Source organism: Ranitomeya variabilis, chromosome 2 (genome assembly GCF_051348905.1).
Source record: "Ranitomeya variabilis isolate aRanVar5 chromosome 2, aRanVar5.hap1, whole genome shotgun sequence".
Classification (NCBI taxonomy): domain Eukaryota; kingdom Metazoa; phylum Chordata; class Amphibia; order Anura; family Dendrobatidae; genus Ranitomeya; species Ranitomeya variabilis.
In genome coordinates this window covers 385,757,844-385,868,062 of record NC_135233.1, presented here as the reverse complement: position 1 = coordinate 385,868,062, position 110,219 = coordinate 385,757,844, and the positions used below count along the sequence as shown (strand labels likewise).

Sequence of the window (110,219 nt, the reverse complement as noted above, 5' to 3'; positions counted from 1 at the left end):
GGAAGCTTAGACATGCTAATTAGCTGAAAAAGCCAGACAGACGTCCCGGAAGTCTCCACGGAGTCTCAAGCAGCATGGCATCCATAATTAACGTGGATATGCTTCTGATCCTGGGCCAAGAGAGGCCAGAAATCTGGGACCAACGGGATGCCAATTACTCAAACCGGGCCAAAAAAGAGGCTGCTCGGAGGAGCATCTGTGGGATCCTATTCCCTGATTATGAGCAGCGGCCACGTGAGGGCCTGAGGCAAATAAGTAAGTACAGTCATGTTTCTCAATTAATTAATATTGTAAACTGCAGTAATTACAAGATTTTCAGACTATTATTATTTTTATTATTTATTTATATAGCATCATTACTTCCATGGTGCTGTACATGAGAAGGGGTTACATACAGAGTTATAGATGTCACTTACAGTAAACTAATTTACCATGACAGACTGGTACAGAGGGGAGAGAACCCTGTCCTTGCGGACTTACATTCTATGGGGTTCCCCTTATATCGTATTATGCTATTTGTGTTTTTAATTTTATTACTGAAGATATTTAGTAAGAAATGCAGCTTACTATGGCACATTAAAATATGTTAAATCACTGACATCTTGTTGTACCACTGTGCACAAAGGCCTTATAAATTATTTTCTTCTCTGTCATTGCAGTGGAAGATGTTATGAGACGATGGCGCAGCATAAGGGACCAATACAGGAGGGAAAGGCAGCAGCGGGCCAGGAGTGGATCAGCAGCTCCTTCCAAAAAAAGGAAATACATTTATTATGATCGTCTTTCCTTTTTGGATCCCAGTATGGATCTGAGACCGTAGGTACAAACCTCACAACACATTACACATATGTATTTAATGGTTATATATTAAATTTTTATTGTAATGTTCTCATACTTTCCTAACAGAACACAGTCCAACCTCACTGAGAGGGAGACCGGGTCAGACTCAGAGGTTCTCATTGATCCGGTTGAGGAAGGAGAAGAGGTGGCTTGTCCATTTTCAGATCATTCCAGGTCCATCCCTCCTGGAACAGCTTCTGCTGCACCCCAAGCTCCGGCAACAACTGGGCCAGATGCTGCACCACCTGTTGTGAATTAGACTTTTTGGCTCCCTCTTGTGGTTACTAGTGATATGACTCTGGGATTGTCTTTCCTCAGTTTGGCACCCACCTGGGTCATTAGTCCAGGCAGGGCCGGCTTTAGACAATGTGGGGCCCTAGGCAAAAGTTTAAAATGAGGCCCCCAATGCTCACATACTGCACCATGACTCTCAAACATTTTGGTTGTATTGACATGAGCTGAGTTCAGGCCGTTCAATGCGTGTGATCTACAATATTGAAGTCGTTTGGCTCGTTTCTCGGCCTCTTTACACCGGCTAATGAAAAACGATGGGGACAGAACACTAGTAGATGAATCTGTCCCCATACAGTTTCATGTCATAAGCAGCAGGGCTGGCGAGTTGGAGTCAGTGTCCATTTTGGTGGAGTTGGTATCAAATGGACAGACTCTGTCTCCTTATATACATTATATAATACATTGGGTGCAGGATGTGCTGTAATTTTTTCATAATGTGGGAAAGTTATGAAATGTCCTATGTATGAGCATTTTGCTCATTTGTTGCACGAATATATATATATATATATATATATATATATATATATATATATATACACAGCACAAAAATTAAAGAAAAAAACGGGCTTTAATGCCTGCGTGGCGTGGCAGCGTTTCTGATATAGTATGCTATATATAGCATACTATATCCGAAACGTCGCCACGCCATTCAGGCATTAAAGCACGTTTTTTTTCTTTAATTTTTGTGCTGTTTTCCTTTTTTTATCTTTATTACTGGAGGCCAACTGAACTTTGGTTGGGAAAGCGCTGCACGACAACTGCGGTAATATGTGATGCTGTTCCAATTTTGACATATATATATATATAAACTCTCGTCTGTTTTTCAGCCAGTGTTTAAAAATGTGCATGACACACAAACACACACCACACTCACACGCTATCACTGTGTGTCTATACCCAGCCATATACATATACTAACATATATTCAAGTTAGAGTAATGCAAAAAATGTGTGTATATATATATATATATATACACACACACATACATACATACATACATACACACACACACACCTACAAGGCACATGCTTATACACACACACATGGCACGCACTTATACACACGTACACATACATGGCACACCTATACGCACACGCCATTCACTTATACACACACACATACATGGCATGTACTTATACACAAACACGCATGGCACATACATACATGTACATGGCACGCACTTATACACATACATGGCATGCATTTATTCACACACATACATACAAACATGGCACACATTTATACATACATACATACATGACATGCACGTACATACACACACACGGCACGCACTTACAGTATATACACACACATGGCACGCACTTACAGTATATACACACACATGGCACGCACTTACAGTATACACACACATGGCACGCACTTACAGTATATACACACATGGCACGCACTTACAGTATATACACACACATGGCACGCACTTACAGTATATACACACACATGGCACGCACTTACAGTATATACACACACATGGCACGCACTTACAGTATATACACACACATGGCACGCACTTACAGTATATACACACATGGCACGCACTTACAGTATATACACACACATGGCACGCACTTACAGTATATACACACGGCACACACTTACAGTATATACACACACGGCACGCACTTATATACACACACGGCACACACTTATATACACACACGGCACGCACTTATATACACACACGGCACACACTTATATACACACACGGCACGCACTTATATACACACATACACCTACACACACACACACAGATGCTGTACAACAAATGCTCATTTGATACATGTGATTCACATAAACACACACAGACAGCACACACTACACTGCACACACCTCAGATACATGTTTTATGCTGGAGGGAATGAAATGTTCCACACTATCAGCTGCAGCCCTCCTGCTCCCAGCAGCACTATCCCAGCAGACACCTCCCTGCCCTCTCCTCTGCTGGGACTGCAGACAAGAGCTGGAGGAGCTGACAGCAGGACAGGAGCCTGGAGCAGCACACACAGTGGGACGGTGCACTTCTACTTATCTGCCAGCTCAGGTTGGTAGCTGCCATCTCTAGCTCCCCCTCAGAGGCTCTGTGCAGGAGGAGATGACAGAAGGGCAGGAGCAGCTCACACGGTGCTGCACTGCTTACCTCACAGCTCGGGTTGGTAGCTGCCATCTCTAGCTCCCCCTCAGAGGCTCCGTGCAGGAGGACAGGAGCACTGGCCAATGAGCGCTTCTATCACTCTGATGGGGGAGGTTCAGTAGCCGCTGCTCCTGTGCTTCATTGCACGCTCCTTTTTCACTGCAGAAACATCCAGACAGTCCCTGAGTACATGGCTTGTGGTGACATCACGGTCACATGGCAGGTCACCTGATCGTGATGTCACTACAGGTCCTCAAGCAGTCTCTACATCGGAAGCTTCACTGATAATGCTATTATCAGTGAAGCGTCTGCTGTAGATGCTGGGGGCCCCCAAGGGAGTGGGGGCCCCAGGCAGCTGCCTAGTCTGCCTGGCCCTAACGCCGGCCCTGAGTCCAGGGGTGTTGCTATATAAACTTCCTGGATCCTTAGTCCAGTGCCTGGCAACGTTGTAATCAGATCCTTTCTGTTTGCTCCTGTCTGCTGGTCCTGGTTCGTGCAAAATTAAGCTAAGTCCTGCTTCTTTGTTTTTTGGTTATTTGCTTTGCTCTTATTTTTGTCCAGCTTGTACTAAATGTGATTCCTGACTTTGCTGGAAGCTCTAGGGGGCTGGTGTTCTCCCCCCGGGCCGTTAGACGGTTCGGGGGTTCTTGAATATCCAGCGTGGATATTTTGATAGGGTTTTTGCTGACCATATAAGTCATCTTACTATATTCTGCTATTAGTTAGTGGGCCTCTCTTTGCTAAATACCTAGCTCATTCTTACGTTTGTCTTTTCCTCTTACCTCACCGTTATTATTTGTTGGGGGCTTGTATCCAACTTTTGGGGTCTTTTCTCTGGAGGCAAGAAAGGTCTTTCTTTTCCCTTCTAGGGTTAGTTAGTTCTCCGGCTGGCGCGAGACGTCTAGAACCAACGTAGGCACGTTCCCCGGCTGCTGCTATTTGTGGTGCTAGGATTAGATATATGGTCAGCTCAGTTACCACTGCCCTATGAGCTGTTTTTTTGTGTTTGCAGACTTAGTAATTATTTCTGAGACCCTCTGCCATTGGGGTCATAACAACCACCACCCACAACACCACCAGTTCCATTAAGCCAGGATGATCCTGGAAACAGCAGCAGCCCTACTATTCCACTGGAGACCTCCCCACAGCCTGCCGTGACTTCACGCCGTGGCCGCAGAAGGAGAGAGCTTCAGGAAAGTAGGAGGAATGTGGACACTGGGGTCCTTAATTATCTGGCCAGGGCTGCTCAGGATGAGGGTGAGGAGGCCTATTCGCGGAGCCTGGCCCAGTACCTCCGTCCCCTAGCCCGTGAGGTGAGGCTACGTGTGAGGGTGTTTTCAAATCCTTATTGATGCATGCACCCCCCCAAATGACCGTATGAGTTGTTTGAATACATTGAGAGTTGGCAGCTGTCACCACGTAATGTCCTGCAACTTCCAACAACTCAACAGGTGCATGCTCAACAGGGATTTGAAGCACCTCCTACACGTGTGCCTACAGCTCTACCCGTTCCCACCCAAAGCCCACCAAGGCCAGCACATTACCATGTCATCCTACCATCAACCTTCCAAATATAGCCACTTATACAGACCCAGAGCTGGAGGCTGGTCCCAACCTGGGTTTGGACTACTTGGCCATATTGGGGGGGTATGAGTCACGACAATATTTTCATCCTCATGAGGCCCATAGTCAAAACCCTTATGGCCAATCCACAACTGGCCAATATGAGCAAGCTCAGTTTTTTGGGCAGGGCCAGAGATCATCCACACAGGGTGAAAGACAATTGGCTCAAGAAAGGCCACCAGAACATGAAACGGAGCTGCCGCCATCACCTCCACCAACTTATAGAAATCTTTAAGAAATTTGTTCTTTTGTTGCAAATTTTGGTTACTAACCAGATATTTGTTAGTCTGCTGTGATAGCACTTTTTTGTTTACATTTTTTTTGTTATGCCAAGTTTAATTGGCCACAAAAGCCATATGATGGTAATATGGTGTTAACCCCTTAGTGACAGAGCCAATTTGGTACTTAATGACCAGGCCAATTTTTACAATTCTGACCACTGTCACTTTATGAGGTTATAACTCTGGAACGCTTCAACGGATCCTGCTGATTCTGAGATTGTTTTTTCGTGACATATTGTACTTCATGTTAGTGGTAACATTTCTTCGATATTACGATTATTTATGAAAAAAATGGAAATATGGCAAAAAAATTTAAAATTTAGCAATTTTCAAACTTTGGATTTTTATGCCCTTAAATCAGAGAGATATGTCACAAAAAAATAGTTAATAAATAACATTTCCCACATGTCTACTTTACATCAGCACAATTTTGGAACCAAATTTTTTTTTTGTTAGGGAGTTATAAGGGTTAAAAGTTGACCAGCAATTTCTCATTTTTACAACACCATTTTTTTTTAGGGACCACATCACATTTGAAGTCATTTTGAGGGGTCAATATGGTAGAAAATAACCAAGTGTGACACCATTCTAAAAACTGCACCCCTCAAGGTGCTCAAAACCACATTCAAGAAGTTTATTAACCCTTTACGTGCTTCACAGGAACTGAAACAATGTGGAAGGCAAAAATGAACATTTAACTTTTTTTTGCAAACATTTTGCTTCAGAACCATTTTTTTTTATTTTCACAAGTGTAAAAACAGAAATGTAACCATAAATGTTGTTGTGCAATTTCTCCTGAATACGCCGATACCCCATATGTGGGGGTAAACCACTGTTTGGGCGCACCGCAGAGCTTGGAAGAGAAGGAGCGCCGTTTGACTTTTTCAATGCAGAATTGGCTGGAATTGAGATCGGATGCCATGTCACGTTTAGAGAGCCCCTGATGTGCCTAAACGGTGCAAACCCCCCACAAGCGACCCCATTTGGGAAACTAGACCCCTTAAGGAACTTATCTAGATGTGTGGTGAGCACTTTGAGCCCCCAAGTGCTTCACAGAAGTTTATAAAGTAGAGCCGTGAAAATAAAAAATCGCATTTGTTTACACAAAAATGATCTTTTCGCCCACAAATTCTTATTTTCACAAGGGTAACAGGAGAAATTAGACCACAAAAGTTGTTGTGCAATTTCTCCTGAGTATGTTGATACCCCATATGTGGGGGTAAAACACTGTTTGGGCGCACCGCAGAGCTTGGAAGAGAAGGAGTGCCGTTTTACTTTTTCAATCTAGAATTGGCTGGAATTGAGATTGGACGCCATGTCGCTTTTGGAGAGCCCCTGATGTGCCTAAACAGTAGAAGCCCCCCACAAGTGACCCCATTTTGGAAACTAGACCCCTTAAGGAACTTAACTAGATGTGTGGTGAGCACTTTAAACCCCCAGGTGCTTCTCAGAAGTTTATAACGTAGAGCCGTGAAAATAAAAAATCCTTTTTTTTTCCTCAAAAATGATTTTTTAGCCTGCAATTTTTTATCTTCTCAAGGGTAACAGGAGAAATTGGACCCCAAAATTTATTGTGCAATTTATGCTGAGTAGGCTGATACCCCATATGTTGGGGTAAACCACTGTTTGGGCGCATGGCAGAGCTCGGAAGGGAAGGAGCGCCGTTTTGGAATGCAGACTTTGATAGAATGGTCTGCGGGCATTATGTTGCGTTTGCAGAGCCCTTGATGTACCTAAACAGTAGAAACCCCCCACAAGTGACCCCATTTTGGAAACTAGACCCCCCAAGGAACTTATCTAGATGTGTGGTGAGAACTTTGAATGCCCAACTGCTTCACAGAAGTTTATAATGCAGAGTCGTGAAAATAAAAAATATTTTTTTTTTCCACAAAAAAGATTTTTTAGCCCCCAAGTTTTTTTTTCACAAGGGAACAAGAGAAATTAGACCCCAAGAGTTGTTGTCCAATTTGTCCTGAGTACACTGATACCCCATGTGTGGGGGGGACCACTGTTTGGGTGCACGGCAGAGCTCGGAAGCGAAGGAGCGCCGTTTTGGAATGCAGACTTTGATAGAATGGTCTGCGGGCGTTATGTTGCATTTGCAGAGCCCCTGATGTGCCTAAACAGTAGAAACCCCCCACAAGTGACCCCATTTTGGAAACTAGACCCCCCAGGGAACTTATCTAGATGTGTGGTTAGAACTTTGAATGCCCAAGTGCTTCACAGAAGTTTATAATGCAGAGTCGTGAAAATAAAAATAAAAAATTTTTTCCACAAAAAAGATTTTTGAGCCCCCAAATTTTTATTTTGACAAGGGTAACAAGAGAAATTGGACCCCAAACGTTGTTGTCCAATTTGTGCTGAGTACACTGATACCCCATGTGTGGTGGGGACCACTGTTTGAGCGCATGGCAGAGCTTGGAAGGGAAGGAACTCCATTTTGGAATGCAGACTTTGATAGAATGGTCTGCGGGCATTATGTTGCGTTTTCAGAGACCCTGATGTACCTAAACAGTAGAACCCCCCCACAAGTGACCCCATTTTGGAAACTAGAGCCCCCAAGGAACTTATCTAGATGTGTGGTGAGAAGTTTGAATGCCCAAGTGCTTCACAGACGTTTATAATGCAGAGTTGTGAAAATAAAAAAAATTATTTTTTTCCCCCAAAGTTTTTATATTCACAAGGGTAACAGGAGAAATTGGACCCCAAAAGTTGTTGTCCAATTTATCCCGAGTATGCTGATGCCCCATATGTGGGGGTAAACCACTGTTTGGGTGCACGGCAGAGCTCGGAAGGGAGGGAGCACCATTTGACTTTTTGAGCGCAAAATTGGCTGTGGCGTTTAGAGACCCCCTGATGTACCTAAACAGTGGAAACCCCCCAAATCTAACTCCAACCCTAACCCCAACACACCCCTAAGGCTTCTTTCACACTTCAGTTGTTTGGCGTCAGTCAGCTCCGACATAGTGACGGATCCGTCACAATTGTTGAGAAAACGGTTCTAACGGATCAGTTTTTTTGACGGATCCGTTACTTGGGGGTTGTCTAGGAAAAGTATCTACTTTTTGGAGCATGCGCAATTGAAAAAGCGGATTGGGGCGACGGATCTGCCGAAATGACGGTAACAACGGATCCGTCGCCCATAGGCGGCCATTCTATGGAATGACGAATGCGACGGATCCGTCGCGAACCGCCATTTCGGCGCAGACAAAAAACGTTACAATGGCCGTCAATGTCTAGATGACGTCCGCCAAATCTCGACGGATCCGTCACATGGCGGATGGAACGGACGACCATCCGCCACAATCCGTCGCTAATGCATGTCTATGGGAAAATAGCGGAACCGCCAAAAAAAATCGCGGATCCGCTATTTGATGAAAATGGCGGTTTCAGACTGACGCCAAAAGACTGAAGTGTGAAAGAGGCCTAACCCTAATGCCAACCCGATCCATAATCCTAATCACAACCCTAAGGATAATCGCAACCCTAACCTCAAAACAACCATAACCCTAATAAGAACCCTAAATCCAACACACCCCTAATCCTAATCTCAACCCTAACCTCAAACCTAACCCTAATCCCAATACACCCCTAATCCCAACCCTACCCTTAACCCTAATACCAAACCTAACCGTAATCCCAAACGTAACCCTAATGCCAACCCTAATCCAAACCCTAATCCCAACCCTAACCCTAACTTTAGCCGCAACCCTAGTCCTAACTTTAGCCCCAACCCTAACCCTAAATTTAGCCCCAGCCCTAACCCTAAATTTAGCCCCAACCCTAACCCTAAATTTAGCTCCAACCCTAACCCTAAATTTAGCCCCAACCCTAGCCCTAACCCTAACCCTAGCCCTAACCCTAATCCTAGCCCTAACCCTAACCCTAATTTTAGCCCCATCTCTTCTCTCCTGCCGGCCGGCAGATGGCAGCAGAGAGCGGGCGCACTGCACATGCGCCCGCCATTTTCTTTTCATAGGAAGAAGCCGGCGGCCAGGAGAAGACACAGGAGGACCCAGGGACACCGGTAAGTATGATAGGGTCCCCAAATCCCCCTATTTCTCTGTCCTCTGATGTGGACAGAGAATTACACATCACTTTTTTTTTTTTTTTTTGCGGTCGCCGGTAAACAGTTAATTACCGGCGATCGCAAAACAGGGGTCGGTAAAAACCGACCCCGATCATGTTCTTTGGGGTCTCGGCTACCCCCAGCAGCCGAGACCCCAAAGATCTCCCAGGTGCCGGCCGGCGGGCGCACGCGCATTTTTAAGATGGCGGCGCCCATGGGGAGCCACGAGGAGCACCGGGGGAGACAGGTGAGTATCGGGGGGGCATCGGGGGCGACCGGGGACCCCATTTCTCTGTCCTCTGATGTGCGATCACATCGGAGGACAGAGAAATTAAATGGGAAATCACGTTTTTGTGTTTTTTTTGCGATCGCCGGTAAACGGTTAATTACTGGCGATCGCAACTCGGGGGTCGGTAAAAAAACCCCGAATCATGTTCTCTGGGGTCTCGGCTACCCCCGGTAACCGAGACCCCAGAGAAAATCCGACTCTGGGGGGCGCTATTCACTTTTTCCACAGCGCCGTTAATTAACGGCGCTGTGGTTTAAGTACCCTTAGCGGCCGCCGTTAAAAGGCGTATCGGCGGTCGTTAAGGGGTTAAACAGAAAACCATTTGGCTTTTGCTATAATTAAAATATATAGTAAAAAGACAATTCAAGTTTGTTGGAAGAATCATTATTACATCATACATGATTACTATGTTCTTAACCATCTGTTAATTAAGTCAATTCAACACGCAGAGTTAAGTAAGTAAAGTAATTTTTTCATTTTAAATGAAAAAATATATATAAAGGAACAAATCACAACATGAAAACAGCATTTTCTTGCCAGGGAGTAGCACCCTGAGGAGAAACAAAATAATTGGTCAAAATATCCCGAACTTTTATTCCAGAAAGGGGGCACTGAGGAAGGCCATGTGGTGTAGGCCTACCCACATTGGCCAACATGCCTTCACCACTGTCAGCTGAGGAGCACTCATGTAGTTGTGTGAAGTTATGTAAAACTACACAAGCTTTAATCACTTCTTTTACATTTGCTTCACTCAACTGAATGGCAGACTGGAGGACCCGCCATTTGGCACACAATGCCAAAGGCACACTCCACCAGTCGCCGTGCCCGTGATAGTCGCAAATTAAACACCCGCCGCCGGTGGTCCAGGTTGAGACGGGGATAAGACCTCATGACATGCCTTGTCAACTGGAAGGCCTCATCTGCCACAATGTCATATGACTATAGAAAAAACAGCCGCACACTCAAGACTTGCAGGTTTTTACGTGAAAGTTGTATTTTTTATTTTTAGTACAGGCATCACCAAATGCTTATTAGTGTTCAGAGAAAATGACGGATACTTTAAGTTACGGTTAACGTTTCGACCAAGGCTGGTCTTTGTCAAAACCACACTTTTAATGGAGGGTAGAAAAGGTGCAGAGGCAGTCCGGAGTGGGCGGAGTCTGCAAGGGTCCTGTAGCACTGAGTCCGTCTCCTTGGTGATGCAGATGTCATATGACACTGCTTCAACATTGGAGCCTGGGAGTTGTCGTGGTCGTGGGAGGTCTGTTATGATCCTAGTGGCAAGGATCGCAGGTCGGACTAGCTAAGTAACTGAACAGACTACTAGCTCTGGGGAAGTGGTAACTAGATTGACCGCAACCTGATCCTATCAGCAAACAACTATAGGCAGCCGTGGAACGTTACCTAAAAAATCCTAGACGTCTCGTCACGGCCTGAGAAACTGACTATTCCTGGAGGGAAAGTAAGTCCTCACTTGCCTCAGTGGAAGACCCCAAAGATATAGAATAGCCCCCACAAATATTAACGGTGAGTTAAGGGGAAAGCACAAACGCAGAGATGAAATCAGATTTAGCAAATGAGGCCCGCTAATACTAGATAGCAGAAAATAGGAAGGAAACTGTGCGGTCAATAAAAAACCCTATTCAAAATATCCACGCAGAGATTGCTCGAGCCCCTGCACCAACTAACGGTGCGGGGGAAGCAACTCCGTACCCCAGAGCTTACTAGCAAAAAGAAATCACATGTTAGCAAGCTGGACTAGACTCATCATACACAGAAATCATATTGCAGGCAGATGAGCAAAAAATATTCAAACAGAACTTAGCTTATCCTGAAGAGGCAGAAAACGAGATAATCAGGAGTAATCAGAATAGCACTGAATACATTGACAGCCGGCAACAAGTGGAAGTGAAGCAGAGCTAAATAGGAGCCTCCCTGGTGAATAACGAGGCAGCTGACCCAGCAGACCCGCAGGATAATAAACCAAACCACCAGGGGGAGCCAAAAAACCAAAGTCACACAATACCATCTGTGACCACAAGAGGGAGCCTGAAAACGGAGTTCACAACAGAGGTCCAACTGGTTCTCACGCAGCCGCCGACCCATAATGGACAAATTGAAGACTCTAGAGTTTCCAGTTCGCCCATAGGCCCCAATATCTACAATTATAAACCTGTAGTGACTGTCAACTACAGCTAACAGTACTACAGAGAAAAACAGTTTATAATTGTAGAATTGGGACCCTGAGTTCGGCGGCTTACTCACCCGGATATGTTTCCCATCAAGGGCTCCAATACAGTGGGGGAAATCACAATTGTCCTGAAATCCACATGCTATCTTCACCCAATCCTCCATTTTTGTCTCAGGCATCACCAGTTCGTGTAGTCTTGCCCACAGTTCAATACACGTATACACGTAGCCCGCACTATGCCGGAAATAGTGGACCTCCCTATTAGAAATTCAAGATGGAGTCTAGCATGTGATAATCCAGTTGACAGGAAGCTGAAAGCACACAGCAAAACAATTATTACCAATGTAAGAATGCTTGTGAAAAAGCATAGTAAAGACAACTAATGTGTGGATCTAAAAAGGCAGGATACCAGTGTACCTTCAAAAAAATACACTGGCTACAGAAATTTTACATTAACTACATATTTTGTTTTTGATTTTTGTTTAACTTAGTCTACGTTCACATTAGCGTTCTGCGCCGCAGCGTCGGGCACCGCAGCGTCGCCGCATGCGTCATGCGCCCCTATATTTAACAAGGGGGCGCATGGACATGCGTTGTGCTGCGTTTTGCGACGCATGCGTTTTTTTGCCCGCAAGCGTTGGGCGCAGGCAACGCAGCAAGTTGCATTTTTTTTGCGTCCAACTTTCGGCAAAAAAGGACGCATGCGTCGCAAAACGCAGCGTTTTAGCGTGCGTTTTGTTGCGGTTTTGTTTGCGTTGTGCGTTGCGTCGCCGACGCTGCGGCGCACAATGCAAATGTGAACGTAGCCTTAGCTATTTAATTTTTAACAATTTTAATCAGCCGCAAGGGCACAGAAAAAAAAAAGTTCGATTGGATAAACATCATCAACATACAGTTTGTGAGGATGGTGAATACATACCGTAAAGTAAGGAGAAGATGCTTTTACAATTCCGCACCCTGGTGTTCTTATACGTAATGTCTGGTCGTACTGTCTCCAACAAAATGTCAAAGGTGGCTATGGTCATGCGACAGTACTGATAGAATTTGTCCGGATGTGTCCGCAGAGATGTATAGAGCCTGTGAAAATGCCCTTTAGTGAGGCGTTGCCGCAAAAGTGGATGAACCCACATTCTCCTCCTTCGCGGATCCACTATCACAAGATATGGCTGGCCAAAGCGACGTGACAACACCCAGTTATATAACACTCAGTTAGGGTGAAATGTAGTAGGTCACACATGTTGCCAAAGTACCACCAACACACCAACAGAAGCAAAAGCACCAAAACGGCCAGATGGGAGGGTGCCACCTGTTGTAGAGGCCTTAAATAGGGTTGCTGATGATAATTTAAATTAATTTCCGGCCTGAAAACCATTAAATGCCCATTTTGGAAGGTTGCGAGAAAAAAAACGCAGTATGGGTGACATACGGAGGATTACATGTGCAAAATACGCTGCCACACCCTGCCTACAGATTACATACGGAACACTGTTTAGAGGACATTTCTGCGTATTACGCCTGTGAAAAACGGACCGTATTTCCCTACGCTAAGTGTGACGCCGGCCTTAAAGTGATGGCTGAAACAGCGCCGGCGTCCCTGCACAGCACAACTGCTGGGGACCAGGCCCCGATGGCGAGTGGGTCCCCACTTTGTCCAGGGCCCCGGCGCGCCAGGTGCTGATGCCGGCCCTGACTGCTCATCTGTCAGCCAGTCACTCCACAGCCTATCGCTTGGCTTGTCGCTCCACAGCCCATTTTTCTTCAAGTGCCTCCTTATTGTGCATCTTGAAACAGAGAGTCCAGTATTTCAGATGATGTAATTTGTGGGTTTTTATTTGCATCCCGAACTGTTTTCCCAGCATTTGTCACAGGTCACAGGTGAGGATGTTGCCTTTAGTAGCCATTCAAACCCATTTGTGTCATCTTCTGTGCATGTTATTGTAGCGCCCCCACTGTCGCAGGGCCGAGGGGTACCCGGTACCGGGCCTCTGAGTCTCTGTTCTGGGGTTGTCACGGTGGCTAGACCCGGTCCGTGACCCTGCTGAGGGGCGTACAATGATAGGTAGAGGGAATGGTGTGCGAGATGGTAATGATGTTATGGTGCGGTGAAGTGCCGGTCGCAGTAAATAACGAGGACACCAGGTTGCAGTCTCTTTACCTCTTTACTGAAGGCTTCAGGGTCCTCAATCCGGAATACGGTTAACCAGGCTGCGCAAGTCCGGCTGGTCCGATGGCACCTCCAGAGTTCCCTTTGCAGGTGAAAATCTGTGCCTACCCGCTAGCGCTTGTGTGTTGTAGTCCTTCCCTGCTGAGCACCACGGGATAGTCCTCACAACTGTTGTGTCTGTTTCTCGTGTTCCCTCACAACTCGATTCTGATGTTCTTCCACGTCCCCCAGATCTTATGGTTAGGACTAGGGTTGAGCGAAACGGGTCGGCAATTTTCAGAAGTCGCCGACTTTTGGCAAAGTCGGGTTTCATGAAACCCGACCCGACCCCTGTGTGGGGTCGGCCATGAAGTCGGCGATCTTCTGAATCTGGAATTGGAATTCTGATACCGATTCCCGATATGTTTAAGATATCGGGAATTGGTATCGGAAATCAGATTTAAGTGTAAAATAAAGAATTAAAATAAAAAATATCGCTATACTTACCCTCTGACGGGCCCTGGTACTAACCGGGAACCTTCCTTCCTTAGAATCAGCCTTCCAGGACCTTGCGGTGACGTCGCGGCTTGTGATTGGTCGCGCGGCCGCCCATGTGACCGCTCGCGCGACCAATCACAAGCCGTGACGTCACCGAAGGTCCTGGAAGGGCTGATTCTTAGGAAGGAAGGCTGCCGGAACGAAGCCGAGGGTGAGTATATTCCTATTAGGTATATACTCACCCTCGGACACGCCCTGCTTCTTTCCGGCAGCCTTCCTTCCTAAGAATCAGCCCTTCCAGGACCTTCGGTGACGTCATGGTGACGTCGCAGCTTGTGATTGGTCACGCAAGCGGTCACATGGGCGGCCGCGCGACCAATCACAAGCCGCGACGTCACCGCGACGTCACCGCAAGGTCCTGGAAGGCTGATTCTAAGGAAGGAAGGTTCCCGGTTAGTACCAGGGCCGGTCAGAGGGTAAGTATAGCGATATTTTTTATTTTAATTCTTTATTTTACACTTAAATATGGATCCCAGGGCCTGAAGGAGAGTTTCCGCTCCTTCAGACCCTGGGAACCATTGGAAACCCAATGCACTGCATTGGGTTTCGAGTTTCGGCCGACCCCGACCCCGACTTTTTTATAGGATCGGCCGATTTCACTCGACCCGACTTTTGAAAAAGTCGGGTTTCGTGAAACCCGACCCGATCCTATAAAAGTAAAGGTCGCTCAACTCTAGTTAGGACGCACCCGTATGACGGGGAGGCTCGGAGCTCTTCCGGGACTCTAGCGTCGCCCCACTCCTGTTGTTGCCCCCCTTTGTCTCCCTAGGTCAATTGGGCGAGACAGCCCGCCTATAACTGACTGTCCTGCCGTAGGTTTGAAGTTTGGCTTGGAGCTCTATACTTCCTCGGCGTTCCGGCCACCGGTTATGCGCCTCAATAGGATGTTGCCTCGTCTTACAGCACGACTCCTACTGGTATTCTCCTTGTTGCGTTGATCTCGTTTCTCACTCAGCACAATAAACCTCGCTTCTTGTCCTTTCTTGGGGTACCGCCGCTATATCGTGCAGGCGCGGTCCCGTAACGTTCTTCTCTGTTTGCTAGGCCTCTGTCAGGACCCCTCTGAATCTTCCCCTACAACACCCTCTGCCACAAGGTGTTGCCTGGTTCCAACCCAGTCAGCTTTCTCATCTAACTTCCTGCCTAACCCCCAGTTTTACCAGATTGTGAGGAGTGGCCTAATGAATAGAACCCTTAGCTCCCCCTGGAGGCCAGACTGTGAAGTGTATTGGTGTCTGTGATACCTGGTCAGATGAACCCCTTCAGTGCCATCAGACGTACCATAGCCCCCCTTAGCGGCGGAGCATCAGTACTGCAACGACCAGGACTCTGGGGCGCTGCACTCCCCCCCGGTTAAATCCAGTACTCCTGGACTGGGAAGAAAACAACAATACATGTCAGCAAAAAGACATACAATTTTGAAAATGCAAGTACAAGTAAACTTTTTAACAGAGCTTCCCTTTATGGGAGGTGAGGACACTTGAACGTTACAAACATGGTTAAATACTTTAAATAACATACTATAAATAACTTTTCTTACCCAACCGGGTATTCTACTAAGTGCAAATTCTTTGAACAATAATTTAACTCTGCCTTTAAGGACGTACTGCTAAATCCACTAAAGACCTTCTTATAACACATTATAAGGCCAATCAACTTTTATGCATTCTCCTTCTTCAAATCTGCAGGACCGCCTGTCCTAACTGCTCCAGACCTACTGCCTCTCCTTTCTGTTACAGGACCGCCCCTTTCTGCCCGGGCCTACTGTCTTTCCACTACTATACACAGTATAGAATATATCATCCATCTTTCGGTTCAGGATTACTGAGCCATCTCTGTATGGCTCCTGGGAGGACTCACTAACTAACCCCGTACGGGTTCACTTTCTGTCCTCATTCTTTTATCAACATTATCAAACATCTCTTACAATTAACTAGCTTTCTACATATAACTTTTACATATCAGCATTATTACTTCTTCTTTCAAAGCATCATCATTCCTTAAGTGCTATCGATGAACATCCCCTTTAAGAGGGGACCAAGTCTCTATGAGGTAGTGCAACTTCTCAAGCTGCAAGTCCGTATGCAGCAAGGACTCCGGTACTGCTTCCAGGAACAGTTTCTTCGCAGAGTCCTTTCTTTTATAAAACCAGTAGAGAGCACCTTTAAGAAGGTGCAAACTATTTACAACATCAGTTTTTGAATCATTCACCGTCCATGATTCGGCAGTCTCTTGATAACTGAAGCAACAAGTAGAAAACAAACAAAAGGCAATAGGGATCCCGGGTCAACAAAGGGATCCCTTTAAGAGTTAACCCTGGACGGGTGTTAGCAGCAAAACAGCAGAGAACAATGAACTATTTACATTTGCAGAGTGTTAGGATATTTACTGGAACCACTCAGGAGGCAGCACCGGCGGAGGCAACCCCTGTGGATATTGCCCACCGCCTGGTACTGCATAAGGGGGAGTGTTGTCCCATCTGGGGGTCTGCGTACCCACTGTCTTCAGTTCTGGAGCAGCAGGCGCACCACCCACCTGAAGAGGTGCCTCCTTGGCCACGAGGGTGGTTGAGGTGACGATGCTGCATGTCGTGGTCTTGACCATAGTGCACGTTGGAGTGACCTCGGTGGTCCTGGTGATGACCATGGGCTGGCCACAAGGGGGCACCTTTGCCACAGGGGTCAGCTTCACTGGCACCTTAATCGGGGGCATCACAGGGTTCTGCCTCTTGTGGACATTCAGGGCAAACCACCCCTTTTCCCCAAAGTGCCTGGTGTAACTAACTTCGTCCCCCGGATAGAGATCCCGGTCTGGGTGGCCCTCTCGGAGATGAGACTCCACATCCCTTCGGTTGACAAACACTTCCGCATACAGGCCCGGCTCTTTAATGAAGCCCCAGCCTCCGCGGAGCTTGAAGGTGGTGATAGAGCCCTGACTGCGCGGGGCCTGGTGAGCGGCGGGGTCCTTGCGGGCCCGGTCCTTGACCGCCAGGTCTTTTTGATGGTGGGCCTCCAGCCCGGCCTGGTACGCCTTTTCCTTTTCCTCCCACTGCTGTTCCAGCTGGGTCTGGTATTCCTCCCAGCTCAGGGCCTGCACCATCTCCCCTTCCCGTGTCTTCACCCCGGAGAACCCCATGAGGTTGGATCCTGGGTTCACCCAGCGGCATACCGTGCGCTCTGCATGGGCTTCACACAGCAGGGTAGTTGGCAGAATCGGGGCTTTCAGGAGGTGCTCCATACCCGTTGCCTCCTCCCATGGCAAAAGGTGCTGGAGTCTATGGGTCCCAGGGAGAGGGGGTGCCGCAACGGGGCCTATTAACAAGCCCTCTGCCGGCGGGACGGGGTCGGCGGACTCACTAGCCAATGCAGGCTCCTCCTCCGCGGCGGGTTCCGCTGACGGTGTCGGCGAGGGCCTCAGCAACAACTCCGGTTGTGGTACAGGACCCGATGCCAGAGGACTTCCTTCCGGCGCTACCTGGTGCGGAGCCTGAGCCTTCATGTTCAGCTGAAGGAGCTGGCGGATCAAGTCTCCCATCTCAGCCTGCAAGAGATCAGCGCTGTCCGTGGAGAATTGGCTGCGGTGCTCGTCCGGGTAGTCGGGGGAGTCTGCTGCTTCAACCCCACATTCGGGTTCCGAGCTGCTGGCCATGGCATCCTCCACGTGGGTCGCTTCCTGATCCGTTTCCCGCTCTCTCCTTCGTGGGCGGTTTCGTTTTCTCTGTCTCCGCCCACCATTGAGAATCAGGAGGTGGATCTCGGCTGCTGACGGACACGTCCTCACGGTACAGAAATATTTAGACTGGGCGGCCATTGTCTTTCGCGCTCTTCAGCTGGTCCACGCCTACTCCACGCCCCTCTTCTTCTCCTGCGCTCTCCTCAGTGCTGTAATGGCGGCAGATTTTGGCGGCAAGTGGCAATACACAGTCTTTGCAATAAGTCACAGTCCAAGTACAATAAATCACAGTTCCAAGGCACACATTACCCGATTCTTCAGGCTTAAGTAGATCCTGTTCGTGACGCTAAGTTGTAGCGCCCCCACTGTCGCAGGGCCGAGGGGTACCCGGTACCGGGCCTCTGAGTCTCTGTTCTGGGGTTGTCACGGTGGCTAGACCCGGTCCGTGAACCTGCTGAGGGGCGTACAATGATAGGTAGAGGGAATGGTGTGCGAGATGGTGATGATGTTATGGCGCGGTGAAGTGCCGGTCGCAGTAAATAACGAGGACACCAGGTTGCAGTCTCTTTACCTCTTTACTGAAGGCTTCAGGGTCCTCAATCCGGAATACGGTTAACCAGGCTGCGCAAGTCGGGCCGGTCCGATGGCACCTCCAGAGTTCCCTTTGCAGGTGGAAATCTGTGCCTACCCGCTAGCGCTTGTGTGTTGTAGCCCTTCCCTGCTGAGCACCACGGGATAGTCCTCACAACTGTTGTGTCTGTTTCTCGTGTTCCCTCACAACTCGATTCTGATGTTCTTCCACGTCCCCCAGATCTTATGGTTAGGACGCACCCGTATGACAGGGAGGCTCGGAGCTCTTCCGGGACTCTAGCGTCGCTCCACTCCTGTTGTTACCCCCCTGTGTCTTCCTAGGTCAATTGGGTGAGACAGCCCGCCTATAACTGACTGTCCTGCCGTAGGTTTGAAGTTTGGCTTGGAGCTCTATACTTCCTCGGCGTTCCGGCCACCGGTTATGCGCCTCAATAGGATGTTGCCTCGTCTTACAGCACGACTCCTACTGGTATTCTCCTTGTTGCGTTGATCTAATTTCTCACTCAGCACAATAAACCTCGCTTCTTGTCCTTTCTTGGGGTACCGCCGCTATATCGTGCAGGCGCGGTCCCGTAACGTTCTTCTCTGTTTGCTAGGCCTCTGTCAGGACCCCTCTGAATCTTCCCCTACAACACCCTCTGCCACAAGGTGTTGCCTGGTTCCAACCCAGTCAGCTTTCTCATCTAACTTCCTGCCTAACCCCCAGTTTTACCAGATTGTGAGGAGTGGCCTAATGAATAGAACCCTTAGCTCCCCCTGGAGGCCAGACTGTGAAGTGTATTGGTGTCTGTGATACCTGGTCAGATGAACCCCTTCAGTGCCATCAGACGTACCATAGCCCCCCTTAGCGGCGGAGCATCAGTACTGCAACGACCAGGACTCTGGGGCGCTGCACTATCAGGCCAAAATCACCAGGGTATGTGAACTTTTGATCAGGGTCATTTGGATGTTTTGGGTTGTCATTATGATTTAAAAAGAGAAAACACAGTAGTCTGACAATAAATGGCTTCATCCAACCACTAACCATGAGTGGAGAGAAAGTTTTGATGTTATCTACTATATAATTGTCTTAGGCTAGGGTCACATTGCGTTAGGGCAATCCGTTAAGCGCATAGCGCTAGTGGATAGCGCTAACGCAATGCTTCTCTAGGGTCCGCGTTCGGCGTCCCCGCTAGCGCAGATCCCCGATCTGCACTAGCGAGGAACGGACCTCAGGCGCGCCGCGGATGCTGCAAGCAGCGTCCGAGGTCCGTCACTCAAATGACGGCACATCGCTAGCGCACGCCCAATGTGGGCGAGCGCTAGCGACGCGTTCACCATTACAGGCTATGGCGGCGTTAACGGACTACGTTAACACCGCGTTATGCTGCGGTGTAACGTAGTCCGTTAAACGCGGTCACATAACGCACTGTGACCCTAGCCTAAGGGTCACTTCTGTCCTTCTGTCTGTCTGTCTGTCGCGGTTATTCGTTCGCTGATTGGTCTCGCCAGCTGCCTGTCATGGCTGCCGCGACCAATCAGCGACGCGCACAGTCCGGAAGAAAATGGCCGCTCCTTACTCCCCGCACTCACTGCCCGGCGCCCGCATACACCCCTCCGCTCACCGCTCACACAGGGTTAATGCCGGTGGTAACGGACCGCGTTATGCCGCGGGTAACGCACTCCGTTACCGCCGCTATTAACCCTGTGTGACGAAGTGTTCACTATTGACGCAGCCTATGCAGCGTCAATAGTAAAAACATCTAATGTTAAAAATAATAAAAAAAAGTAAAAAATCATTATATACTCACCTTCCGCCGCCTTTCCCCCTCCTTGCCATGCTCTGGCCGGTCCATGTAAGCGGAACGATCCAGGCCCAAGGATGGTCTGCCAGAAGGACCTTCCATGACGTCACGGTCATGTGACCGCGACGTGATCACAGGCCCTGCGAGAAGGACCTTCCATGACGTCGCTGTCAGATGACCGTGACGTCATGGAAGGTCCTTCTCGCAGGGCCTGTGATCACGTCGCGGTCACATGACTGTGACGTCATGGAAGGTCCTTCTGGCATACCATCCTGGGACCGGAAGCTGCCGCCTGCGGTCGTCACGGTCATGTGACCGCGACGTCATCACAGGTCCTGCGCGAGAAGGACCTGCCATGACGTCACGGTCATGTGACCGCAACGTCATCACACCCTGGAACTGGAATCTGATGCCTGCACCACGCACAAGGCCAGGACTTCAACGGGCCTTCGGAGGGTGAGTATATGTTTATTTTTTATTTTAACTCTGTATACTACGTCGCTCTGTGCTGTATACTCCGTTGCTGGGCAATATACTACGTGGCTGGGCAATATGCTACGTATTTGGCTGGGCAATATACTACATGGCTGGGCAATATACTACGTGGCTGGGCAATATACTACATGGCTGGGCAATATACTACGTGACTGGGCAATATACTACGTGACTGGGCAATATACTATGTGGGCTGTGCTGTATACTACGTGGCTGGGCAATATACTACGTGGGCTGTGCTGTATACTACGTGGCTGGGCAATATACTACATGGCTAGGCAATATATTACGTGGCTGGGCAATATACTACGTGGCTGGGCAATATACGACGTGGCTGGGCAATATACTACGTGGGCTGTGCTGTATACTACCTGGCTGGGCAATATACTACATGGCTGGGCAATATACTACGTGGCTGGGCAATATACTACGTCGCTGGGCAATATACTACGTGACTGGACAATATACTACATCACTTGGCAATATACTACGTGGGCTGTGCAATATACTACGTGGCTGTGCAATATACTATGTGGCTGGGCAATATACTACGTGGCTGGGCAATATACTACGTGGCTGGGCAATATACTATGTGGGCTGTGCTGTATACTACGTGGCTGGGCAATATACTACATGGCTGTGCAATATACTACGTGGCTGTACAATATACTACGTGGCTGGGCAATATACTACGTGGACATGCATATTCTAGAATACCCGACGGGTTAGAATCGGGCCACAATCTAGTCATTCATATTCTCTGAAAAAAAGGCCAAGAAAGCAAAAATTCTTCCCGGGATATGTAAACTTTTAAGCACAAGTGTATATTTATTTTGTTTCTATCTTACCTACTGACAGTTTCACAATGTAGAAATCAATGAGCAGGAGCTCCCTCTAGTGGTGCTTTATATTAAAGGGGTATTCCCATCTACTAGATCATATCCCAATATGTAGTAGGTGTAATAATAATAATAATAGCAAATACTTTCAATTAGAAATGCAGTATAGTTCTCCTAATAACCTATTTTGTTTACCACATGTGCAGAGCATTGCAGTCACTTAGGCATCCCTGAATGTGGGTGTTTCAGCCTCTATCCCTGCTGTCTTCAGATTACATAGCAAAACCTGCTGACATATTCCCTTTAAAAGGAACCTGTCAGCAGAATTGTGCACAGTAACTGTGGCACCGCAGGAGTCCGGTTGCCACAATGACATTGCCTTCCTCCAAAGAGGGTGATGTCATGCCTGGAAGTAAGGAGGGATCCATTTAGCAGGCAATACAAACATGCAACACCTTCCTGACTCCAGAGCAGAATGGGGAGCTCTAAACCCGGTTTCAGAGGAACTTCCCTATAAGTTCTGGTCTGGAGGTGGGGTTGGGGAGTTTAGTGTGAGACAGCGAAGGGAGAGGAAGTATGTGAGGAGAGAGACTGGGAGTGAAGTTATGACTGAGCTCTTCGCAGGATTAAATGCAAAAGAAACCGGACACCAGAGTCTGTAGTTGCACGGGTACTAAAGTCCCAGCAACTAGAACTGGAGGGCAGGAGATTGCAGGTCTCCTGGCCCATCTGACACCTGGAGGCACCACAACAGGTTAGGAGCCTGGGGCGGCCAGTGAGAAGACAGTGCCAATGAAAGGTTCAAGCTGTCAACCATACGGGTTAGGAGTAACAGACACTGAGAGGAACTTGTGCAGAGTTTCAGGCAGCAAGGGTCAGAAAATACAGCGCAGAAGGAAGGCCTCTGAACCCACCCGGCTAGGTGGATCCCAAGATACTCCCAGGCTGCTCGGACCCCATAAACACCTGTAACCTGTGCTCCAGACTGTACCTACAACTCACCAGTAAAAGGTAAAGGAAACTGCAATCCCTGTGTCCTCCAATTATTTCCTGCACCCCACCATCTATCATCCCTTTCAACTGCACCGGTAGCCCTGGGGACTAAGCTCTACCTGTGGGGAACTATACCAACTTTGCTGCAACACCATCAGCCCCAGTGGTCCCCTTTAAGAAGCGACGGCCATCCTGGCCAAACACCACAGGTGGCGTCACGAACATTTCCCTATAGACATTTCCCACTACACTTCATCCCCTTTAATTGGACGCAAGGGACCACGGACCGGGTCACTGCCTCCGTGACCACCCCTTTAAGTACCACCAGACCTGGCCCGAGTACCCAACAGTCTTAGCGGGCGCTCCATAACCTACAGACAGTGTCAGGTCGGCGCCGTTATACTGATCACACTCAGGGCCGGCCAGAACGTATAGGCGAACTAGGTGGCCGCCTAGGGCGCCGACCCTAAGGGGGAGCCAGAGAAAAAAATAGAAAAAATTATAAAAAATCTTTTCAAAAGGCAAAAGGTTTTAGGGATGGAAAGAAAAGTGTACATACATTTTTTTACCATAAATTTAAAAGAAAAATTCAGTTGATGAGCGGTTCACTCAGCTGAAAGAAATGGAATTGAAATTTGGATTTTTGTACCACATCCGTTCACTTGAGGGAAAACCAAGCAAATTTGTTCTGGATAAGTGGAAAGCTCTGGAAAAGTCTCTTAGGCTAGGTTCACATTGCGTTAGTGGGTGATCGCTAACAGACAGCGTTGCACGGCGAAAATGTCGCAATTAACGCCGTGCAATGGGTCCGTTAGCGCACCCATTGACAGCAATGTAAATTTCGCCTGCAGCGCATCACTAGCGCGTGCCTTTTTCGGCTCGCGCTAGTGATGTGCCGTTCTCCTGTGACGCGCCTCGGACGCTGCTTGCAGCGTCCGCGGCGCACCCGAGGTCCGTTCCCCGCTCTCGCAGATCGGGGATCTGCGAGAGCGGGGACGTTAACGCGACCCCTAAACATTGCGTTAGCGCAATCCGCTAGCGCTAGCGCTAAACGGATTGCCCTAACGCAATGTGAACCTAGCCTTACACACAACGAAGTAAAAGACATCGATGCCATAGAGCCAGGGCCGGACTGGGACTAAAATTCAGCCCTGGCATTTGAAGTTACACAGGCCCACTTGTCACATGGTGACTGTATAATATCTTTGTACACTTGTAGGCAGGGCCGGTTTTAGGCAAAGTGGGGCCCTAGGCAAAGTTTAAAATGGGTCCCCAAATGCTAACATATTGCACATCACACAGAAGCATTTCTGTTGTATTTACGTGCGCTGAGTTCAGGCCGCTAAACGAGTTTGATCGACAATACTGAAGTTGTTCAACGCTTGTTTCCCGGCCTCTTTCCACCAGCTGAGGAATAATGATGAGACAGAACGATCACTAATAGATCACCATACAGTATCATGTTTTCAGCAGCACATCTACAGTTTACACTGGCAATGTGCTGCTGACAACAAGGCTTTTTGTTCCAGCAAAAACAATCCGAATATGCAGCATTTTACTTGTTTAGTAAAATACACCCCATAGTCCTCCATATATTATAATGTGCTCCATAGTCCTCCATATAGTATAATACACTCCCTATAGTCCTCCATATATTAAAATACACTGCTCAGTCCTCCACATAGTATAATACACTCCTCATAGCCTTCCATATAGCATAATACAATCCTCATAGTCCTCCATATAGCATAATACAATCCTCATAGTGCTCCATATAGTATAATGCACCGCCACAGTCATCCATGTAGTACAATTCACTTCCCATAGTATAATGCACCCCATAGTTCTTCATATAGTATAACGTATTCCCCATAGTCCTCGATACAGTATAATGCAGCCCACATATAGTATAATGCAGCCACCCCAGAGTATAATGCAGCCACCCCAGAGTATAATGCAGCCACCCCAGAGTATAATGCAGCCACCCCAGAGTATAATGCAGCCACCCCACAGAGTATAATGCAGCCACCCCAGAGTATGTAACCCCCATAGAATATAATACAGCCCACCTCCCCGTAATATATAATGTAGCCCCCCATAGAATATAATGCAGCCCCCCATAGTATATAACACAGCCTCCCCCATAGAATATAATATACCCCCACAATAGTATATAACACAGCCACATAGTACATAACATGGCCTCCCCCATAGAATATAATATACTCCCCATAGTATATAGCAAAGCCCGCATATTATATAGCACAAACCGCATAGTATACAGCACAGCCTGCATACTATAGCACAGCTCGCGTAGTAGATAACACAGCCCACACAGCAGTATTCAGCACAGACCACACAGTAGTATACAGCACAGACCACATAGTAGTATACAGCACAGCCCACGTAGAAGTATACAGCACAGTCCACACAGTAGTATACAGCACAGCCCACAGAGTAATATATACAGCACAGCCCACAAAGTAATATATACAGCACAGCCCACAAAGTAATATATACAGCACAGCCCACAGAGAACTATATACAGCACAGCCCACAGAGAACTATATACAGCACAGCCCACAGAGAACTATATAAAGCACAGCCCAGAGTACTATATACAGCACAGCCCAGAGTACTATATAAAGCACAGCCCAGAGAGTACTATATACAGCACAGCCCAGAGAGTACTATATACAGCACAGCCCAGAGAGTACTATATACAGCACAGCCCACAGAGTACTATATACAGCACAGCCCACAGAGTACTATACACAGCACAGCCCACAGAGTACTATATACAGCACAGCCCACAGAGTACTATATACAGCACAGCCCACAGAGTACTATATACAGCACAGCCCACAGAGTACTATATACAGCACAGCCCACAGAGAACTATATACAGCACACAGTAGTATACAGCACAGAGCACAGCCCACAGAGAACTATATACAGCCCACAGTAATATACAGCACAGAGCACAGCCCACAGAGTACTATATACAGCACAGAGCACAGCCCACAGAGAACTATATACAGCCCACAGAGAACTATATACAGCACAGAGCACAGCCCACAGAGAACTATATACAGCCCACAGTAGCATACAGCAGAGCACAGCCCACAGATAACTATATACAGCCCACAGTAGTATACAGCACAGAGCACAGCCCACAGAGGACTATATACAGCACAGAGCACAGCCCACAGAGAACTATATACAGCCCACAGTAGCATACAGCACAGAGCACAGCCCACAGATAACTATATACAGCCCACAGTAGTATACAGCACAGAGCACAGCCCACAGAGAACTATATACAGCACAGAGCACAGCCCACAGAGAACTATATACAGCCCACAGTAGCATACAGCACAGAGCACAGCCCACAGAGAACTATATACAGCACAGAGCACAGCCCACAGAGAACTATATACAGCCCACAGTAGCATACAGCACAGAGCACAGCCCACAGATAACTATATACAGCCCACAGTAGTATACAGCACAGAGCACAGCCCACAGAGAGCTATATACAGCCCACAGTAGTATACAGCACAGAGCACAGCCCACAGAGAACTATATACAGCCCACAGCAGTATACAGCACAGAGCACAGCCCACAGAGAACTATATACAGCCCACAGCAGTATACAGCACAGAGCACAGCCCACAGAGAACTATATACAGCCCACAGCAGTATACAGCACAGAGCACAGCCCACAGAGAACTATATACAGCCCACAGCAGTATACAGCACAGAGCACAGCCCACAGAGAACTATATATAGCACAGAGCACACAGTAGTATACAGCACAGAGCACAGCCCACAGAGAGCTATATACAGCCCACAGTAGTATACAGCACAGAGCACAGCCCACAGAGAGCTATATACAGCCCACAGCAGTATACAGCACAGAGCACAGCCCACAGAGAACTATATACAGCCCACAGTAGTATACAGCACAGAGCACAGCCCACAGAGAACTATATACAGCCCACAGCAGTATACAGCACAGAGCACAGCCCACAGAGAACTATATACAGCCCACAGCAGTATACAGCACAGAGCACAGCCCACAGAGAACTATATACAGCACAGAGCACAGCCCACAGAGAACTATATACAGCCCACAGTAGCATACAGCACAGAGCACAGCCCACAGATAACTATATACAGCCCACAGTAGTATACAGCACAGAGCACAGCCCACAGAGAACTATATACAGCCCACAGCAGTATACAGCACAGAGCACAGCCCACAGAGAACTATATACAGCCCACAGCAGTATACAGCACAGAGCACAGCCCACAGAGAACTATATACAGCACAGAGCACAGCCCACAGAGAACTATATACAGCCCACAGTAGCATACAGCACAGAGCACAGCCCACAGATAACTATATACAGCCCACAGTAGTATACAGCACAGAGCACAGCCCACAGAGAGCTATATACAGCCCACAGTAGTATACAGCACAGAGCACAGCCCACAGAGAACTATATACAGCCCACAGCAGTATACAGCACAGAGCACAGCCCACAGAGAACTATATACAGCCCACAGCAGTATACAGCACAGAGCACAGCCCACAGAGAACTATATACAGCCCACAGCAGTATACAGCACAGAGCACAGCCCACAGAGAACTATATACAGCCCACAGCAGTATACAGCACAGAGCACAGCCCACAGAGAACTATATATAGCACAGAGCACACAGTAGTATACAGCACAGAGCACAGCCCACAGAGAGCTATATACAGCCCACAGTAGTATACAGCACAGAGCACAGCCGACAGAGAGCTATATACAGCCCACAGCAGTATACAGCACAGAGCACAGCCCACAGAGAACTATATACAGCCCACAGTAGTATACAGCACAGAGCACAGCCCACAGAGAACTATATACAGCCCACAGCAGTATACAGCACAGAGCACAGCCCACAGAGAACTATATACAGCCCACAGCAGTATACAGCACAGAGCACAGCCCACAGAGAACTATATACAGCCCACAGCAGTATACAGCACAGAGCACAGCCCACAGAGAACTATATATAGCACAGAGCACACAGTAGTATACAGCACAGAGCACAGCCCACAGAGAGCTATATACAGCCCACAGCAGTATACAGCACAGAGCACAGCCCACAGAGAACTATATACAGCCCACAGTAGTATACAGCACAGAGCACAGCCCACAGAGAACTATATACAGCCCACAGCAGTATACAGCACAGCCCACAGAGAACTATATACAGCACAGAGCACACAGTAGTATACAGCACAGAGCACAGCCCACAGAGTACTATATATAGCACAGAGCACACAGTAGTATACAGCACAGAGCACAGCCCACAGAGAACTATATACAGCCCACAGCAGTATACAGCACATAGCACAGCCCACAGAGAACTATATATAGCACAGAGCACACAGTAGTATACAGCACAGAGCACAGCCCACAGAGAGCTATATACAGCCCACAGCAGTATACAGCACAGAGCACAGCCCACAGAGAACTATATACAGCCCACAGTAGTATACAGCACAGAGCACAGCCCACAGAGAACTATATACAGCCCACAGCAGTATACAGCACAGAGCACAGCCCACAGAGAACTATATACAGCCCACAGCAGTATACAGCACAGCCCACAGAGAACTATATACAGCACAGAGCACACAGTAGTATACAGCACAGAGCACAGCCCACAGAGTACTATATATAGCACAGAGCACACAGTAGTATACAGCACAGAGCACAGCCCACAGAGAACTATATACAGCCCACAGTAGTATACAGCACAGAGCACAGCCCACAGAGAACTATATACAGCCCACAGCAGTATACAGCACAGAGCACAGCCCACAGAGAGCTATATACAGCCCACAGCAGTATACAGCACAGAGCACAGCCCACAGAGAGCTATATACAGCCCACAGCAGTATACAGCACAGAGCACAGCCCACAGAGAGCTATATACAGCCCACAGTAGTATACAGCACAGAGCACAGCCCACAGAGAGCTATATACAGCCCACAGCAGTATACAGCACAGAGCACAGCCCACAGAGAACTATATACAGCCCACAGCAGTATACAGCACAGCCCACAGAGAACTATATACAGCCCACAGCAGTATACAGCACAGAGCACAGCCCACAGAGAACTATATACAGCCCACAGCAGTATACAGCACAGAGCACAGCCCACAGAGAACTATATACAGCCCACAGCAGTATACAGCACAGAGCACAGCCCACAGAGAACTATATACAGCCCACATCTCTTCTCTTCCTCCCCTCACCTCCTCCGAGAATGGCCCCACAGTCCAGAAAAAAAAAAAACTCTCCTCACCTCTCCTCGTGCCCAGCGTTGCTTCCTGGTTCCTGCTCCTGTCTCAGCAGCTGCAGTCTGCCCGGGACACAGCAGGTGCGCGATGATATGACGTCATCGCGCACCCGCAGTGTCAGAGGCAGAGCGGGGAATGATGGGAGAGGAGCGTCTGTAGACGCTCTCTCCTCCATCATTGCATTCAACTGTACCGGCGTCTATACGCCGGTATAGTTGAATGCGGGGGCGGCGGATTGAGCGGCCCACCACTGGCACCGGCCCTTCTGGCATTTGCCAGAAGTGCCCTATGGCCAGTCCGGCCCTGCATAGAGCTATGTGGTGAACTGCAGGCAATGTCAAGACGTGTTCCAGAAGATTCATCACCAAAAGATGTTCTTGAACTTTTGCTTAAATCTGACTTGAAAGAAAGTGTCCCCAACCTGGTGGTGGCTCTAAGAATTCTTTTGACTCTGCCTGTGTCCGTGGCCTCAGGAGAGAGAAGCTTCTCAAAACTAAAGCTAATTAAAACATATTTAAGGGCAAATATGAAGCAAGAGAGGTTGGTTGGGTTGGCAACAATTTCAATAGAATCTGAAGTTGCTAAACAAATTAATCTCGGTGACTTAGTGTCATCCTTTTTTAAAAAAAGGCAAGGAAACAAAAATTTTAATTACCTATGGTCGTTTTTGTTTTGTGTTATTGATTACTTTGTATATATTTGTCCTATACAACTTCTCAGAAGATTAAAGAGTTAGGAGAGAGTTAATTAATCATTGTTGTTGTGGTTTATTTTGCTCCTAAATTTATATCCCAAGTTTTCATCTACTGCCAAGAATAGTAGGGGCGCAACAAAATAGTTTCGCCTAGGGCGCCGTAATCTCTCGGGCCGGCCCTGATCACACTGGTACCTGGTGATGAAATCCATCTTGTGCTTGTTTAATCTTTATTTTGGCTATGTGCACACGTTGTGGATTGGTGTGCGGATTTTTCTGCACTGTTTTTGCAAAATCCGCAGGTAAACCGCACTGCAGATTTCCTGCGGATTTCCTGCGGTTTTTGTGCGGATTCCACCTGCGGTTTTACGCCTGCGGATTTCTATTATGGAGCCGGTGTAAACTGCTGCGGAATCCGCACAAAGAATTGACATGCTGCGGAATAAACAACACTACGTTTCCGCGCGGTATTTTCCGCAGCATGTGCACTGCGTATTTTGTTTTCCATAGGTTTACATGGTACTGTAAACTCAGGGAAAACTGCTGTGAATCTGCAACGTGTGCACATGGCCTTACAGTTCTGAGTTAATGATATGCTCGTGCCCCGGGCAGGGATGTGGGCGGGGCTGTGGGCGGAGCTTTATGTGGTGCTCTGATTAGGTATTCATAATGCAGACTGCTGACAGGTCACTGATCCCTCAGTGACCTGCCCCCTAGGTTACATAGTGAATATTATATATACACATACTAAAATTTTTAAAAAACCTTCCGTAGGCAGGCGCCGGCCGTGGCCCCTGCAATGCTGCATAATCGCATGTGTAATGTGTATAGAATAAGTTTGAGGTTCTCCTGATACACAGTAGCAGCTATTTGTGTATATAGAGGTGATCGGAGAGCTGCTACTGCGCAGGCGGTGAAACCTTGGAGGAGGAAATTCTCCCCAGCACATGCGATTATGCTGCAGAGCAGGGGCCACGGCCAGCACCTGCAGAAGGGGATTTTTTCTTCAATATGTATAATGTTCATTATGTAAACTAGGGGGCGGGTCAGTGAGGGATCAGTGACCTATCAGCAGGCTGCATTATGAATAGCTAATCAGAGCACCACATGAAGAGCCCCCACAGGCCGCCCCGGAGCACGAGCATATCATTAACTCAACACTGAAAATAAAGATTAAACAACAACCACAAGACGGATGTCAGACTCCCTCCCTTTGATGTGGGCTTCGGCGCTGAGCCCACATCTTTCTGGCACATGTCAGCTGTTTTGAACAGCTGACATGTGCCTCTAACAGCAGCGAGTGGAACTGCAATCGTTGTTGAAAAGTACAACTCATTCCGCAAAAAACAAGCCCTCACATGGCCATATTGACTGAAAAATAAAAAAGTTATGGCTCTGGGCAGAAGGGGAGCGAAAAACAAGAACGCAAAAGCGAAAATACAATATAGAAATCAATGAGCAGGAGCTCCCTCTTGTGGTGGAATAAATTAATATTTTACAATATGGAAATCAATGAGCAGGAGCTCCCTCTTCTGGTAGATTATATTAATGTTTTAAATTATAGAAATCAATGAGCAGGAGCTCCCTCTTGTGGTGGATTATATTAATGTTTTTCTGATATAGAAATCAATGAGCAGCAGCTCCCTCTTGTGGTGGAATAAATTAATATTTTACAATATGGAAATCAATGAGCAGGCGCTCCCTCTTCTGGTAGATTATATTAATGTTTTAAATTATAGAAATCAATGAGCAGGAGCTCCCTCTTGTGGTGGATTATATTAATGTTTTTACAATATAATAATTAGGCCATGTTCACACAGTGCGTTTTTTACCGCGGAACCGCGGCGGTTTTGCCGCTGCGGTTCCGCAGCTGTTTTCCATGCAGGGTACAGTACACTGTACCCTATGGAAAACAGGACACACTGTGCACATGGTCCGGAAATTTTAAAAAAAAGCCGTGCTGAATAGCTCCCGGAAAAAAGAAGGAGCATGTCAATTCTTCTTCCTGAACCGCAGCGGTTCTGCACCCATAGACCTCCATTGTGAGGTCAAAATCGCAGTAAAACACGCAGATCAAAAATATATCTGCGTGTTTTACTGCGGTTTGATGTGCAGAACCGCTGCTGCAGGAAGTGCGGGGAAGCCGGCGGAAGTGCGGGGCCGGAAGTGCGTGGGCGGAGAGACATGGAGGCGTACCGTCGCATGGGGATCGTGTCGGCCGTTTGATTGATTTGGTATGTGTGTGTGTGTGTGTGTGTGTGTGTGTGTGTGTGTGTGTGTGTGTGTGTGTGTGTCCCCATGCGACGATAGTGCCTCCATTGTGCTAAGTCGCCGTATGGGACTACTACTCCCATCCGGTATTAGGATGGGAGAGTTGTCCCTGTGTCCGGCGACTTAGCACAATAGTAAAGTTTACACCAAACACCTACACACAATACACATACATGACACACAGTACATACAACACATAACACAGAGTATATACTCACCAACAGCACACTGGTAGGCGAAGCCCTCGATCCTCCAGGAAAAAATCCAAAAATAATAAACCAAATCCATACTCCCTGTCCGCAGAATCCATAAAACGAGTGTCCCACGCCGATCGGCTGCTCTCCGGCGATACACTGCCAGGAGCGAAGCTCCTAGCAGTGTATCGCGTACTGTTCCGGAGTTCAATGGCTCCGGCGTCTCGGTTAACAGCAGTACAGCTGCGTTGAACTTTCCCACGCAGCACTGCCGTTAAGCGAGAGTGCCGGGGTCAATGACCGCCGGTAAACTCGCTCGCGCATGCGCAGTGACACACCGACAGGAACTATGGCTCCTGTCAGTGTGTTGCTGCAGCCGTGGAGAGCAGACATATCTCTGGATGTGTCTGTTCTCCATGAAAAATCTTCGTGGGATACGTGGATACTTAAATACGTGACACGTGTCACTTAAATACGTGATACGTGTCACTTAAATACGTGGCACGTGGCACTTAAATACGTGGCACGTGGCACTTAAATACGTGATACGTGGCACTGAAATACGTGGCACGTGGCACTTAAATACGTGATACGTGGCACTGAAATACGTGGCACGTGGCACTTAAATACGTGGCACGTGGCACTTAAATACGTGGCACTTAAATACGTGGCACTGAAATACGTGGCACGTGGCACTGAAATACGTGGCACTGAAATACGTGGCACGTGGCACTTAAATACGTGGCACTTAAATACGTGGCACGTGGCACTGAAATACGTGGCACTGAAATACGTGGCACTGAAATACGTGGCACGTGGCACTTAAATACGTGGCACGTGGCACTTAAATACGTGGCACTTAAATACGTGGCACTTAAATACGTGGCACGTGGCACTGAAATACGTGGCACGTGGCACTGAAATACGTGGCACTGAAATACGTGGCACGTGGCACTTAAATACGTGGCACGTGGCACTGAAATACGTGGCACGTGGCACTTAAATACGTGGCACTGAAATACGTGGCACGTGGCACTGAAATACGTGGCACTTAGGCTATGTTCACATTTGCGTTGTGCGCCGCAGCGTCGGCGCCGCAACACACAACGCAAAGTAAAACGCAGCAAAACGCATGCACAACGCTGCGTTTTGCGCCGCATGCGTCCTTTTTTTGATTGATTTTGGACGCAGCAAAAATGCAACTTGCTGCGTCCTCTGCGCCCGGATGCGTGCGCTGCAGTGACGCATGCGGCGCAAAACGCGGAGCGCTGTCATTCAAAACACGTCCACTCATTTTGGTGTTTAGTCCCAAAATGGAGGATGGAAGAAGAAAAGGGTTGGACAAGGAAATGACATCATTTTTTTTTTTTTTTTTCCCCCCACTGCAGTAAACTTTATTTCTGTCAAACACAGACAATCTGCAGACACAACTGCATCAAAAAACGCACTAAAAAACGCACTAAAAAACGCACCAAAAAACGCACCAAAAACGCAACAAAAACGCAACAAAAAACGCACCTGCGTTTTCTGCAGAGACCTGCAGTTTCAGTCAGGAAAAAAAAAGGATGGAAATCCTGAACGTGTGAACATAGCCTTAATGATCAGGAGCTCCCTCTTGTTGTGGATAATATTAATGTTTTATATTAAAGAAACCAATGATCAGGAGCTCCCTCTTGTGGTGGATTATATTAATGTTTTTACAATATAGAAATCAATAAGCAGCAGCTCCCTCTTGTGGTGGATTGTATTAATGTTTTTACAATATAGAAATCAATGAGCAGCAGCTCCCTCTTGTGGTGGATTATAGTAATGTTTTTACAATATAGAAATCAATGAGCAGCAGCTCCCTCTTGTGGTGGATTGTATTAATGTTTTTACAATATAGAACTCAATGATCAGGAGCTCCCTCTTGTGGTGGATTATATTAATGCTTTTACAAAATATAATGATCAGGAGCTCCCTCTTGTGGTGGATTATATTAACATTTTACAATATAGAAATAAATGATCAGGAGCTCCCTCTTGGGGTGGATTATATTAATGTTTTTACAATATAGAAATCTATGATCAGGAGCTCTCTCTTGTGGTGGATTATAGTAATGCTTTTACAAGATGATAATCAATGACCAGGAGCACCCTCTTGTGGTGGATTATATTAATGCTTTTACAAGATAATCAATGATCAGGCGCTCCCTCTTGGGGTGGATTATATTAACATTTTGCAATATAGAAATCAATGAGCAGGAGCTCCCTCTTGTGGTGGATTGTATTAATGTTTTTACAATATAGAAATCAATTATCAGGAGCTCCCTCTTGTGGTGGATTATTTTACTGTTTTTACAATATAATAATCAATGATCAGGAGCTCCCTCTTGTTGTGGATTATATTAATCTTTTATATTATAGAAATATATAAATACAAAAAGATATGATGGTATAGTAATTTAGCAAGCTAACATGTTGACTACTACCTAAAATTAATTTTTATTAATATCCATTAAAATTTCATAGACAAAAAACCTACACAACCTGCAGGCTACAGAAAACAATAAAGTATACACATATACCCCTAGTAAACCCTACCACACCCTGATATACCCTTCCTACCAGCGGAGGTTGGCACCCTATCTTGTATGCAATGCAGGGTGGATAAAAATCAATGTTTTTAAAAAAAAAATCAAAAAAATCGGATTTTTTTGATTTAAATCGGATTTTTTTGATTTAAATCGGATTTTTTTCAATAAACTGCTTTTTGAGGAAAATATTTTACCATCCAAAGGTTCTTCCATCATGAGATAAAGCTGAGTTGTTTAACTCAGTAGAATAAAGGCTGTATACAGTGGGGCAAAAAAGTATTTAGTCATTCAGCAATAGTGCAAGTTCCACCACTTAAAAAGATGAGAGGCGTCTGTAATTTACATCATAGGTAGACCTCAACTATGGGAGACAAACTGAGAAAAAAAAATCCAGAAAATCACATTGTCTGTTTTTTTTATCATTTTATTTGCATATTATGGTGGAAAATAAGTATTTGGTCAGAAACAAACAATCAAGATTTCTGGCTCTCACAGACCTGTAACTTCTTCTTTAAGAGTCTCCTCTTTCCTCCACTCATTACCTGTAGTAATGGCACCTGTTTAAACTTGTTATCAGTATAAAAAGACACCTGTGCACACCCTCAAACAGTCTGACTCCAAACTCCACTATGGTGAAGACCAAAGAGCTGTCAAAGGACACCAGAAACAAAATTGTAGCCCTGCACCAGGCTGGGAAGACTGAATCTGCAATAGCCAACCAGCTTGGAGTGAAGAAATCAACAGTGGGAGCAATAATTAGAAAATGGAAGACATTCAAGACCACTGATAATCTCCCTCGATCTGGGGCTCCACGCAAAATCCCACCCCGTGGGGTCAGAATGATCACAAGAACGGTGAGCAAAAATCCCAGAACCACGCGGGGGGACCTAGTGAATGAACTGCAGAGAGCTGGGACCAATGTAACAAGGCCTACCATAAGTAACACACTATGCCACCATGGACTCAGATCCTGCAGTGCCAGACGTGTCCCACTGCTTAAGCCAGTACATGTCCGGGCCCGTCTGAAGTTTGCTAGAGAGCATTTGGATGATCCAGAGGAGTTTTGGGAGAATGTCCTATGGTCTGATGAAACCAAACTGGAACTGTTTGGTAGAAACACAACTTGTCGTGTTTGGAGGAAAAAGAATACTGAGTTGCATCCATCAAACACCATACCTACTGTAAAGCATGGTGGTGGAAACATCATGCTCTGGGGCTGTTTCTCTGCAAAGGGGCCAGGACGACTGATCCAGGTACATGAAAGAATGAATGGGGCCATGTATCGTGAGATTTTGAGTGCAAACCTCCTTCCATCAGCAAGGGCATTGAAGATGAAACGTGGCTGGGTCTTTCAATATGACAATGATCCAAAGCACACCGCCAGGGCAACGAAGGAGTGGCTTCGTAAGAAGCATTTCAAGGTCCTGGAGTGGCCTAGCCAGTCTCCAGATCTGAACCCTATAGAAAACCTTTGGAGGGAGTTGAAAGTCCATGTTGCCAAGCGAAAAGCCAAAAACATCACTGCTCTAGAGGAGATCTGCATGGAGGAATGGGCCAACATACCAACAACAGTGTGTGGCAACCTTGTGAAGACTTACAGAAAACGTTTGACCTCTGTCATTGCCAACAAAGGATATATTACAAAGTATTGAGATGAAATTTTGTTTCTGACTAAATACTTATTTTCCACCATAATATGCAAATAAAATGATAAAAAAACAGACAATGTGATTTTCTGGATTTTTTTTTCTCAGTTTGTCTCCCATAGTTGAGGTCTACCTATGATGTAAATTACAGACGCCTCTCATCTTTTTAAGTGGTGGAACTTGCACTATTGCTGACTGACTAAATACTTTTTTGCCCCACTGTATGTGTAACATTCACAATGCCATGCTCTTCCAGAGGTTTCTGTAGGATTAGTGGGCAGTTTCTCTCCTATATTATCACAGACGCTCGCTTTACTTACGCAGTTCTCAAAACTGAATTTGACTCCGCAGAGGTCCCAGCCTCTTCTTCATGGCAAAAATGTTACAACATGAACAGAGTTGAGAAAAAGACCTTAATCCTATTGTTCTACAAACCTATGAATACAGAATCAACCCCTTCAGTGCCAAGTCCAAGAAGTTAGACAATATGTTTCTGATTGTTTGGAGTGGAATAGATCTGCACAACACAAGAAGAATGTGAATCTAAGTGTTTTGAGGAGGAAGGGCAAGCAGACAAAAAATTGAAAGTGAAACTTTGAGCACAATACTGCAGCATAGCCACAGACAGACAAGTCTGGATCTGTTTGTGTGTACGATCTGAGGTTTATTACATTCTTTCCTTATAATGGCAGCAGGCCGTAGAAGAGACCCAGTTTGGGAATATTTTAATGAAGCTCCTTCGCCTATCGGTAAGGCAGGCATGCGTGCAAAATGCAAACGATGCAACAAAGAGATGCAAGGCCTGGTGGCGTGAATGAGGCAACATCATGAGAAGTGCGGTGATGAAGATGACCAAAGAAACACTTCACTATCAACATCTTCATTTCCCTTCTGGTTGCAGTTTTCATAATGTGATTTCAAACGGCAAACAAGTCCTTGGATATCCTTTTGACAGTATTTGCACTTTGCTCTTGCACCTTTCTTTCCAAGATCTGCTGCTGGCATCTCAACAAAATGAACCCAAATAGGGTCTCTCTTATGACCTGCCATGGCTCACACAGATCACTTATGAAGTTTGATTGTTACTACAGCCAAGTACTGCTGACTATCCAACAAGTTTGGGCATGTCAACTGAATGGAAAAAGAAACTAAACCAAAAGTGAAACCAAGCTAGAAGTGTGGAATTAAAGGGGCAGTATGAACAAAATGTGGAGGCTATTAATAGTTTATACAATTAAGACATGCTGCTTTTAAACACCTACCTATTGCCATATAGTAAAACAAAAAAGATTTTTACTTACTTTGGGGTCCCCCCCTCACCCTGGCGTTAGATCGTTGCCCCTAGTTTCGTCCGTGTAACTATGGGCGCACATGCGCACTGCTCTCACTTCTCATTTTAATCTTGATTTATATTAAAAAAAACCTTTTGATTTAAATCAGTGATTTAAATCATGATTAAAATCATGATTTAAATCGATCCGATTTAAATAGAAAAAAATCTTTTGATTTAAATCGTGATTTAAATCATGATTTAAAATCGGCGTGATTTAAATCAATCCACCCTGATGCAATGTGGCGCCCCCGCTCACCGACGGCTCACCCTGGATGCACACTAGTAAACCCTAGATAAAGATAAATGCAACCTGTAAAATACGCCACAAATTGCCAACTAAAGGTGCAGTATGAAGAAGTAGAAAGGAAAGGAGGTAGAAAATAATACAGAAGGTGAAATCTCCTCAATGCCAAGCACTGTCCATCCCTCTGAATAAAGGAGCCAAATGCAAATAACGTTACACAACAGAACATGACTGACTATAACAACAATTTGAAAACCCAGATGTAGATGTTTGCAAGGGCAGGGGTAGAAAATGGAAAGGCCTAGACTGCTAACCCTCCACTTACCCTAAATAGTTTGTCCCTGCCTTTCTGCGGAGGTTGGCACCCTAAAACCAAATCGCAAATGGCGCCCCCGCTCTCGTCGACTCACCCTCGGTGGCCCTTCACACTTACCCTCTCAACTCTCAAAAAAAGGATAGGAATTAATAACCCAAAAGTGAGGGAACCACGTGTGAGGAAATCCCTAAACCAAGGGTGTACAGGACAATAGAAAAGCCCAGATCTTGAGACGCTAGAGAGGGGTGGTGACAGGGAGTCAATTGAGTGCCGGGACGCAAAAATGAACAGCAAACAGTAATCACTTGTAATCAATATATACCAATACTGGACGGTTTGCCATCAAACCAATACAAATGCAATCACAGCATCCCTCTTTTGTGTGTTACCCAGCAACGTCCAATAACAGACTATGGCACTATTGCAGCTTCCCTCATTGCACAATCCCACAAAAAAACAAAGCCACACTCTAAGTGAAAGAAAAAACAATCTTATCTGGGGTCCAGATGATAAACCTATGCCTCTGCCTCAACGCGTTTCCCTGCCATGATGCCAGTTCATCAGGAGGCTAATGGATCAGCCGATGCTAGTAGACAGGGCCGCCATCAGGGCATGACAGCCATTACTGCTGTATGGGGCCCGGTCAGCAGCAGTGCACAGAGGGGCCCGCAGATCCGGGGCCCCACTGTTGTGCTTCTACTGATCGGGCCCCATCGTGCACTAAAATACTGTGCACTGCGGCGCACACGTCGGCGCTGGGGCCCGGGAGCCGTCTTGGAGCTGTGCACGGCCGTCTTACCTAGTCAGCTGCACAGCTCCTGCTCGGCTGTAGCTAGAATGTATGGGCTCCCTGCAGGTCCTGACTACAGCCCATCCATTCTAGCCAGTAGCGTAGGGGGGGGGCCATCGCCCCGGGCCCTGTCACATGAAGGGGCCCACGGGGAGCCAGGGCAGGGCCACTTCTGTGAGGAGGCAGAACACATAGGAGCAGAGCAGTATAACGTCTGCTCCCGTCTGACAAGCTGCACGCTGGCTACTAGCACAGTGGCCGGCTGCAGAGTCTCCCCCCTGCAGTGAATGGTTTCGCCCGTCTGACCTGATCATGAAGCTTTTCCTGGCTGCAGTTTTCTTCACTCTGTGCACGCTGGGATTGGCTCAGGCACGCTGGGTCCTAGTGCCCACCTTGCATTTCACCTAGACACTTCCTGGTCCTGCCTGCAGTGCAAACGTTATCAGTAAGTGCTGGGGATGGAACATTTTAGGTTTATTAAATTCAGGTATGTCACTGTGAGACCGTTGGGGTATTGTGGGGGCTGAAAGTGAGTGAGGGGGGACAGGGCACTGGGGGGTGAATGTGAGACCATGGGGGTATTGTGGGTGAGGTGGGACAGGGTACTGGGGGGTGAATGTGAGACCATGGGGGTATTGTGGGTGAGGTGGGACAGGACACTGGGGGGGTGAATGTGAGACCATGGGGGTGTTGTGGGGGCTGAAGGTGGGTGAGGTGGGACAGGACACTGAGGGGTGGATGTGAGACGATGGGGGTATTGTGGGGGAGGGGGACAGGTCACTGGGGGCTGAATATAATGTTATGATAGTATATGTATGGGGAGGCTGGAGATGGGGGTAGGGGGCCTTTGATACGTACCACCTGGATATTTTATGAGTGTTAGTATAAGGAGCCCGCATACAGTAACCTAGAGCTGCATCACATTTACAGCACCACTTCCAGGTGCTGAAAATCCCCGTCCCCTGCCTCCTGTCTGATACTCACCTTCTGGCGTCTTCATCTGTTTTAGTCTCCGCTCGGCTCCGTCTCCTGCAGTTTGTGGCCTGTCTGCGGCTCCAGTGTTTCATGGAGCAGCGCAGAGGTCACTAATCAGTGTGAGTCTGTGGGAGCCTCGTTCTGGCCTCTCTCTCACTCTCAGGCTATGTGCACACGGTGCGAATTGGCCGCTGCGGATCTGCAGCAGTTTTCCATCTGGTTTACAGTACCATTTAAACCTATGGAAAACCAAATCCACAGTGCACATGGTGCGGAAACGCTGCATTGTATTTTCCGTAGCATGTCAGTTCTATTTGCAGATTCCGCAGCATTTTACACCTGCTCCTGTATAGGATTCCGCAGGTGGTAAAACGCAGGTGAAATCTGCACAAAAAACACAGGAAATCCGCAGTAAATCCGCAACAAAGTGCACATAGCCTCATAGTCTTACACTGAGCGCTTGTGACATAGCTTCTAACTTCTGGCCTGTCAGAAGCTGCGCTCACAAGTTTGAGCAGCGGCACTTCAGCACTGCCCCAAAATACTGAATACGCCGGAGGATGAGTAAATGTCCATCATACTGTGTATACGGGAGCTGCGGGTCCATCATACTGTGTATAAGGGAGCTGCGGGCCCATCATACTGTGTATAAGGGAGCTGTGGGCCCATCTTACTGTGTATATGGGAGCTGCGGGTCCATCATACTGTGTATACGGGAGCTGCGGGTCCATCATACTGTGTATATGGGAGCTGCAGGTCCATCATACTGTGTATAAGGGAGCTGCGGGCCCATCATACTATGTATACGGGAGCTGCGGGCCCATCATACTGTGTATACGGGAGCTGTGGGCCCATCACACTGTGTATAAGGGAGCTGCGGGCCAATCACACTGTGTATACGGGAGCTGCGGGCCCATCATACTGTGTATTTGGGAGCTGCGGGCCCATCATACTGTGTATATGGGAGCTGCGGGCCCATCATACTGTGTATAAGGAAGCTGTGGGCCCATCATACTGTGTATAAGGGAGCTGCGGGCCCATCATACTGTATATATGGGAGCTGCGGGCCCATCATACTACATATAAGGGAGCTGTGGGCCCATCATACTGTGTATACGGGAGCTGCGGGCCCATCATACTGTGTATAAGGAAGCTGTGGGCCCATCATACTGTGTATAAGGGAGCTGCGGGCCCATCATACTGTATATATGGGAGCTGCGGTCCCATCATACTACATATAAGGGAGCTGTGGGCCCATCATACTGTGTATACGGGAGCTGCGGGCCCATCATACTGTGTATAAGGAAGCTGTGGGCCCATCATACTGTGTATAAGGAAGCTGTGGGCCCATCATACTGTGTACAGGAGAACTGTGAGGGACATCATACTGTTTGACGGGAGCTGCCGGCCCATCATACTGTGTATAGGAAACTGTGAAGGCATATTGTGCATATGGGAGCTGTTGGCCCATTACACTGTATATAGGGGAGCTCTGGGGGGCATTCTACTTTCTATAGTGGAGTTCTGTCAGCATTATACTGTGTATAGGGGAGCATTGGGCTCATTATCTATAGGGGAGAAGTGGGAACATCATACGGTGTATGGGGGAGTTATAGAATCATTATACTGTGTAGAGGGGAGCAGTGAGAACATAATACAGTGTATCGGGGAGTTATAGAATCACCATACTGTGTATAGGGGAGCTGTGGGGGCCTTATACAGTGTATATGGAAGCTTTAAGCTCACCATACTGTGTATAATGGAGCAGTACAAGGGGGAACTTAGGGGACATTATTAAATGTTAAGTGGGCACTTAAGCATCATTGTTATAGGGGCACTCGGAGTATTGTGACCATCAAAGTTGCATATTATCACAATATGGCGGTAAAATCAATGTTCGTTTTTGTATAGAGATTTATTTCCAATAACAGTAGGGTCATATTCTGAGGTTCCCCTATATTCACAATAAGTGCTCAACCGTAGCTGTAATCAGGGTTAGCTGGTTAGGGGCCCACTCAGATGTTTCTCCCCCCCTAAGTTGAAACCCTAGCTACGCCTCTGATTCTAGCAGTCTCAGTAGTGAATGTGCTAGAATGTATGGGCTCCTGTCAGGTCCTCTCAGCAGCCCATACATTCTAGCTGCTGCTTCACTGCTGGAAACACTAGACGGCCCGGAACGACTGAGGTAAGTATAAAAAACATTTTTATTTTTGTTTTTTTAAATGGGTGAGGTGGGGGGAGAGTGAGACTGCAGATGATGAAGTGTGTTTGAGGGGGCACTGCGCATGATGAAATGATAGGGGGCTGCAGATGATGAAGTGTGTTTGAGAGGGCACTGCGCATGATGAAATGATAGGGGGCTGCAGATGATGAAGTGTGTTTGAGGGGGCACTGCGCATGATGAAATGATAGGGGGCTGCAGATGATGAAGTGTGTTTGAGGGGGCACTGCGCATGATGAAATGATGGGGGGCTGCAGATGATGAAGTGTGTTTAAGGGGGCACTGCGCAAGATGAAATGATAGGGGGCTTCAGATGATGAAGTGTGGTTGAGGGGGCTCTGCACATGATGAAATGATAGGGGGCTGCAGATGATGAAGTGTGCTTGAGGGGGCACTGCGCATGATGAAATTATAGTGGGCTGCAGATGATGAAGTGTGTTTAAGGGGGCACTGCGCATGATGAAATGATAGGGGGCTGCAAATGATGAAGTGTGGTTGACGGGGCACTGCACATGATGAAATGATAGGGGGCTGCAGATGATGAAGTGTGTTTGAGGGGGTACTGCACATAATGAAATGATAGAGGGCTGCAAATGATGAAGTGGGGGTGATGGGGACTGCAGATGATGAAGTGGGGGTGATGGGGACTGGAAATGATGAATTGTGTTTGAGGGGGTACTGCACATGATGAAATGATAGGGGGCTGCAAATGATAAAGTAAGGGTGATGGGGACTGCATGCACATCAAGTGAGTGTGAGGGACGGTGGACAGCAATTGATTTGTAGGTGGGGGTGGGGAGAGCCAATGGTATATTGAAGGTAGGGAGAGCAAATAATGAATTTTGAGGGTGGGGAAGAGCAGTTGATAATGAATAGAGGGTGGGAGAGAGAGAAGACATGGCAATGAATTGAGGCAGAAGGGGCATGTAACTATAATGAATCGGAGTTAGGGTTAGAGCGGGAGGTGCATAGTGGGATCGTTGAGGATAAAGTGACTGGAAATAAATTGGGAGAAAGAGTACAGGTGCTAATTAATTTATATATTAAATGGGGAAAGTGGCTATGTATAGCTAGAAGGGGCTCAGTGGCGTATTATAATTTATATTTGGAATGGTGGGTTGCATAATAACCAATTACAGTATATATTAATGGTGGGTGAATGTCTGTATTCAGATGGGTAGTGTAGAAGAAAGGAAAAAAGTGGGGAATGTGCTCTGAAAGCGGTGCTCTAGATAACTGTGTTATTTTATGCAGAGACGAGTCCTGGCTGAAAGAAGTGATGGCGGTCTGCGCTGGATTAAAAAGAAACGCAAAGATGAAGGACTTCAGCTAGAGACATCACTGGTGAGTCAGTATGTTACCTGTACACTGACACCATACGCTATATACTGTATACAGAGCTCCTGTGTATCATGTCACTAGTGATCCCTGTATTACCTATACACTGACAACATATACTGTATACAGAGCTCCTGTGTATAATGTCACTGGTGATCACTATATTATCTGTACACTAAACACTATATACAGAGCTCCTGTGTATAATGTCACTAGTGATCACTGTATTACATGTACAGACACTATATATAGAGCTCCTGTGTATAATGTCACTGGTGATCCCTGTATTACCTGTACACTGACACTATATATAGAGCTCCTGTGTATAATGGCATCGGTGACCACTGTATTACCTGTACACAGACACTGCATACTAAGTACAGATCTCCTATGTATAATAGCACTTATGGTGATAGTATTTTTTTTAATTAATGATCAGTATTGTACTATTCAGTCACAATGTGGTGGTAATATGTTGTCCGGCCATGGGGTGGCGGTATTTGTTCCTTGTATGTGCTATTATTTGGTCACTATTTGGTGGTAATATGTGGTCTGGTCATGGTGTGGTGAAAATTTGTTCCTTGTACGTGCTATTATTCGGTCACCGTGTGGTGGTAATATGTGGTCTGGTCCTGTTGTGTTGGTATTTGTTCCTTGTATGTAGTTGGTCACCATGTGGTGGTAATATGTGGTCTGTACATGCTGCTTTGGTATTTGTCCCTTGTATGCGATATTGTTCGGTCACTGTGGTGGTAATATGTGGTCTGCACATGGTGTGGCAGTATTTATTCCTTGTAGATAGTATTATAGGTCACTATGTGGTGATAATGTGGTGTCTGGTCATGGTGTTGTGGTATTTGTCCCTTGTATGTGGAATTATTGGTCATTTGAAAAATAAATAATAAAAGTAAAATATACCTAAATTGTATTGCATATTTTAACAAATGTTTAATAAGTTAGAGTAGAGTAGGGCCCGGCCAAAAGAGTCTACCTTGTCATCGTGGCAGATTAAAAAAACCTTTTGGCCAAAACAAAATCTGCTGGCTATGTGTGTGATCTGGTGATGGGAACTGTTAATGTGTGATTGGTGAGAAGTGTAGTTTTTCCAAGAGTCAGTGGTGGTGCTGTAGACAGTTCGAGGGTTGGAGGCGGGGCTGGGGTGGAGCCTGGGCGGAGTCTTAAGGGGGCCCCGAAAATGTTGCCAGTATGGGGCCCCGAAATTTCTAGTGGCAGCCCTGCTAGTAGATACACAGCACGCGGAAGTCAGGACATCCTAGTTGCAGGTGTAGGGCATAATAGGAGTAATGGGGTATAAAAGGCCCGCTACGTCCACCCCTCCGTTGTGTAAAAAGTATACGGGGGTGTGCCAACCATTGTAGTACCTTAGCCCCGTGTCTCACTATCAGGACTGCGCATGTCCGATTGCTTCACAAGCGCTAGAGGCCAATAACTCCTTCCTCATGTCAGCGCTTACACTTCCCGGCAGTTGCGCTTCCCAACCCGCGCATGCGCAGTTTGCAACCCTGCGTTCCACAGTGTGCACGCGCACTGCCGCCACTGTGTAGTGGCCCCATATCGTGCATGCGTATTAGGGATTCCTCCTTCCCTATACCAGCGCTATTCTCTTGCTGGTGGCTGTGCTTGTCAATTCACGCATGCGCGGTCCTCTAACAGGCGTTACTCTCTGCACAGCCTTGGGGAGGTTACATTCCAGGTTGGAAAATCACGTTTGATAGTATTAATCACTCTTACACATACGGATGAGGTGCAAAAACTGAAGTCTTAGAAAAGCACCCAACCCAGATATCATTTCTGCACCAAATCATGGCACTGGGAAGAGGTGGTCCTCCGAAAAAAAGCCGGCAAGTCACTTAATATAACCCCAGAAAAAAAAAAAACATTTGTCATATATATACATAGATACAGATAAGGGGGTTTATCCCATCCCTTTAAATTCATCACACACACTATCTCATAAGTGTATGTTAGAAGGACCAGATATCCATACAATAATGGGTAGAAAAGTCACCAAGTTAATTAGTGACAAAACAGAACAAGATGATTTCAAATAAAGCAGCTATAGGTAGATCCACTGAGATTCTTTCTGTAATAATAGTTTGTCCCAGTTTCCTTGTCTACCATTTGGTCTGACTACTTCCAAAACACAGAATCTGAGATTGTCCTCAACACCTTGGTGACATTCCCACACATGTCTGGCCACAGGGGTGTCGCTTTTATTCCTCACATCCCCCAAATATTCGCTTATACGTTTCCTGAATTCCCTCCTCGTTTTTCCTATATAATTCATAGGACAGGAGCATGTTGCCATATAGATAACTCCTGTGGTTTTACAGTTGGCAAAATACCTAATAAAGAATCTTTGATCTGTAGAGGCACTTTGAAATCTCTTGCTTTGTGAGACCACTTTACAAAAAGAGCACTTCGCACACCTAAAAGTACCACATACTTTCCTATCTAGCCAGGTACCCTCAGATTTTTGTCTGGTGTAATGGCTATGTACCAAGCGGTCCCTGAGAGACCTCCCCCTCCGAAAGGTGATTTGAGGCTGGGAGGGAATTAAATTCCCCAGGGTATTATCCGCTTGTAGGATCTGCCAATGTTTCCTAAGAATCCTATAAATATTGTCTGATTGGGTATCATAGGTGCCAATGACTCTACAGACATTATTATTCATTTGATGATCAGGAGGTTGCAAAAGTGTACGTCTTTCTTTGACCAACGCATTTCTAAATGCTGGATTCAACTCCTCATCAGGGTACCCTCGTTCCCTTAAACGGTCTCTCAGTTCGTAGGCCTGTGTTTTAAAAGTCCCTTCCTGAGAGCAGTTTCTCCTTATACAGAGGTACTGCCCACGAGGGATACCCTTCTTTAGGGGGACAGGATGATGGCTGTCCCACCTAAGGAGGGCATTTGTAGCCGTGGTTTACGATAAACTCTGGTGTCTAGAATACCAGTTTCACTTTTGCTGATCATGACGTCCAGGAATGCTAATTCGTTTTGATTACATTCAGATGTAAAACGTAGGCCAATGGTATTAATATTTAACTCCTGTATGAATCTAACAAACTCGTTCTCTGAGCCACCCTAAGTGACAAACACGTCATCTATATAACGATACCAGGCCGTGATTTTTTCTACCCACCAGATCTCTACATCCGGAAAAACGACCTTTTCCTCCCACCAGCCCAGGAGGAGGTTAGCGTACGATGGCGCACAAGAGCAACCCATCGCGGTCCCCCTGCGCTGGTGGAAGTACTTGCCGTCAAACAGAAAGAAGTTATGAGTCAAAATATACTCCATTAATTTCAATGTGAAGTCATTGTGCCTACTGAAATAGACCGCCCTAGATTTAAGATAGAATTCCATGGCTCTAAGACCCATAGGGTGTGGGATACTGCTGTATAAGGCTTCACCGTCTATTGAACATAACAACATTTTCTTCAACACAGATACCATCGATCTTACATAACAAATCCGACGTGTCTCTTACATAGGAGGGGAGAGAAGTAACAAAAGGTCGAAGGATATGATCTACATACAGTACAGACCAAAAGTTTGGACACATCTTCTCATTTAAAGATTTTTCTGTATTTTCATGACTATGAAAATTGTACATTCACACTGAAGGCATCAAAACTATGAATTAACACATGTGGAATTATATACTTAACAAAAAAGTGTGAAACAACTGAAAATATGTCTTATATTCTAGGTTCTTCAAAGTAGCCACCTTTTGCTTTGATGACTGCTTTGCACAGTCTTGGCATTCTCTTGATGAGCTTCAAGAGGTAGTCACCGGGAATGGTTTTCACTTCACAGGTGTGCCCTGTCAGGTTTAATAAATGGGATTTCTTGCCTTATAAATGGGGTTGGGACCATCAGTTGTGTTGTGCAGAAGTCTGGTGCATACACAGCTGATAGTCCTACTGAATAGACTGTTATAATTTGTATTATGGCAAAAAAAGCAGCTAAGTAAAGAAAAAACAGTGGCCATCATTTCTTTAAGGGTACTGTCACACTCTGCAACTTTCCAACGATCACGACCAGCGATACGACCTGGCCGTGATCGTTGGAAAGTCGTTGTGTGGTCGCTGGGGAGCTGTCACACAGACCGCTCTCCAGCGACCAACGATGCCGAGGTCCCGGGTAACCAGGGTAAACATCGGGTTACTAAGAGCAGGGCCGCGCTTAGTAACCCGATGTTTACCCTGGTTACCAGCGTAAAAGTAAAAAAAAAAAAAACGTACATACTCACATTCCGGTGTCCTTCAGGGCCCTTGCAGTCTGCTTCCCGCTCTGACTGAGTGCCGCCGTAAAGTGAAAGCAGGTCACAGCGGTTACGTCACCGCTGTGCTCTGCTCTTACTTTCCGGCCGGCAGTCAGTCAGAGCGGGAAGCAGACGGCAAGGGACCTGAAGGACACCGGAATGTGGTTGTGACGCCCGGGAGACCGAGGTACCCAGCACCAGATCAATGAGGTCCGTCTCTTGAGGGGGATGTCACTAGTGGCTTGACCCGGTGCTGTGGCCTCAGGCGATGCACAATGTAAGGGATATCATGAAGGAACAGACACTTACTTGATCAGCAGCAGGTCTTCTCAGCTGTGATGACCCCGATCCTGGATCGATGGCTATTGTCCAAATGAAAGACTAAGGCGCTGAAACGTTTAACCAGTTTACTTCAACAAAAAAGGGATTTGCAACCAATACTGCCACCGGAGTCTGTTTAAGAACTCTGAATTACTTTGACCCTGTCAGGATTTCCACCTCTTATTATGCGCAGTTTCTGTATGGCCCTGCTGCTGTTTGTGAACTGGCTGCCGACCCAATCTGTCTCTTCTGTGCTCTGGTCCGACGGACAACCCGAGTCCTTTTTTGTCGGCTTACCCCCTCTGGGAGTACCGCTGAACTCTGTGTCTGTTGCTGCGTCTTACCCTGGTGAAGCTGATATCACCTCACTTCCTTCCGGTTGCTGTATTATATGTAATGAATATAGTCACGGATCCGGTATCCGTCTCTGCGCCTATTCTGGGTAGAGGTTATTGCTACCCGGTTCTCACAATGTCCTTTTTCTCTATTCCTCTTTTCCTACTATGGATATTACGGGCCTATAATCCGTCATAGGGCTGTTAGGAGTTCAGTTATACGACCTCTCACTTTCAGTTCCTCAACCCAACTGCCAGTCTTTTTCTCAGACCAGACTAGATCACGGGGAGTCTCTGGAGCTCCCTCTTCTGGCCGGAGATGGTAGTGCAGTCTTGCTATTCTAGTATTTGTATTTGGTGTCAATAACTATTTTTGTGGCAAATACCCCTAGGGGCGCCACATGAGTATGTACGTTTTTTTTTTTTTTAACTTTTACGCTGGTAAGCACGGTAAACATCGGGTTACTAAGCGCGGCCCTGCGCTTAGTAACCCGATGTTTACCCTGGTTACAAGCGAACGCATCGCTAGATCGCTGTCACACACAACGATCCAGCGATGACAACGGGAGATCCAGCGACGAAATAAAGTTCCAAACGATCTGCTACGACGTACGATTCTCAGCAGGGTCCCTGATCGCTGCTGCGTGTCAGACACAGCGATATCGTATGGATATCGCTGGAACGTCACGGATCGTACCGTCGTAGCGACCAAAGTGCCACTTTGTGACAGTACCCTAAGAAATGAAGGTCAGTCAATCGAAAAATTGGGAATACTTTGAAAACGTTCCCAAGTGCTGTGGCAAAAACCATGAAGCGCTACAAAGAAACTGGCTCACATGAGGACCACCCCAGGAAAGGAAGACCAAGAGTCACCTCTGCTTCTGAGGATAAGTTTACCCGAGTCACCAGCCTCAGAAATCTCAGGTTAACAGCAGCTCAGATTAGAGACCAGGTCAATGCCACACAGAGTTCTAGCAGCAGACACATCTCTACAACAACTGTTAAGAGACTTTGTGCAGCAGGCCTTCATGGTAAAATAGCTGCTAGGAAACCACTACTAAGGACAGCCAACAAGCAGAAGATACTTGTTTGGGCTAAAGAACACAAGGAATGGACAGTAGACCAGTGGAAATCTGTGCTTTGGTTTGATGAGTCCAAATTTGAGATCTTTGGTTCTAACCACCATGTCTTTGAGCGACGCAGAAAAGGTGAACGGATAGACTCTACATGCCTGGTTCCCACCGTGAAGCATGGAGGAGGAGGTGTGATGGTGTGGGGGTGCTTTGCTGGTGACACTGTTGGGGATTTATTCAAAATTGAAGGCATACTGAACCAGCATGGCTACCACAGCATCTTGCAGCGGCATGCTATTCCATCCGGTTTGTGTTTAGTTGGACTATAATTTATTTTTCAACAGGACAATGACCCCAGGGTGTGTAAGGGCTATTTGTCCAAGAAGGAGAGTGATGGGGTTATACGCCAGATGACCTGGCCTCCACAGTCACCAGACCTGAACCCAATCGAGATGGTTTGGGGTGAGCTGGACCGCAGAGTGAAGGCAAAAGGGCCAACAAGTGCTAAGCATCTCTGGGAACTCCTTCAAGATTTTTGGAAGACCATTCCCGGTGACTACCTCTTGAAGCTTATCAAGAGAATGCCAAGAGTGTGCAAAGCAGTCATCAAAGCAAAAGGTGGTGTCAGGACTCTGAACATTTTTTATTACCTTTTGTGCATTACTGCCCTTTTCCAAGATGGCGTCCTTGGTCTCATGTGCACTGTGTCTTCCTGCTATAAAACTCCACCCCAGCCTTCAGTCTGTGCTAGAGTATTCTGCCTTGCATCCAGCTCCTGACCTCTGGTTACTCCCTGGCTATATACCTGCTCCTGTTAACCTGTGGGGTTATCCTGCTACTCTGCCCTGAGTTCCTGCTGCATACACCAGTTCCAGTAATCGTCCTTCATCTGCTGCTCGTGTTTACTTCCATCTGCATTTGCTGGACATGTAAGCTGTTGCTGCTCTGCAAGAACCTGAGACTATTACCCAGAACTCCCTGGTTGAGCTAAGATATTATTTGAACTGCCTTATAAGCATATCTACCTGTGTTTGGACTACCAAGGACTTATTCGTGTCAAGTATCCTCAAGAATAATTGTGCTTCATAGACTTTTTGCGTGATTGCATTTTCCTCTGAAGTTTCCTATAGACTGCTGAGCTGCATTTGATATTTACTCCAAGTGTTGTGGACTTGAGTTTCTCTCTGCACCTGTTTGAATCACCGTGTGATAATATAGACTTTACCACTTATAAAACTGTGTCCTGTAGTTGTCTTGTTCCATGCAAAGAGTCTCCTGAGTTATCCCCTATAATTATTACAGGTGGCTACTTTGAAGAACCTAGAATATAAGACATAATTTCAGGTTTTAACAATATTTATACCTGCGCTAAACTTAAAGTACACTAGTCCACATTCACAATGGGAATTTACCTGTTTGATGTGGAATTTGTTAGAGGTTTTGCTTGTGGGCGTAAGTACCGGATCAGGAATTGATCGTGGGAAGGGACTGGAGAGGGAAACAGTAAGAATTGTAAAATAAGAATTGTAAAATAAGATCACAGATGCTTAGTAACTCATGTGTCACTTGATTAATACAAAAATTAAAAAAAATACCATATAAAATGGTTCGTGTGCTATATAGGACTACTACCGATCCGTAAGTCCTGGATCCTTCATGTGAGAATTAAAAGCTAACACCCTGCAAGTGCGTTTAAAATAAAAGGTGCGTGCTTCTCCACTTAAAAATAAGCTGCAGAGTCCAATACCTGTAATGCTGGCGCTTATAGGAGAAAAAGAGAAACAATGTCCATATATCCTTGACGATGGTAATGAAATAGGTAAGGCAGTTTTACTTAGCTTAGCTGGATGGATGCTTTCCTCGTTTGCTTCTTAAGCGACTTATGCAGGCGCCGTCCCGGCCGGTGACGAGCGCTTGCGCGCCTGTGCTCTGTAGATCTCGTGTAGATCTCGTGTAATGCTTCGCAGGACCTGCAGTGACGTTCGGGTCACGTGATCACTGATCACGTGGTGCCCTTGACGGTAATACGGAGCGCTGTGGGAGCCAAAAACCAACACGTTTCGGAAATGCTTGACCATCGTCAAGGATATATGGACATTGTTTCTCTTTTTCTCCTATAAGCGCCAGCATTACAGGTATTGGACTCTGCAGCTTATTTTTAAGTGGAGAAGCACGCACCTTTTATTTTAAACGCACTTGCAGGGTGTTAGCTTTTAATTCTCACATGAAGGATCCAGGACTTACGGATCGGTAGTAGTCCTATATAGCACACGAACCATTTTATATGGTATTTTTTTAATTTTTGTATTTATCAAGTGACACATGAGTTACTAAGCATCTGTGTCCCTTCCCACGATCAATTCCTGATCCGGTACTTACGCCCACAAGCAAAACCTCTAACAAATTCCACATCAAACAGGTAAATTCCCATTGTGAATGTGGACTAGTGTACTTTAAGTTTAGCGCAGGTATAAATATTGTTAAAATATTACTTTTACTGTTCTAGTTTTCTCTTTTTTTCTCCTTCTGTGTGGCAAGGAGCAATACCCGCAGCTATCCTCATCCATCTCACGAGCGCCGCTACCTCACATATATATAATTTCAGGTTTTTCACACTTTTTTGTTAAGTATATAATTCCACATGTGTTAATTCATAGTTTTGATACCTTCAGTGTGAATGTACAATTTTCATAGTCATGAAAATACAGAAAAATCTTTAAATGAGAAGGTGTGTCCAAACTTTTGGTCTGTACTGTAGATGCCCACATTTTGACTCAGGGACCCCACTCCCGACACAATGGGGCATCCCTTCAATGGGGTAAGCCCCTTGTGTACTTTTGGTAAAAATGTAGGGATCATGGGAGTTTGGGGTACCATAAATTTGTACTCACTCTCTGAGATCAATCTCTCCTCCAGACCCCCATCCAATATTGCCACAAGCGTTTCAATAAACTGGGCAGTAGGGTTAGTATCCAAAATCTCATAGGTCTCTCTATCATCCAGAATAAGTTTACGCATACCAACATACATTTTGTGATCTAGGACAACCAGATTGCCCCCTTTGTCTGAGGGCTTTTTTTATAATTTCCTTATTTCCTTCTAAGGCATTAAGGGCGCTAAATTCTTCAGGACTCAGGTTAGAAGATGTGTCGTGGTTAAAACCACCCAGCCTCTACCACTTTTAAGAAAATATCAATATTGGCAAAATCACCGACAGGAGGCATCTTAGTACTTTTCAGTTTAAGGTCCGTACATGGTCCCAGACCCCTGTCTCTTTCATTTTCCTCCAGAAGGTGTACTAGATTATTCATGTCATCTAAATCTTCCTCCACAATGCCCAGTCCACGACTTTTTATATTATAGAAACCAATGATCAGGAGCTCCCTCTTGTGGTGGATTATATTAATGTTTTATATTATAGAAAACAATGAGCAGAAGCTCCCTCTTGTGGTGGATTGTATTAATGTTTTCCTAATATAGAAATTAATGATCAGGAGCTCCCTCTTGTGGTGGATTATATTAATGTTTTATATTATAGAAATCAATGAGCAGGAGCTCCCTCCTGTGGTGGATTGTATTAATGTTTTATATTATAGAAACCAATGAGCAGGAGCTCCCTCTTGTGGTGCATTATATTAATGCTTTTACAATATAGAAATCAGTGAGCAGGAGCTCCCCCTTCTGGCAGAATGTATACATTTTTTTAGAAATTATGAAATAATGAGCAGGCACACCCTCTTGTGGTGGATAATAATATTAACCATTAATATTAGCTATTATACTATTTATAACATAAGAAAGTTAATTAACAGTGTTTAATTACATGTTTTCAATATGTAAAAATTATAGGGGATAACTCAGGAGACTCTTTGCGTGGAACAAGCCAACTACAGGACACAGTTTTATAAGTGGTAAAGTCTATATTGTCACACGGTGATTCAAACAGGTGCAGAGAGACACTCAAGTCCACAACACTTGGTGCAAATAAAAAAACGCAGCTTAGCAGTCTATAGGAAACTTCAGAGAAACAAGCAATCAAGCAGAAAGTCTATGAAGCACAGTTATTCTTGAGGATACTTGACAAGAATAAATCCTTGACTTAGTCCAGACACAGATAGATATGCTTATAAGGCAGTTCAAATCATATCTTAGCTCAACCAGGGAGGCCTGGGTAATAGTCTCAGGTTATTGCAGCAGCAGCAGCTTACATTTCCAGCAAATGCAGATAAAGTAAACACGAGCAGCAGATGAAGGAGGATTACTGGAGACTTGTGTATGAAGCAGGAACTCAGAGCAGAGTAGCAGGATCACCACACAGGTTCACAGGAGCAGGTGTATAGCCGGGAGTCACCAGAGGTCAGGAGCTGGATGCAAGGCAGAATACTCTAGCACAGACTGAAGGCTGGAGTTTTATAGCAGGAAGACACAGTGCACATGAGACCAAAGACGCCATCTTGGAAAAGGGCAGTAATGCACAAAAGGTAAAAAATGTTCAGAGTCCTGACATTACTCCCTCCTTAGAAGCATCCTCAGGACGATCCTGGACCTGGTTTCTCAGGGAATCATCTCTGATGAAAACGAGAAATCTTCTGTTGGGCATTGATGTTTTCCACAGGTTCCCAAGAGTCTTCCTCAGGGGGATATCCCTGCCATCTTATCAGATATTGGAGCCGATTCCTGCGAATCCTGGAATCAATAATTTCCTCCACCTCAAATTGTTCTTGCCCATCAATCACCACAGGCTGCGGAGGTGGCACAACACGTCCCTGGAAGGTATTAGGAGATACAGGCTTTAGTAAAGATACATGAAAAACTGGGTGTACCTTCATAGCCCTAGGCAGCTTCAGCCGGCAGGCCACAGAGCTCACAATACCGTTGATCTTGAAAGGGCCAATGAATTTCTGTCCAAGTTTTTGTGAAGGAACGTTTAACTTCAGATTCTTAGTTGCTAACCACACGGAATCTCCTACCTTGAACATGGGTGCAGGTTTACGGAATCTATCAGCCGATCTCTTATAACGTTCTTGATCTGTGGTCAGGGATTCCTTCAGAACCTCCAGATTCTGTCTCATCGCAGTCAGCCTTTCCTCCGCTGCTGGAACCGGAGAATTAATTGGAGACCTAGGTAAAATACACGGATGATAACCCAGATTGGCAAAGAAAGGTGTAAATTTAGTGGAGGCGCTCTGAGAATTATTATATGAAAATTCGGCTAACGGCAACAACTCCAACCAATCATCCTGGAGATGGCTGACATAGCATCTTAGATATTGTTCTAGCGTCTGGTTGGTACGCTCAGTCTGACCATTTGTCTGGGGATGGTAAGCAGAAGAGAGACAAACATTAATATTGAGTGCAGAGCAAAACCCCTTCCAGAATCTTGAAGTGAACTGTACTCCACGGTCAGAGATGATCTCATCCGGCACCCCATGCAACTGAAAGACATTCTGTATAACCAAGTTCACTGTATCTTTAGCTGAGGGGAGGCCGGTGCACGGAACAAAATGAGCAGCTTTAGTCAGGCGATCAACTACCACCATGATTGTATTCATGCCCCCCGATGTAGGCAGCTCCACAATAAAGTCCATTGATATAGACCCCCAAGGGCGGGACGGAACAGGTAATGGTTGTAGAAGACCCGTAGGTGCCACATGAGGAGACTTGTAATGGGCACATACCTCGCAAGAGAGAACATAGTCCTTGGTATCCTTCAGGCAAGTTGGCCACCAGAAGAATAGGCTCAGGAACTCTTGTGTCTTCTGTACCCCCTTGTGACCAGCCAACTTGGAGTCATGTACCAACTTGAGGATCTGCAGACGGACGACCTCCGGGCTCGTAGATACATCGATCTCTGAACCACATGCCACCCTTAAAGACAAGATTAATATCCACAGGTGGGTTGGCCAGAAATACATCACCTTCATAGGCCTCCCTGCACTCCTTCCACAAGTCCTGATCATGGATAACTCCGATGAAATTGGCATCAGATAGAATGGTCTTGGACGGGGCTCCAGGTACGGAATCCGCAGCATGGATTTGGGATAAAGCATCAGCCTTCCCATTATGAGAACCTGGACGGTACGAGATAACAAAGTTAAATTGATTTAGAAATAAGTTCCAACGAGCCTGACGAGGAGAAAGATATCTAGCGGATCTAAGGAACTCTAGATTGGGATGGTCAGTTAGCACTATGATCTGTTGTGCAGCTCCTTGCAGATGATGCCTCCATTCTTTGAAAGCCGCAATAATAGCCAGCAATTCCTTGTCTCCCACGTCGTAATTCTTCTCTGCTGAGATTAGTCTACGGGAAAAGAAAGCACAAGGATGTAGCAGACCCTTCTCTCCAGTTCTTTGGGAGAGAATAGCCCACAAAGCATTATCAGAAGTGTCCACCTCCACAATTAAAGGAAGTGTTGGATCTGGGTGTATGAACAGCGGTGCTGATGTGAAACAGATCTTCAGCCGATCAAAAGCTTCTTGAGCCTGTGATGACCACTTAAAGGGTTTTTTCTTCTTTGTCAAGGAAGTAATGGGACGGACAATATCAGAAAAATTTTGAATGAAGCGTCTGTAGAAATTTGCAAAACCAATAAAACGTTGGACCTCCTTAACGTTCTTGGGTACCGGCCAGTCAAGGATAGCCTGAATCTTACCAAATTCCATGTTCAGCCCCTGGGGAGAGATGATATACCCTAAGAACTGTATCTCAGAACGATGGAACTCGCATTTCTCCGGCTTAATATACAGATGGTTCTCTTTCAGACGTCTTAAAACAGTTTTGACATGTTCTTCATGTTCCTGTAGAGAGTCAGAAAAGATTAGTATATCGTCCAAATAGATCACTACAAACTGGTCCAACAAATCTCTGAAAATGTAATTAGCAAGGTGTTGAAATGTTGCAGGGGCGTTACAAAGCCCGAAGGGCATCATGAGATATTCAAAGTGTCCATACCGGCATCTGAATGCTGTCTTCCACTCATCTCCTGGACGAATACGCACCAAATTATAAGCCCCACGAAGATCCAGTTTAGAGAACACCTTAGCATGGCAGACTCTTTCCAGTAATTCGGGAATCAGAGGCAAAGGGTAACGGTTTCGTACGGTTACCTTATTGAGTTCTCGATAGTCAACACAGGGCCTCAGGGTCCCGTCCTTCTTCTTTACAAAAAAGATAGGTGCCCCTGCTGGTGAGGAAGAAGGACGTATGAAGCCTTTCGCCAGATTTTCATCAATATACTCTTTTAAGGCTTGAAGCTCAGGTGCCGCCAAAGGGTATATGTTACCAAAAGGAATGGCTGCCCCGGTCAGCAGCTCAAAGGGACAGTCATAATGCCTGCGTGGAGGAAGCTGATCTGCATTCTTCTTGTAACAGATGTCAGAGAACTCTTTATAAGCTGGAGGTAAAGAAAATACCTGTACATGTGGTTCCGTAGCCGTGGACTCAGGGACAGCTTCTGTTAACGCTGAGTTGCTCCTTGTTGGGAAGATAATCTCCTTGGTCTCCCAGTTGATAATTGGGTTTTGAGAACGCAACCAAGGAATGCCTAAAATCACAGGAAAATGAGGAGAAGAAATTAGCAAGAAAGAAAGTTGCTCCTGATGATTAGGCTCCAACAAAATTTCAAGGGGTATGGTCTCCTGATCCACAGGCCCAGAGATTAAAGGTGACCCATCCACTGTTTCCCTGGTAATTGGAGAGGCTCTTTGCTGAATTTTAATACCATGTTCCTTGGCAAATGCGATATCCATGAAATTGCCACCTGCACCAGAGTCAATCATAGCTGAACTGGAAATCCACTGTCCTGAACACAGGATCTTAATAGGGAGAGAACAGTGAGAGTTCTTTTCCTTCAGCTCCTTGGGGGGTGAAGTCATAGAAAGTGAATGGAATACAGCGTTTAAAGGCAGGCTACATTCAGAGATGTCAGATTCATCATCACAGTTGTTATACTCCCCTATTGCTGCTAGCACCTTGTTAGGCCGTCTAGGACACTTAGGACAATTGATCAAGAAGTGGTCAGACTGGCCGCAGTAGAAACATAGACTTTCACGAAGGCGATGCTCCCTGCGCTCATTAATCTCGCGCCTCTGAACGGAATCAATTTGCATGGGCACCTCCTCCACCTCCCGAGATGTTTTACCTGCAGGCTCTTTGGAAGGAAGGGAAAAGTTAGAAACACGATTATATGCAGCAAATTTCTCCTGCCTACGCTCAGTAAGGCGAATGTCTATGCGCACACAATGCTGTATAAATGTCTCTAGCTCTTATGGTGACTCAGAGCGGGCTAGTTCATCTTTTACAATGCTAGACAGACCCCTTTTAAAAATAGGCAATTGTGTATAACTGTTCCAATTGGTATCTACCGCCAATCTCCTGAATTCAGTGGCATACTCAATAACAGAACGTTTAGCCTGGCGTAAAGACAACAAAGCAGATTCAGTGGTTGCACGGCGATTAGGATCATCAAACATTAATGCCATAGTGGCCAAGAAATCATCCAAGTTATTTAACTGTGGGTCACGAGACTCAATCATCGGATTCGCCCAGGCGAGCACTCATGAGGTCAGTAGCATTATTACACACAATACTTTGGATCTATCAGTAGGAAAAATATAGCATACATTGATTCACAAAGCCACAAAATTTGTCGCGATCACCATTAAATCTGAATGGGGGCAACTTAGGTGGGCTAGCTGGTGGCGGTTGCCCAGAGGGTAAAGTCACTTGTGCAGCTATTTGCGTGCTTATGTCCTGAAAAGCCCATCCATACTGGGACTCTATGCCAGCAAGTTTGTTTTCCTGGGCTGCCATGCGGTTGCTCAAGTCCTGCAGTCTGTCCAAACACCTGTTGATTGAGTTCAAAGCTTCCAAACTTCTTTTGCAGACCTTCCACATCTTTCTGCAGTGATCTAATTATGGAAAACACCTGCTCTAGTCTGCTTTCTGCAGTCATTGTTCCAGCAGTCTCCTTTTTTTTTTAGGCTAGATTATCCTGTAATAATTATAGGGGATAACTCAGGAGACTCTTTGCGTGGAACAAGACAACTACAGGACATAGTTTTATAAGTGGTAAAGTCTATATTGTCACATGGTGATTCAAACAGGTGCAGAGAGAAACTCAAGTCCACAACACTTGGTGCAAATAATAAACGCAGCTTAGCAGTCTATAGGAAACTTCAGAGAAACAAGCAATCAAGCAGAAAGTCTATGAAGCACAGTTATTTTTGAGGATACTTGACATGAATAAATCCTTGACTTAGTCCAGACACAGATAGATATGCTTATAAGGCAGTTCAAATCATATCTTAGCTCAACCAGGGAGGCCTGGTTAATAGTCTCAGGTTATTGCAGCAGCAGCAGCAGCTTACATGTCCAGCAAATGCAGATAAAGTAAACACGAGCAGCAGATGAAGGAGGATTACTGGAGACTTGTGTATGAAGCAGGAACTCAGAGCAGAGTAGCAGGATCACCACACTGGTTCACAGGAGCAGGTGTATAGCCAGGGAGTAATCAGAGGTCAGGAGCTGGATGCAAGGCAGAATAATCTAGCACAGACTGAAGGCTGGGGTGGAGTTTTATAGCAGGAAGACAAGTGCACATGAGACCAAAGACGCCATGTTGGAAAAGGGCAGTAATGCACAAAAGGTAAAAAATGTTCAGAGTCCTGACACAATGTGTCAGTTTTTACAGTTTTTCCTTCAGAGATTTTCACATATTAAAAAAAATGAATAAATAAATTGTGAATCTTCTCCTATTCACTACGATGTTAATCAAGTACTGCCCAAGGTTGGGATCCATGTGCTATCAGTGATTTTCTTGGACCTATAGACTGAGATGGGTAATTTTGTTCCGGTAACTCACATCTGCAGACATGTGAATAGCCTGAATAGACTATAATGGGTTCACGTTCTCTCCGCGAAATCCTCAACTCACAGATATCTGAAAGAGTCAGTGCTGGGAGATCGAAGAGCACGAAGGACAATCACCGCCATCTACAGGGAAGTCTTCAGGACACGTGGGGATAATGTGTCCCCAGTCTATAAAGCCTCGGTGTCTGCAGAGACCTCACACCATAACACATAGCTAATGTTTTTCTTGTTTCAAATTGAACTTCTTTACACCGAATGGTAAATGCTTTCTGCAAATCAGCCGGAGATGAAGGTGAGATGAGCTCATGTGTATGAAGTGTCTATAGCAAACACTGAGCCGGGGAAACGGGCCCTACAATAGCTCCTATAGGAGACAGAGACATCAGTAACAACAAGAATAAATACAAAATAATGGACAAATCGCCCTAAATGTCTTCCGTACATATGGCACCTTCTTCCGGACAGGTTTTCTGCTCCTAGAGATTGAATGATAATAAGGGTTAATTATACCGTTCTTACAGCCGCCCAATAATCGTTTATTACAGAGTCATTATAATCAGGATCCAATATTTACTTACAGTTACGGAGGTTTATAAGTCAGAGGAGGCGTCTGCAGCTGCGAGAAAAGGAGAAATGTTTGTCGCGTAAAATAACACCAGAAAACTGTCAGAGTTCCCCTGATAACTAGACACGGGGTCTTTCATATCTTCTTTTAGCTCCGTCTGCAGATATACAGTATACACCTCTTATATTTTGACGTTCTCGTTGGGAATATTACATGGATGACGCTGTTATATTCTAGTTGGAATATGAGGCGTTAATGTCGCACGTGGAGCCGAGCTGGGATTTTTGGTTTGTGCTTGTTACACAATAAATGAGAAATTTATCTGCAAAATAATATTTTCTTTTTAATAACTGTCAGTTCTGAGAAGATGCAGGGATTAACAAGAGAACTAAGATTTGGACTTCAATCACTTGTTATTGTGTCATATTCATGGTCAGATCTTACTCCACTGAACACGGTTTATACTATATATGCGTAGGACCCGGCAGCCGCCTCCAGTAGTGATATTACTACACTATTCCATTAGTCCGCCCCGCCATCACAGTGGCGGTGCGGTGGAGGGAAGGACATGTGCGGCAGAGGGAAGGACATTGCCTGTGGTGGGGCAGAGGGAAGGACATTGCCTGTGGTGGGGCAGAGGGAAGGACATTGCCTGTGGTGGGGCAGAGGGAAGGACATTGCCTGTGGTGGGGCAGAGGGAAGGACGTTGCCTGTGGTGGGGCAGAGGGAAGGACATTGCCGGTGGTGCAGCAGAGGGAAGGACATTGCCTGTGGTGGGGCAGAGGGAAGGACATGTGCAACAGAGGGAAGGACATTGCGGGCAGTGCGGCAGAGGGAAGGACATTGCGGGCAGTGCGACAGAGGGAAGGACATTGCCAAGATATACTGAGGGGGGTTTAGATTGTGAGCCCCGATGGGGGAAGGACATGTGCGGGCATGCAGCAGAGGTAAGGACATTGCCAGCGGTGCGGCAGAGGGAAGGACATTGCCGGCGGTGCGGCAGAGAAGGTCTCTAGATATTGTTTCCGCTTTCTAACAATCTATGGCAGATCCTTACAACTTCCCACAGTCCTAAAACCTATCCAGCCCCCATCACAACAGTAATAAGTGCTCGGACTAATAAAGTACCGTATATACAGTAACCATCACATACGCTACCGCACTGGATATAAGTATAATAGCGGTCACACTGCTAAGACATACTGAGGGGGAATTTAGATTGTGAGCCCCGATGGGGACAGTGATAACGATGATGTCTGGAATTATTGGCGCTAATAAGTGAGCAAAATAAACAAATCTATGTATATTAGACCCATAACGGTGAATGTCGGGATCAGGACCCAGAGCAGAATACTCACTCTCAGCTGCCAGGTAATTCTGCTTTCCTGAAATAAGACGAGGAGATGGGATTAAATACAGAAAGCTGAGGAAAACATGGAAGTTACAAAGATCCTCTTTCCTTCTGAATATGTAAGTAGGAATTTTCTACAGATAACATGAACATGGAGACGTCTTATTTCTCTAATTTCTCATGGACTGATGTGCGATTCTCTCGACTTTCCTTGGCTCGCGGTCGTTGCCTCTGATCAGTGGCTGTAGGTCCCAAGATTGTAGAATAACTAATGGAGACATAAGTATGATTCCATCTGTTCTTTCTTCATTCTCACATCCAGGTGATGTAAAAACCCTGGATGGAATGACGACTCAGTGCTGGACACATGTGAACATAGCCTTAGTGTACTCTTTAAGACTGCAGTAGTGTGAATGGTCTTTGCTGTGAGTAGAGCGATGATCTCCTAGTTTGTGGTGGTCCGGATACACTGAGCCCTTTATTTCTGTACTTACTTGTATATAGAATGACTCCAGCAATGACGGGTGTGAGAATAAGAACGATGGCGACCACAGTGATGACCACAGTCGGATGCGAGGCCTGTGGAGGTTCTAAAGGATAAAACAAAAAGAATATGATATAATGATCTGAAATGACCTATGTACACATATTGACCAATTTCTTGAAAGCTAATGTCGCCTTCCTGACTGAAAATGTGAGTGCACATCGTAAGGAGAGAACCCAGCGAGCAGGAAAAGCACAGACTATCCCCGACCCCGCAACCGATGTCACTCTGGGGGGAAGGAAGCAGCACTGGTCTCATTTCTCCCTTTGCACCAGGTCCTCTCCTTACAGTGCGCTCTCTTACCTGCTTATCACTTCTCATCAGAGCTGGCAAGGGAGCGCACTGTCACTGCACATTGAAAACAATATTGCACAGTTACAAGATCCTAATAAGTCAGAACTAACAAGGGACGCATGTCTAGGAGAGCAGAGACTAGCCCAGGCCCTGAAACGGACATACTGATGACGCCTCATTTCGAGGCCAGGAGAGGCTAAAATAAAATAAAACAATTAATTTATATTAGAAAAGCATGAAGATTATTGCAATTAATAGTCCGATATTTAGGATGAAATCAGTGTTAGCTTCAGACCACCCTTATAGTATTACTATTGTAAATTTATTAACATTTTTTCCAAGATTATCAAACCATTGAGTGACTTGACTAAAAAGGGGGCTGATGCAGTTAACTGGATACTTCGGGCAGTCCAAGCTTGTACTGGCTTAGAAGAACACTTCTCACCTGACCCTGTGTTGGGCTGTCAGGACTTAGAGTGCCCTTTGGTAGTGAAGTAAAATCACAGTCATCACGGATCACAAAAATCTGACCTCTGTAGAATCAGCCAAGAGACTAAACTGTAGGGTGACTGGACCGACTTTGTTCTTTTGTAGATTTGATTTTGTAATAACATTCAGACCTGACACTAAAAATAGCAGAGGCACTTTCCCGAAGTTTCTGTGTCTCAGGCATAGGACTCTGAACAGGTTTCTCTTCTTGAGGCTATACCGTAGTTGTGTTCTCTGTTTCTCTAGTTATCATTGAAGAGATTCATAGATCTCATAATCTAGTACCAGAAAATACTTGGATCCAAAAATAGTGTTTTCTTCTCAGCTCCATCTGTGAGTCCTAAAAAATCCTATGACTCAGTACTTGCAGGTCTCTCTGGGATTAATGATATTCCTCAGCTTGTAGCCAGATATATTAAGTGGCTGACTATTGAGGTCTAGAGAATATGTGTTTGCATGTGGAATCTGTTCCCGAGCCAAAATGCCCTAAACCCATCCAACCGGACTACTCCAGGCCTTAACTATTCTTAAAAGCTCTCATCTCCCAATGGACTTCATTACCGACATTTTTCATGTGGTGAGAGGGTCATTAATGTACCTGGTGCTTTGGAGAGCATATGGTCTAGAGATGAAAGATAATTGGTTTTGTCTAGTAGTAACATCAATACCTAATCAAGAAATGTAATTATCATTTTTTGATAAGCCTGGATCAAATGGTCCGAAGGTCCTTCCTAATAGGGGCTACCTACACGAACCTGTTGCATCTGTACCTGAACCATATGTCACCAGGTGCTGCTGTAATTGTGGCGCCCCTAGGGGTATTTGCCACAAAAATAGTTATTGACACAAAATACAAATATTAAAATAGCAAGACTGCACTACCATCTCCGGCCAGAAGGGGGAGCTCCAGAGACTCCCCTTGATCTATTCTGGTCTGAGAAAAAGATTGGCAGTTGGGTTGAGGAGCTGAAAGTGAGAGGTCGTATAACTTAACTCCTAACAGCCCTATGACGGATTATAGGCCCGTAATACCGATAGTAGGAAAAGAGGAATAGAGAAAAAGGACATTGTGAGAACCGGGTAGTAATAACTTCTACCCAGAATAGGCGCAGAGACGGATACTGGATCCGTGGCTATATTCATTATATATAATACAGCAACCGGAAGGACGTGAGGTGATATCAGCTTCACCAGGGTAAGACGCAGCAACAGACACAGAGTTCAGCAGTACTCCTAGAGGGGGCAAGCTGACAAAAAGGACTCGGGTTGTCCGTCGAACCAGAGCACAGAAGAGACAGATTGGGTCGGCAGCCAGTTCACAAACAGCAGCAGGACCATACAGAAACTGCGCATAATAAGAGGTGGAAATCCTGACAGGGTCAAAGTAATTCAGGGTTCTTATACAGACTCCGGTGACAGTATTGGTGGCAAATCCCTTTTTGTTGAAGTAAACTGGTTAAACGTTTCAGCGCCTCAGTCTTTCATTTGGACAATAGCCGTCGATCCAGGATTGGGGTCATCACAGCTGAGAGGACCTGCTGCTGACCAAGTAAGTGTCTGTTCCTTCATGATATCCCTTATACTGTGCATCGCCTGAGGCCACAGCATCGGGTCAAGCCACTAGTGACATCCCCCTCAAGAGACGGACCTCATTGATCTGGTGCTGGGTACCTCGGTCTCCCGGGCGTCACAACTGGCGTCACGAACAGGATAGGGCCAGCCCGTACACCGGGTATTGTGTGCCGTAATTGGATCTGAAACTTTGAAAATTTGGATGAAAAGTCTTGGAAATTGACTTTGTTAAAGAAAATCCCGTTCCTCATTGAAAACTATTGAAAGTGACTTTTCTCCATTGGCTATAATGGGGTAAAAATGGCTGCCATCCCCTGAAGTAATCATCTCATAACCGTCAGGCACAAAACTGTTAATCGAGCTACGTCATTACCCAAGCCCCAGTCTAACTGAAAAACTTCAAAATCCACCATCACAGAGCGTGCGGCAGTTAGAGGCAGCAGAGGGCGTGTCATTGTCATCCTGCTGAACAGAGGAACGAATCTACATTATCTAGACGGAAGCTGGGACCGGAGGGGTCTGGATTAACTAAGTACAGTATGTCGCAGCACGGAGACGCCGCAGCACCCGGCGACGCTAATGCAGCTGAAAGACAGAGTGTCGATAGAGAGCCTGGCAGCGCAGCAGTGCAAGGAGTGGCGCCCATCATGCCGGTGTTAATGCCATTTACCCCGGGTGGCCCGTGGCTTCCAATGTATGAAGGTGAACCTAATACCCTTGACGGTTTCAGGGAAAAGATGCTGGCTCATTTTGATATGTTCCCCGTGGGTGAAGCTCAGCGTGTTAGTCTCCTGATGATGCAGTTAAGTGGCCATGCTAAGCGAGAAGTCACAGCATGGGCAACTGATCTTAAAGGTACTGTTGAACGCATATTTGCTGGATTAAAAGCTACATTTGAAACCACTGTCAGCAGCAAAGCTAAAGTACAATTCTTTAATTGCAAACAAAAAGCTAATGAGGGCGTGAGAGATTTTGCCTTAAACCTGCAGGAAGCCCTTAAATCACTTACACTGGCTGAACCCATTTTTAACACAGGAGCCGATAAACTGCTAAGAGATCAATTTATTGAGGGACTCTACACCCCTTCTCACCGTGGGCATGTGAGCATGCTTGTTTTTAAGGACCCTGAATTGACATTTGCCCAATTAAAGGAGAGCGCTATACGTCTCCAGCTGGCAGAGGCACCTCGGGATCAGGATCTCACACAACCCATGGCAGATGCACTTCAGCAACGGGGAATGCCAGTGACATCAGCTACGTCCGGTGCCAGTGCTAAGTCCCTGGGGCCCATTACTAATGAGGCTCTTCAGCAAAAGCTTGACTCTTTAACTGATGTTGTTGCTTCAATGGCTAAAACCATGCAGGAGATGAGAGAACCCAAGATGTAGTTGGCAAACCGTAGAGAGGATGTTCCATGGATGAGGTCCCGGAGATACCCGACATGGAGAGGACGACCCCGTGACCGCTACCAACCGGATGGACAGCCCATTTGCCGCTGTTGCCAGCAGCCAGGCCACTTTGCACGAAATTGTGATTTAAATGGGAATCCCCTGGGAATGCGGGCCGCTTCGCAGGAATGAATTTTCAAGGCCCAACACCCTGGCACGACAGGTACATCGGAGGACGACCCATCATCCCTATCGTGCTGGACGGAATTCCCCTCAACGCTTTGCTGGATACAGGTTCCCAGATTTCATCTATACCATATATCCTTTATAAGAGGTACTGGGCTGAGGTAGATATTGATAAAGGACCCTCTGATGTTGAACTAGATATATGGGCCAGTAATGGTAAGTTGGTACCGAAACTAGGATTCAGGGAGATGACCATAAAGATTGGTAAAGCAGAATTGAAGAAACGGTATAATTGTCGTTGATGTTGACCGACAGAACTGTGAACCAACTGTATTGATAGGAATGAATGTGTTAGAGAACTGCTTTTCCGAAGTTATTTCTGTCTTACAACAAATTGCTGAAACCGCCCGATCCTGCCAGCAGAGAGTTCTCTGGAGGGAAATAAAAGTATTAATGTTAAGGCAACAGATAGAAGTTGCAGGTGGAGAAATCGGCAGTGTGAGGGTGAGTGATCCAACGTCTATTGTAATCCCACCAAAAACAGAAATGCTGGTATGGTGTAGAGCGGCCATTGGTACTAAAGGACGAGACTATCAAGCCTTAATAGAACCAGCGTACACCGACAGCAGACCCACTATACTCACGGCACGAGGGGTGGTCGAGGTACACCAATGACGGGTGCCGGTACGACTTTTGAACTGTGGAGAGGAAGAGGTCACTTTGCCAAGGTACGCTACAGTGGCAAAGTTATATACTGTTGACAACAATGCCATCACAACCGTTGAGCCCTTAGAATCGACCTGTCAGGTGGAAAATAACGGCTCAGATGGAGAATCGGAGGATTGGTGCCAACAGCTAGACGTGGGTGTAGATTCAACACCTACCCATCAAAGACAAGGGGTATATAGATTAGTGACGGAATATGAACAGGTCTTCAGTAAACACCCATTGGACTTCGGACGGATAGAAGGGGTGGAACATACAATCCCCACCGGTGACCATCCCTTGATAAAATAAAGAGATAGACCCATACCGCCCGCTCACTATCAATGCGCGAAGGACATGCTGAGAGAGATGAAACAGGCCGGGGTAATAAGAGATAGTTGTAGCCCTTGGGCGGCCCCTCTGGAGATTGTAAAAAAAAAAGGACGGAACCATGAGAATGTGCGTAGACTACCGGCGGATTAATAATATCACCCATAAAGACGCCTATCCCTTGCCTAGGATAGAAGAGTCCTTGACTGCTTTGAAATCTGCTAATTATTTTTCCACCTTAAGGCCCCGTCTCACATAGCGATTTACCAACGATCACGACCAGCGATACGACCTGGCCGTGATCGTTGGTAAGTCGCTGTGTGGTCGCTGGGGAGCTGTCACACAGACAGCTCTCTCCAGCGACCAACGATCAGGGGAACGACTTCGGCATCGTTGAAACTGTCTTCAACGATGCCGAAGTCCCCCTGCAGCACCCGGGTAACCAGGGTAAACATCGGGTTACTAAGCGCAGGGCCGCGCTTAGTAACCCGATGTTTACCCTGGTTACCAAAAAAAACAAACAGTACATATTCGCCTTTCGGTGTCCGTCAGGTCCCTTGCCGTCTGCTTCCTGCTCTGACTGAGTGCCGCCGTACAGTGAGAGCAGAGCCCAGCGGTGACGTCACTGCTGTGCTGCGCTCTCACTGTACGGCGGCACTCAGAGCAGGAAGCGGACGGCAAGGGACCTGACGGACATCAGATGGTGAGTATGTACTGTTTGTTTTTTTTTACATTTACGCTGGTAACCAGGGTAAACATCGGGTTACTAAGCGCGGCCCTGCGCTTAGTAACCCGATGTTTACCCTGGTTACCAGTGAAGACATCACTGGATCGGTGTCACACACCGATTCAGCGATGTCAGCGGGACCTCAACGACCAAAAAACGGTCCAGGCCATTCCGACACGACCAGCGATCTCACAGCAGGGGCCTGATCGCTGGTACGTGTCACACATAGCGAGATCGCTACTGAGGTCGCTGTTGCGTCACAAAACTAGTGACTCAGCAGCGATCTCGCTAGCGATCTCGCTATGTGAGACGGGGCCTTAAGACTTAAAAAGCGGGTATTGGCAAGTCCCTGTGGCTGAGAGAGATAAAGAAAAAATGGCATTCACCACACCAATGGGTCTAAGCGAATTTAATCGCATGCCGTTCGGACTCTGCAACGCATCCGGTACTTTCCAGCGACTAATGGAATATTGCCTCGGACACAAGAACTTCGAGACCGTCCTCCTGTACCTAGATGATGTGATCGTCTACTCAAAGACTTACGAACAGCACTTAACAGACCTGGCAGAGGTGTTCGAAGCCTTATCCAAGTATGGTATGAAAATCAAACCATCCAAATGTCACCTTCTCAAGCCAAAGGTACAATACTTAGGGCACATCGTGAGTTCGGAGGAAGTAGCACCGGATCCCGAGAAAATAACTGCCATAAGGGATTGGCCAAGACCTAACAACGCAAAAGAAGTGAGGCAATTCTTGGGATTAGTGGGTTACTATCGTAGATTTATAAAAGGATTTACCAAATTGGCAGCGCCCTTGCAAGATACTTTGATAGGGCAGACGAAGAAACCTTCAAATCGAAACCCTCCTCTTCAGTGGAATGACGAAAGGGAAGACTCCTTTGAACAACTAAAGAAGGCACTAACCGGAGAAGAAGTTCTGGCATACCCGGATTACCATCAACCTTTCATCCTCTACACCGATGCCAGTAATGTGGGATTGGGAGCGGTGCTGTCACAAAAGCAAGAAGGTCGGGAGAAAGTCATCGCCTTTGCAAGTAGAAAACTCCGGCCTACTGAAAGAAATTTTGAAAATTATAGTTCCTTCAAATTGGAGTTACTGGCAGTAGTTTGGGCTGTGACTGAACGTTTCAAACACTATTTGACCGGTGCAGAATTTATTGTCTATACTGACAACAATCCATTGACCCACCTAGACACGGCTAAATTAGGTGCGTTAGAACAGCGATGGATAGCCCGGTTATCTAATTACAACTTCGTGATCAAGTATCGAGCAGGTCGCAAGAATGGAAATGCCGATGCCCTATCCCGGATGCCACACTTGAGAGATGTAGAAGAAGAAACGGGGGAGCTTGAAGAAATTGAACTACCAGCCTTTCATCAGCCCAAGGCAAAACATCGTCAGTCAAATACCTATCAGAAACAACAAGAAGTGAATTTTAATCCGTTAGCACACCATAGATGGGCTGACACCCAAGATAGCAATCCGGCTGTGAAGATAGTGAAGGAACTATTGACTGAGCAAAGTGCATATCCCGATGAAGATGCCCCAGAAGAGACACATCAACTCTGGAAAGAGAGGCAAAATGTTCCTGTATCAAGGGAAACTCTGTGGAAGATACACCAATCCGAAAACACATGAATTGGTTTGGCAGATTATCGTGCCTAAACAAGATGTGAGGATGGTCCTCAAGGCTTACCACAATGGTGCTGGTCACTTTGGTTGGAAAAAGCTAGAAGTACTTCTGAGAGAAAGATTTTATTGGGTCGGGATGAGAAAATCAATCGAACAGTGGTGTAGAAACTGTGGCCCGTGCAACCTCAGAAGGAACGATCAAAAGAGCACCACTGCAGCCCATAATCACCAAACAACCACTTGAACTGGTAGCCATGGACCACGTGAAGTTGACACCGAGCCGGTTCAGTTACGTCTATGCCTTGACAATCGTGGACCATTATTCGCGCTTCTAGGTAGTAGTACCTGTAAAAGATCTGACTGCAAAAACAGCAGCCAAAGCGTTCCAAACGTACTTTTGTAGACCCCATGGATATCCGGAACAGGTTCTCACTGACCAGGGTACAGCCTTTGAATCAGAGATCTTCAGAGAATTCTGTAATATGTATGGTTGCAAAAAGATCCGGACGACGGCCTATCATCCGCAAACAAACGGCTTATGTGAGAAGATGAACCATATTGTGATAGACCTACTAAAGACTTTACCTGAAACGGAAAGGAATCAATGGCCAGAGAAATTGCCTGACTTGGTGGATCTGTATAATCATGTCCCGGTGAGCTCTACCAACTGCACCCCAGCTTATCTTATGCGTGCAAGACCCGGCCAATTACCAATCGATCTAGAAATGGGAATTCTGAAACCAGACGCAGAAGTTCAAGACTCCAATTGGGATGTCGTACGGCAAAAGCAGTATCGCCAAGTGCAAGAGAGTGTGGAAAGAAGCCTCAAGCAAACCAGAGAAAGACAAGAGCGAACTTTCAACCAGAATGCTCTAGCAACTCCATTAAGACCGGGTGACCAAGTACTCAAGAGGAATCGTCGAACCAATAAACTGGATAATCAATGGGAAGCCGTACCCTACACAGTTTTACCAACAAGAATGGATAATCCTAAAATGTGTCTCATTAGCAAAAACGGAGGTTTAACATCTGTACTAGTGTCAAGAGACAATCTTAAATTATGTCCGGAAACGTTGAAAGAGCCAGAAGTTGTCCAGCCAGAATCAGAAGTTATTCAACCTATACAGGTTCAACCAGTAAAGGAAAAAGAGGAGGAAATGTATCACACCTGTATAGGAGACTTTCCCAAAACCCTACTAACATACCATGGTGCAGTAGTGGTTCCCATGGTGGCCTTTTATCCAACACCGAACCCAATATTAGAAGTCCCAAGACAGGAAGAGGCTGACCCCGTACTACAAGAGGTTCCAGGTCAGGAAGAACAGATTCCTGATCAGAGTGATCCCATTCACGGTGGACTTGCCAACCCCATAGTGGTGGAATTATCTTTAGCAGAGAGGGCAGATACTATATCCGCAGTAGACAGTAGTACACCACATAAAGAGACACCGCTATTACGTAGATCCCAGCGTAGTACCCAGGGTCAATTACCGGCCAGGTATGCGGATTACCAACTATAAGACTACAGTCATTGTTATCATTCTGTAACGTTTAAGCCCAGTACCTACAGAGACTTACCTGTATGAACTTCTTGCATATTCTTGAACTTTTTATCAGCCCGGAAACACTAAATCAAAGCTCCGGAAAGACTGCTTTGTGAACTTTGCTTCCTAGTACCTTCAAGGATAGAACTATTTGAAGTGACTTTTTACAGAATTCCATTTTTTTTTTTGTTTCTTTGAGTGGTTTTTGTAACTTTTCATTTTTAAGACTCTGTATATATCAATTGTTATTTCAAAATGTTATCGTCCCACAGTCCCGGAGTACTGTTCTTAACTAAGGGGGAATGTGGCGCCCCTAGGGGTATTTGCCACAAAAATAGTTATTGACACAAAATACAAATATTAAAATAGCAAGACTGCACTACCATCTCCGGCCAGAAGGGGGAGCTCCAGAGACTCCCCTTGATCTATTCTGGTCTGAGAAAAAGATTGGCAGTTGGGTTGAGGAGCTGAAAGTGAGAGGTCGTATAACTGAACTCCTAACAGCCCTATGACGGATTATAGGCCCGTAATACCGATAGTAGGAAAAGAGGAATAGAGAAAAAGGACATTGTGAGAACCGGGTAGTAATAACCTCTACCCAGAATAGGCGCAGAGACGGATACCGGATCCGTGGCTATATTCATTATATATAATACAGCAACCGGAAGGACGTGAGGTGATATCAGCTTCACCAGGGTAAGACGCAGCAACAGACACAGAGTTCAGCAGTACTCCTAGAGGGGGCAAGCTGACAAAAAGGACTCGGGTTGTCCGTCGAACCAGAGCACAGAAGAGACAGATTGGGTCAGCAGCCAGTTCACAAACAGCAGCAGGGCCATACAGAAAATGCGCATAATAAGAGGTGGAAATCCTGACAGGGTCAAAGTAATTCAGGGTTCTTATACAGACTCCGGTGACAGTATTGGTGGCAAATCCCTTTTTGTTGAAGTAAATTGGTTAAACGTTTCAGCGCCTCAGTCTTTCATTTGGACAATAGCCGTCGATCCAGGATCGGGGTCATCACAGCTGAGAGGACCTGCTGCTGACCAAGTAAGTGTCTGTTCCTTCATGATATCCCTTATACTGTGCATCGCCTGAGGCCACAGCACCGGGTCAAGCCACTAGTGACATCCCCCTCAAGAGACGGACCTCATTGATCTGGTGCTGGGTACCTCAGTCTCCCGGGCGTCACATAATCATTCAGCAGGTATCTGGGGAGGAAGGAGGCATCATGGCCAATAGTTCCAGGTGCTGCAGATGCTGTCCAGCTAGAGATACTGGATTCGCAGACTCTGTGGCACCACCCAACTATGCAGAAGGCGTGCATGTACGGGAAATAAGCTATTTCTGTAGCGAATGGGGCAGCACCACACCCTACTATATACTGCTGGGTGTTGACATTTATACAAAAATGTATCCTGACCCTAGTCTTTGTCTCCTGCTTCACCCAGTTATATGACCCAGCTTGTTTGATACCTGTTGCTGACCCTGAAGTAACTTAACCATTGATTTGTCTCTGACTCTATTCTCCTTCTTCTGACCTCGGTTATCTCCTGACTTTGTCTCAGTCTCCTGAAGCTATCCTGTAACTGGCCTCCCTGCTTTTGACCTGGCTATTCGACTCTTCTCAGCCAGCTCACTCCACCGGGCAGCAGCTACTCCATGGACATTAGTTAGATGAGCCTGTTGTAAGTCCAGAAAAGGGTGAAGGCCTTGGTACCTGCTAAGCAGAATGGTTTGTACAAAGTCTGTGCTTGGAAACCCCATTAAGAGCTGCCAAGCTTCCATGATTAACCCTTACAGCTATTTTATTGTTGACAACTAATATGGCTGCATTTCCATCTGGTCATTTAAAAAAAACAAACAAAAAAACGGCTACTACAACAAAACTAAGACAAAACAAGAAATGCTGCCATCTCAGTAAGTGAGTGAAACATTTCTACCACATGGATGGTCAATGGTTCTATTTGTGTGGAAATCTGTTTTAACAAAGAAGAAGAAGAAGCTATGAAGAGTATTGGCACGGGTTGCAGATCTCACACGTTTTCATAGGTGTTTACATTCCAAGATAGACTTCACACGTGGGAATTTTTTTTTCAGAAATTTCTACATGTGAAAATCCGTTCTAATTCTCTGAATGACACTTGCAGAAATCCATTTGTTTTCTGCCTCTAATGATCTAAGGCCCCTTCCCTTTCTCCTTATCCCACCCTTTAGTTGATCTTGGTTGACGTTTCTTTTTTCCAATTGTAATAAATATGTAATAACGCCCCCCATTCAGGTGAATGGCACCGATCTTCACTTGAAGAAACGTCCACTCAATATCTGCTATGTGTGAATCCACATTACAGGGTAAAATGCGCAATAAAAATCCTCTTAAAAATTTGACATGCTGCGAATTTCAGAATCAGCACCACAGGCCATTTTATCCACACAAAAAAAAAATCTGTAATGTATGAATGAGACTTTTAAAGTGTGATCTGCTTAGCCAGGGCCATATTACAGTCCATACGGATTGGGTTGCTACAACCCATGTGCTATTACCCCAAAGAAGCTCTACACCCATGAAGAAAGAGGTTTTCTCAGTTTTCTTTCTGACATACAGGCCACATAGCTCGCACTCACCCCATTGTACAAGGAGCGGCTCCTCCAGGCTGCTGTGGTCCACATAACACGAGTAGCTGTCGCCCTCTTTGGGGGTCACGTCCGCGCTGACCCTGATCTGGTAGGTGCCGTCAGGATTGGGGAGGACGTGTGTGGTCTCATAGGAGTGAACCTCGTCCTCCCCGTTCATCCACTTCACATCCACAGGTCGGGGGTGAAATCCGTACACCTGGCAGTGAAGCTTTGTGACGTCTCCTGATACCCGACCAGTGACCTTCACCCTTGGCCGAACTAAGAACGAAAATGGAAACCATAAAATCAAATCTATATTGATACCAAAGCCCAACACAACTTACACATGTCATCACATTATCTCAAATGCCAGTAAGACCCCAAATAAAACAACTTTAATTACTATCTATTTTTTCTCTACATCATTTTATAACTTAGTGTCATGTTTAGGGGGCTTCTTATTGCAAAGTCTGCAGTCTAAAATGTCGTGCCTTCCATCCTGAGCTCTGCACTGTGCCCGAACAATCGGTTCCCCCACATACCGGCCGACTGGTGCACTCAGGAGAAATCACGCTCAATCTGTGAGGTTCTTTTCCTCCCGATGTGCCGTATGAAAATCAAAAACTTGGGGACTAAAGCAACGTTTTTAGTAGAAAAAAGGACATTTTTCATTTTCACTCCTCATTTCCATCATTCAGCCAACAGTTATCTAAAGTGTATGGGGGGATTAAGGTTTACAAAAAAGTCCTCTTTTTGGCCCATTTTATTACATTTGCCCTTAGATGTTTGCCAGACCCCAGGGACAGAGACTTTTAACTGATAGACATCAGCAATATCAATAACAGCAAATCAGAGCCAGCAAAATGTTCCTATGACACCGTGGCATACTGCTATAAATGGCAGACCATGTGATCGGTATGAGGCCTGTGACTTGGACCTGTGATGTGACACTGAGTGGCTTCAATAGGGGCAAAATTCCAAGTTATGTAAGTAAGACATTTGGAACGAGCCAAAAAAGTTAAGATCAAAATGTGTCGGTGCCAAATATTGCAGAGATGCATCAGGGAGAAGTCTTGTGGTGTTCTGGGCAGGATTGAGAAGAAAAGTCCCAATTCACTTTGATTCCACTTCTAGTGTTGCTTTCATAAACTCCATCAATATGTCACGTGTGAAGCATCATTTTTACCTCTTCGCTCCAGATCTTTTTTTCCGCACTTAATTAATTTCTTCAGGCGATTGACACAGGTATTCTCCAGGTAATACTTGGCTCTCTCGCCCATTCTTACATCCAGACTGTTCCACCTCTGCGTGGTGATCTCGGCCTCACGCATTGTAGGGATATACGTCTCTCTCTGGGTATCGAAGAACATGTACTCTCTGCCGTCATATCGGTACTGCTGATACCCTGAGACGACGCCGCCATCTCTCAGCTCACAGCTCGTCATCACCTGCACAATGTGTAAGCCTGCACAAACGGCAGGAACAATTACATGCGGGATATGGATATCATATTGGCCCTAATTTTAAAAAGTAACATCAAATAATAATCTTTATTTTTATATAGCGCTAACATATTCCGCAGCGCTTTACAGGTTGCACACATTATCATCGCTGTCCCCGATGGGGCTCATAATCTAAATTCCCTATCAGTCTTTGGAATGTGGGAGGAAGACGGAGTACCCGGAGGAAACCCCCGCAAACACGGAGAGAACATACAAACTCCTGGCAGATGTTGTCCTTGGTGGGATTTGAACCCAGGACCCCAGCGCTGCAAGGCTGCTGTGCTAACCACTAATAATAAAAATAATAAATAATGAAAAGGGCTGAGATAAATGTATGATCCGTCCCCGAAATGAAAATAAAAGTAAAGTGAGAGAAGACAGTTATTACCTGAAGGTTGTGACTAGTTATAGGATTCTGTAGTAACGAGCCCCGCTTTCTTCCATGCTTCTATTACCATCACCCATATTTATGTTCCCAGTGTAACAGGCCAGATTAACCCCCCGCCCACAATATACCTGGGGTTAAAGTAGCCTAGGCCAGAATATACCCCTCCGGGTCAGAATATACCCCAGCTGCTGTAGATCAGATTTTTCAGGCTTTTGAGAACCACTGAGTGATATACTCAATAACAGGGCCCCAGGCAGCACATGGGGCAGAGACAGCGCATGGGTCCCCAGACAGTGCACAGGGGGGCAGAGACATCGTGCAAGGGGGTGAAGAGACAGCACGCAAGGAGGGGCAGAGACAGCATGCAAGGGGGGAAGAGACAGCACGCAAGGGGAGAGATACAGCGCACAAGGGGGGCGGAGACAATGTGCAAGGGGGGGCAGAGACAGCGCGCAAGGGGGGAAGAGACAGCGTGAAGGGCTCCTGTGCGCTGTCTCTGCCCCCCCCCCCACCCCGTGCACTATCTGGGACCCCCTGTGTGCTGTCTGAGACCCCCTGTGCGCTGTCTGGGACCCCCTGTGCACTGTCTGGGACCCCCTGTGCGCTGTCTGGTGCCCCGTTCTTGAGTATATCACTGAATCCTGTGCGATGTCTGGGGACCCTGTGTGATGTCTGTGGTCCCTGTGCCATGTCTGGGGCCCCTTGCGCTGTCTCTGCCTCCCTGTGCACTGCCCGGGGCCCCTGTGCGCTGCCTGGAGCCCAGTTATTAAGTATATTACTGGATATCCATGGATCTCAAAAGCGTGAAGAATCTGATCTACAGCAGCTGGGATATATTCTGGCTCGGAGGGGTATAATCTGGCCTAGGCCAAACTATTCCCCAGAGGAATATTCTGGCCCAGAGGGGTATAAACTGGCCTAGGCCACTTTAACCTCGGGTGTATTCTGGGCAGGGGGCTTAATCTGGCCTGTTACACCGGACCCCGTCTTGAGCATACTATTCAGATAAGCAGGATAGTTCTGTAGGAAAGTGAAGAGTGGTCTCCACATCTTCATGCACATTGTGCTGTTCTGCAATTTCTCCAGACGTCTTTTGATGGACTATATAAGCGGTGTCACAGTCAGGGCCATCACCACTTCAAACTCTGCTCTTGAAAGGGAATCTGTCACCAGGATTTTGCCACCTAAATTAAGAGCAGCATAATGTAGGAGCAGAGACCCTGATTCCAGCAATGTGCCACTTACTGGGCTGCTCGCTGCAGCTTTTTTTAAAATCACTGTTTTATCAGCAGGACATTATCACTAGAGGACCAGTAAACCTGATTGGCAGATCTCTGCCTATTCACAGAATACACAAAAATCTGCTAATCAGTGCTGTGAGCAGGGTTATATACTGTAGAGTTCACTAAAAACAAAAACCACCAAAAGAGGAAAATCCTCCACTATTATAGAAAAAAACACCAGAACACAGGCAAAGGTGCTTACCTGTCCAGGCCTCTAAACGAATGCATTATCAGGGTGCAGCGGACCCAACTAAAGATGGCGACTACACAGGTGAAGTAATACCGATGAGGCAGTGGAGGTTTTTTCCTCTTTTGGTGTTTTTTGTTGTTAGAGTAGAACTGGCAACTGTGAGGACCTGTGACGTGGGTTGCCAGCTTACGTATTGTGGCCATAATATCAACTAATACTATACATACTGCAGTGGCGGACACTGACAGCTTTGGGCCCCTGTGCAAGAAATGTGTCTGGGCCCCCCTCCCTGGCCAGCATCATACCTCCCAAGTTTTGAAGATGGGAAAGAGGGAAAAAGTGTGCGGTGCGCAACGCGCGCCACGGCAAATTTTAGGCCACGCCTCTGGCCACACCCATTCATAACTAGTCACACCCATATCCACGTCCCAACCACATCCATTTAGCACTGCTGATCACACTGTTTTATAAAGAATAATTATAAACAAAAAAATATGGCCACACAGTGCTCCATACTGTATATTGACTGCACATGATGCTCCATACTGTATATTGACCGCACATGATGCTCCATACTGTATAATGACCGCACATGATGCTCCATACTGTATATTGACCGCACATGATGCTCCATACTGTGTAATGACCGCACATGATGCTCCATACTGTATAATGACCACACATGATGCTCCATACTGTATAATGGCCACACATGATGCTCCATACTGTATAATGACCGCACATGATGCTCCATACTGTATAATGACTGCACATGATGCTCCATACTGTATAATGACCGCACATGATGCTTCATACTGTATATTGACCGCACATGATGCTCCATACTGTATAATGACTGCACATAATGCTCCATACTGTATAATGGCCGCACATGATGCTCCATAGTGTTTAAAAGTTTAAAATGGGGCCCCAAATGCTAGCATATTGCACATCATACAGAAGCATTTTGGTTGTATTTACCTGCGCTGATCTCAGGCCGCTAAACGAGTGTGATCGACAATACTGAAGTCATGGACGCTTGTTTCTCTGCCTCTTTCCACCATCTGAGAAAGAATGAAGGGGACAGAACGATCACTAATAGATCACTACAGATCACCATACAGCATCGTGTTATCAGCAGCATATCTACAGTTTACACCAGGCGATGTGCTGCTGAGAACAAGGATTTTTATTCCAGCATAAACAATCCAATCACCCAATGAATATGCAGCATTTTGCTTGTTTAGTATAATACACCCCATAGTCCTCCATATAGTATTATACACTTCCCATAGTCCTCCATATAGTATTATACACTTCCCATAGTCCTCCATATAGTATACAGCACTGACCACAGTAGTATACAGCACTGGCCACAGTAGTGTACAGCAGAGCCCACAGTAGTGTACAGCAGAGCCCACAGTAGTGTACAGCAGAGCCCACAGTAGTATACAGCAGAGCCCACAGTAGTATACAGCAGAGCCCACAGTAACAGCACAGGGCTCAGTAGTATACAGCGCTGCCTACACAGTAGTATACAGCAGAGCCCACAGTAGTATACAGCAGAGCCCACAGTAGTATACAGCAGAGCCCACAGTAACAGCACAGGGCTCAGTAGTATACAGCACTGCCCACAGTAGTATACAGCACAGCCCACAGTAACAGCACAGGGCTCAGTAGTATACAGCAGAGCCCACAGTAGTATACAGCAGAGCCCACAATAGTATACAGCAGAGCCCACAGTAGTATACAGCAGAGCCAACAGTAGTATACAGCAGAGCCCACAGTAGTATACAGCAGAGCCCACAGTAGTATACAGCAGAGCCCACAGTAACAGCACAGGGCTCAGTAGTATACAGTACTGCCCACAGTAGTATACAGCAGAGCCCACAGTAGTATACAGCAGAGCCCACAGTAACAGCACAGGGCTCAGTAGTATACAGCACTGCCCACAGTAGTATAAAGCACAGCCCACAGTAACAGCACAGGGCTCAGTAGTATACAGCACTGCCCACAGTAGTATACAGCAGAACCCACAATAGTATACAGCATGCTCATCCCCCTTCCCTCCCCTCCCCACCTCTCCTCTCCTGAGAATGGCCCCACAGTCCAGTAAAAAAAAACAAAAAACACAAGCTCCTCACCTCTCCACACGTGCCCGCGCTGCTCCCTGCTGCTGTGTCAGTGGCTGCCGCTGCTCTGCCTGGGACACAGTGATTGCGCGCGCACCCGCTGTGTCAGAGGCAGAGCGGGGAATGATGGGAGAGGGGGCGTCGTCAGGTGACGCTCTCTCCTCCATCATTGCATTGAACTGTACCGGCAGACGCCGGTATAGTCCAATGCGGCGGGGGAGTCGACGCTGGCGGCAGGCGGGCCCCCCTGCCTCACAGGGGCCCCATAGCGGCTGCGTGACTTGCCGCTAGCTGGGGGCCCCTGGGGGAGTGGGGGCCCCAGGCAGCTGCCTGGTCTGCCTGCCCCTAACGCCGGGCCCCGGTGCGGCTGCACCGATTGAACCGGCGGTAGGTCCGCCCCTGACATACTGTATATTGCTGTGTTTTTGTGCACTTTATTTATTTTTCAGGGTGCAGCTGGGCCCAGATCGATCAGTAAACTGTGGCCTCTGTTCACACGGTATGCATTAGTTAACACTGGTCAGCCCACCATAGGGCCTCATTAATAGGCTGTGAGCCAGGTGCTCTGCATTTTCTGTGTGAACATGGCCGCATACAGATTATTTCTTTGCACTGGTGTGCCAAGAGGCCAATCCCTTATTGTAGGGTGGCTGCCTCATCAGTATTACTGCACCTGTGTATTCACCATCTTTACTTGGGTCCGCTGCACACTGATAATGCATTTGTTTAGAGGTCTGGACAGGTAAGCACTTTTGCCTGTGTTCTGGTGTTTTTTTAAATAGAGTTCAGCATTCAGAGAACTGCAGCAGATAAAACTGTGATCAAAACTGTATCAAGCCGCCCAGAAAGTAACACATTGCTGGACTCCGGGTCTTTGCCCTACATCATGCTGCTCGTAGATGGGGAAGCAATAATCTGGTGAGGTTCCCTTGTCTTTGTGGTGGTTGTGCTGTATTCCTGGCAATCTGTGTCAATGAAAAATATGAACCTGCAGACAATGTATACTTATCCTTCTCTGTTTTCCTTGGGTTTGTGACCACAATCTCTATTTTATGCTGGTTAACTCCTTCATTGCTTTGCTTTGTTGCTTTGCAGAAATACTCACCATTGGTGGCTTCTAAGAGAAGTTCAATGGTAGTGATATAATCCAGGCAGTTCACTCATCAGGTGCCAGAGTGTCAGTTCAGTGTCTACCTCCAGCTAGTCACATCCCTGTTTGATCACCTGTACATGAGATCGCTCTATTCCTATTGTCCAGTCCTGTGGAGTTGTTACCTATAGTTCTATACCTGGATTCTGATCTTGTCCTACACCTGACCTTTGTCCTTCTTTACACTTTGAAAACCACTAATGGAACTTATAGTTCCACTGTACTGGAATTGAAGCCTAACTACATCTAACGACGCTCCAGTCCAGACCGGTTGCCATATAGCATCCTCCTGCAACTGGTGGCTTCTTTGGGCACTAGGATCTGGGGAAACAGCAAACTCCACCTCTTTATAGAGAGGTTTAAGGGTGAAAACAAGGGCTTCATTTGATCTCAGCTTAGTTACTACAGGGGTCGAAAGAAGATGTAATAGTATGGCAGAGGAAGAAACACTCCCCTGAAGATATGATGATTGGAATGTGTAATCTAATAGCGAAAATATAATGATGACTATAATATTGCTGAGGTAGCACGCCCTGAAATTATTTGTACTGGATAGAAAGTAGCGGTTCCTATATAATCATAGAGTATGTGGCCTAAGTGAGGGATACCAGTGTCAAACCGAAACACACACACACACTCAAAGAAACCAGTTTCATTGGTGTGTGATGTTGCAGCGGTATCCTTTGACCCGTGAGATCCTTATAAAGGCACAGGGGATTTATATTTTGTGACACACCTGTCATCAGGCCACAGGCCTCAGAATCACAAAACAATGTTTAATGGAACACTCCCTAGCCCCACACATCCTAAGGCACTGCTTACAGTGGAGCTGTTACCAGCATCGGCATGCTAACCTGCCCACATTATGGAATATTGTCTGCAAAGCTAACAAAAAATCTTTTTAATTTTATTTCCTATCTTTGACATCAGCTTGTAAAGTTTAGATGCTAATTTATGGTAAGTTTAGGTGGGTGTTACTAGAGATTGTTCTCTGGGGGGGGTGTACTTTTTCTTCTGTATGATGTTGACCAATCATAAGCAGGAGGTGTCATGAATGTAAAAATAAACATGTTCTCAGATGGTCAAAAGAGTATGCCTTCTGCTGTGAGATATGAAATTACAAACAGACCTGCTCTCAGTCCTGATCTCTGCAGAGCTGAGTGTGATTATAAAGAGCTTCAGCTTTCATCTCATGGCAGTCAGGCCACATTGTGGTATAAAAGCTGAAAGTGTTTTTAATGACCCTCGACTCTGTTATAATTTACACAGCAATTGCAGATATCAAGTCTGAGAGCAGGGCTGTCTATCACAACATCTCACAGGACCTGACTTTCTGGACAAGTGTTATTTTTCCCCCTTCATAACATCTCCTGATTCTGATTGGTTAACATCATGCAGGGGAAAAAGTGCATGCACCCTGAGAAGAATGTCTGGTAACAAGCTCTTCATCTTTTCAAAAATTATAACCTAAAATTTACAAGGCAATATCTACACAACATATTGGAAAAATAAAAAAAATTATGGCTTTATTCAGCTTTGAGGCCACTATTCAATGGTGTGGCCAGTTTAACATGCTAAAACAGGTGAAAGGTCCTCTTTAACTCCTTCATGCTCAAAACTCCATTGGTCCCATATACCAGAGAATGTTAACTCCATTGTTCTCAGGCTCCATCACTGCAGACATCATCCCCACCTACCCCCAATCTGAAAGACTACAATGAACATATTTGTTTACTAAAGGAAATGAGAATTATTACGGTACTCATTTTATTCTTTTCATGTTGGAGCCATGGGGCACGGTGAGATATCAGGAGGTGGATTTGTGATCCTCGTGCACCAATCTCATGGTGGCAGAGACGGCTCTTGGTGGCACCGTGCCTCTGATCTAACCATGGTTTCCTGAGAACAAACTGCTAGACAATTGATATGCACTGAATTTCTGGCACTAACAAAGTCACTAAACAAAAGTTGAGGAAAAATTGGTGCTATAAGTGAAGTGTGGTTCAGGAGAGTATATTTTCTTGGTATAGAACAATCGGGTGTATTACAGTACAATGATTATTTAGGGTATTGGATGTCTCACCTCCGGTGTGGTTGAATCTTTTCATCACTGTCTTCACTTCGTGTCTGAACAACGCCTCTTGTCTTTTAGAAACCTGTGTCATTCTCTCCCAGTACTCTGGATCCTCGCACTCCTTCATCCATGCAGCCACAGGGATAAGTCTCTTAAGATCACTACTGTATATCTCAATCAACTGGTCATCCAGATATCCAATGATGGAAAACTCGGGTATTCCAGGTAAAGGGACTGAGACCCCCGTGTAATAATAGCGCACAGAGTGACTGTCTGAGAGACATACAGAGTGTTACATATAGCACCGATCAGATCATCTACTAAAGGGTAATACTCGTATATGTGTCTACCGTATGGCTAACAGCTGACTCAACTGGACATTCTCTTCTCAAAGAGACGAGGGTTCGGTAATCAGGTAAAATTACTGGGAAAATTTACCGATCTATGGGACAATCCAGGGGAAGACTGATGTGCGAGGCTCATCGACATGCTTTTTAGGTCATATTGACAGGGGTGGTCCAAGTACGACTATTTTTTTAAACTGATTTTTTCATTTAAAACACAAACCATCAAATTAGCTATGTGTTTTAGTTATTTCCAAAAGATAGATGGTACATAGCATTTTTGGAAAAATACTACGATGGATTTCTGCTGTCTAGTTTTAGTATAATTTACTAGTCATCCTTTGATTAATACTCATACATATTAAGCCACGGTCAATATACATAAACCCAGACTCATATTTAAAGGATAGCAAAGAACTAAAACTTGGCCCCTAAAGAGACAACTCCAACAAGATCATGTTTCAAAAAGGAGGACAGAAGGAGTGTTTAAAAAAGCATGCAGTAGTGCAGCGAAACGCGCGTCGGGGTTGTGCAATTTCAATTCAGTGGACTCCAGTACTGGGTAAGTGGAACCTGATTTACCATCCTTGTGTCTGTTTTACACAATCAGGTATAATTTGGCATTATTCATACAGGAACAGTGAGGAAACGGTTCTATTTAGAAATTAACCTTAGCCTTGTCTTTGACAGTAGCCACAGTAGGTTATAATCATTGTTATTGCGTCATATTACAGGCAACATGGTTTGAAGGTTTGGGTCTGTATGATTAAGGGTTGTTCCTCTTTTCCATATTATTTATATGTGATTACTATGATTGATATGGTACTGAATGCCACCTGGTGGTGTCCTTATTTTGCATCTTATATGTATGTGGTTTTTTTAACCTATTTTCCAGTGTTTAATAAAGATTGTATATTCATTTTTAAACACTCTTTTTTGAAATATTAAGCCATGGTGCAGGGAGGGATCAATACTATCAATCACTGACACAATCAGTGTAATCGTGATTCCAGGACCCTCAACCAGACAATAAATATATAGTCAGCATTAATTTAGACGAGACCATTAAAATTCTCCAAATGTATCACAGTGACTATTGCTTTGGTTTGGCTTCTTGTTTACTTTCAATTTTCCTTCTCGCCTTCCAAGAGCTAAAGCATTTTTTTTATTTTTCAGTCAATGAGAGTTGTATCAACACTTGTTATTTAGCAGTACAAACTGTAGTTTTTATATTGATACCATTTTGGGGGGCAATATGATTTTCTAGTCTCTATTTCTTCCATTTTTTGGAGGAGGTAAAGTAACAAACAAAAGCAATTCTGCCATCTTAGTTTGAGGGGGGGTTGTAATTGAAACCATGGGATAAATATTATAATGTTTCATTAATTCGAACCAAAGTCTGACTGTCCCACACAATATATAGGGAGATGTGGGGTAATAATACTGTATATAGGGACCTGGGGGTCTGTGGTCATCATAGTGTATATATGGACCTGTGGTGCCATCATACTGTACATAATGAGCTGTGGGGACGTGATATGGTTTATTATAACAGGCTGTGGGAACATCGTACTGTATCTAAAGAGCAATGTGGGAATCACTGTGCATAGGTAAATATGGAGCCATCATACTGTTTAAAGGGAGATGTGGGGCCTTCATATTATTTGTAGGAAGCTATAGGGGCATCATACTGTACATAAGGAACATCGTACTGTATATAGGGAGCTGTAGGACCATTATATTGTATATAAGAAGCTTTACGGCCAACATTCTGTAAATAGGGGAGCTGTGCAAATAACGTACTGTATATAGGGAGCCATGATTGCATCATACTGAGAGTAGAGGAGCTGCAGGGGCATTATTCTGTATTAGGTAGCTGTGGAGTCATAATACTATATATCAGAAGCTGTGGGGACATCATACTGTATATAGGGTGCTGTGGGAACATCATACCATATATATGAAGCTGTGGGGACATCGTAATGTACAGTATATAGGGAGTTGTGGGGCCATCATGAAGTATATAGGGAGCTGTGGGTACATCAAGCTGTATAGAGGGAGCTGTGGGGACATCATACTATATATAGGGAGCTGTGGGGGTATCATACTGTATGTAGGGGAGCTGTGGGGATATTATACTGTGTTGCTGGGGCATTATACTTTGCTAGAGCCCCTTTGGGGTCATCATATAGTGTTTTTTGGGGGGAATTCACTGTGGGAGTATCATACTGTATTTTGGAGGGCATATTCAAAGGGAGCCAAGAAAGGGATATCATAGTAGGTGAAAACATCAGGAGGCTTCTATAGGGGCACAATTACTGCTCCTACCTTGCTGCAATGCATCCCTTTGATGTCATCTGCTAATCTGCTAATAATCCCTTTTTCACATGAGAAGAAATATATGCAAGAAGCATTTTAAAAAACTGACACACAGACAAAAAAATGGATCCAGCACACTGAAAAACAACACAGACCGTTTTCAAAGATGAGAAGAAAAATGACATGTGAAACTGGCCTTCCGCTTATGCTTTCTGTTTCTCATTTTATAATGTGTTGCTCTTTATTTCTTCCTTTTAAACGTAGTTTCACACCATGTTCAAGAACAACATTTGACATGCAGTTGTTGCCAAAAGTTATGAGACTGAAACAAATTTAGTTTTTTTCACAAACTTTGCTGTTTCAGTTTTTCTTGTGGCAATTTACATCAACTCCAGATTGTTATGAAGAATGATCAGATAAATTGCAAAGTTACCGTATTCCTTTCTATGAAATTTAACTAATAAAAAAAAAACATTTCCACTAAATTTCAGCACAAAATGACCTGTTTACATAATTTCAGTGATCTTCCCGTTAGAGTAGGCAGGAGAAAGTGTTATCAAGCACAAGGTAGCTGATATCATTATGCTGATTGAGTTATAAGAGCAGACTAGCTGACTGGTTGCTTTAAAAGGGGAATGATTCTTGAAATAATAATAATAATAATAATAATTGTATTTATATAGTGCCAACATATTCCTCAGCGCTTTACAAATTAATCATTGAAATCATTGTCTTCTTCTATTTACCATGGCTACCTCCAAGGAAACACTTGGCAGTCATCATTGCTTTGCATGAAAAGGGCTTTACATGCCAAGACATTGCTGCTTGTAAGATTGCCCCTATATAAAGCATCTATCAAATCTTCAAGAATATTAAAGAGAGAGATTCAACTGTTGTGAAGAAGACTAGAAGGCAACTAGGAAAGTCTAGCAAGTGACAGGACCATCTCCTTAAGAAGATTCAGCTACGGAATTAGTTCAACACTAGTGCAAAGTTTGCTCAAGAACGGCAAGAACTTCTCTACAAGAAACTCATCAAGTACATACCGACACTCTGCAAAAGTTAGATGGCTGAAGACTTGTCACACTCTGACTGTTCATGATTAGGGAAATGGGCCCTGAACCATTCCTAGGCCCCAACTTTTCCAGTTCCTAAGGGTACCTCTAAAGGTGAGGAAGTTTGGGCCACCCGCCTTACTGTTCTTTTATTCCATAAGCTGTCCCCTCCCTCAGGAAGCCTGGGACATAAATGCAAGTGTGGATCGCCCCCAAGGTCGCAGGGCAGTGGGGTACTCGGCACCAGGTCCGTCCGTCTCGCTTCTGGGGATGTCATGGTGGCCCGACCCGGTCCGTGGCCCTGCTTAGGGGCGCCCAATTAAAGGTGATGAAAGTTTGTCAAGTGTTCGTGACGCCACCTGTGGTGTTCGGTCAGAGTGACCGATGCTGCTAGGGGTCCGCTGGGGACGATGGAATGGCAGCTAGATGGTATACCTTCCCACAGGTGAAGTATGTCCCCAGGGCTTCCCTTGATGTGTAGGTGGTGATGGTGAATGTTGTAAGGCGCAATGAATAACGAGGACACAAAGGTTGCAGTCTCATTACCTTTTTACTGAAGACTTCAGCGTCCACAGTCCAGAGTACTGTTCACAGGGCTGGCTGAGTCCGGCCGGTCCGAAGGCACATCCAGAGTTCCCTTTGCAGGTGGAAATCAGTAGCCTTCCTACTAGCGCCTGTGTGTTGTAGTACCTCCCTGCTGAGCACCACGGGATAATCCTCACAACTTTCGTATCTGTTTCTGATGTTCTCTCTCCGTCCCCCAGATGGTATGGATAGGACGACCCGTATGACGGGGTAGGCCTGGAGCTATTTTATAGGGACCCTAGTGACGCCCCTCTCCCACAATTGCCTCCGTTGTCTTCATTAGGTGTAAAGGTTGGACAGCCAACTTGGAATTAACTGCCCTGCCGTAGTTCAGAGTAATGCGTAGAGCCAATTACTCCCTCGGCGTTCCGGCCACCGGCTACACGCTTCAGAAGGATGTTGCCGATCTTAAGGCAGGACTCCTCCTGGTGTTATCTCCTAGTGCTGTGATCTCGTTTTTCACTTCTCCACAATATACTTCGCTTCTTGTCCTTTCTTAGGATGCTGCCGCAATGAGGTGCAGGCGCAGCTCCGTAACGATCTATCTCGTGCTAGGCCGCTGTCAGGATCCCACCCCTGACAGGTCCTCCCTGGGTCTCCCCAGTCAGCTTTCTATTCTCTGACTCGATGTTACCGGGGCCGAGCCCAGTCAGCTTCTCCCTAACTTCCTATCCGACCCCCAGTTTTACCCGAGTGTGAGGAGTGGCCTAATAGATAGAACATTTTGCTCCCCCTGGTGGCCGGAGTGTGAAGTGTAGTGTGTGACTGTGATACCTGGTCAGGTGAACTCTTTTAGTACAATCAGACGTACCATCACTCCCCCTGTTGGAAGAGCGACAATACTGCACGACCAGGACTCTGGGGCGCTGCAAGTGTATTACGTAAGACAGGGATAACAGAAAGCAACTAACACTCAAAAGGTAGAGAGACATGTAGGGAAGGATAGGAATATACCAACCAAATTCGAGTAGAACAATGAGGAAAGCATACACCCCCAAAAAAGGACGCAACAATTTCCAGTAGCAGCAATGATCTCCACTTCAGCACGATATTTCTAAGGAGCTAGGAAGCAAAGCTTTCAATGGCAAGGCAGGGAAGGTCTGGCCAGGTTTTATAGGCAGAGGTAATGACCAGATCAGAAGTAGCTGAAATGAAGCTGCATGTTTCTGACCAGCATATAAAGGGCTGTTAACCTCTTCAGCACCAAAGGAAACCAAATCAATTTAATACAGGACATAAACACAGGCCAAATGGAAGATCTGCTATTCATACTACGTAGTGATCTAACCCCAGATCTCCCAGGAGGACCTGACAAACTTGTAACAAGACTGGGGTAAAGTTATTTCTCTGATGAAGCCCCTTTGACTGTTTGGGACATTGGGAAAATTACCCAGAAAAGAAAAGGCGATGCTACCATGAGTTCTGTGTCCTCAAAATGTAAAGCCTTCTGAAACCATTCATGAGTGGGGGCTTAACATCAGTGGAAGGACTCACTCAAAATTATACCTAATCTCATGGCCATGCATAAAGAATGGGATCTAATCATCTTTCAAGAGAAGCTTCTCCCATCATTCAGGATATGAAGATGATGCTTTTACCAGCATGATGGAGATCATGTCACAAGATAAAAGAAAGAATTAAGTGGCTTGGTGCATAAAACATTGATATTTTGGGTACTTGACCAGGAAACTCCCCAGATCATAGTCTCATTGAGAACCTGTGGTCAATACTCAAAAAGAGACAAACACAACCCAGAAATTGGTATAAACTCAGAGTGCTGATGAGACAAGAACAGGCAGCCATCAGTCAGTATCTGCCCAGAAGCAAATATCCAGCTGCCAGGGTGAAGGGCCGAAGTATGGAGAATAAGGGGCAGCGCTGGGAATATTGAGGTACAACACTAAAATCAAAACAACTAAAGGACATAAATTAAAAAAAACAAAACCAGAAAAATCAGCATTAGCAACATCAAGTCAGATCACAAATGCACAAGAAATATGCAGCAGACCCCCATTATAAAGGTGGGGGCAGCACCGGTGCAAAATAGTGATGAAAGCAGCCTCTCACAAACCTACCAATTCATGGAGGGAGTGGCTGCCTAGTAAAAAATGCACACAAATGAGGGTAGAATAGAACATCAGTCACACAGGTATGTGTGATGCACAGTGTCCGGCTTACAGCCTATTAATGACGCCCATAATATTAAATTAGGCGGGCTGTGCACCCCACAAGGACAGACGCCCCAATTCATCCAACCAGCAAAAAAGGGCTTGGCTGCATCCTGCAAAAATGGTAATGCTTGGACACACATTATTATTATTTGATTTAATTTGTATTTTGTTTGTCACTTTTAATGTTTTATTTAGCTTTTTAGACTTTAAGACTTTATAATTAATATGGGGATAAACGAAGGAACTAAGGAACTATAGTTCCTATGATGAATATCTGGTGTGGGGTTTTTCCTGCTGCACATTTTCATGTGCAAAAAATGCAGCATTTTACAGTTCCAGCAATGTGCATGGGATTTAAATAAATCTCATACCTAATGTGCTTTTTTCCTGCTATAGAAACTGACCTGTGGTAGGATTGTGACATCTGCAACTTGTCAATTTCTCTTGCAGTTATCCGTGGACTTGAACAAAGTGAAGAAAGTCGGAGATAAACAATGCATATGTATTTATATTATATTTCTACATATGACTTTTTCTATAAAGTTTTATCAAAGTTAAGTAACAGGATGTTTCCAGAACAAAAGCAGTTTTATTTAAAACATGACAAAAAAATAAATAAAAAAAGCTGAAAAAAAATGTGCTAAAAACGCAATAAATAAACACAAGTAACTTAATGTTAGGTGTCGAGGTCCCGCCTCTACACAGTGGGAATCTCAAACCATCTCCGCTGCGGTCTCCCATTCTTCTCCAGCTGCAGTGGAGTCTGCTCAGCGGAGACATCGGTCCCAGCGTCTAGCTCAGGCTGATACTGGACGACTGGTTACTGTTGCCCTTCCAGGCTCTGTCCTTGTAGCCAGCAATGTTCAGCAGCGAGCAGGTCTTTCTGCGACTAAGTCCTGCTTTTCCCCTTCTGAGCATGCCCAAAGGAAGACCTCTCAGTGAAGGTCTGGGGTCACATGCTCAGGTACTGCAGTAGCTCCTATAGGTCCTCTAGGACAGTGATTTTCAACCTTTTTTGAGCCGCGGCACACTTTTTATACTTAAAAAATCCCGGGGCACACCACCAACCAAAATGGCACAAAATGACACTAAAACAGTACATATTCTACATATAGTTAATAATATAGATTCTAAATGTATTTATACTCACTCAGTGTGAAACCTGGGCCTGTTTCGATAAACACAAAAGGGATATCCTGGCAGGAATGGTGGAAAGACACACACGAAGCTCTTCCTCAACAGTTCTCAGTCTCTCCCTGTTTTTAGTTTTTATCACAGTCAAGCTTGAGAAGCCCAGCTCGCATAGATATGTGGTCGAAAATGGGAGCAATGTCAAAATAGCTTTGTTGGCCAGAATGGGGAACTCCTTGGAGTGGTACTGTGCAGTGTATATATACAGAGGAGAGGTACTGTGCGGTGTATATATACAGGGGAGAGGTACTGTGCTGTGTAAATAAACAGGGGAGAGGTGCTGTGCAGTGTATATATACAGGAGGAGAGGTACTGTGTGGTATATATACAGGGGAGAGGTACTGTGCGGTGTATATATACAGGACAGGAGGAGTGGTACTGTGCAGTGTATATATACAGAGGAGAGGTACTGTGCGGTGTATATATACAGGGGAGAGGTACTGTGCTGTGTAAATAAACAGGGGAGAGGTGCTGTGCAGTGTATATATACAGGAGGAGAGGTACTGTGTGGTATATATACAGGGGAGAGGTACTGTGCGGTGTATATATACAGGACAGGAGGAGTGGTACTGTGCAGTGTATATATACAGGAGGAGAGGTACTGTGCAGTGTATATATACAGGGGAGAGGTACTGTGCAGTGTATATATACAGGAGGAGAGGTACTGTGTGGTATATATACAGGGGAGAGGTACTGTGCGGTGTATATATACAGGAGGAGAGGTACTGTGCAGTGTATATATACAGGAGGAGTGGTACTGTGCAGTGTATATATACAGGGGAGAGGTACTGTGCAGTGTATATATACAGGACAGGAGGAGAGGTACTGTGCAGTGTATATATACAGGGGAGAGGTACTGTGCTGTGTATATATACAGGGGAGAGGTGCTGTGCAGTGTATATATACAGGAGGAGAGGTACTGTGTGGTATATATACAGGGGAGAGGTACTGTGCGGTGTATATATACAGGAGGAGAGGTACTGTGCAGTGTATATATACAGGAGGAGTGGTACTGTGCAGTGTATATATACAGGGGAGAGGTACTGTGCAGTGTATATATACAGGACAGGAGGAGAGGTACTGTGCAGTGTATATATACAGGACAGGAGGAGTGGTACTGTGCAGTGTATATATACAGGAGGAGAGGTACTGTGCAGTGTATATATACAGGAGGAGAGGTACTGTGCAGTGTATATATACAGGAGGAGTGGTACTGTGCAGTGTATATATACAGGGGAGAGGTACTGTGCAGTGTATATATACAGGACAGGAGGAGAGGTACTGTGCAGTGTATATATACAGGACAGGAGGAGTGGTACTGTGCAGTGTATATATACAGGAGGAGTGGTACTGTGCAGTGTATATATACAGGAGTGGTACTGTGCAGTGTATATATACAGGACAGGAGGAGTGGTGCTGTGCAGTGTATATATACAGGACAGGAGGAGTGGTACTGTGCAGTGTATATATACAGGACAGGAGGAGTGGTACTGTGCCGTGTATATATACAGGACAGAAGTGGTACTGTGCAGTGTATATACAGGACAGGAAGAGTGGTACTGTGCAGTGTATATATACAGGACAGGAGGAGTATTACTGTGCAGTGTACATATACAGGACAGGAGGAGTGGTACTGTGCTGTGTATATATACAGGAGGAGTGGTACTGTGCACTGTATATATACAGGACAGGAGGAGTGGTACTGTGCAATGTATATATACAGAACAGGAGGAGTGGTACTGTGCTGTGTATATATACAGGAGGAGTGGTACTGTGCACTGTATATATACAGGACAGGAGGAGTGGTACTGTGCAGTGTATATATACAGGAGGAGTGGTACTGTGCAGTGTATATATACAGGACAGGAGGAGTGGTACTGTGCAGTGTATATATACAGGAGGAGTGGTACTGTGCAGTGTATATATACAGGAGTGGTACTGTGCAGTGTATATATACAGGACAGGAGGAGTGGTGCTGTGCAGTGTATATATACAGGACAGGAGGAGTGGTACTGTGCAGTGTATATATACAGGACAGGAGGAGTGGTACTGTGCAGTGTATATATACAGGGCAGGAGGAGTGGTACTGTGCAGTGTATATATACAGGAGGAGTGGTACTGTGCGGTGTATATATACAGGAGGAGAGGTACTGTGCGGTGTATATATACAGGACAGGAGGAGTGGTACTGTGCAGTGTATATATACAGGACAGGAGGAGAGGTACTGTGCGGTGTATATATACAGGACAGGAGGAGTGGTACTGTGCAGTGTATATATACAGGACAGGAGGAGTGGTACTGTGCAGTGTATATATACAGGACAGGAGGAGTGGTACTGTGCAGTGTATATATACAGGACAGGAGGAGTGGTACTGTGCAGTGTATATATACAGGACAGGAGGAGTGGTACTGTGCAGTGTATATATACAGGACAGGAGGAGTGGTACTGTGCCGTGTATATATACAGGACAGAAGTGGTACTGTGCAGTGTATATACAGGACAGGAAGAGTGGTACTGTGCAGTGTATATATACAGGACAGGAGGAGTATTACTGTGCAGTGTACATATACAGGACAGGAGGAGTGGTACTGTGCATTGTATATATAGGGGACAGGAGGAGTGGTAGTGTGCAGTGTATATATAGGGGACAGGAGGAGTGGTACTGTGCATTGTATATATACAGGAGGAGTGGTACTATGCAGTGTATATATACAGGAGAAGTGGTACTGTGCAGTGTATATATACAGGACAGGAGGAGTATTACTGTGCAGTGTACATATACAGGACAGGAGGAGTGGTACTGTGCAGTGTATATATACAGGAGGAGTGGTACTGTGCAGTGTATATATATACATGACAGGAGGAGTGGTACTGTGCAGTGTATATATACAGGAGGAGTGGTACTGTGCAGTGTATATATACAGGAGGAGTGGTACTGTGCAGTGTATATATACAGGAGGAGTGGTACTGTGCACTGTATATATACAGGACAGGAGGAGTGGTACTGTGCACTGTATATATACAGGACAGGAGGAGTGGTACTGTGCAGTGTATATATACAGGAGGAGTGGTACTGTGCAGTGTATATATACAGGAGGAGTGGTACTGTGCACTGTATATATACAGGACAGGAGGAGTGGTACTGTGCACTGTATATATACAGGACAGGAGGAGTGGTACTGTGCAGTGTATATATACAGGAGGAGAGGTACTGTGCAGTGTATATACTTCAACAGCCGCCCAGCCCAGGCCCCCAGCACCTGTCCTGTATATATATTATATACACTGTATCTATACAGGCTGTGCTGGGGGCCTGGGCTGGGCGGCTGCTGTAGTATATATATATATATATGCCAGCTGCAGCCGCCCAGCCCATGGCCGCCCCAGGTCACCCAGAGTAGACTGTCAGAACATACAACGATAATGATAGCATGGCACTCACTCAGGTGCCGGTAGCAGCTCCGGGAATCTGCCTGTGCCTGATAAGTTCAGCACTGCTTGCAGCCAGGAGAGTAGAGCAGGAGAACTCTCCGCCCACAATGTCACGCTGGCTGGCTGTGTCCTTAACCCCTATGTGTGCCTGGCCCTGCACTGACTGAGATGCTTGTGCCAGGCAGCGCAAATTGAAAGGGTAGAAAGGGTTAAAGCATAGTTTGGGGAACTTTCCCCACGGCACACCCGACCATGTGTCCCGGCACACTAGTGTGCCGCGGAACACTGGTTGAAAATCACTGCTCTAGGAAGTTGCTCAGTTACTGTAGCAGTTCTCATTGGTTCTCTACGAAGGTCCTGAACTTGCTGCAGCTATAAAAGGTATGCATGGCCATGCACTAGTATGCATTAGAAATCGTGTGTGTTGTTGAGTGAAAGTCGTTCATTAACCCCTTAATGACCAAGCCAATTTTTACAATTCTGACCACTGTCACTTTATGAGGTTATAACTCTGGAACGCTTTATCGGATCCCGCTGATTCTGAGATTGTTTTTTCGTGACATATTGTACTTCAAGTTAGTGGTAACATTTCTTCGATATTACTTGCGATTATTTATGAAAAAAACGGAAATATGGCGAAAATTTTCAAACTTTGTATTTTTATGCCCTTAAATCACAGACATATGTCACACAAAATAGTTAATAAATAACATTTCCCACATGTCCACTTTACATCAGCACAATTTTGGAAACAAAATTTTTTTTTGTTAGGGAGTTATAAGGGTTAAAAGTTGACCAGCAATTTCTCATTTTTACAACACCATGTTTTTTTTAGGGACCACATCACCTTTGAAGTCATTTTGAGGGGTCTATATGATAGAAAATAACCAAGTGTGACACCATTCTAAAAACTGCACCCCTCAAGCTGCTCAAAACCACATTCAAGAAGTTTATTAACCCTTTACGTACTTCACAGGAACTGAAACAATGTGGAAGAAAAAAATGAACATTTAACTTTTTTTTGCAAACATTTTACTTCAGAACCATTTTTTTTAATTTTCACAAGTGTAAAAACAGAAATGTAACCACAAATTTTGTTGTGCAATTTCTCCTGAGTACGCCGATACCCCATATGTGGAGGTAAACCACTGTTTGGGCGCACCGCAGAGCTTGGAAGTGAAGGAGCGCCGTTTGACTGTTTCAATGCAGAATTGGCTGGAATTGAGATCGGACGCCATGTCGCGTTTGGAGAGCCCCTAATGTGCCTAAACAGTGGAAACCCCCCACAAGTGACACCATTTTGGAAACTAGACCCCTTAAGGAACTTAACTAGATGTGTGGTGAGCACTTTAAACCCCCAGGTGCTTCACAGAAGTTTATAACGTAGAGCCGTGAAAATAAAAAAATCGCATTTTTTCTACAAAAATGATCTTTTTGCCTCCAAATTTTTATTTTACCAAGGGTAACAGGAGAAAATGGACCCCAGAAGTTGTTGTACAATTTGTCCTGAGTACGCCGACACCCCATATGTGGGGGTAAACCACTGTTTGGGCGCATGGCTGAGCTCGGAAGCAAAGGAGCGCCATTAGACTTTTCAATGCAAAATTGACTGGAATTGAGATTGGACGCCATGTCGCGTTTGGAGAGCCCCTGATGTGCCTAAACAGTAGAAACCCCCCAAAAGTGACCCCATTTTGGAAACTAGACCCCCCAAGGAACTTATCTAGATATGTGGTGAGAACTTTGAATGCCCAAGTGCTTCACAGAAGTTTATAATGCAGAGTAGTGAAAATAGAAAATATTTTTTTTTTTAACAAAAAAGATTTTTTAGCCCCCAAGTTTTTATTTTCACAAGGGTAACAAGAGAAATTGGACACCAATATTTGTTCTCCAATTTGTCCTGAGTATGCTGGTACCCCATATGTGGGGGTAAACCACTGTTTGGGCGCACGGCAGAGCTCGGAAGAGAAGGAGCGCCATTTTGGAATTCAGACTTTGATAGAATTGTCTGTGGGTGTTATGTTGCGTTTGCAGAGCCCCTGATGTACCTAAACAGTAGAAACCCCCCACAAGTGACCAAATTTTGGAAACTAGACCCCCTAAGGAACTTATCTAGATATGTGGTGAGAACTTTGAATGCTCAAGTGCTTCACAGAAGTTTATAATGCAGAGTAGTGAAAATAAAAAAATATTTTTTTTCCCACAAAAAAGATTTTTAGCCCCCAAGTTTTTATTTTCACAAGGGTAACAGGAGAAATTGGACCCCAAAAGTTGTTGTCCAATTTATCCCGAGTACGCTGATGCCCCATATGTGGGGGTAAACCACTGTTTGGGCGCACTGCAGAGCTCAGAAGGAAGGGAGCACCATTTGACTTTTTTAGCGCAAAATTGTCTGTCGTGTTTGGAGACCCCTGATGTACCTAAACAGTGGAAACCCCCCAATTCTAACTCCAACCCTAACTCCAACACACCCCTAACCCTAATCTCAACCCGATCCATAATCCTAATCACAACCCTAACGATAATCACAACCCTAACCCCAAAACAGCCCTAATCTCAACTCTAACCATAACCCTAATCAAAACCCTAAATCCAACACACCCCTAACCCTAATCTCAACCCTAACCTCAAACCTAACCCTAATCCCAATACACCCCTAAGCCTAATCCCAACCCTAACCTTAACCCTAATCCCTAACCCTAATCCCAACCCTAATCCCAAATGTAACCCTAATCCCAACCGTAACCCTAATACCTAACCCTAATCCCAACTCTATCCCTAACTTTAGCCCCAACCCTAACCCTAATTTTAGCCCCAACCCTAGCCCTAACCCTAACTTTAGCCCCAATCCTAACCCTAAATTTAACCCTAACCCTAGCCCTAACTTTAGCCCCAACCCTAACCCTAAGGCTATTTTCACACTTGCGTCGTGTGGCATCCGTCACAATCCGTCGTTTTGGACAAAAAACGGATCCTGCAAATGTGCCCACAGGATGCCTTTTTTGCCCATAGACTTGTATTACCGACGGATGGCCACACGTCGCGTCCATCGTGCACTGGATCCGTTGTGTTTTGGCGGACCGTCGTCACAAAAAAAGTTCAATGTAACCTTTTTTTTGTACGTCGCGTCCGCCATTTCCGCGCATGCGTGGCCGTAACTCTGCCCCCTCCTCCCCAAGACATAGACTGGGCAGCGGATGCGTTGAAAAACTGCATCCACTGCCCACGTTGTGCACAATTTTCACAACGTGCGTCGGTACATCGGGCTGACACATTGCGACCGCCCCGTACCGATGCAAGTGTGAAAGAAACCTAAGGCTACTTTCACACTAGCGTCGTACTCGGCCCATCGCAGTGTGTCGGGCCGACGTACCGACGCTAGCGTTGTAAGCGCCGCACAACGGGTGCAGAGGATGCTGTTTTTTCAACGCATCCGCTGCCCCATTGTGAGGTGTGGGGAGGCGGGGGCGGAGTTCCGGCCGCGCATGCGCGGTCGGAAATGGCAGACACGTCGCACAAAAAAAGTTACATGTAGCGTTTTTTTGTGCCGACGGTCCGCCAAAGCACGACGCATCCGTCGCACGACGGATGCGACGTGTGGCAATCCATCGCAATGTGTCGCTAATGCAAGTCAATGGAGAAAAAAACGCATCCTGCAAGCACTTTTGCAGGATGCGTTTTTTCTCCAACGACGCATTGCGACGGAAGCCAAAAAACGCTAGTGTGAAAGTAGCCTAACCCTAACCCTAGCCCTAACCCTAAATTTAGCCCCAACCCTAACCCTAGCCCTAAGCCTAACCCTAGCCCTAACCCTAAATTTAGCCCCAACCCTAACCCTAGCCCTAACTCTAGCCCTAACCCTAGCCCTAACCCTAGCCCTAACCCTAATTTTAGCCCCAACTCGTCTCTCCTGCCGGCCGGCAGATGGCAGCAGATGGCGGGCGCACTGCGCATGCGCCCGCCATTTTCTTTGCAGAGGAAGAAGCCGGCCGGCAAGAGGAGACACAGGAGGACCCGGGGACAACGGGTGAGTATGATAGGGTCCCCGAATCCCCCTATTTCTCTGTCCTCTGATGTGCGATCACATCAGAGGACAGAGAATTACAGATCGCTTTTTTTTTTTTTTTTGCGGTCGCCGGTAAACAGTTAATTACCGGCGATCGCAAAACAGGGGTCGGTAAAAACCGACCCCGATCATGCTCTTTGGGGTCTCGGCTACCCCCGGCAGCCGAGACCCCAAAGATCTTCCGGGTGTCGGGCGGCGGGCGCACTGCGCATGCGCCCGCCATTTTTTCCCAGAAAAGAGATGGCGGCGCCCATCGGGAGCCACGAGGAGCACCAGGGGAGATAGGTGAGTATTGGGGGGCTATTGGGGGCCATCGGGGACACTATTTCTCTGTCCTCCGATGTGCGATCACATCGGAGGACAGAGAAATTAAATGGCAAATGGCGTTTTGTTTTTTTTTGTTGCGACCGCTGGTAAACGGTTAATTACCGGCGATCGCAACTCGGGGGTCGGTAAAAACCCCCCGAATCATGTTCTCTGGGGTCTCGGCTACCCTCGGCAACCGAGACCCCCAGAGAAAATCCAACTCTGGGGGGCGCTATTCACTTTTTCCACAGCGCCGTTAATTAACGGCGCTGTGGTTTAAGTAAGCAGCCGCCGTTAAAAGGCGTATCGGCGGTCGTTAAGGGGTTAATCATCCCCTCCCTTGTGTATGACTGCTTGCGTAAGGTGGATGTCTGCTATCTAGCGCCTGGCTGAGCTATCAGCAATAAAACACACGAAACAGCGTCTAATTGCTGTGACCACCAGTGCGGCGCCGGGCGCTATTAGAGCGCTTTCCTATCCCAAGTCTGGGTGGTTAGTGGCGTCCGCCAAAGCGGCACAGCACGCACTCTTGTGCATTTAAGTCATATTTTCAGTTACTCTGACACCCCAGTTGCTATGTCGAGCGCAAGTGGTCTGAACGTACTCTAATCCTGTGTCTTGGGATAGAGTCCTGAGACTCCTTGCTTGCGCTCTTGGTGCGGTACCGTGGCCCTGTGACGCAACAGGGTTTGCTTCCTTCACACAGGGTGAAGTTAACCCGTGTGTGTATCCACATTGTACCGCCATATAGTGCGTCATTACTCAGCAGCAGGTTCCATCTCTGCACGGTGGACCCCGGGCTGCGAACACACCTTATACCATCTCTCTTATAATTTGGTGCGTTCTGCTAGCCCTAACACTTAATTTACAGGTCGGATTGGGAGACCTACTAGCCAGTCCATGTATTATGGTCCGATCTTGGTAGGATTTATATGACCAACAATATACCCTATACAAGCATATGACCCTGATTCAAAGCAATTTTGCCAGAGTTTTAGCATAAATTGTTTTAAAAACTCTCAAAATCTTTGCGCAACTTTTAATTGCTCAAAAATGTTACAACATTTGGCGTTTTCAGACCAGTCTCCACAAGATTCACCAAAGTCGGAGGACATAGGGCGAGAGGGTGGAATGGCAGGGGCTTGACGTACCAACTCGTCTAATAAATGAGCTGCAGTGTTACGCTAGAAATTTTTCTCTATTTGGGACTGAAGTAAGGTTTCTGTTGGGGCGCTCCACTCGTCGGACGCACTGGATTCATGAAGAGTTGTGTGTCTCTTTATGGCTGCCTCTTTGCGAGTCTAAATATGTTTTCCTGTTACAGAATTGCAGGGTATCCTTAAAAATCAAATGCAGAACTGTGGCTCCTTGTCAAATATAAAAACTTGAATGAGGGAGTCTCATCCAATTTACGGAAGAAACTATTGCATGCCGCCAGTTTATTCACACGCAGATTTTGTCAGTAAAATCAATAACATACATGTGCATGGCCCCAATGAATTACATTGGTACTGAGTGTTGTCTGGTGTTCAAGAAAATACGGTTGGGTGCACTAAAAGATCACAGAGCACAATCACATCATTTACAGTATAGAAACTGTGCCGTCTGCTACACTTTTCAGACTTAAAAAAGTGATGCGCTCTTTAGAACACCGCAATCTATGGAAAGCTGATGCACCTGTATTGCCATACGCTTGTATCACTTTTTTCTCACTTTTTTTTTATGCTTTTTTTTTTTCAAGAAGGCAAGTCCCATGATTCCCTGATACTTCCCCTCCACATCATTAAAAAAACAAAACAAAACAAAAGGATGCAAAATACATGTTTACAAACAAACACATAGACGTGCTTTATAATGCAGACATTAGAAACAGTTTTACAACCGATATTTGTTTTTTTTACGACATAAACGCGCTGGCAGCCGGCCTTATTATGACTAATATAATGATATAATGGATAGAACAGGTGCCTCCGTACTCACCAGAATACACTCCAGACACACTCAGAAATATCACGGTGACGGCGTACACCTTCTCCATCCTGTATGTGATATAAATTGCAAACTTGGAGAAGCGTGAAGCTCAACAGCAGAACACAAAAAATGGGCCGTACTATATATACAAGGAAACAGAGCTGCACTCTGATTGGACAGTTGCTAAGTTTTCTCCAATAGGAAAATTAGTCTGAAAATAATCAGCAGTTGCTGGGCAGACTAAAGGAGGGCTTACAAACGAAAAGTGAAAGTATGATGTGATTCAGAAATCGATGTGAATACTTTTCTGCCCAATGATGACAGAAGTATTCTAGGAGTGATACCTTTATTGGCTAACCAGAAAATAATATGTTTGCAAGCTTTCAGAGCACAACATTTAAAGAATACTACAGGAGGACATTTGTTAGGGGGTGGGAAGTGTGATGAGTCCACACTGAGGAATACATTCCTACAACAAGGATACCATCCACTGGTAATAGATGAGCAGATCCACAGGGCTACAAGGATCCCAAGAAACAGCCTCCTGGATTACAAACTGAGAGAGGATAACAACTGGGTACCTCTTGTGGTCACATACAACCCCCACATGAGCATCCTAAGGAAAATTGGTGCTGATCTCCAACCCATATTCCATAGAGATCACAAATTGGAAGACATATTCCCAGAACTACCACTTCTCTCCTACAAACAGCCCCCTAACTTAAGGAATCTCCTTGTCAGAAGTGTCCTCTCATCACCATCAGTGACTGCCACATTCCCCTGTAACAATAAAAAATGCAAAACGTGTACCCACATATTACCAACAGATATAGTCCGTGTACCAAACACAAATCAGGACTATAAGGTCATGGGTTCCTTTTCTTGTACATCCTCCAACGTGGTGTACATGATACAATGTATGAGGTGCCCTGGAAGTATCTATATTGGGGAAACTATGCAAAGACTACAAACTAGGATGAATCTACACAGACACACAATCAGGAATGAAATGGACACACCTGTGGGAAAACATTTCTCTGGACCTGGACACAGTATGACAGATTTAAAAGTCTTAATACTAAAAGGTAATTTTAAGGACCACAGGGAAAGAAAAATTTGGGAATACAAACTAATGAATATGTTTAATTCGTTGACACTAGAACTCAATTTAACACCTGGATTTATAAGTCACTACATGGATACAATTCACACCTCCACCAGAGGGACTTCATATAACTAAGGGTACCGTCTCACAGTGGCACTTTTGTTGCTACGACAGTACGATCCGTGACGTTCCAGCGATATCCATACGATATCGCTGTGTCTGACACGCAGCAGCGATCAGGGACCCTGCTGAGAATCGTACGTCGTAGCAGATCGTTTGGAACTTTATTTCGTCGCTGGATCTCCCGCTGTCATCGCTGGATCGGTGTGTGTGACACCGATCCAGCGATGCGTTCGCTTGTAACCAGGGTAAACATCAGGTTACTAAGCGCAGGGCCGATGTTTACCCTGGTTACCATCGTAAATGTAAAAAAAAAAAAAACGTACATACTCACATTCCGGTGTCCGTCAGGTCCCTAGCCGTCTGCTTCCCGCACTGACTGACTGCCGGCCGGAAAGTAAAAGCAGAGCACAGCGGTGACGTCACCGCTGTGCTCTGCTTTCACTTAACGGCTGGCACTCAGTCAGTGCGGGAAGCAGACGGCGAGGGACCTGACGGACACCGGAATGTAAGTATGTACGTTTTTTTTTTTTTTACATTTACGATGGTAACCAGGGTAAACATCGGGTTACTAAGCGCGGCCCTGCGCTTAGTAACCCGATGTTTACCCTGGTTACCCAGGGACTTCGGCATCGTTGGTCGCTGGAGAGCTGTCTGTGTGACAGCTCCCCAGCGACCACACAATGACTTACCAACGATCACGGCCAGGTCATATCGCTGGTCGTGATCGTTGGTAAATCGTTTTGTGTAACGGTACCCTAAGAACATTATTCCCACTGCCTCTCCATTTGTAAGAAAATGCCTAATTTGATTACCTTGGCTTATCTATGGACTCATCACACTTCCCACCCCCTAAAAAATGTCCTCCTGTAGTATTCTTTAAATGTTGTGCTTGTTTCTTATTAATCTATTTGTAATCTTGCCTGAAGAAGGAGCCACTGTGCTCTGAAAGCTTGCAAACATATTATTTTCTGGTTAGCCAATCAAGGTATCACTCCTAGAATACTTCTGTCATCATTGGGCAGAAAAGTATTCACATCGATTTTTCTGGCTAACACAGTACCACAATATTATTATTATTATTATTATTATTATTAATATTTATTTATATAGCACCATTAATTCCATTGTGCTGTACATGAGAAAGGGGGTTACATACAGGGTTATAAATATCATTTACAGTAATCAAGTTTACAGTGACAGACTGGTACAGAGGGGAGAGGACCCTGTCCTTGCGGACTTACATTCTATGGGATAGTGGGGAAGAGACAGAAGGTCAGAGGTGCAGCAGCTCTGGCGGTGGTGAGGCAGCTGCTCTGGCGATGGCGAGGCCGCAGAATTGTTATTGCAGGCTGTAGGCTTTCTTGAAGAGATGGGTTTTCAGGTTCCGTCTGAAGGATCCGAGGGTGATGGATAGTCGGACGTGTTGAGGCATGGAATTCCAGAGGATGGGGGATATTCGGGAGAAATCTTGGAGGCGGTTGTGTGAGGACCGAATAAGTGTGGAGGAGAGTAGGAGGTCTTGGGCGGATCGGAGATTACATGAGGCAAGGTATTGGGAGATTAGTTCAGAGATATAGGGAGGGGACAGGTTGTGGATGGCTTTGTAGATCAGTGTTAGTAGTTTGAACTGGATTCGTTGGGGAATTGGGAGCCAGTGGAGGGATTTGCAAAGGGGAGAAGCAGGGGAGTAGCGAGGAGAGAGGTGGATTAGCCGGGCAGCAGAGTTGAGGACAGACTGGAGTGGTGCAAGAGTGTTAGCGGGGAGGCCACAGAGGAGGGTGTTGCAGTAGTCGAGGCTGGAGATGATAAGGGCATGCACAAGAGTCTTAGTAGATTGTGGGGTGAGGAAGGGACGGATTCTGGCAATATTTTTGAGTTGGAGGCGACAGGAGGTGGCAAGAGTTTGAACGTGCAGTTTGAAGGACAAGGCAGAGTCGAGAGTTACCCCTAGGCAGCGGATTTCAGGTTCGGGAGAGAAGGTGATGCCGTTTACCATAATAGATAGATCAGGTAGGGGGGATACGTGAGATGGGGGAAAGATGATGAGTTCGGTTTTGTCTACATTGAGTTTTAGGAAGCGAGAGGTGAAGAAGGAGGATATGGCTGACAGAAACTCCGGGATTCTGGACAGAAGAGAGGCGACATCTGAGCCAGAGAGGTAGATCTGAGTGTCATCCGCATACAGGTGGTATTGGAAGCCATGGGACTTTATGAGTTGCCCTAGGCCAAGGGTATAGATGGAAAAAAGTAGGGGCCCTAGGACAGAGCCTTGAGGGACTCCAACAGAGAGAGGGCGGGATGAGGAGGTAGTATGGGAGTGGGAAACGCTAAATGTGCGGTCGGAAAGGTATGAGGCAATCCAGGACAGGGCAAGGTCTTTGATGCCAAGGGAAGAAAGAATCTGTAGCAGTAGGCAGTGATCGACTGTGTCGAAAGCAGAGCACAGGTGAAGAAGGAGGAGGATGGAGAACTGTCTGTTAGCTTTGGCTGTGAGTAAGTCATTAGTAATTTTTGTCAGGGCAGTTTCGGTGGAGTGGTGGGGACGGAAGCCAGATTGGAGGTTGTCAAGGAGAGAGTTAGATGAGAGGTGGGAGGAAATTTGAGCATGGACATGCTGCTCAAGGAGTTTTGAAGCAAACGGGAGCAGTGATATGGGGCGGTAGCTGGGCATAGCAGTTGGGTCAAGGTTAGTTTTTTTGAGGATGGGTGTGATGGTGGCATGTTTGAAGGCAGAGGGGAAGGTACCAGAAGATAGCAATAGGTTGAAGAGATGGGTTAGGGCTTGGATCAGCATGTTAGTGAGGTTGGGGAGCAAGTGGGAGGGGATAGGGTCAAGTGCATAGGTGGTAAGGTGTGATTTGGAAAAGAGGCGAGTAAGCTCTCCTTCAGTGATGTTGGAGAGAGTCTGAGAGTCTGTGAATGTCTAGATGTGCGAGGTTTTTGCGTGGATGTGGTAATGGCTGGACATGGGGGGCAGGTGAGGAGGACAAGGATGAGAAGGTGAGTAGATGGTGGTCAGATAGGGGGAAGGGAGAGGTTGCGAGATTAGATAAGGAACAGAGGCGGGTGAAGATGAGGTCTAGTGTATGTCCGTCTGTGTGGGTGGCTGTGGAGGACCACTGGGTGAGTCCAAAGGATGAAGTAAGGGCCAGTAGCTTGGAGGCTGCTGGCTGGCGGGTGTCAGTAGGGATATTAAAGTCACCCATGATGATGGTGGGGATGTCAGCGGAGAGAAAGTGAAGGAGCCAGGTGGAGAATTGGTCGATGAAGGCAGTGGCTGAGCCTGGTGGTCGGTATATGACAGCCAATTGGAGATTGGAGGGAGCATAGATACGGACAGAGTGAACCTCGAAAGAAGGGAGGATAAGGGAGGGTGGGGGTTGGATAGGGTTGAAAAAACAGTTTTTAGAAAGAAGGATACCCACTCCTCCACCATGTCTGTTGCCAGAGCGAGGAGTGTGGGTAAATTGGAGGCCACCGTAACTCAGTGCTGCAGGGGAGGCCGGGTCATCGGGCGTCAGCCAGATCTCAGTGAGGGCGAGGAAGGAAAGGTTGTGGGAAGTAAAGAGATCATGGATCATGTGGAGCTTGTTGCATATAGAGCGGGCATTCCAAAGTGTCCCAGGGAGAGGAAGCAGGGGGGTGGGGGTCAGTGGCACAGATTTTAAGTGTGAGGGGTTGCGATAGTTTCTCATAGTGTGAGAAGGATAGGGGGTGGATTAGTGATGAATGAGGCGGGGGGGGTAAGAGAGAGGGGAGATAGTTATTTGGTTTGAGGGTGCGAGGGTATGGGGTTAGTGGAGGAGAGTAAGGATTAGTGGAGTAAAAAACGGTGGGGGAAATGTGAGCATGGTTATAGAGCAGGGGAGAAAAGAAAGGTAAGTAAAGTTGGAATACAGTGATTAGTCTTACCGTCTGGCCAATTTCTGGACTATTTCTGGTATATTTCAGATGATACACTTAAAATATGTCACTAGAAATTATGTCACATCTGACTAAAGTCAGATCTGACCCGCTCCATGCAACTTATACCATTCTAATGACCAAGAAATGAAGCCAGGTGAGACAGGGAGGGGAGGAAGGAGGTGGAGGAAAGTTCACAGCAGGGGGCAATTAGCAGATTGCAGTTAAGGGTACTGTCACACATTGGCACTTTGATCGCTACGACGGTACGATCCGTGACGTTCCAGTGATATCCATACGATATCGCTGTGTCTGACACGCAGCAGCGATCAGGGATCCTGCTGAGAATCGTACGTCGTAGCAGATCGTTTGGAACTTTCTTTCGTCGCTGGCTCTCCCGCTGTCATCGCTGGATCGTTGTGTGTGACAGCGATCCAGCGATGCGTTCGCTTGTAACCAGGGTAAACATCGGGTTACTAAGCGCAGGGCCGCGCTTAGTAACCCGATGTTTACCGTGGTTACCAGCGTAAAAGTAAAAAAAAACAAACAGTACATACTCACATTCCGGCGTTCTGCTTCTCTGCACTGTGAGCGCCGGCCGGCCGGAAAGCGAGTACGGCGGTGACGTCACCGCTGTGCTTTCCGGCTGGCAGACACAGTGCAGAGAAGCAGAGCGCCGGGGGACAGACACCGGAATGTGAGTATGTACTGTTTGTTTTTTTTTACTTTTACGCTGGTAACCACAGTAAACATCGGGTTACTAAGCGCGGCCCTGCGCTTAGTAACCCGATGTTTACCCGGGGACTTCGGCATCGTTGGTCGCTGGAGAGCGGTCTGTGTGACAGCTCCGCAGCGACCACACAACGACTTACCAACGATCACGGCCAGGTCGTATCGCTGGTCGTGATCGTTGGTAAATCGTTTAGTGTGACAGTACCCTAATACAACATTTGACTACCAAAGATGGAGACAGAGGCAGGATAAGATCAAAAGATGGGGCTAGGTGTGAGGAGCACAGAGATGTCAATATGCAGTCTGAAAATTTTCACAATGATACAGGAATGAAAGTCAGGGAAAAAGAAGCAACGTACCACTTAGAACAGAGGGAGAGAAGTACATGGGATTCAAGGGTGCAGTGGCTACTCCAGAGTAGGAGACGTACCAGCAGTTAGGAAGAGGGAGAGAAGTACATGGGATTCAAGGGTGCAGTGGCTATTCCAGAGTAGGAGACGTACCAGCAGTTAGGAAGAGGGAGAGAAGTACATGGGATTCATGGGTGCAGTGGCTATTCCAGAGTACGAGACGTACCAGCAGTTAGGAAGAGGGAGAGAAGTACATGGGATTCAAGGGTGCAGTGGCTATTCCAGAGTAGGAGATGTACCAGCAGTTAGGAAGAGGGAGAGAAGTACATGGGATTCAAGGGTGCAGTGGCTATTCCAGAGTAGGAGACGTACCAGCAGTTAGGAAGAGGGAGAGAAGTACATGGGATTCATGGGCGGACATACCGCCGGTTCAACCGGTGCGGCTGCACCGGGGCCCAGAGGCTCTGGGGGGCCCCTGCAGGGCGGCTAATATAGAGGGCAATCTGGCCAGTCTATCCGGCCCCGAGGCTCCGGGGGCCCCCTGGCCAGATTGCCCTCATGTGCGGCAGGCATTCCCTGCAGCTCCGCTGCCTGCAAGAGGAAATGGCAACGGATCTGCAGGGAATGAATCCATCCTGCTTCCTTTCTCACACAGACAGCAGCGGCTGAATGACATCATCATTCCGCGCTGCGGCTGGGCGAGACAGGAAGCTGCCGGCGTGCAGCTTCAGCCTAGGATCCGTGCGCAGAGGTGAGACATCTCCTGTCGTCTTCACAGCTGCTCCTCCTGTCTGGTGCTTGTTGTTAGATCACCCCCCTTCTCCCTGCACACACTTCCAGCCTGTGCAGAACGGCGTCTGCACACTCATTGCTGGAAGGAAGCTGCAGCTGTGTGCAGGACCTCAATCACCCCCTGAACAGGAGGTAAAGAATGGTCTGAATGTGACGGATTGTTTGCAGAGTAAAGAGGGGAGGCAGGGGCTGCAGTCAGAGACTAGAAGCAGTGATTTACTGACTGTGACCCCCGGAGCTTTGTGTTCTCTGGTCAGTGCAGGATTTTCATACACACACACACACATCTGGGACCAGAGTCACTAAATCACTGGGTCTATTCTCTGACGGGTCTCCAGTCATCACTGCAGTATCAGATCAAGGCTGGGACTGACCCCTGAGCCCATCCCCCAGTGAAGACTTTTTCACATATACTGCATCTGTTGCATTAAACACACAGGTACAATACATAGACACATATAAGGGTATGTTTCCACTGTCAGTAAACTCTGCGGATTGGACGCTGTGTACATCCGCAGCATCCAATCCGTAGCAGCCGGATGTTACAGCATAGTGCATGAGATTTCAAGGAATCCAATGTCCACCATGTATGCAGCGGCACCCGCAGCTTCCCTGCAAAGACGGACATGCGGCGCATCTTTCTAGACCGTAGCATGTCTATTTATCTTGCGGAGACGCTCAGTCTCCGCAAGATAAATATCACAGTCCAATGTATAGGCTGCGGTGATTCCGCATGGTTCAATGAACACATGCGGAATCATCACTCGTACAAAAGCCGGCAGCGCTTTGGACCGAGCAGACATGTGCTGCATCCAAAGCACTGCCGATTCCTGACCGTGGAACCATACCCTTATACATTAATGTATAGTATGTCACATATGCAGTAGACACAGGTGTTTATTATACATAGACATATTCTACAGTGTATGTATGCATTTTATATAGGTATGTACTATGAGTGCACTTCATATATATAGTTATATAGTACACTGATGCATTGATATACTGTAGGCAGCTACATCATTTTTTCCTACTAGTTTTGAAAAATCTCCCCAGACTGTATAAGCCCTTAACGAAATATGACATACTGCATACATCATATGTTGCCTTCCTGCCTTCATGCAGGCTCGCAAGCTGATCCCGCATATTTCCTGACAAATGATGGCAGTGATATTCAGCCATCATCTGTCACTAACAGCCACTGTTCACCTATTAAACACCGCTGTGGATCTGTGACAGCAGCATTTACAGCATGTCGGCAGGGGAGAGTGTTGATCAATGCATCCATTGGGACACTTGTGACATGATGGTGGGGAGCTGATGGGTTGCCATGATGGCCAGAGGCCTGTTGACAGCCTGTGCCTGTCATGACAAATTTCTGTGAAAACCAGCCTGCAGCTGAGGACGTGGTGCAGAAGTGGAGTTTTTCCAAGAGTGGGCAATGAGACTGTGGAAGGTTCGAGACACCATCACCTGTTTCTCAATGCAGTGATCCAGAACACTGCCCCCATCCCTAATGGGAAATATGCAAATGCATGTAGAAAAGGCGCGGAGACACCATCACGTGTTTCTCAACGCAAGCAATGAATAGCCAGGTCTTTCACCGGGAAGGAACAACCACGGGAAGGGCAGCATCCAATAAAGGAAAACCACCTATGCCAAAACCTGGTATCCATCCACAGACAGCTGTTTCGGGGTATTTGCCCCTCATCAGTGTGGAGTAGGAAACTGGCTATTAGGAGCAGTGCCTAGTGAAAAGGCTATGAACATAAGGATGAATGACCTCGAGGAGATCAAAACATCCAACACCGCGGAGACACCATCACGTGTTTCTCAACGCAGTGATCCAGAACACTGCCCCATCCCTAAAGGGAAATATGCAAATGCATGTAGAAAAGCCGCGGAGACACCATCACATGTTTCTCAACGCAAGCAATGAATAGCCAGGTCTTTCACCGGGAAGGAACAACCACGGGAAGGGCAGCATCTGGATCACTCCATTGAGAAACACGTGATGGTGTCTCCGCGGTGTTGGATGTTTTGATCTCCTCGAGGTCATTCACCCTTATGTTCTTTTATTACATTGTCCCCTCTCTTGTTAGATATAAAATGACTACTGATGGAGGAGCCGGTGACCAGACTACCAGTCCATCAGCTCCTCCTTTAGAAAAGAAGCTTTCTTATGCTCCATCAGCCATCATTGCATTTTACAGCTAACAAGACAGGACGGTATGTAATAAAAACACAGGGCTCTATAAAATCCAATATGTAAGCGACGGTGCAGTACATACAATACACAATAGGAGAGGGCACTGTATAATAAGGGACGGCAATATACATAATAAAGGAGACTATTTTATATATACATGTATGTGTGTGGATATATATATATATATATATATATATATATATATATATTATGTAGCTTTGTCGCCTTTAAAGGAGGGGGGCCCAGACACATTTTCTGCACAGGGGCCCCAAGCTGTCTGTGTCCGCCCCTGATGGGATTCATGGGTGCAGTGGCTATTCCAGAGTAGGAGACGTACCTGTGAATGAAAGCAGATGGATCAGGGCATGACAGCATGAAGGAGAATATACCATGGGTTATCATTTCAGATGATACACTTAAAATATGTCACTTGAAATTATGTCACATCTGACTAAAGTCAGATCTGACCCGTTCCATGCAACTTATACCATTCAATTTGTTATTGTACATCGTGATTCAGAAAAGAAAGGAAACCTGTCACCATAGAAATTCTGCCCCATCCACAGGCCCCATGTTATAGAGGAGCGGAGTAGATTGATATATAGTTTTGTGATAAAATATTCTGTATAACTCATGTTTGAACCATTAAATCCTCTGCACTCTCTGGGATTTTAACTTGGCAGTGAGTGACAGCTTTCTTTCTTTAAGTGTGCATACAGGCAGGGTCGGACTGGAGCACTGGGACAGCAAACGATTCTCCGGTGGCCCCGTGTCCTCAGCAGGACCCTGAGCAGGACGTAGAGGGGGCTGGCTAGTTTCAACTGAATGTGCGTGCAAGGACGCACTTTTAGTTGAAATGTATTGGGGTGCAGAAAGTCTGCACCCCAATAGTTAAAATAGCAGCCGACAGAGACCGGCGACTGAAGTCAGTGCGCCTGTTGCAGGTAGTGCATGAAAGTGACCTTGACAGACGAGTGACCCCTGATACGTCGGCAGCCATTTTAACACAACGGCACCAGATCTGAAGAGAGAGCATGCCGTGCGGTGCCAGGAGCGCAGGCAGGGCAGTTAAATCTTTTTTCTCTTCTGTGGATGTGGCAAGATGCGGGGCAAATAGGGACATGGGGCCCAGGGACATGGGGGCCAGGGACATGAGGGCCATGGACCAGTGACATAGGGGTCAGGGACATGAGGGCCACAGACCAAGTACATGGGGGC

The 110,219-nt window shown here is 46.1% G+C and overlaps 1 protein-coding gene across 3 annotated transcripts; it reads right to left on the bottom strand.

The window, feature by feature from the left end:
* Positions 1–58,893: 58,893 nt before the first annotated feature.
* Positions 58,894–106,408, bottom strand: LOC143806205 (class I histocompatibility antigen, F10 alpha chain-like). 3 transcript variants are annotated; one of them, XM_077286331.1, is made up of 9 exons: positions 106,081–106,408; positions 99,797–99,855; positions 82,356–82,619; positions 74,814–75,092; positions 73,637–73,906; positions 62,074–62,169; positions 61,587–61,613; positions 60,242–60,279; positions 58,894–60,139 (listed from the first exon to the last, which is right to left on the bottom strand). In XM_077286331.1, the coding sequence occupies exons 2-8, from the start codon at positions 99,852–99,854 to the stop codon at positions 60,254–60,256; spliced, it is 1,020 nt and encodes a 339-aa protein (XP_077142446.1). In that variant the 5' UTR covers position 99,855; positions 106,081–106,408; the 3' UTR covers positions 58,894–60,139; positions 60,242–60,253. The 3 variants fall into 3 exon arrangements, with proteins under 3 accessions (XP_077142446.1, XP_077142447.1, XP_077142445.1); XM_077286332.1 differs by lacking the exon at positions 106,081–106,408 and having other exon boundaries at positions 58,894–60,027; positions 60,106–60,139; positions 99,797–99,900; XM_077286330.1 differs by lacking the exon at positions 106,081–106,408 and having other exon boundaries at positions 99,797–99,900.
* Between the last annotated feature and the right edge of the window lie 3,811 nt (positions 106,409–110,219).

Coding starts and splice junctions, on each gene's coding strand:
- LOC143806205 (XM_077286331.1), bottom strand. CDS start 99,854: ATGGAGAAGGTGTACGCCGTCACCGTGATATTTCTGAGTGTGTCTGGA. Junction 73,907..74,813: donor AAAAGATCTGGAGCGAAGAG/GTAAAAATGATG, acceptor TTTCGTTCTTAG/TTCGGCCAAGGGTGAAGGTC. Junction 62,170..73,636: donor GCCGCTCCTTGTACAATGGG/GTGAGTGCGAGC, acceptor TTTATCCTTTAG/AACCTCCACAGGCCTCGCAT.